Source organism: Haliotis asinina, chromosome 8 (assembly GCF_037392515.1).
Source record: "Haliotis asinina isolate JCU_RB_2024 chromosome 8, JCU_Hal_asi_v2, whole genome shotgun sequence".
Classification (NCBI taxonomy): Eukaryota; Metazoa; Mollusca; class Gastropoda; order Lepetellida; family Haliotidae; genus Haliotis; species Haliotis asinina.
In genome coordinates this window covers 51,175,384-51,319,562 of record NC_090287.1, presented here as the reverse complement: position 1 = coordinate 51,319,562, position 144,179 = coordinate 51,175,384, and the positions used below count along the sequence as shown (strand labels likewise).

At 39.9% G+C, this 144,179-nt stretch overlaps 3 protein-coding genes across 4 annotated transcripts; 1 reads left to right on the top strand and 2 right to left on the bottom strand.

The window, feature by feature from the left end:
- Positions 1–43,583: 43,583 nt before the first annotated feature.
- LOC137293821 (gephyrin-like) lies at positions 43,584–78,211 on the bottom strand. Of its 2 annotated transcripts, XM_067824578.1 has the most exons (18): positions 78,138–78,211; positions 70,009–70,087; positions 68,908–68,965; positions 68,183–68,275; positions 67,158–67,252; positions 66,730–66,796; positions 66,296–66,430; positions 53,996–54,227; positions 53,606–53,737; positions 52,926–53,018; positions 52,107–52,162; positions 51,488–51,666; positions 50,724–50,877; positions 48,915–49,036; positions 46,433–46,520; positions 46,050–46,123; positions 45,710–45,878; positions 43,584–44,531 (listed from the first exon to the last, which is right to left on the bottom strand). In XM_067824578.1, exons 1-18 carry the CDS (start codon positions 78,199–78,201, stop codon positions 44,301–44,303), a joined length of 2,121 nt encoding a protein of 706 aa, XP_067680679.1. In that variant the 5' UTR covers positions 78,202–78,211; the 3' UTR covers positions 43,584–44,300. The 2 variants fall into 2 exon arrangements, with proteins under 2 accessions (XP_067680679.1, XP_067680678.1); XM_067824577.1 differs by lacking the exons at positions 43,584–44,531; positions 45,710–45,878; positions 46,050–46,123; ... (6 more) ...; positions 53,606–53,737; positions 53,996–54,227 and adding exons at positions 61,177–62,149; positions 62,749–63,823.
- Positions 78,212–78,477: 266 nt separating this feature from the next.
- LOC137294978 (two pore calcium channel protein 1-like) lies at positions 78,478–113,941 on the top strand. The gene is made up of 19 exons (XM_067826214.1): positions 78,478–79,041; positions 97,232–97,314; positions 97,640–97,760; positions 98,422–98,544; positions 99,057–99,182; positions 100,862–100,980; positions 101,188–101,292; positions 101,648–101,774; positions 103,575–103,776; positions 104,167–104,311; positions 104,702–104,866; positions 105,102–105,166; positions 107,405–107,486; positions 108,245–108,314; positions 110,177–110,402; positions 110,876–110,966; positions 111,317–111,433; positions 111,683–111,849; positions 113,543–113,941. Exons 1-19 carry the CDS (start codon positions 78,820–78,822, stop codon positions 113,668–113,670), a joined length of 2,484 nt encoding a protein of 827 aa, XP_067682315.1. The 5' UTR covers positions 78,478–78,819; the 3' UTR covers positions 113,671–113,941.
- A 5,190-nt stretch (positions 113,942–119,131) lies between these two features.
- Positions 119,132–133,965, bottom strand: LOC137293865 (centrosomal protein kizuna-like). The gene is made up of 15 exons (XM_067824638.1): positions 133,872–133,965; positions 133,011–133,073; positions 132,607–132,769; positions 132,222–132,299; positions 131,063–131,708; positions 130,718–130,910; positions 130,377–130,526; positions 128,377–128,544; positions 127,413–127,563; positions 126,670–126,814; positions 125,435–125,536; positions 124,783–124,921; positions 123,233–123,364; positions 121,878–121,924; positions 119,132–120,675 (listed from the first exon to the last, which is right to left on the bottom strand). The coding sequence occupies exons 1-15, from the start codon at positions 133,931–133,933 to the stop codon at positions 120,560–120,562; spliced, it is 2,355 nt and encodes a 784-aa protein (XP_067680739.1). The 5' UTR covers positions 133,934–133,965; the 3' UTR covers positions 119,132–120,559.
- Between the last annotated feature and the right edge of the window lie 10,214 nt (positions 133,966–144,179).

Sequence of the window (144,179 nt, the reverse complement as noted above, 5' to 3'; positions counted from 1 at the left end):
AGACAATCCAGTGATTAACATCATGAGCATTGATCTTTGTAATTGGGATTGCTAATTTTTAAAGAGGTGGTTTGAGCCAAGCTGGCGAAATGTGTACTCACATTCTGCAATCTCAAATTCGATCACTTATGATGATTGAAAACAATTACTTATCTCACAAACAGACCGCACCCCAAACAATGAACACAAATTAACAAGTGATCTTCTAAATCGGCAACAGGCAGTTTTTGAAGAGGGAGCTAAACTTCGACGTAAGATAAACTGAACTGAAGATATTCCTTCGTTCGGAAGGATAGCACAATCAAATATCTTCCATAGATCTACCTTTTTGTGAAATTATAATTTACAGTCAAATCGTATAAGAAATAGGCCAATGGACGCTTTCAGGGAACGCTCTCTTTCGGTGCCATATTGACTTGTTCACAAGTCTACGTGATTGTTTGGCAATGAAAACGCCAGACGAGATTCGTATTCCTCCACGAACCAAACGAAGGCAATATGTAGCAATCAGTCGTAGTAGACTCCCGTTAGCTAAATATTTATTTCAATTTTCTGGCCAGATGATAGGTTTATAGCCCCCACATTGGGAGGAATCATGGTTCAACTGAGGACACCAGACAGAGGTGATGGTGGGATGTCTATTCAGATGAATGCCTGGCATCTGCGCTCGTTGACATTTTTGTACCAGCGTCTAGGAATTTTGTTCATTTGATAGAAAACTGTAATGGTCGAATTACTGTGCCTGTTACATCAACAAATTTAGTTGTATGATCTCCCCATTGACTCCCGGGTGTGTGAGGTCATATATAACCAAATTCATGTTAATCATCACATTCTGAAGAAACTGTGGTAAGAAAGGTCAATCTTCAAGTCTATTTCAAGAAACACCTAAACCTGGGGCGGATGCAGCTTTTTGAGATAGGGGAGTGCACACTCTTAAGAAAGGAGGGTGCTGGTCGGGGGGTGGGGAGATGCACACTTCATTTTCACCCCGTTTTCACGGGTCATATGATAAGCATTCAGGACAAAAAATGTGGGGTGCTTACCCATGCACCCTCCCTCTGGATCCGCCTATGCAAAACTCTTATCCATGGCTCCAGAACACCCGAGATCGTCAGGCACCACTCTGCACAAGGAAAGGTTGCATCAAAAAGAGCAATTTAATGACTGAAAAGTGTAATTATTCTCAAAGTGATCAAACGAAATCGATCAGAATTTAGTATTATTGTTTGTCAAACATTAAAGTTAAAAAGGTAGCTTATGCAATAAACTAAGTGATAAAGGGGAGTTAATGCCCAGGGCAGTCATTCGCTTCACGTCCTATAGCTGGACTATTGCTGAGCGCGGCGTAACAATAACGTCACACACTATTCAAGGTTTTGTAACGGACATTTGTGTAGTTGTGATTCACAGCTGCTAGTATGGATATCAGATTTCTTTTTCAACTTCTTTTTGATCAACATCCAAAAGCGATTTTCGGTCGAATGTCTTCAACAAACTACATAATCATTTCGCAGCTCGCGTCATCACTGATTGTCAGAGATTGTCTGATAATCTATTTCTGAAGATACTCTAAAGACTTTCACTTGGTCAGGCGGTACAAGCGTGGACGTGGAACAATGTTACACGGGATGTTTGATTCATGGTCATTTATACCTCATCTTAGTTTCCCTCGGCGACAAGAATGATGACAGAGAATGAGTAACAGAGTGTCACTTCATGCCGCATTCAGCAATATGACAGAGGAGTGCGTTTACTTGTATTCTTCTTTTTTCAATATGCCAGCAACATCGCGGCGGGGGACACAAAAAATAGGCCTCATACTTTGTGTCCATGTTGGGAATAGAACCCGGGTCTTCTGCGTGACGAGCAAACCGCAGCCTTGTATGTGGAATATTTCTTGAACCAACAATGATCTTCGGTTTGCTGCCTTGACTGCCAGTGCCGAAGTACCCATTACCAGGGGACCTTTGGATAATCTGGAGAGAAGGCCGCAGTCCTGTAGAGACTTCATATTCCCCGAAACGTCTCTGGTGGAGGGGTGACTATTCAGTATGCCCTGGAAGATTGTCAGGCCAAAAGAATTTCACTGCTGGGTGACCAAATTCATTTGCGACAAAAACATTTGCTCTTGAAAACAACATACGTTACTTTTGTTTCAGCGTGAACGGGGATGCAAAGTCTCCAGAGTTCAGCGGTTACACGTCCATTTGCCATTCTGCGACCAACATTGTCCACCTTGGTCCGATTATTGTCCTGGACTCAGGACCAAGTGTCATCGCCCTAGTTGTACAATCTTCCCAGCTGTCAATCACACCAGGCCCGAAACCATACTTCTACTAACTTATCTATCAAAGCATTTATGGGACTTCACAAGTCACATTATTTTGTCAGTGTACATTACGGCATATGGACGACACAGGGTCAGCACACAGTCATGTCATTACAGTCATATCTTGTAGGGATGCCATGTTATCCCAAATTACTCCCTGATGTCTCCAAGCCCACAAACGCGCTTTGTGGGGTTCATTGATTAATTATAAGGTGCGGTGGGGTAGCCTGGTGGTTGAAGCGTTCACACATCAGGACGAATTCGAAGGTCCGGGTTCGATTCTCAACATGGGTACAATATGTTAAGACCTTTTCCCCGACATGACATTGCTGGAATATTGCAAAAGGCGGAGTAAAACTAATCTCGCCCTCTCACTCATTGATTAATTATCAAATATTCCAATGAGTATATCGACATTAAACACCGAGACAGTGACGCTTTACCAGTCCTGTATGAAAACTGAAAATCACTACGACTGTTTAACGACGACCAATACACATACCTACCCGCCCATCCCTCCCCGTCATTAACAGACCAGCACCTGTTTGGGGTTGATTTTTTCTGTTTGTGTGGTTGTGGTTGGTAACATTTGATAAATTACCGTTATTGTGGAGTGGAATGCAGATAATGGAGATAACAGTTCTTCAAGGTCATTATTCTCTATTACGTAAAGTCTCCCTCGAACTATACCAGCAAAAAGAGGTAATTAACGTTACGAGAATGATGACTCGCCCCGAGAGATCTCCTAATATTTCAGCAAACAATTAGCTCAAATAAACAAACAACATTTCTAAACATTGCATCTAGCTTTTTTCACAACATGTGGAGTATTCAAATACGATATGAGTTGTTATCGTTGGCGAACAGATCACAAACACGGCAATTAAAGGTCAGTTTGATAAGAATATGAGTAACAAGCATTTAAATAAAATTTGGAATTATTTGACTTTGAAACACCAATTAAATCTTCAAAGATAAAGTGCCGACTGAAAATATTCTTGACATTTGGAGAATGTGAAAAAGGGTTTAATCAGCTGAAGGTTGAAAGCAATCAAATAATCTTTATATTGAATCCATTAGGAACGACAGACGACCTTGTTGGCAGTCTTATCTGAAAAGCGTTGTTTATCTGTTAAAACGTCACAACGAGACTTTAAATCCAAATTTCACCTCAAATAACCTTAAACGTCACATATACCATGAGAGCCGAAAATAGAGGCTATTTTCATCAATTCACTCTGTTGCCAATACGTTGCACACATGTATGTAAGTATACAGATTGGGGACATATATACATATTTCATTCTTCCTTCTCCCATCCTCTCTCTCTCCTCTCTCGCTCTCTCTCTCTCTTTGCATATATATATATATATATATATATATATATATATATATATATATATATATATATATATATATATGAGAGAGAGAGAGAGAGAGAAATATATATACAAACGCATTCTACATGATATCAATGGAAGCTCTGTAGCTCTGTTTTATTGATATTTGCTATTCCATTGTTGCAGTGTGGGCGTACAATACGCTGTGTGGGTGGCAGTGTATATTTAGAATACTAGTTCAGTCCCGTTCAAATACCCATCATCTTTTATCCCGATCTTTTTTTCCCCGAATGAATGCTGAAAACCATTCCTAATACTGTTACATAGCATAAAAAATGCCGGGAAATGACTTTTTGTGTGTCTCCAAAGTAAAGGTCAAGCCAAATTTCACTTTGTGGCATGCAAGGTTTTATGTGAGCGACACACGTTGATCATAGTTGTCTTTAAGAGGCTTCCGGATTGTTTAAATTTAAAAAAAGACTTTGTTGTGCTTATTTAAAGTGGTACAAAACGTTGCCATACATTAGGACGCCGTGGCTCACGATGCCTGAGTCGGGTTTTTAGACAGATACTTCGAAACTCCTATGTAGATATTTATGTAGGTTTCTAGAATCGTTTTTCAACGAATCAGATTTTAAAGTTAATTTATCTCAAAGCTCAAATTTAGAAATTAGCCTATATTAAAGTAATAAGTCTTCCCTGAGTATATAAAAGTGCTTTAAATAGTGTCTTACGGGTCAGTTTTAATATAATATCAACTAATATCAAAATGATAAGTCTATCCAGGAATTGAGTGATACGTTACTTGAAAGTGTCTTATGAGACTATAACTAATAAACTACTATCCTAGTGACAAATCTTTTCTGGAATTGAGTGTTAGGTGTCTTGAATGGTGTCTTTTGAGACAGTTATAATATCAACTAATATCAAAATGATAAGTCTATCCAGGAATTGAGTGATACGTTACTTGAAAGTGTCTTATGAGACTATAACTAATAAACTACTATCCTAGTGACAAATCTTTTCTGGAATTGAGTGTTAGGTGTCTTGAATGGTGTCTTTTGAGACAGTTATAATATCAACTAATATCAAAATGATAAGTCTATCCAGGAATTGAGTGATACGTTACTTGAAAGTGTCTTATGAGACTATAACTAATAAACTACTATCCTAGTGACAAATCTTTTCTGGAATTGAGTGTTAGGTGTCTTGAATGGTGTCTTTTGAGACAGTTATAATATCAACTAATATCAAAATGATAAGTCTATACAGGAATTGAGTGATACGTTACTTGAAAGTGTCTTATGAGACTATAACTAATAAACTACTATCCTAGTGACAAATCTTTTCTGGAATTGAGTGTTAGGTGTCTTGAATGGTGTCTTTTGAGACAGTTATAATATCAACTAATATCAAAATGATAAGTCTATCCAGGAATTGAGTGATACGTTACTTGAAAGTGTCTTATGAGACTATAACTAATAAACTACTATCCTAATGACAAATCTTTTCTGGAATTGAGTGTTAGGTGTCTTGAATGGTGTCTTTTGAGACAGTTATAATATCAACTAATATCAAAATGATAAGTCTATCCAGGAATTGAGTGATACGTTACTTGAAAGTGTCTTATGAGACTATAACTAATAAACTACTATCCTAGTGACAAATCTTTTCTGGAATTGAGTGTTAGGTGTCTTGAATGGTGTCTTTTGAGACAGTTATAATATCAACTAATGTCAAAATGATAAGTCTATCCAGGAATTGAGTGATACGTTACTTGAAAGTGTCTTATGAGACTATAACTAATAAACTACTATCCTAATGACAAATCTTTTCTGGAATTGAGTGTTAGGTGTCTTGAATGGTGTCTTTTGAGACAGTTATAATATCAACTAATGTCAAAATGATAAGTCTATCCAGGAATTGAGTGATACGTTACTTGAAAGTGTCTTATGAGACTATAACTAATAAACTACTATCCTAATGACAAATCTTTTCTGGAATTGAGTGTTAGGTGTCTTGAATGGTGTCTTTTGAGACAGTTATAATATCAACTAATGTCAAAATGATAAGTCTATCCAGGAATTGAGTGATACGTTACTTGAAAGTGTCTTATGAGACTATAACTAATAAACTACTATCCTAATGACAAATCTTTTCTGGAATTGAGTGTTAGGTGTCTTGAATGGTGTCTTTTGAGACAGTTATAATATCAACTAATATCAAAATGATAAGTCTATCCAGGAATTGAGTGATACGTTGCTTGAAAGTGTCTTATGAGACTATAACTAATAAACTACTATCCTAATGACAAATCTTTTCTGGAATTGAGTGTTAGGTGTCTTGAATGGTGTCTTTTGAGACAGTTATAATATCAACTAATATCAAAATGATAAGTCTATCCAGGAATTGAGTGATACGTTACATAAAAGTGTCTTATGAGACTATAACTAATAAACTACTATCCTAATGACAAATCTTTTCTGGAAGTGAGTGTTAGGTGTCTTGAATGGTGTCTTTTGAGACAGTTATAATATCAACTAATATCAAAATGATAAGTCTATCCAGGAATTGAGTGATACGTTACTTGAAAGTGTCTTATGAGACTATAACTAATAAACTACTATCCTAGTGACAAATCTTTTCTGGAATTGAGTGTTAGGTGTCTTGAATGGTGTCTTTTGAGACAGTTATAATATCAACTAATATCAAAATGATAAGTCTATCCAGGAATTGAGTGATACGTTACTTGAAAGTGTCTTATGAGACTATAACTAACAAACTACTATCCTAGTGACAAATCTTTTCTGGAATTGAGTGTTAGGTGTCTTGAATGGTGTCTTTTGAGACAGTTATAATATCAACTAATATCAAAATGATAAGTCTATCCAGGAATTGAGTGATACGTTACTTGAAAGTGTCTTATGAGACTATAACTAATAAACTACTATCCTAGTGACAAATCTTTTCTGGAATTGAGTGTTAGGTGTCTTGAATGGTGTCTTTTGAGACAGTTATAATATCAACTAATATCAAAATGATAAGTCTATACAGGAATTGAGTGATACGTTACTTGAAAGTGTCTTATGAGACTATAACTAATAAACTACTATCCTAGTGACAAATCTTTTCTGGAATTGAGTGTTAGGTGTCTTGAATGGTGTCTTTTGAGACAGTTATAATATCAACTAATATCAAAATGATAAGTCTATCCAGGAATTGAGTGATACGTTACTTGAAAGTGTCTTATGAGACTATAACTAATAAACTACTATCCTAATGACAAATCTTTTCTGGAATTGAGTGTTAGGTGTCTTGAATGGTGTCTTTTGAGACAGTTATAATATCAACTAATATCAAAATGATAAGTCTATCCAGGAATTGAGTGATACGTTACTTGAAAGTGTCTTATGAGACTATAACTAATAAACTACTATCCTAGTGACAAATCTTTTCTGGAATTGAGTGTTAGGTGTCTTGAATGGTGTCTTTTGAGACAGTTATAATATCAACTAATGTCAAAATGATAAGTCTATCCAGGAATTGAGTGATACGTTACTTGAAAGTGTCTTATGAGACTATAACTAATAAACTACTATCCTAATGACAAATCTTTTCTGGAATTGAGTGTTAGGTGTCTTGAATGGTGTCTTTTGAGACAGTTATAATATCAACTAATATCAAAATGATAAGTCTATCCAGGAATTGAGTGATACGTTACTTGAAAGTGTCTTATGAGACTATAACTAATAAACTACTATCCTAATGACAAATCTTTTCTGGAATTGAGTGTTAGGTGTCTTGAATGGTGTCTTTTGAGACAGTTATAATATCAACTAATATCAAAATGATAAGTCTATCCAGGAATTGAGTGATACGTTACTTGAAAGTGTCTTATGAGACTATAACTAATAAACTACTATCCTAATGACAAATCTTTTCTGGAATTGAGTGTTAGGTGTCTTGAATGGTGTCTTTTGAGACAGTTATAATATCAACTAATATCAAAATGATAAGTCTATCCAGGAATTGAGTGATACGTTACTTGAAAGTGTCTTATGAGACTATAACTAATAAACTACTATCCTAATGACAAATCTTTTCTGGAATTGAGTGTTAGGTGTCTTGAATGGTGTCTTTTGAGACAGTTATAATATCAACTAATATCAAAATGATAAGTCTATCCAGGAATTGAGTGATACGTTACTTGAAAGTGTCTTATGAGACTATAACTAATAAACTAATATCCTAATGACAAATCTTTTCTGGAATTGAGTGTTAGGTGTCTTGAATGGTGTCTTTTGAGACAGTTATAATATCAACTAATATCAAAATGATAAGTCTATCCAGGAATTGAGTGATACGTTACTTGAAAGTGTCTTATGAGACTATAACTAATAAACTACTATCCTAATGACAAATCTTTTCTGGAATTGAGTGTTAGGTGTCTTGAATGGTGTCTTTTGAGACAGTTATAATATCAACTAATATCAAAATGATAAGTCTATCCAGGAATTGAGTGATACGTTACTTGAAAGTGTCTTATGAGACTATAACTAATAAACTACTATCCTAATGACAAATCTTTTCTGGAATTGAGTGTTAGGTGTCTTGAATGGTGTCTTTTGAGACAGTTATAATATCAACTAATATCAAAATGATAAGTCTATCCAGGAATTGAGTGATACGTTACTTGAAAGTGTCTTATGAGACTATAACTAATAAACTACTATCCTAATGACAAATCTTTTCTGGAATTGAGTGTTAGGTGTCTTGAATGGTGTCTTTTGAGACAGTTATAATATCAACTAATATCAAAATGATAAGTCTATCCAGGAATTGAGTGATACGTTACTTGAAAGTGTCTTATGAGACTATAACTAATAAACTACTATCCTAATGACAAATCTTTTCTGGAATTGAGTGTTAGGTGTCTTGAATGGTGTCTTTTGAGACAGTTATAATATCAACTAATATCAAAATGATAAGTCTATCCAGGAATTGAGTGATACGTTACTTGAAAGTGTCTTATGAGACTATAACTAATAAACTACTATCCTAATGACAAATCTTTTCTGGAATTGAGTGTTAGGTGTCTTGAATGGTGTCTTTTGAGACAGTTATAATATCAACTAATATCAAAATGATAAGTCTATCCAGGAATTGAGTGATACGTTACTTGAAAGTGTCTTATGAGACTATAACTAATAAACTACTATCCTAGTGACAAATCTTTTCTGGAATTGAGTGTTAGGTGTCTTGAATGGTGTCTTTTGAGACAGTTATAATATCAACTAATATCAAAATGATAAGCCTATCCAGGAATTGAGTGATACGTTACTTGAAAGTGTCTTATGAGACTATAACTAATAAACTACTATCCTAATGACAAATCTTTTCTGGAATTGAGTGTTAGGTGTCTTGAATGGTGTCTTTTGAGACAGTTATAATATCAACTAATGTCAAAATGATAGGTCTTTACTGGTATTGAGTGTTAGGTGTCTTAACCAACAATTATCAAAAGTATTTCCTGAAGCTGAGAGTATTAAGTATTAAGTTACACGACCGGAGTAATTGGTGACATATATAATTTATTTCACCTTCGTCCGTTCCAGTAGTCCCTGCTGCCACCATTCATGCAGTAAATATTGATGTCGTAGTCGAAGATGTCGTAGGTATGACGTCATCTCATCAACATGTGCCCTGGATAAATGTCACCGAGTACATTAGACGCCGTAAATATATGGCATTTAGGAACACAAAACAGTACATTATGACGTAACGATAACGTGCTATTTCTGTTTGTCATAATTACTAAAGACTAATTTATCATAGCAAGATCACTCATGATTTTAATTAATCTAATGCAAAGCTACCTTCAAGATTCTCTTTTGTTCACCTTTATTTGCGTAAAAAATGTGGTTGGTTTTAATTTTATATTTTATCGTATTTTTTTTGTTACTTTTTTTAGTTATTATTTTTTATGGTATGGGGGTGTTGAGAATTCATTTTCTCAAAGTTATCTAAATATGTTTGGGTGGTCTTTCCATTTTTATTGATCCTGTTTATTGATCGATTCCTGCTCGAACACAAACTTCATACGTGAGGCCTATTGGAACACCGATACCTAATGACGAGGATGTACGATGTGCATTGTTAAACTTGAACACCTGGATTCATTCTCGCCCTATCTTCATCATTCTGAGAAACTATTTGTGTCGTTAATTTGGCCTTATCGTCTAATCTGACTTTCCTGAATGAAAATTTTATCCCTAACCCCTCTATGACGTTATTTCGGTTTTATAAAAGTGCAAGTGTTTAAATACTGTATGGTAAGTGTTTTGATAGTTTGGCGACTTAGAATAGAAATCAGTTTTAACAAGCTGATGTGTCGCATTTATGAGGAGATTCAGAAATAATATATAAATATATTATAACAATGAACATATTATGCACCTGTATCCATGCACATATGCGTGTTCATGGCGCTACAATAAAATCAGAGGATAATATACCCAAAAATAGATTCTGTGAAATTAGTAATAGGTGTTCTTGAAGAGATGGGTTTTCAAGCGAGATTTGAAACTTGTGAAGAATCAGAAAGGTTAATGTTGACAGATAGAGAGTTCCACAGACATTGTGCTGCATGTAGGAAAGGTCGGTTGCCCAATGAAGCCCAAAGGCAGATCTAGGGGGCCGTCAGTAGTATCTGCTTCTGGGAACGAAGAGTTCTGGTTGGAGTGTATGCCTTGGTGGAATCCTTGAGATAAACTTTACATGTTTAATTCATAATATTCGTGATGCAACATTTGCATAATTGCATATGAAGGATTTTGATAGTGACATAACGGGGTTGGAGATAGGGTGTTTGGTGAGTGCGGTGAACCATTATCTTAATGAAGCCAAGTACAATATAAATACAGTCAGTATATATTTTTTTTTAAAGCACATGCTACTATGCCAGTTCTATTGAGCTCAGGGGCGGTGAGATAGCCTAGTGCTTAATGCGTTCGCTCGTCTTTCCGAAAACCCAGCTGCAGGGTTGATTCCCCACATGGGTACAATGTTTGAAGTCCACGCATTCATGTTTGTGAGAACACATTAAGAGGTCACCACGCTCGTGTTTTGAAGATCCTATACTGTAATATATTGTAATGGACGCACACGCACACGCACACGCACACGCACACACCCACCTCCCGCTCTGTCCGACACGCGTGAACATCAAATGAACTGGGGATTATAATTACCTCTTTTTATAACTAATTGTCTTTTCTCAGATAATTCCTAACAGCAACAACAAGATATATTAGAAATTTTGTTACCAGAGATCGACGGTCTTCCGTTGGCATACCATGCACGTGTTTAAGTCAAGCCTTCAACACGACTACCTTAGTCCCTATCTATCATGCTTATATATTGTCAGGGGCAGCGGCTAGGGGCTGACCCATACCGGTACCTGGGAGGTCCAGAGTCATGGGCCAGGGAGACGGGCTCTGTCACTGTTGGGGACCCATGAAGAACACAATCTGACGGATCTGTATGTCTCACAGTCTTTCTGTCATTACTTCATCTTTCGGAAATCCCCATGAGGCTATTTCTGAAACGTGTTCAGTTATGCACAGATTCAACACTGCGAACACTAAGGCTCTGGGCTGGTCTCTGTATACTTTTAGGGACTGAACGTTTGTCTTGGATCCCTATGGACATGCAGGTATTGTAAGGCTGTAGCTGGGATAGATGAGGATGCTATTGCCAGTATCAACAGAACTTGATCAGGTGCGAGGTACTTGAGGCCATTGACCTGAGAAGAAAATATAACGAGTTGTTAAATAGTTGTTATAATAATGTCTCACGAAGGGTAACGTGGGAATAGAGAGAACTACATGACAGTGGTTTGACTGTGATATAAGAAAACATCTCAGTTATTTCTATTTCTTCAACGTCACACGCCACATCATCATAATCATCATCATTTTTATCACTGGTAAAAATGATTCTTTTTAAAACCAGTATTTTACCAAAGAAGCTGCTTAAAACTAGTACCTTTGATTGAACTTGCATTCCCCTGTTGGTGTGTGTTGCAGGTGGAATATTAAATGAGCTGGTATGAGAACCAGGATGATCCTGTATCATCCGAAACATTAAAGGACGCCATTGATCTATGTTCATGGGCAGCGTGACATAAGGTACCACGTGACATAAATACGCCATGATGGTTACCTTCTCCACAGGACACAGGTGGTAAACATTTTGACAAACATAATAGGGAAAAAGGAAATAGTCTAGTTAAGTCGATAATGGTTTAGAAAGATAACTGCAAATAAAGAACGAAAAAGACTGTTATTAATACATTTTTTGCCAAATGTGAGCTAAAATATTTAATTTGAGATAAAGGTGTGCATACTGTAACTGATCCTGAAAACAGGGGTGCTAAGCGGCACCCTTGCAAATTCCGAATACCCTATTCCCCAAGCACTGTCTCTTTTATCGTCCAAGCTTGAAAGTGAACTCCTGTTTTGCAGCCTCTGAGATCGTATGCCCGTGGGTGGCCGGCGCTGATCAGCCAGCTTCATTTCAACCGAGGTATAAATCCCGCCAGTGGACAGTGGGGTGCGTCGAATGCCAAGAGGCCATGGGGCTAGTGATATGTACCCCCAAGCCAGAATGATAATTGGATGGCAGTTCGACAGGAGGTCGAGTTAATAGGTCTTGTCGGTGTGCCCTGGCTTCCTATCAAAGAGATGCAGAACACTGCGATACACCTCCAAGGCTGCGAGAGTACGACCGGTCGTACTGATAAGTCTATGTTCAGAATCATTATCTACGAAAGAATGTTCCTTTTATTACCCCCAGAATGCAGCATACGCCGAATAAAGACAGGAGATTTACTGCGCCTCCTAATTACAATAAACACTTTTTTCCTACATGATAAATCAAGATGACTCCACAGTTTAATGCCCATATCGTCCTAACTCAATAAGTCCTACCGCGAAACACCATCAAAGACGTTGCTTGTTTTAAGTAAAAGAAATAGTTCGGTATCGGAACTCATTGCCGTGGTTTAACCTAATTGTATATATTCAGCCTGACATTTGACAAGCAAGAAACAAAGGTGTATTAATAAACAAGGTCTTCCCTTTCTCCTTCAGTTGTCGCCTATCCCGAGAAAATAAACCGCCTAGAGGGTGTATCCATCCGCGACAATTCGTTCACGTGCCACTCCCCTCGGTCCTGTGCGGCACGTGTTGGCGGTGAACCTCCCTTCCTTCCGATTGTTTTGGGTTATGCCCCTTCGGAACAAATGAACGTACACGTTTACTGCAGTGCATGATTTGTACTATAACCCAGTTTAGTTGGGCATTGGATATGTAGGGACTTTGCAGAAAGTTAATTTCTTTCGAAATTTAGTGAACTGAATTACCTTGTCTGGATGGTTTAATTTGGCATTCATGATTTTAAAGTGCTCGGTGGACGATTTGTTGTTTAACGCTGCACTGAGCAATATTCCATCTTTATGGCGGCGGTTTTAAATGTGCGTGATTATTTTAATGATGATGATGATGATGATGATGATGATGATGATGATGATTATGAACTACTTGTAACGGTGGTAATAATAACCAATCATCCTTTGGATCACCCACATTTAAATGCACACAAAGTGCATTGCAATATATATACTACAGCAATAAATATAAATTTACTTTCGATAGTTTTTTTTCGATAGTGTTTTTTGAACGACAAATTTCACATTAAAGATGAACTGAATTATGGTAAATATAGCATGCCATGCAGTCTCTCGATCTTGGATATCCAGGTAAAATAGTTTCATTTTATTCTGTATACACTTACTCATGGCTCATTTTAGCTTTGATTGAAAAAATTCTATTTAGCTTGTGTAAGCTGCAGAGGCAGTCGGGCCATACCATGGCCTCTTTGCATCGGGCTCTGTTACTTCAACGTGTCATGTTTTCAGCCTGTTCTTCATCCATGTTTATGATGTAGAAGATTTAGCAGCTGCCGTTACATTAATGCACAGCAACAACAAGGATTTATTTACATCAAATAAACACTTTGTACGTTACAAGGGGACCTCCCTTCTCGCCATACGGATCACAAATGGCGAAGCAGACGACACAGGCACACACGTGTCTGTCACGTGCTCTGCCTAGATGGCGCTGTTTGTGACGTCAGGTAAAGGTGAGGATATGTCAAAGATTACGTTAATGAAAAACAAAGCAGAAGGGCATGTGGTAAGCCTTTACAACACGTGGCTAGACACTCCTTTTCTGGAATAAATAAGATAAATATATGAGCGAAATCATAATATCAGCAATATGGCTTCATCGATTTTAATGGATATCAAATGAAAGAGAAACTTATCTAAAGTTTCTATGATACTATTGAATTACTTTGAATCACATAATGATTCATTGTATTGGGTGACATATCATATATTTTCATGCTGGTGGGAAATGAAATAAAACCACTGTTTTGGAGAGATGCTGGAAGCGTATCACCTCCATCCCATCACACCTCTTCTACCACACTCACGAGTTTTTCTGGTGTCCCCCGCCGTGATATTGCTGGAATATTGCTAAAATCGGCGTAAAACCAAACTCACTCACTCACTCACGCACGAGTTTTGGATCCTGGTATCGAAAAGGGGTGAAATCCATTCAACCACATGTAACACGAAAGAGATGAGTGAGTGAGTTTGGTTTTACGCCGCTTTTAGCAATATTCTGGCGACGTCACTGAGGAGGACACCAGAAAATGGGCCTCACTCATTGTACCCATGTGGGGAATCGAACCCGGGTCTTCGGTGTGACGAGCGAACGCTTTAACCACTAGGTTACCCCACCGCCCCCGAATGAGATGAAATATTTACATAAACAGAGATATTTAATGAAATTCAATACACCTCGGCATAATCCTATGTATGAACAGGTGCAAGTAGCTGAATCCAAACAAAATTAATAAAAATATCGTGTTTGGCCTTCAGCCTAACGAGCGGACTCTCTAACCATTAGACTACCGCCCCAGATGATTAAAACAGCTGACTGTGAGATAATAATGCTAAAACATATTACAGTTGTCTCTTGATTCAGGAAAATATGACCATGAACACACAGTTACCTAGATTGTTTAGGTAGCACAGTGGGTAACGTGCTTGTTTGTCCCGCATACCAGTTGAAGCCTGTTCTATATTTATCCCGTTTCTGAATACTGAGAGGTTCATCGTCACCATTACAAAGGGCCCACGCAATGAATAATCAATATTAATCAATTGTTAAATAATGTCATTATATTCCCTCACCCAGGATTATCCATGTGAGGCAGCCTTGACAGTTATATTTTCATATCTTCTATCGACCTTGTAACGCACATTACTGCAAATATATCAGATATTCTTCCGACCAGTATGTACTTTATGCAGAAGTCATAATTCATAACTAATAACTCTGTCAGTGTAAATTGTTCTCGCTATCGGTTTCACACAGTCACTGACCTTTACACAGAACACAGAATCCTACTGTTATATATTATGTGTTTTTTACACTTTATAACAGTGGTATAATATGTTGCCATGTTGTCTTCAGAGTAATGAGTAATTGGTGTAATGGTGATGATGATGATGATGATGATTTTGTCGTCATCATCATCATCGTCGTCGTCATCATCATCATCATCATCATCATCACCACCACCATCATCATCATCATCATCATCATCATCATCATCATCATTATAATCACTGTGGCAAGTAGGGAAAGTACCACCCTCCACACAGTGAAAGCGTTATGTGTTCACTAAACGAGTATGCTTCTAGTTGTTTGCTTGGTTGCTCTGGAAACGAGCATAGTGGTTACTATTAGTTTAGGATCTTATGGAAATAGACGCATGTTGTAGTTTAATTTGGTTACCATGGAAACTTGTATATATATTTGAAGCCATTTCCTTGGTAACGAGTGAAGTACAATAATTACGCATGCGATTTGAAAAGCGTGGGAAATAAATAAGGGAACAGGTGAAACTACCAGTATGGTGTGTCAGGTGTGTTTGCAAATTTGTATGGCATTTGGAGTGAAAATTTAAGTATCACTGCAACGAAGCGGTGTCTACTTATTTCCCTCAGTACATGTGCCATTGTTTTGGGGTTTGTTTGTTTTTGGTTTTTTGGGGGTTTTTTTTGGGTTTTTTCTGTCACGTGTCTTGTTTTCGTGTTTTGTTTATATGACTCACCTGAGACACTATGACATGCAACAACAACGTTGTCCATATTATTTTCCCTACAAGAAATATCCAGTATTCCTACTGGATACCTCCTGTATTTTACATTGGGATCCACATTCTGCCTAGGTTATTTAAGGTTTTACCCGTGAAGATCTGAGAACTGATCTTCAGTAACCCGTGCTTGTAGTAAGAGGCGACTAATAGGATTGGGTTGTCAGGCCCGCTGAATTGTTTGACACATGTCATCGTATCACAATTGTGAAGGTCGATACTCATGATGCTGATCACTGGATTGTGTGGTCCAGGGTCGATTATTTACAGACCGTCGCCTTGGAATGCTGCTGCGTGTGGCGTAAAAGTAAACTTACTCACTCACTATTTGAGGTTTTATAACGGATATTTATGTGGTCTTTATTACTAACTGTCTGTATGGGTGTTAGTATCAGATTTCTTTTTGACCTTCTATTTGAGCACTATCCAACAGTTATTTCGAACGTCTGCCACAAGCAGTTCTCACCTAGCGTCATCCCAGATTGTTAGATCCATTCATACGGTTTTCACAGCTAGTTTGAATTTTACACACAATTTAATCTATTTCTGAAACAGAAAGACTGGTTATTGAGTCGCACTTGATCAATCGCGTCGGTACTAGCGAGAACGGGAACATGGATAACCCGGATGTTTGATTCATGGTCATTTATACTTCATCTTAGTCTCCCTCGGCGACAAGAACGTTAACAGAAGATGAGTAATAGAGTGTCACCTTTTGTCGCATTCAGCGATATGAGAGTATGTGAGTATGGTTTTACGCCGCTTTTATTAATATTCCAGCAATGTCATGGCGGAGGATACCAGAAATGGGATTCAGACATTGTACCCATGTGGGTACTCGAACCCAGGTCTTCATCGCCCAGTCGCGTAGATCGGTGCTCATGCTGCTGATCACTGGATTGTCTAGTACAGGGACTTCAGATTAGTTACACACCGCTGCCATATAGCGGGAATATTGCTGAGTGCGGCATGACAGTAAATTCACTCACTCTCTCACTCACCAAACAAGAGAGCCGGCATCTAGATGTGACGACTGGATACCAATGTAAAATCATTCCAACTGTGAGCCGATCCATACGGATGCGGCCGGGGAAGATGGGCGGATGAGGCATGTTCCCCATTCTTACCCCTGACTTCACACGTGAGTGTGTTCCTGTTGTAGGGTACTGTCATGCATCTGCCTGTATTTACCCACTCCATGATAACATGTATTTGCTTGATGCATGACAGCATGTATTTATCAACTAATCGATGCCATAAGGCAATGGGCAAGAAACCTTCTGTTCAACACGTGTTTCCTCACTGCCTCTAATACCCGTTTACAGGTGCGCTGTGTAATCTTGACCGTGTTTTCTTTGTCTGTGTGTCAAACACCAGTTACATGTCAGTAATCGGGAAATATTCCAATCTGGACCAAACGATCCAGTGATTACCACCTTGACGATCCATCTACGTACTATTTGATTGACATTTAAGAATTTGTAACGTGAACAGAAGAATGGTGCATTTGTGGATGACAACTTCTTCATTCTGTTAAGAGGGAGCGACGGTGGTAGCCCAGTGGTTAAAGAGTCCGTTGTCACGCCGTACACCCGGTTTCGATTCCCAACAAAATGTGAAGCCGGAATATTATAAAACAAGAGGCGTAAAACCATACTAACTCACTCACTAAATCTGTAAGTCCTTATCCCACCACCATATTTCACAACGTTTATTACTGCACATGGGCCTATCAGGCCCAGTCTCCCTTGTATTTGGTTTTGGATATATTTAGACCCGCGTCAAGGACAATATTATGTATAATTACACAGACTGAGGAAACCATGCAGCTACTGCAAGATGGCATCGGAGTAGACGGGTAAGTCATTTCTAATAGCTTTTAGCAGATTAATTTGTCGTTGCTTGGATATAAACCAGTTGTATGTGAAATAATGACATTTTATTAAATTCCAAAATAATTAATATATTTGAAATTAGTAATAATTCTTATGAAGCTCTCAACCTTTTCTGAGATATTAGTAGATTTAGAATGCATATTACAGTGCTCGAGGAGGACTCCTGCATGTTCTTGGGCGTCACTGGAACTCTTGGAAAGGGGTCTACAGAGCATTATGTGGACAACTTGTGGTAAGTATCTTTCGGTTTGGGGAGCGATAGTGGAACTGTGAAGGTACAGGGCCACAAGGAACAAGATTCGAATCCTGGCAACATTTCTGCAGGGAAAATGCAAAATGCGTATATTACTCTGTACCAAAGAACCACTATGGGTTTGCCAGTATCAACACGTGTTTCCACGTTTGCTGCGATTTCCACCTTCAATAAACTCGTACTACCATAACAAAGCGAAATAGTCTTGAAAAAGACATAAAATACCAAACCTTTTCACCATTAATTCATTAAAAATGCAATGTCATAAAAGCACATAAAAAATGTAAAAAAGGACATTTTAATCCCAATCAACACGTTTTTCAGTGTTAGTTTGGGAAATACTTGCTGCTCCAGGAACAACACTTATTTATTCTTAAGTTGTCGGAAACTTTATCTACACATACTACTTACGTACTGGCATGGCACATTGGCAAACCCATCACGGTGCGAGAGCGATTCCCAGAAGAAGGAGCTAGAGCTTATCACTCCCAGTGTGAGGACCCGCATGTGCTAAGTAAATGGTGAATATCACCTTCATTGAAAATAACACGACGATGAAAGTAATTAGACATATTCTGAACAGCTAAAATTAGAATTAAATGTCCTTTTCAGTGAGTCGGGGGCTTCACCTTACTCTACACCGGATGCTGGACTAACAGCGGAGAGAACCACCAAACAAATGCCAGTACTGCAAGAACAGCAACCCTTACATACAATAAACATGTTTTAATAAACTTGAAACCAAAACTTCTTACTGTTTTTCATTGTTCCAAACCTTAACATAATGGTCAAACACCCAATAACTCATAACAACATGATTACATCTTGAGTTCCCTTCTTTGCCAAGATATAGAATGCATTTCAGTGGGTACAAAAAGTCCACCAGGGCAAACAATTTCAGTCCATATTTATCCGGTTTCATTGGCATGCACTGGATGAATCCACCAAACGGTACCAGCTGCTCACCAACGGTAAGATTTGATCCTGGACCCAGTTTCAGGAAGCTCTCGTAAGCCTAAGATCTCGTAGCTTTACTCGTAGAATCCGTAGCTCCTGTGTTACGGTATAGGAGGTGCAATGGCTACGAGAAAACTTACGAGATCTTAGGCTTACGAGAGCTTCCTGAAACGGGGCCCTGGTATGTAGTAGTGGCCTGGAGAAGACTGAAACATATCCCAAACTTCTGCTATTGCTGTATGTTTGGTCTGCACTTCACGAAGCCTCGGCCTTTTCTATTGTCAAGGCACAATGCCGACGTTGGGTTTTGACCTCTCGACGTTGACAATGTCGCTCTGCCACACGTCTAGTACCACAGAACATCCGTGTTTGTGTCCATTCTTCCAGCTTTCAGGTACTTTATTATTCTCCCCACTAACACCATCCATTACATCTGGTTTCGGATCTGGAACTCTCCACTGTCCGACCCGCTGTCAGAACTTTCTGACATGCTTTCACCATCATCTCCTATTTCCAGTTACAGTAACCTTTACCTGGAGGACACGTGGTTAATGTTCGATTTCTAAGCACTGGATGTTCAGTTCGATCAATTGTATGGCAAAACCTGGAATACGTGACTAGGCCTCTGAAGCGCATGTTCAGCAATACCAGAGAGATTTCAAACAATGTTTAGTAACGTTTTTGTACAGCTGTTACAATGAACAAAAATCGATGTTTTGCAGGTAGCGGAGACGTTGCCCAATGAATACTTAAAATATCCCACAAAAAACATATAAATAGGAAATTGCTGGATATTTTGAAAGCATCTCCCGGGCCTCTCAGACCCCACTTGGTAGGATGAGGTTTAAGAAGCCAGGTTTCGGTATAGGTCCTTATAGATTTATTAAACACTCTCCGTATAACAATGTGTGCCGAGACGTCGCTTCATAACGGCTGTCATTCATAGGAGCATTTCTGTTAACACGAATACGAAGGCATACATAATTCAAGAAAAGCTTGGCCGCTGTTTTGACTATCTGCGTCTGGTCTTGCCATAAACATTAGTTGTAAAGGTCAGTGCTTAGAGTGATTTTCACAGGACAATGCTGTAGGCGGGCAAAACTTAATGAGTAAGTAAATTAACGTCACATTCTATTATACCACAGCATGGCTCTGGAATTTAGATCGATACTTTGGAGAAAACTATGATCTGAGTTATGGTGATGACGGAACAATGATCACATATCCTTGAATTAGATTCGAGTGAGTGTGTGACTTTCGTTTTTTGCCGCTCTTAGCAATATCACTGCGGGGAACCCCAGAATTGGACTTCACACATTTTACCCGTGTGGGGAATCGAATCGGGTCCTCTCACGCGACGGGCGAGCGATTTAACCACTAGGCTACCCTACAGTTCGAATCAAATTAGAAACCAACGATCAATTGTTTAATATCAATGTCGAGTTCTTCTAAAATATTATACTGCAGCCGACTAATACGGGCTATATTCTTGTCTTGTATTATTGCCGCATAAACTAATGACACAGATACTATTTACGACGAGCCCGTGGGAGTTCAAGATAAACAAGTTCATTCGTAAAATATTAACACCAGTCATTCCGATCATATCGCTTTCAGACTGCCATGAAAGGCTGCTCTAACACGATCACAGTGAATTGACACAGATTAACTAAACGACCGTGAAACATGATAATTGACAGATTGAAAAGCAATCGAAACAACACAAGCATATCTTCGCATCGTTACTGAGAAATATCGACGATGCGAGGAGTTCAGACTGTCGTTAACATTCACACGACATATCAGATTAGCGTTACTATCAGTGCGGGGGAGTTTTCGTCAATGCTGAACTGTTTAACAACATTCCGGAAGATAGTGGGGTGAAAAGCAATGGGCTTATGGGTGATGTCACTCGCTGTGACCACAGACATGCTAAACACCAGTCCACTGACTATAAACAGATAAGGTTAAATCTTGAACACAGATTAGGAATTCAGTTATGATGTAGCTCTTTGTGACACTAGACTGAAAGATTTATGTTGAAATAATACATTGTATGGTAATGAGTTGACAACGGTCCACGATCAGTGAGCTCGCCTTAACTGCGGATCGCCAGATTTTTCGTATATCAGAAAATGAAGAAAGAGATACTTATTCTTAGGGGTAAAATATAGTATAAAGATAACAGTTAATACACTAATCGTTTTAGCCTGTCTCACTGTCTCCGCACCATATCAGTATTATAGGATATTAATATCGCGCACGTAGTGAGGCAAGTAGTGCATGCTCAAGGCGCTGGTATTTTCCCCTCGATCATTGGATGTTTGTCTAACAGCACATCATATTATCAATCTCAGCTCCCTGGGGATCATTATTTTCCTTCCTCCCTTGCAATGAAAAAGTTATTAATGAAAGAAGTCTGGATTTCCCCAGGTTCAGAATCTTCTATCTCACTGGTATACTTTTCAATTTAATTAAAATTTACTTTAATTTAAACTCATATATTCAGAATCTAGACCATAATCGTTATAATGATGTATTGATTTTCACTTAGTTTCAGCATGTCTACATCTGTAAATAGACATGATACTGGATTTTTTATACATTTCACTGTCACACATGCACCAAATGTTTAAGATAGGTTTAGAAACACAAGCATGTTGTATAGCAGGAAAGGACCCTGCTTTTGACAGAGACGCTACTACTCTTTTCTGTCAATTCTATTCTTCTGTATTGAAGGACGGTGGGGTAGCCAAGTGGCTAAAGCGTTTGCTCGCAAGCCGAAAATCTGCTTTCGATAACCCATATGGGTACAATGTCTGAACCCCATTACTGGTATCTTCCACCATGACATTGCTGGAATATTGATAAAAGTGGGGTAAAACCATACTCACCCACATACTCTTCTGTCATGTCGCTGAATGCAACAAAAGGTGACACTCTATTACTCATCTTCTGTTAACGTTCTTGTCGCCGAGGGAGACTAAGATGAAGTATAAATGACCATGAATCAAACATCCGGGTTATCCATGTTCCCGTTCTCGCTAGTACCGAGGCCTTTGATCAGGTGAAAATATTTCTATAACGTCAGTGCAATACAATAACCAGTCTTCAGATTATCTTCAAACTAGCTGTGAAAACCATTTGAATGGATATCTGACAATTAGTGATGACGCTAGGTGCGAAATGTTTGACGTGTACTTTGTGGAACACACCCGAAATAACTGTTGGATATTGCTCAAACAGAAGGTCATAAGAAATCTGATACCAGCACCCATACGGACATTTGTGAATCAAACCTTCACCAATATCCGTTACAATACCTTGAACAGTGAGTGCGTCAGTTTAGTTTTACGCCACACTCAGCAGTAGTCCAGCTATAAGGAGGCGGTCTGTAAATACTACAGTCTGGACCACACAATCCAGTGATCAGCATCATGAGCATCGACCTTCGCAATTGTGATACGATGGCATGTGTCATCCATGTCAGCGAGCCTGACCACCCGGTCCATTAAGTCGGCACTTAATACAAGCATGGGTTACTGAAGATCAGTTCTAACCCGGACCTTCAAGGGTAAAACCTTAGTAGGGTGGGCAGACTGTGGACTTAGTGCAGAATACAGGAGGCATCCAGTGGGAATATTGAATATATAACAGTAGAAATACTGGATACGACTAATTAGACAAAGTTCATCAAATTCCTCTAAACATTGTTATAAATTAATATACGGAAACACCTCCACTAAGCATCAAGTGATACTATACTGTACTACTGTATCTGTAGACGATGTTGTTTAAGCATGGTTTTCACCACGTCTAGTTTGCACAGGACGTTGATAACCGATATTGATTTTCAGATATTCATTTCAATCTTCCATGTAAAGATATAAGTAAGTTCTCACGAAGTACTGCTAAGTAAATCAACATAACTCTATACAATATTACTCATAATATAAACCTATCAGGAAACGCGTAGGCCCATATTTCCATGCATTTATAAAACTTGAAAACAAAACTTGCATTTTCAAAAGAGATGTTATGGTCTAAAAGAAGAATTGTATAGCTATCAGTCCCGCTAGTCAGAGCTAATTAGCGATGTTTTCATAGTAAATTACCTTGAAAGGCGGAGATTTCAGTCCGAAATCCGAGTTACATGAAGTCCGAATTAGTTAGCCTATATGTATTGATAACTTAGTTAACTTCTGCCGGGACCAACAATTCGGCCCGAATTATATAGAAAACCGAGTTGCTTAGGGTCCGAGTAAGACAGCTTCCACTGTATTGCTCATATGTCTACGACATAATTACAACATACTTATGTTAGTTTGTGTAACAATGGAGTCGTAATATTATTTTTAGTCTTCTGTCAGTTTATATATTGATAACTATGTTTAAGTATTGATAACTATGTTTGTGTATTGATAACTATGTTTGAGTATCGATAACTATGTTTAAGTATTGATAACTATGACTAAAAGAAATTTAAAGTAAGACTATTGATTCACATTCTCTTCCCACATAGGTTTTCTTGTCATATCTCTCTACGCTGATTCACTGTACAAGAGTCAATGTTCTTGTTTTACATGTGCATTGCGGGTTGAAGACCTTATGGTCTTGTACTCAAAATAAACACCATCAATGTTCTGCATGGAATTAATGACAAAGAAGAATGTTTGAAATGTTTCGTCAGTAAAGCGGCATGACTCCTTTATTCAACAACAATGAACTTTCAAAGAGAAATCCGTGATCTCTCTCTCTCTCTCTCTCTCTCTCTCTCTCTCTCTCTCTCTCTCTCTCTCTCTCTCTCTCTCTCTCTCTCTCTCTCTCTCTCTCTCTCTCTCTCTCTCTCTCTCTCTCTCTCTCTCTCTCTCTCTCTCTACTAAGGTGGTTAACTGTAGTAAAGGTTGCTTTGTGAAAGAAGCCCCTAGTCGTCAGCAACCCATGCTTGTCGCAAGAGGCGTCTACCCAGGGTAACGGGTTCAAGTGTATCATTGTATCTATGTGGCTCGTGCTGTTGATCACAGGGTTATAATTAGTCCAGAGTCGATTATATGCAGACCATCACCACAGAGCTGGAATATTGCTGATTGTGGCGGTAAACAGATACACAACCAACCAAAAAACATCTCTCTCAGTCTATCTCAATCTAGCTCCCCTCTCCCTCTCTGTCTCTCCCCCGAACTTTCTCACTCACTCGCTCACTCTCATTGTCTCTCCATGCCTCATAACTCCTTATGTGTAATAAAATCACACACATGTTTATAAAGTATAATATACTTGTGTCACACAAATCAACTGCACTCGGAACTGAATCAGCGCATTCCATAGAGACTCTGGAAGAAACAACCACAAGCATCTACAAAACGTCAACAGCTCAAAGCGAGCTTGCCGCGGAATCAAGACAAGCATTTGACACGGACGTTATCTCAGGTCACGAGGTTAGATTTTTCAAACTAATATGATGAAAAGTAACCACCATGATATTGCTCTCTTCTCCCGTCTTATCACAAGTGCACTCAGAGTGACTGCATCAGGCAGATCCCTGTACAAAAGGTTGCAGTAAAACACGACTCAGAGAAAACACTGCCTGAAAACAGACACGGAGTGTGGGGCAAGATAACACCGAAACAAGGGTTAATTTGTCCACGATTTGAAAAAGCGCGAAATAAGTGAAATTCTTTACAATGTTGCCGGTTACGTCACTACCACGTCTTCGACAAATTAAATACCAGCTTATCGACGACTTCAAGTCTTTGGGTGAAAAAAAAGCCATTTGGAAATGAGCTTGTGCGAGACACGACTACGCTCTGAGCGTCAAAATGTAAACGTAATTGTTCGTGGCATTTACCTGCAAGTCTTATAGTGAGATGCATATTTATTTTCTTGATGTTGTTATCTAAACAGCTCTGTCCAGCTTTTAGGTAAATTCGTTAATATAAGGGATAGAGGGTTTGGAAACTTAACATGCTCTTTGGTACACTGACGCTTATCAACGAGCTGGCCCGTTTGGGGATATAAAGGTCCTAAGAGGATTCGTTTTATGATTGGATTGATCTAGCTGATAAAGCTGCTATAGATGGTGGAAATAATCGAAAGAAAAGAATATAGTTGTCGGTAGAAAGTGTTTTCTTGAGTATTGTCGGCGAAAACAACATATCCGGTGCTGACACCTCCGATTTAATTCAATATCCATATTGTGTGGGCTGATACATTGTGAAACAGTAGTCATTTACAGATATTTGCAGCGTCTGCCTGAATTTACTGCATATAGTTATACCAATAGATTTTATAGATTTTACGTATACATGTACAGACATATCCCTAATGCATCTTTTTTTTGCAATATTGTGGATTTGTTGAAAATGTGTGACAAATGTGATTTAAATATGGATGTAATTGAATGACATTTGAATCTTAGAATGTTATTAATAAGCATGCATGCTTGTTTGGCGCTGCACAAAATTATTTACATGGTGATGCATTTGATACGGCTTGACCGTCATGTTTCAACGAAAACTATCAGTGAGTGAGTTTGGTTTTACGCCGCTTTTAGCAATATTCCACAATTATGACGACGGGGACATCACAAATAAGCTGTACGCGTTGTAACCATGTGGGGAGTTAAACCTGGGTCTTCGGCGTGACGAGCGAACGCTTTAACCCACCGCCCACACATCTGTCATGAATGAATACGCGTCTGGTTCTAACAGAGGTGTTAACATATTTGTTACTTTTAATGCATTTTTCATTGTCGAAAATTAAAGACAAGCAAGAAAAAATTGATTATATACTTTAAAAAATACATGTCACGTGGATTGAGCACTTCGCCTATATCAGGTGGGTGTTGGTTTAAACTGGCTACAAGTCAATCTGCGCATTTCGCTTTGCGCTTTTGCAAACACCGGAGGATAGTAGCCCCATCACGTGGTGTTATTACACTGGCTCTATAATCATGTCCAGAAGGGTACACCGTTTAACAAATATGATTAATTTCAAATTGTGCTCCGAAATGCATGTATTGACAGACGCGGTTTCAGCGTATTGCCACTCTTGCGTGAGTGAGGATAGACAGTTCATTGTTCACTCCCATGCTATTTTGGTTGAGGCAATCGTTGTGGAGAGTACCCCTTTAACGCATGTTCCCAAACAACAAGTGACATATTCTTAAATCGTTCAATCGGTGTACATTCTTCTGCGTGTTTTCGTATAGCCGAAAACATAACGTGAAATGCAAAATATCTAATGACTAGGGGTTTTTTTTCCAGTATCTGATTCCGATAGATAGCACAACCATATTTGCAACGGATTTATAATTTTTCATCTTGCTGTGCGCGCCACGGTGCTGGACCGGCAGTTACCTAATTAAACTGACTCCCTGCCTTAGAAGTACTTCACCGTGCCTGTACACGAACCCGGCAAATATCTGTATCATACAAATAATATGTGTAACATACAACGTATTGGTGATTCTTAACCCTGGTCAGGAAACTATGTTTATGCGATGGATGTAAGCACTGGGGTGGTGGTGAGGAAATATGTTCTCCCCAGAAGAAACCAGATGGCTTCCCAGCCACGACGTGTAGGGTGTGTTTAGCGTAAACAACAACGTGAATGAGTGAGTCCGTGAGTGAACGAGTGGGTTGTTGGATGAGCGAGTGGTGGATTCATATATCATCTAGCCGCTAGAGCGAGTGAGTGGGTGAATATATCATCTAGCCGCTAGAGCGAGTGAGTGGGTGAATATATCATCTAGCCGCTAGAGCGAGTGAGTGGGTGAATGTATATGTTGTTGATGTGGCGATCATCTAGGCGTTAGAGTGAGTGCATGTTGTTTTACAATTCAACTAGTACCACGGGTACACGACATCGCAATGGCCTTTTATAGTCAGTCATTCAAAGAAACCAACACGCAATTACCAAATGACTGCCACTATGTAAGGTATTATCTACAAATACCAGTGTCACAATCCAAAATATTCTGCGATAATGACGCACTCGATCTGCAGTACTAAACGCAGTTATTCGGAGCTCTTTATGTGGCATAATTACCTCATTTGTCCAACTGTACCGACCATTGGTTATCTGTTGTTATTACTGTTGTTTTGTTTTACGGAGAGTGTTCTGCGGTGCGACAACAACTGTAAATGTTTTGCAGGATTATGTCGCCTAACAATACAGTGTATATATGGCCATTCTCCGTCGACGAACGGCGACCAGTCACACGAAACGATGACATGACCAGAAGGTTGCCTATGTAACCACAATCTGGAACATTTATGACTAAACATTGACCAGAATGGCGGAAAACTGGTCAAGGCGACAAAATCACAGATCGATAAATCTTTTGGAACAAACCAAAGTCAAACACCAATCAATACAACAATAGTATTGACTTCAGAGCCGTTGGTTTTTCATTGATGTAGATTTTTGCGTCAATACCAATTAAACACTTACGCCAAAAATAGAATGTTTATGTATAGCCTTTGAGCCATAACATTATATATGACTGAAAACATTTCAGATTTCTGTAAAATAAAATGCCAATGAAAAGTTGTTCCCGAAAACAGTTCTAGGATGAACATGACATAAAGTCCTTTCACTGTACTAACTAGACTGAAGTACAAAAGAAAGTACTCACCTGCTGTTTTAGTATTACATATAATTTCAATAGAATCTCGTAAATGTGTTTGAAAGTGTTTTCATTGTGATTAACAAGTCACAAGTTCTGTGCAAATTAAAATCATGATTTTCCTACGTACAACACTGTTAAGGATATCTGGGGTGTTTTGGCAACAGGTATAAAAAAATTGTGACATGTACGTCATAGGCACTATGGGTATTAAATAATTAACATTGATTTTTTTCGAAAACAATCCCAAAGCACAAGATGTGTACATGTATTTCCTCGATCTTGTATGTCACAAAACACGAAGCTGAATTAGCTGAAAAATGTATGTACATTTTGCAGAGAAGGATAACACGTATGAAAGGATTATCCGACTGAAGTTGCGTTTGATTTAAATTATTGAAAAGATTGTGATACTTGTTGGTATCTATGCATGAATACTATTGGAAACATTTCAAAATGGTAAACAATAGACAAACTCTTTCTCACATCCACATGAAATCTCTACCAAGAGCAGGGGTGGAGGGGTAGCAAAGTGGTTAAAGCGGTCGCTCTTCGTGCCGAAGACTGGGGCTCGATTTCCACATGAGTACAAGGTGTGAAGCCCATCTGTTGTGTTCACCTCTAAAACAATACTTCTAAAATGGGCATAAAATCATCATCACTCATCAAGAGCAGAGTCGATTGTCCGATTTCGACTATATCATGAGAATGCTTTTTGTGCTCATCATAATCAAATGTTGATAACATCGAGTGTTTGTGGAAAATGCAAGTGTATCTGTGCCACCATTGGCGATACGAGCATGGGTCATTGTATTATTCCGACTATGTTGTAAGCATGTGTTCATAAGGTAGTATGAAACAGCCATTTCATCAGCTGTCCGCAAAAGGTCAATTCTTTAAAGGCGTAATATCAGAAAAAAGGTAATATCGCTTGGTTGTGTGTTGGTGTAAGCACGAACTGTATAGTGTAGTGCAGAGAACCGACTAGAGACGTCAGGCTGAAACTATTCAATACAACGACATGGATATCACTGTGATATTTTTTCATCGTGTGTAAACAACGAAGCTGCTTAACATAAGAAACACAACGAACGAAGGTCGAGACTTGTGATTTTCATTATCAAACATGGATGTAAAAGATTACCGCTGAGGCCGCCATGTTGTTTTGACGGCCACGTGTCTTGCGTTACACGTGACATATCACCTCATGGTCAACACTAACCACGAACCATCTGGTGTTGAACGATGTCATATTTTCTATATAGCTTATACATGGTCTCGTTTGTGGGTTAGTATGTCTTATAGGGAATATTTACGCCACTGACCTAGATTCTGTTGTTGTGGCGAATTATTTCGATTTTATAATTCTTACGCGGCTTTATTTCACTCATGAGTATTAATGTGCCAGATTGTACTTATCGGACAAGAATGTATTGCTCGAACAGACCACACACCCCTTGTTTATATTAAGGAATATAGCGAGTGAGTTTAGTTTTACGCAGCTTTTAGGAATATTCCAGCAATATCACGGCGAAAACACCAGAAATGGACTTCACGCATTGGATCCATGTAGGAATCGAACCGGGTCTTCGGCGTGAGAAGCGAACGCTTAGACCACTAGACTACGCCTCTACAGGATGGCACCATGGTTAAAGCATTCATTTATTTAGCAAACCGGGTTCGAAAACATCGGAGCTAGTTTTTGAGTTCCAGATTACCAGTGTCTTCTTTTCGTTATTCTTTTTTTTTTCTTTTCTTTTTTTTTTCTCTTTTTTTTACTTTCCATTCTGTTTAGACATGCAACGCCTTTAAGCAACATTGCTTCCTATATGGTACCGTTGTCGCTCAGACAGTACTGTGGATCATTGATTATTTCTTAAATATTAATAATAGTAAAACAATAAATTCAACGATAAAACGTTTTGTGGTTGACAGAATAGATTTGCACAGGCAAATACCCTCTTTAATGACATACGGTTTATGTTGCAAATGATGTGAAAAACTGGGTGTACCATCAGATGTACTTTAGATTTTTATCCCTACTAAATATTCACTACACCTACAAACCAGTCACCGTCTTGGTAACCATAACATTAAGGTTTCAGAACTACTACGTCCTTTCCACCCAGGAGGCCCTATGGTACCACGATCTATACATGGTGCCCAACTGATTACAAAGTCTCTCATCTGTTTTAGCCCCCTCTAGCATATGGTTTCTTGGTGTTGGTGTATTCTTAATGAATGCAGTAGGTGTGCATAAGGACCGGTGTATACGATGAATAATAATGGACTTTTGTGTTCGTAGAGACAAATTTCGAAATCAAATGAATCTAAAAATACTGTCTCACATTTCTACTACACATACAATTGTGCCTGTACCCATCCATCTCGAACTGTGTGTATTCTATGTCTATTCAGATCGGCCGTGATATTGGTGGAATATGGCCAAAAACGGAGTGAACTAAACTCTCTCATCTCAAACTGCTCATACACAATTACATATACTGTAAATGATTTACATCCATGTCCATTAGGATTACCATTCATCTCACCGCACATCCACCTCAACATGCATCCATCTGTCTCAGTTCACATCCATCCATCTCAAACCACAGTACAGTCTCACTTGACATCACTCCATCTCAACCTTTAGTACAATCTCAACATGCATCCATCTGTCTCAGTTCACATGCATCTATCTCAACATGCATCCGTCTATCTCAGTTCACATCTATACATCTACCTCAACATGCATCCGTTTATCTCAGTTCACATCTATACATCTACCTCAACATGCATCCATCTATCTCAGTTCACATCCATACATCCACCTCAACATGCATCCGTTTATCTCAGTTCACATCTATACATCCACCTCAACATGCATCCGTTTATCTCAGTTCACATCTATACATCTACCTCAACATGCATCCGTTTATCTCAGTTCACATCTATACATCTACCTCAACATGCATCCGTTTATCTCAGTTCACATCTATACATCTACCTCAACATGCATCCGTTTATCTCAGTTCACATCTATACATCTACCTCAACATGCATCCGTTTATCTCAGTTCACATCTATACATCCACCTCAACATGCATCCGTTTATCTCAGTTCACATCTATACATCCACCTCAACATGCATCCGTTTATCTCAGTTCACATCTATACATCCACCTCAACATGCATCCGTCTATCTCAGTTTACATCCATCCATGTCAACATGCATCCATCTATCTCAGTTCACATCTATACATCCACCTCAACATGCATCCATCTATCTCAGTTCGCACCCATGTATCTCAACATGCATCCATCTATCGGAATTCATATCTATCCACCTCAACATGCATCCACCTTTCAGTTCACATCCATCCACCTGAATATGCATCCATCTATCTCAATTCACTTCACTCAATATCACTCCACTGTTCATTCCATCCATCTCACCATACACCTTTCTATCTGAACCCGCAGTAAAATCTTAACATGCATCCTCCTGACCTCAATACGCATCACCCATCTGAACCCGCAGTAAAATCTTAACATGCATCCTCCTGACCTTAATACGCATCATCCATCTGAACCCGCAGTAAAATCTTAACATGCATCCTCCCGACCTCAATACGCATCATCCATCTGAACCCGCAGTAAAATCTTAACATGCATCCTCCTGACCTCAATACGCATCACCCATCTGAACCCGCATTAAAATCTTAACATGCATCCTCCTGACCTCAATACGCATCACCCATCTGAAGCCGCATTAAAATCTTAACATGCATCCTCCTGACCTCAATACGCATCACCCATCTGAACTCGTAGTAAAATCTTAACATGCATCCTCCTGACCTCAATACGCATCACCCATCTGAACCCGCAGTAAAATCTTAACATGCATCCTCCTGACCTCAATACGCATCACCCATCTGAACCCGCAGTAAAATCTGAACATGCATCCTCCTGACCTCAATACGCATCACCCATCTGAACTCGTAGTAAAATCTTAACATGCATCCTCCTGACCTCAATACGCATCACCCATCTGAACCCGCATTAAAATCTTAACATGCATACTCCTGACCTCAATACGCATCACCCATCTGAAGCCGCATTAAAATCTTAACATGCATCCTCCTGACCTCAATACGCATCACCCATCTGAACCCGCAGTAAAATCTTAACATGCATCCTCCTGACCTCAATACGCATCACCCATCTGAACCCGCAGTAAAATCTGAACATGCATCCTCCTGACCTCAATACGCATCACCCATCTGAAGCCGCAGTAAAATCTTAACATGCATCCTCCTGACCTCAATACGCATCACCCATCTGAAGCCGCATTAAAATCTTAACATGCATCCTCCTGACCTCAATACGCATCACCCATCTGAAGCCGCAGTAAAATCTGAACATGCATCCACCCGATCTCAATACGCATCATCAATCTCAACACGCAGAACAATCTCAACCTGTGTAAGTCAGTCTCAGCTCGCACTTCAGTCTCAAGACACAATCATCCATCACCCCACTGTACAATTTCAATGATCGACACCGGGCAATTATGCTAATAAATCTAGCATGCTAATCTCCAATGAATGGCCCAATCCGTTATAAAAAACAGTCTGCTGCGTTTTCAGGTATTGGTAGTGAATAATAACTTAAACTGTTGTAAATTAAAGACATTTAACTTCACCATTTCTCAATCAAATCAGCTTTGAATTGTCAACTTCCAAAGTTGTTAAACCATCTCTGCTGAAAAATTAATTAGACCGTGGGCGTTTTAAATGCTGAATGGTCGAATGTCAGAAGACCGACAACCTGACTTTTTTCGTAATAACTTTGTCACTGTTCTTATTCTTTCGCTTTAAACTTTGAAAGGTTAAGCCAGATAATTTTACTAAGCACTGAAAGCGGGATCCCCGTGGACCTTGCCGTAACATTCTAAATCCCATCCAAATATCAATATGTCATTGCACAGGTGCCTCCGAACTCCCAACGGCGTATGTAATTCTCCTGCCCTTCTCTGGGAGAAAGGTTTAGTTGGGGGAAGGTGTAAGGAGAATATGACTCATATAGCCGTATTGTCTTTACCGTTAAGGTTACAGTTGGTTTCAAGTCACTAACGCGAGATTTCCTTTAGTCTGAAAACATGGGTTTCATGGGGGCTGACACATTGGTTAACCTGTCACCAGTACATGGTGCCTGTGATGGTTCATGGTAATGGGGGTTCATATCAAGACATTTCCCAACATAAAAGACGGCTTTTTAGACAGATTCAAATGTCATTACATGGATATGTCACAATCAAAGAAGAGCTTTTTTTTTTTTTTGTGAGAAGTGAACCATTGGAGTCATGCCATATACACATTGTACGGGCTTGTTGTGGTACGGACTTGTTGTGGTACTGACTTGTTGTGGTACTGACTTGTTGTGGTACGGGCTTGTTGTGGTACGGATTCGTTGTGGTACGGGCTTGTTGTGGTACGGACTTGTTGTGGTACTGACTTGTTGTGGTACGGGCTTGTTGTGGTACGGACTTGTTGTGGTACGGGCTTGTTGTGGTACTGACTCGTTGTGGTACGGGCTTGTTGTGGTACTGACTTGTTGTGGTACTGACTTGTTGTGGTACTGACTTGTTGTGGTACTGACTTGTTCTGGAACGGACTTGTTGTGGTACTGACTTGTTGTGGTACGGGCTTGTTGTGGTACGGACTTGTTGTGGTACGGGCTTGTTGTGGTACTGACTTGTTGTGATACGGGCTTGTTGTGGTACGGACTTGTTGTGGTACGGACTTGTTGTGGTACTGACTTGTTGTGGTACGGGCTTGTTGTAGTTCGGAATTGTTGTGGTACGGGCTTGTTGTGGTACTGACTTGTTGTGGTACTGACATGTCGTGATACGGACTTGTTGTGGTACTGACTTGTTGTGGTACGGGCTTGTTGTGGTACTGACTTGTTGTGGTACTGACTTGTTGTGGTACTGACTTGTTGTGGTACGGGCTTGTTGTGGTACGGACTTGTTGTGGTATGGATATCTTACGAGTAAGGTAGCCTAGCAGTTAAAGCGATCGCTCTTCACTCCGAAGGCCCGGGTTCGATTCCCCATATGGGTACAATGTGTGAAGCCCATTACCGGTGTCCACAGAAGTGATATTGGTGGGACATCGCTTAGAGCGGCATAAAACCCAACTCACTCTCTCACTCACGATTATGGTAAAGCCACTGCAGCTTTTAAACTATGTTACAAGACTGAGATGGGGTTTGAGACGAATGCCCATCCACTCTGTATCCCATCAAGTCCATGGATGGGCGATCTGTGATTTCGATGTTACAAGCATCACTGATCAAATTCTGCAACTTCAAGATACTATAAAACACGTGACAACGTTGTTCGAGGAAACTCGTCACCCACAATGAAGGATAAAGGTGAGACGCCAGTTGTTTGAAAATTGAAAAACATACGCACAAAAATCATAGTTGACATAAGGCTTGTGTAAACTCTGTGAACCAGGTTAATCTTATATGATGGAACGTCACTTTATTTAGCGTTAATAGTCCTGGTAATTTCAGTAATTTTGTGTAGGAAAACCTAGGACACCATGGCGTCCATTCCGATTATTACTCCGTAATAACGCGGCCTGGTGACGTCAATCTCTTCATTAATACTGGTGTAGATAGATAGTGTTAACAATTCACAGTGTTTTGCAGGGATGTGTTGTTTGATGGGTGTGGTGTTTATTCATTTATAGAATACGTTTCAATGTCGGGTGACGTTGTATCAGCTGTATACAGTTAATTACAATGTCGTTATTGACAGAATGCGTGTTGTGTGAAGCCGGCGGAAATCTACTGGGCGGGTCGTGAACTATAGAGCGTCATATAATATAAAGTGTAGATATGGATGGATGGATGGACGGATGGAAGGATGGATGGAAGGATGGCTAGATGACATAAATAAGCCTTCGATGACCACCAGGATGCTGGCCTAGATTGAGTGGGAACTATTCTACACCTGGAAGGCCTCAAGGATGCTGGCCTAGATTGAGTGGGAACTATTCTACCACTGGATGGCCTCAAGGATGCTGACCTAGATTGAGTGGGAACTATTCTACCACTGGATGGCCTCAAGGATGCTGGCATAGATTGATGGGGACCCTTCTACCACTGGATGGCCTCAAGGATGCTGGCATAAATTCACGGGGAACTATTCTACACATGGATGGCCTCGAGGATGCTGGCATAGATTGATGGGGACCTGTTCTACCCCTGAACGGCCACGAGGATGCTGGCCAACTGTTGGATCTGTGGAATTTCAGTGTAACATAATGAATGCAAAAAAAAGTGTAACCCGATGCCTAATGATGTATTGTAAACATAATAACATAGCCACCTTACGCGAAACGCTGATTATCTATATCAATTTAGCACATGCATGTTGGCTTCTGACAAAAATATTACCCTCCCCTTGTAAATTTGTATCCGCACTTTATCAGCGGATGTAGACATACTGTACGTAAAATACTGTATAACGTGGCATTAGACAAGCTCACTCACCCGATGCCGTGAATAAGATCCACTTCTATAAACCTTCGTTCATCAGTACCTTCTACGAGTTTCAACATCGGTAAACACAAAGACCTACACCTCTTCTACATCAGACGCCATGATATCACTCAAACACTGTTTAAGTGGTGTCAAACCTCATTCACCACTCTGCTCAAACAGCGAATACTTATCGAACATATATCTAAGCCTACCCCCCTATATCGGACACAGTTCATTTTTTGTCAAAACAGACAGAACGATGGATAAACAATGTAAAGTTTCGGAAGTTCCTGTTCAACCAGCAAAGGTATTACTTGTCGCGGTAGTTGCACACTAAGACTGACTATCACAGACAGTTTTATGTTCTACTCGGGTTCCAATATGATGGCAGACAAATATATTCTCTGTGTCTGAAACAAGGAATAACGACACAGTATATGGATGGGTGGATGGAAGGTGTCGCACGTGTACCCCAGCCTACACCACCGCACCTTCACGCGCGTGTGCAGGCACCAGGCATATTTAACACGGCATATTCCTTGAACCAGTCATCGCATACACTAAGTATATTGGTCTCGCTTCACGAGTAATATACTGAAGCATGTATATGTTCGTTTCGCTTCAAGACAACGTGTATATGTTGGTTTCGCTTCAAGATGACTGTATTAAATGTACATGTACTTTTCTTGCTTGTATAACTGTTTACTGAAGTTTGTTCACTGATGGTATTACGTATCACTAAACTCTGGACAGACGATCAATGTACCATGGGTCGATAGCCTGAATATACTGACTTGCCTGACAATCAGTACAGTCCAGTATATTACATAAGAACAGCTCTCTCTCTCTCTCTCTCTCTCTCTCTCTCTCTCTCTCTCTCTCTCTCTCTCTCTCATACACACACACACTCACTCACTCACTCACACACACATCTCTTTTCATTATCAATATACAAATGTATATATGCTTATCTCACTTCATTATCAAAATACTAAAGTATGCATGTTTATCTGCCTCAGTTATCAATGTACTTATGTATATGTACTTAATTTAGGAGCTCCTTTCACGAAGCAAGCTTTCTTTAACGTTGCACTAGGTTTACCTCAGTGGTATACGATCACCTTAGTGCTTTGTGAAAGGACGCGCAGGTCATTATCAATAAACATAAGTAAAAATGCTCTTCGCGTTTCAAGACGAATACACGAAGTATATACATCCATCTTCCTTCGTCATCAATATACTCGAACATAGATACTTCACCTAAAGTATATGCAGTTGTATTATTTCAGCAAATGTATGTATACTTGCCCTGCTCCAAGACCAATATAAAATGAAACATATATATACTCCTGTATGTACTTCGCCTAAAGATGATCTACAGTATGCGTATGCCTACATGCTGGTCGTGCTTAAAGATCAACTGACATATGCCTAATATTATATTGCTTCAAGGTCGATATATTATTAAGATTAAATACTTCAAGATTAATGTATGAGACTTAGGACGTTTAATAACATATCCGTTTTGATATAGATCAATATGCAACGGTATAATATACCCTTGCTTCAAGATCAACGAAAGCGTATGTAGCTTAATATAAATACTTAATATACTGAAGTACAGATAGATGTCTTGCATCAGTGTACTGAGGTATAATCCCATGTCTTTAAGAGCATTGCATTGAATTTTTTATGTTCCTCATGATATAGCATAATTTCTAAGAATGCATCGTTTTACGGCATTGACAAAACATACCAAGTTGATTCTGTCAATATAATGCTTAGCACAAGGAATACTGTATTGTGGGTGGCAGGTTTATGCAAGAAACCACCAAGAGTTACCTCCCTCTTGCTGAAGGCCCGGTCTACCTTTAACGCTGACAAACACGTGAGTGATATAATGAGTGACTCATGTACAATGATGGGTTCGTCGAGTCACAGTCCACTAATTTACAAAGCCTTGTAGACTAGTGGATCCATGTTAGTTAATCTTTTTTCTTTGCAGTATGGTATCCAAGACCTTTCATTTCAGTCATATACGAATAAATACATGCTAGTGAATCCCAGTACAAGTGTTGGGTCAGATACAGCTTTTTGAGAAGGTGTGGCGTGTTTGCATACTATTGAGAAAGGAACGGGCGTGGGGGTGTGGGGTGTTTCTTTGGGGTGTTTCTCATTTTCACCTGAGTTTCTTTGGTAAGTTAAAAGAAATTCAGGACAAAATGGGGAAGGGAGGGAGCGCACCCCTGCCCCTCACCTCTGTATCCAGCTATGTTGTGATTCAGTGGCATATATTGTGTTCGGCTTGGTTAGAGTGTTAGTATACTGTGTCCGTCCTAGCTGGCTCAAATGTCTATTCCTAGTTAGAATTGGTCTCCATCAACCAATGTTTGTTCTAAGAAGGATCGTTTGTCAGACTCGCCGACTTGGTTGGGAAGTTATCGTCTCCAAATCGTGTAAATGCATGCCAACCAGGCCACACACAGCATACTGGGCCTCACAGCATACTGACTCCGAGCCAACCAGGCCACGCGCAGCATACTACGCCGGACAGTATACTGGCCCCAAGCCAGCCAGGTCACACACAGCATACTGGGTCAGAGAGCATACTGAGTCCGAGCCAACTAGGAGCATACTGGGCCGGACATCATAAGGACCGCGAGCCAACCAGACCATGTGCAGCATACTGGGCCAGACAGCATACTGACTCAGAACCAGCCAGGCCTTGCTGTCTTACTCTATACTGACTCTGTGCCAACCAGGCCAGCAGCATACTCAGTCCAAGTCAACCAGGCCACACACAGCATACTGTGCCGGACAGTATACTGACTCCGAGCCAGCCCATGCACAGCATACTGATTCTGAGCCAGCCAGGCCACGCAGAGCATTCTGGGTTGGACAGCATACTGACTCTGAGCCAACCAGGCCATGCACAGCATACTTTGCCGGACAGTATACTGACTCCAAGCCAACCAGGCCATGCGCAGCATACTGATTCTGAGCCAGCCAGGCCATGCAGAGCATTCTGGGTTGGACAGCATACTGACTCTGAGCCAACCAGGCCATGCACAGCATACTTTGCCGGACAGTATACTGACTCCGAGCCAACCAGGCCATGCACAGCATACTGATTCTGAGCCAACCAGGCCACACACAGCATACTGAGCCAACCAGGCCACGGGTATACTGGCCTCAAGCAAACCAGGCCACACACAGCATACTGGAACGGACAGCATACTGACTCTGAGCCGACCAGGCCGTGTGCACCATACTACGCCACAGAGCATACTTACTCCGAGCCAGCCAAGCCACACACAGTAAACTGGGCCGGACAGCATACAGACTCAAAGCCAACCAGGCCACACACAGCATTTTGGATTGGACAGCATACTGACCCCAAGCCAAACAGACCATGTGCAGCATACTGGGCCAGACAGCATACTGACTCAGAACCAGCCAGGCCACGCGTATCTTACCCTATACTGACTCTGTGCCAACCAGGCCACGCAGCATACTCAGTCCAAGCCAACCAGGCCACACACAGCATACTGTGCCGGACAGCATACTGACTCCGAGCCAACCAGCCCATGCGCAGCATACTGATTCTGAGCCAGCGAGGCCACGCAGAGCATTCTAGGTTGGACAGCATACTGACTCCGAGCCAACAAGGCCACGTGAAGCATACTGGGCTGGACAGCATACTGACTGACTAACCAGGCCATGTGTGTCTTACTGTGCCGGACAGCAAACTGACTCTGAACCGAACAGTCAACTTGTGACATTGACAAAATCACAAATAAATAAAACCATCAGGGACAACTTGTGCAGAAGTTTTATTCAATCTGTAAGTCAGCCAAAATACACAGCAAAAACAGCACTTTCACAATCCCCTGCCTTGGGGCAGATTACAATTATGTTTCTTCGTGAAAAATTTGATTTCACATAACGACTCACAAACTTCTTTCATTTCAGTAAAAAATAGTAAAAAGAATCTGGCATTTTTATACATGTTGTAGATGTATCCGATGCTCAGCTTCAACTCCATAGCTTTGCATTCACTATATTCTTCCACAAATTGTGAATAAATACAACTGATTTGCTGTATAGACACCATTTAAACCAGTCACACAAAATACAGCCTGGTTTCATCAAATACAATCAAGCCAGACCAGTAGTGCCCAGGTTGTACTGCAAAAGCTGCAGACAACATGTGAGTTCCGCAACATCGATATCAGCCAATGCTTGGGTTCACCCATCTTCATTCAAGGAATAGGTTCATTCGACATTGACAAGCTCATATGCATATTTTGATAGCTGACAATAAATTTACAAACCAGCATATACAGGAAACCAGTTATACATATTCACTACTGACCAGGAATGTTGAGTATACACTAGGGCTGCAACGAATCTACTATGACTCAAATATGACTTACATAATTAATATCAGGTAGCATATACATTAATAAGACAACAGTTGTTTGAGTGATAGAGTTTAGTGTACGCCACACTCAGCAATATTCCAGCCATATTTTGGCAGTCTGTAAATAATTAAATCTTTACCAAACATTACAGTGTTCAATATCATGAGCATTGATTTATACAAAAGGGATATGATGACGTGTCAACCAAGTCAGCAAGTCTGACCACCACATCCTGTTAGTTGCCTGCCTCTTATGGGTTACAGAAGACCAATTCTAACCTGGATCTTCACGGGTAGATCAGCAGCGGATATATTATTGATTATACAAATGAAACTATGACCAAATACATTCTTCAAAAAGTTCTGACCATGGAGACAGGGTTAATTTATTATAACATTTATTATAACAATTGCCAGTGACCAATTGCAGGCAAAATAAGGTATAGAAGTGGTGGCTTTTATCAAGCCTGGCTAAGATATTTTCCATTTTGGCATCTCTCAATTCAAGACAGTTTCTTAAAAATTCAAGTATTCCATTCCTTTAATATTGAATAATGAACAGAATTCATGATGGATATGGTTCAATTCAAATACACGAGTGAATCGTACCAGCCCTAGTATACACATCTTTGAGGTATAGAGTAGGCTTCATATACTGAAGTAATACTAACATAATACAAAACATCACACTACTGGGACTGGCTATTGATGTAGAACATACACAGCAACATCCTCAATTATCTCCAGGGTATAAATTACACTAAATCTCAACCACACTCTGAATGCATTTGCCGCTCAGACTGCTGATTTTATTACCTCCCTTGCCTGGTGACCAATCTTACAGTAGCCAATCAGCTAAGCTGCCATTACAACTGAACTTGCCAGAAGCCACGAAGGTGCAGTGCAATTTTTGGGAAATCGTACAGACAAATTGACAGGTGTGAAACTTTGAAACAATATATGCAAGAACTCCCTGTACCTCTTCCAGAGTTTTCCGTGGTCTGCATCAATTGTGTTGCCAAGTTTAATCAGTTACATAACATAAGAAGTGAAAGTGAGTTGTGATTACTATGCTCAACTTCCAAGTGTAGACAACTGATTGGACAAAAAAGCCAGCCAAGGGAGGTAATAAAATCAGCAGTCAGAGCCACAGATGCATCCTGGATATGGTGAGGATTTATCTGAACACATATCCTTGAGATTTCAAAGATGAGAGAGAAATAATAATTGAGGAAATATCGACTGAATGTTTATGAATATTCTGAAAGTAACTTTGAACAAGAAGAGTCAGAAAAGGTGAAAGAAATTAACATATTTCATCTCACTGGCAAGTGGGAACATTTTTATGCAGAGACCACAAACAAAGCAGCTTCCTGAACATAATTCAACACCAGCTCAGGAAAATAGAGCTAATCTGGTGTATTGTTTAACTAAATTAAGACTATATTTCATCACAAAGTTTATGTATTAACAATATTATAATATAATATAATAATATTAACAATGTCGCAATTGTCACATTGATAATGATCAATTTTTTGCATTGATGACATCTTTTAAGCCAGTCCTATCTACTACAACACCTCACTCCTTAAAACTGCACTAAATTATAGCAAAAACACACGCAGAGTTATTATAACACACTAAAAAATTCTGATTAATTCCAGTTTCCTTCACTTCTGTTTATCACGATATATATGTGTATAATACAAGTTTTCTGAGGGAAACTCCAGTAATTCACAAGAGAAAAATGCAAACAGAAAACACCAAAAAAAAAGGCTTAATAACAATGGTCAAAGAACCAAGTCTTATTCCACATTAACAAAACAAACAAAACAAAGCACTGAACTGAAATACATGCAACAATAGAGAAATGACAATAGTTATAAAGAATAGATCTAGCATCATATCTTCAATAATACCTTGTTTTGTTTCTTAACATGAGTCTGTAACCAATATATGCAAACAACTCTGACAATAGCTGCCAAAATGTTCATGAGTGCTAAAGATTAAAGAAACACACATCTAGCAATAATGACACAAATATCAACAGTCCGTGAATGAATCTGATAAAAAAAACCCTCATGAACTGACTAAAAGAAATGAAAATTCATTTAGACATACACACAAAACAGCGCCTCTGCTAAGCTCATGCTAAGCTAAACACACAACTAAGAACGGTCATTTATACCATTCTGAGCACCATTCCTAACACATCATAGCAGATTGCAAATACTCATGAACCTGAACAGAACCAGAAAGCATAAGCTCCAGACAACACTATCAGCATTACCTTGACAACCAAGGGCACTGAGAGAGGGTGTGATGATGATGTTGTTTTATGCCTCAGTGATATCCAGCAACTCCACAGTTCCCTGTGATTAAACCAATCAGACAAAACAGCCATGAAATGAACCTCAAACCCAAGATTTCACAGAGGGATGACTCACAGTAAGATACCACTTCAAGAAACTAGTAGCCATTTGCAGTGAGATTTGTTAGTAGCTGTACAGAGTGTGGATCAGATAAACCAGTGATTGACATTATGAACAACAACAAGCACTGTGAGGTTACAATGACTTTGTCACAACCTATCAATTAAAATGCCTCTTACAACCAGTGAACCTTGTCTTACCAAAATCCTCATGGAGGAAGGATGATGAGATTTATGTACAGGTATGTTCTGCCCTTATAGCTCTCTGGACTCTCAAGACCATCCAGAAAACTGACAATCGTTGGATTCTTTGCCTGAAGAGTTTTCATCCAGTTATAGGCCATGTGAGTGTGTGAGTTTACTTTTACGCCGCTGTTATAGGCTGGAAACAATATTACTTGAGCAACTGGACCTTGGCTGAGTTGAAAGGAAGTTAACCTCCCACCAAAATGATATACCTTTTAAACTCCCACCTAAAGCAACTAAACCGAGTTATACACACAAACATTCATCTGAACTGTCAGATCCAACCACCATAATAAAAACTTCACAAAAAAATGGAATCAGAATTCTATAATACTTGTCGCCAATCATAAAACTACACTCACTAACATGCTCAACACTAAAACTGGCAACACCCACACATTTCTAAATAAACTTTCCAATCTTTGGCCATATAAACCAATCAATAAAAAAAAAATAAACATATTGATGCAAAAAACTAGAATGCATTCGGGTATTTTGTTTAACATATTCTGCAATCTACTACATCATGAGAGAGAGGATGGGTTGCTTTTAAATATTTTAAGTATCTTGTTGATTGTACTCTTCAACTCAAAGAGTGACATTCTGAGCTGAGCTAGACCCAGTGTTTGAAATTACAGTGGGTCATGAGGTTTTGACACTTGCTGTGATATGAAACAAAAAAGGACCTTGAAAATATGCAACTTTATGATTAATGACACCATACATCACAGTTCCACCCACATCTACACTGGGAGGCAATGTGTACATGATATCAGTGCTGTACATGATTTGTACATGTACATAATTTCAGGATAAGAAGGAGCATATTTCCTATCTAAAGATAAATTGATATATTTTGAAGAATTTTTATATTAAAAATGGTTGTAATTGGTAGAAGCAGTGACACCCACATTGTTGAAGGCACAATGTCACACATTTACATTAATATTTTGGCCCATAGTTTATATATTGAGGGCATATGCATCTTCATGACTTGCCTTAAATCAATATCTGAAACTTTGAGGTGAACAGCTTCCAAACAGATAACACTTGCCATTTAGGGAAAGTAAATGATTGCTCAATGACAAGTTGTGCGCAAGATATCCATAAATTGCACTCTAAGGGACATAACTCTATGGAGTTTGCTTGAAATAATGTTCCCCTGGCAGAAGACGTGAGAGTCGATTTAATGCAACATTGCATCAATTCATTCAAACATTTTAATATGATATAGTTATCTAAATACGTAAAATTTGGGGTATGAATTATACGGCAGCTTTCCTGAGGGCTGATAGTTGGCATTATTGTGAGAAAGGCATTATGTGTTTTTAGAGAAATGTAGTTTGACATTGTGGCTTTAATGATTTTGTGTGTCATTTATCACAATCTGTTGCAATTATTGAGCTATATAACAATAGATTGGAAATAATCGTATCTGGACCAACAATCCTATCACTGACATCATGAGCATCAATCTAGGCGGTTGGGATACGATGAAATGCATTAACAAATGCACCCATTCAAGTTAGTTGCCTCTTACGACAAGCAAATGTTGCTGACGACCAATCTACCTTAATCTCCATGGGCTGTTTATGATTGGGATTAGCAGTTTCTTATATGAATATGTACTGAAGATGTTAAACAGAGAAAAAGGCAGCTCTTTTTTTAGCATCCACTATGTGTACTATGGATGAACCAGACCTGGACAAATTTGCAAGGAGTAATACATACTTGTAAAAGATTGATATTACAGTACTCATATAAACAAGGGCTATGGCAAACTGGAATGATAATGATACTAAAAACAAATAACTGTAAAACTCATTTTTTTTAACCACTTCAAGCGTGCTTAGTTCATTTCAACTTGGACACATATATATAGTAAATTGACTTGTTGTGGCCTGTTGGAAGGTTGCTATGGAAATATGTGTTGGAATTCTTGACTAGATTCTGCCAATCACCATGGCACTGACGATGTCTCCCGTTTTCAAGGCAGTCTGACTTTCAGACTTTGGAGGCAGCATCAGTAAGGCGTTGGCAGTGCTCATACTGAGCAGACGGCTACTGATCTGGTTTCCTGTACTGGTGGCTTCTGGGATAGCTTCTCCTGGAGTCCATGTTATGACTGCACGATGGAACTCAGGTCTTGGGTCCAGACGGAGATCTTGAGATATCTGTGATGAAGATAAGAAAGATGAAGTGAATGGCCGAAGTTATTTGACACCCTTTGATGTGGTGAACCCAAATCATGGTAGGTTGAGGACACTAAATCAAATATACAGTAACTTAGGAAATATTGTGTAGTTTTTCAAATAATCTGCTAGTTATGTATCTCAAACTGGTCAACAGAGCAACATATGTGATATTACTTATCATCAGTTTGTCATCAGTTGGAATAAAAAGTTATTATCAGTAATCATCAGTTGTTTCAGTGTGTCTGTGCAATATGGTTTCTTGCTCAGATGATCCAGGAATGTCGGGTATATAACTCAGTACAGCACAAGATCCAACACTGATGAAAACGCCACCCACTTAACAACCACAAGAACATTACAGTATTGACCCCAGTCACCCACCTTGTCGAACAAGGGTATACCACTACAACAAACAAAGACCTGTACCTCTCTTGGGTAATGTACTAAAAGTAACTCTCTGACAAACTCAGCCTCTGTTACTGACCATCATTGTAGTAAATACAGTAATAATACACCAACCTGGCTTACTCTTCTATTATTTTCAAGCCCCACTTACAAGAGAAGTACACTGTACTGTACCCTGCTGCCAATGGCAACTCATCCGGTACTTTGTGGTCGTACTTTTTTGTCTCGAATAACATTGAATCACGCAGGATACACAGAAATTACCAATGTCATGCAAATGCAAATTGATGAATGGGAGATAACTCTCAATTTGTTTTTCTTGTGTCGCCTGCAAAATCTAGCAATGGTTATGTAAGGATTTGCCTAGAATTCCAATAAATAAATTTTGACAAAACATTCAAATGTAGTCCCTGAAAATATTAAGAAGGGGACTTTTGGCGACTTCGGTAAGACAATATCAGCAGGAAAAACAGCAAGATGCAAGATTCCAATCGTTTGATTCACATATGTTGGCTGAAGTGTACAATCCGATACCCATGCTTCAAACAGTTCAAATTCCAAATCAAAATTAACATTGAGGTGCTCAGTAATATATATTAAATACGTTGTTCACTAGTCATGAAGGGGCCCTTTGGGCTCAGGAAACAAAAACAAACATTGAGGGTACATCAACCCATGCCCCCTTCATGACAAGTGAACAACTTATATTGTATCCCAGGGTACAATGACCAACAATGACCCCAAACACCCACCTTTGCCTGCAGCACAGTTCTCCTGGGTTGGGGGCTGCCCGACATCTTGGCCACAACAGGGATCACATACAGGTTACATGTAACTATAGCCGAAACAGGGTTGCCAGGCAGACCAAAAAACAGTTTCCTCTTTCCATTGTGCTCTAATGTTGCAAATGTCGTTGGCTTCCTAGAGACAACAATAGCACAGATTACATTTGTGATGAAATGAGGTTTAGAATTATAATAATAATTACTTCACTTATAGAGCACCAGGAAGATTAACAAGTACCATTTTTTAACATGTTTTTGTATGAAGCAAATAAGATCAGAACTGAGTAAGCATGTATAAAAGACCTACCCTGGCTTCATGAAGACTCTGGCAAAGTGAATGTCAGCACCATAGTCCTGTTTCAGAACCTGTTTCAGGTAGTCCTGCACACAAAACAGTAAAGAAGCCAATGAGTAGTTTCAATTTGAAACTTGTTGAGTCCAATGAGTATTGACTCCATCAGCATGAACCTCTGAATGCATTATAAACTGACCTTAAAGAAGGTTTATCAGTGAGGTTAGATATTCCCTGTCCAAAAAACAGACGCAGACCCATCCCAGTCCGTTCTGACTCCAACCCTAACCCCCTACCCCCAGACCCTAGCCATCAGCCCCAATTCCCAGTCCCCAGCCCCCATTCCCAACCCAAAACCCCCCAACCCCAACGCCCAGCCCGGCCCTACCTCTACTTACCCTCTCTCCCATGGACACACCCCCTGTTGTGACAATCACATCAGCACTGTCAATTGCCCTTCGCAATGCCTTCATCAGCTCATCTGGACTGCAGACAACAGAAACAAGAAAGGAATGGGCAAACGAAATTGTCAGCGATAATGTAACCTTATTTACATGTCAACCAAAACAGTTCAGTTCACAAAGAGATTAATAAGAAAATACCATCAATGATTCTAGAGTTTGTAGTGGGCCATTTGTCAAGCATTGGAGAGTAAAAGCTAGCTAAAATACTGTGGGTCACTGTCAGACCTGTTTTACAACAATACAGTCAACAATTATTCAAGCAAACCTCACAACCAGTGTGGTTGACATAATCAACATGCCATGCCATTGGGCTACATTAAACACAATACACCAAGCCTTATTCACCTCAAGCATGAAGTATGACTCACACTGGTCGGCACGTCATAACGACCTGCTGATTTCCATACATTCAATGTGTTCCATGGATATGTAACAAATATCGACTAGTCAGTTTGTTATCCCTCACATGATTAAATCCGCCGATATAATCTCTCACACTCATAATATTTTCTCAGAATTTTGTTTCCATGGTATCAAAATGTCAGACTTTGCAGCAGTTATCAACTAGGGGTGAAACAGTACACTCTCACAACAGTACGGTACATCTTTAGGTACAAGGCCTTCAGTTCGGTCCGTTTCGGTTCAGTATACGAGATAAGATCATAATGCAGAAAATTGACAAAAAGAGTTAAACTAAACCTTACATTGTTTAATTGCATGGGAAAACAATCTTTGTTATTTTGAATGAACAAAACTGTCATAAGATAAATTATATTAAATAATTTCAATAAGTTCACTCAACACATAAGAACTGGATGGCAAATGGCAAGTGATCCTTCACGCATTGTTCCTAATAGCAGGTATTCCAGATCTCACACGAGATCATTCAGGTTGATGACAGTTTGCTGAATGATCAAGTGTCTATGAATAACACCTCATTTCAGGTCAAGTTGTCACATTCATAGCTGACCAGTTGTTGAAACATATCGAGGTGTAATATGATGTGCATCCAGTAAATCATTTTGTTATTCCAGTACAAATGAATCTTTTGCTGCTGGTAATGTTTTTTCAGTTGATTAGATTAAAAAATGACACTGATATGAACTGCAAAATTAAACACAGAACATTCAGGATATCAAATTTTAATTATATCTGCATAAATCTTAGAACACATTCAATATTAATTTCAATGAGCTTATCTGTTTAATATTATTAGTTCAGTAAAAGGTATGAAATCTCAGACATGCATAAATTTGGAATAGCTGCAACCCATGAAGGTCCAAGGTAGAATAGGCCTTCATCCCATGATTGTCCTAAAAGGTGACTATACTTGTCATAAGAGGTGACTAACCGGATCAGATGGTAAGGCTCGCTGACACATGTCATCTGTTCCCAATTGCGCAGATCGATGCTCATCATGTTGATCATTTGACTGTCTGATACAGACTTGATTATTTATAGACCACCACCATATGGAATACTGCTGAGTGTGGCGTTACACTAACTCACTCAATCACTGGAGTAGTTGCAAGTGTAACATCTTCTACCAGTCGTATTTGGATAAATCCAGTGGGAATTTTATACTTACGATATGTAACAACTTATCTTTAATGCAAATGATATACTTACATGATGCATAGAGTTTTTGGAGGTATAACACAATTGGATAAATATTTCTATTTGAAATATCTGAAAAAGGAACACAGGTACTGATGCCTTGCTGACTTGTAGATCTAAGTAGACAACATTCAAGGCAATTCCAAACTTACTTTAGAGGAAAATGGCAGCCATCTACGAATGAATAGACTTGGACAACAAGATTCAATTTCTGGACATTTTGAAAGGTATAAAAAGGTTCTTAAAATGACGGTACGAAAACAGTGAATTTTTGGCTTCCATTACAGTATACTGAACTGAAGGCCAAATACTGTGGTTTTACTAATACTGCTGTATACGGTTTAACCCCTATTATTTGCTGCACAATACTATGACAGCAATGCCCAAGCGAAGGTTTGGATACCCACAATATTTCAGAGTGTATCATGACTCAGATAATGAGCCACAAAATGCTCTGTTTCCTCCTGTGAAAAATCCAGGCGTGTTTGTTTCAAGCAGACGAAGCCATGTTTTGTGTTTGCATAAAAACATTTACCACATGACACCAATTTGATTGGCCCTATCACATCCACCTTGCCACTAGAACAGACTCTACACACTGTAAACACAATTGATGCAGTTCAAGCAGTCTGATTTGTACTGTTTGTTGAAATTGATTTATCACTCAGACGATGATGTAGTGGAATTCGTTATAGCCATTCAACAGTCTGACCCATATAAGTCTGCCTTCAGTTACTGTAAAGCCAATCTAGTCCATGCCTATTCAGACAGCTCATCCACAACAGACACGTGAACCTACCTGTCCCTGGCTACTCCAAGATCCACTGTAGGAACCCCATAGTCCTTTAGCTGAGACAGCAGGGTGGTACGGTTGCAGTCACGGATCTTCCCCTCCGCCACAGGATCCTCCGGCTCCAGCAGCTGTGCATGGACAGACAAAAGACTTCTGTTAGAGAGTTTGTTTCATTTATGCAGCACTCCTCAATGTTCCAACAAATCAACACAACAGAAACCTTTAACAAAAAAAAGCTTTGCCCGACATTCTAGTGACTGCTATAGCAAGCAAAGGAACCATGCCAGTGTCTGGCAATGAATCACGTCACCAAGCTGGTTGGATTGTTGCTAAACACCGCACTCAGCAATATTCCATCTGTATCAAAACATTGACCAGACAATCCAGTGATCAACATCGATCTACACAACTGGGATACGTTGAAAGTCGTAGTCTGTAAAATTGGTTGATAGTGTCCCAGGGTATTATTGCATGCTGTGAACCTGGAACAGTTTCAGACATGTAATGTAACATCCTGTACCCTTGATCCTCTGTTCCTATACCCTCATGTGTTCGCGAGCTTGATATGGAGATTTATTCATGTCTCAGAATCAAATATCAAACAAGAATGACAGACTTTTGATACAGTTATATCGATCAGCATCCTCACTAAATGATTTAAATATGGAATGAAAGATAGAGACAATCAAAATGGCAGTCAATTGTGTTGGCATAACATTTTTATTTGTGAACTTATTTTGGTTCACATCATTGCAGTCAGCACAAAAACTCTGATCCAGTGCCATGCAACAATTCTAGACTGAAATAAAGGATTTGTACAGATTGAGCAAAGCAGTAGCTGAAACGGCAATTTCTTACATGAGTTTGAAAAATTATGTCACCTTGTGCTGACATTCCACCTTAGAAACTGTACAATCAAATTTTCAAAATCAATACAGCCATTCACTGTCAAACATTAACTCTTCAATAACACAGAATGATGCAAGCAACTGCAACTCTATCAACATGAAACTTTTATCAATTTGGGTATCAAGGTTAGGTCAATGTAACCTGTATAGATCTATTAGAATGCAGTAGTCTTGTAGACAACACTCACTTTAGACTCAGCAAGATATGCCAATGTTCTACATCAGGTCGACACATGGACAATATCAACTTGTCGTAGTGAATGTGGAGATTCTATGTAGTACATTAATACAGAAGTGGTGTGGCATTTGTGGCCTAGAAGTTACATGTACACCATTTGTGTCGCTGAATTCTCCTAAGAGATCTTTCATGCTGAGCCAGGTGGAAGTCAATGCAACGGTCACAATAGCAGCTCAGAAGTATCACAGCAGACAGCGGGACTGGGTGTGAGATGGTGAGAGATGTGTTAGGATGCTGGCAAAGGGCGAGTAGAATGTGGGGATAGATAAGGTGAAATTGCGCTAGTTTATTCTGGATGGCGCTTCTCGGAATTGCCAACTCGCTGATAAACTCGATGACATACTCTTGTGGTCAGTGATGGCCATAATTTGAGATGCACCATAGTGACACCTTGACAATAGTGTGGCCTTAGTTGCATGGATAGTGTGAATTTCGTACACTGTAGATAGATTGAAACTCTTGTTTAGTGATAGCATGAATGTTTGGAGAGTATTGACTCCAACAGGAATATTGCAATACAAAATCGCCTCTTCATCTAGTGTTTTGTTTACAAAATGCAAACAAGGGAGATAACTCTTGATGGAATGTTGTTACTAGGAGTGGGAATGTTCCACTTAAACCTGGAAAATTATACCTAAGGCACACGACTGAGTGTGAAAGAAAACTGACCTCATTTCCTGTGGACATGACCCCAACAACAGGCCTTCTGTAGCAGCTGACTGATGTCACCCCAACCGTTGCCAGTAGCCCCAACTCCGAGGGACCCAACTTATGGCCTTGACTTAGTACCTTTTGACCTTTCTCAATATCAGAACCAACTTGTCTGAAAACCGAACACACAATAGTCAGAAATAGGCCATAACTTAAGTACTATTCACACTTTGCTAAGGATCAAATCATGGATTCAGCAGAAAACTATGACCTCAGCTCAAATTTGGTTCATATATCTAAACTTGTTGTAAGCTTGGATCCTAGGTTTCATTATGTCACTGCATCTTGTGGATCTATACCTGCTACTGACAGGTATTGTGCACTTGCCAGTGACTCGTTCCATGATTTGCAAAATGGCTGACTGGTGCCATGAAAACCATTTCTATGGTTACTCTTGTGTCAGGTGCACGAGGTTAGTTTAAAGTGATTGCTTGCCTGCAGAGGTGTTACCACATTATGTATCCAGTTTTACATGGATACAAATTATGAATCCACGTTTAAGTAAAGTTGTGAAATTTTGTGATCCTTAGCTACGTGTGAGTAGTATATATTATTCATTTCTCATTCAGATTATAAAAGATTTATTTAAAGATGAAATGAGAACACCACAATAACATGCTTCCACATCTTCGAGGCCTGTTTTACTAATTTGTTCATGTCAATACCTGATATTCTGTATACTCCACATCACCGAGGTTTCTTTCACCAGTGTGTGATTGTACCTGATATCCTGGGCTTTCTTTGGAACCGTCATCAGTTTAATCTCCAGTTCTTCCTGTCCATCCTCTGAGTGTTTAGTAAGGATGGTGTCCTCCACCTGTATCACAGCATCAGCCCCTGGTGGCAGGGGAGCACCTGTGTTGATACGCATGCAGTAGCCCGGAGTTACCTCCCTTGTTGGCTGAAACATCACATTGTATCTTCACTGGATTGAGCCGTTTCCTGCCTTGACAGTACTGAATTGACTATTTTCAATTCTCATTTCAAAACATTGTATGGCATTGTTTTTCTATACCTATTCATACAAAACACCTATATTTACCAATGTGGGATCAATGCAAACATTATGAAAAGTCGTCAAGAACCAATTTTGGGTAGCACTGACAACTGGTTCCACTGTTTGGTCAACGGACCCGTCTCCAAGAAAATAATATTGCTTTCTGTCACTGCCATATAAATCATCTCTTTAATTACGTCACGGGTTTTACCCCCTGCATGCTATTTGGTGACCTCTGTATCAAAAGAAACTGAGCGTCAAACAAGTTTGTTATGTCAAAACTTTTTCGTGCATTGTATGTCAATTCTTTCAAGAGTAAGTGAGAAGCTAGAGTCAAAACTGACCACATCTCCTGCGGTGGAGTCACCTATGACCTGCCGAAGTCCATCCCCGTCTGACGCTAGAACATAGGAACTAACAATAAGAGACAGTTTCTCCTTTGAACTACAAACACAAAGCCATATATTTTCTAAACTGACACTACTAACTTATGTACGGAAAATCTCAGACTGAAACACAAACCATGTACATCAGTAAATTAAATATTATGTTAAATGCATTCATTATTATTCATATTTTCAGACATTATCAATATTATACAAAATTACTTTTACATATCATCTGTAATATCAAGCTATATATATTGTTTCTTGCCATTATGTAAAGCATGCACCAAGGTGCATGATAACAATTCTAAACATCTCTGATGAAGATCCACTCTGCAAGGATATGCAATGGGATTGTGTCCTAATCCTGTTTATTTCCATATTTATTTCAATTAGCATGTAAAAATATGAGTCTTGACCGGAAAAATCAGTGGCTGATATTATGAATAAAGTTTAAAATCATTGGGGCACAATGACATTGAACTAACTGCATCGACCTAAGCACCTAATCCATTTTGTCTCATTTTGCAATATTCCAGATACATGCCCATGGTCAGTAGATAATCAGTTCTGAACAAGACAATCCAATGATCAACAGCATGACCATCAATCTACAACATTAGGATACAATCACATGTGGCAACAAAGTCAATGAGTCTAGCCACCTGATCCCATTAATCGCCTCTTATAACAAGCATGAGTCATTGTAGACCAATTCCCACCCGTATCTTCACAGGTCCCCAGTATTGTACAGTGAACAGATGCAGAGTAGTGTACCTATGACTGCATAGCCATCTTTGATGGAGGCTGGAAATGGAGGAAGAGGATCTCTGGCAAAAACGTCCTCCGCTAGATGTCGCCCTATAGACTCTGAAATATGAATATGACCTTGGAATAAATCTGCTACATCTGACCAGGAAACAGACGACGAGCACAAGAAGGATTTGGTTTCCACATAGGTTGCAACTCGCATATTTTGGTTATTATTTCACAATGGACTATTCCAAGTGGACTACACGTTCCTGGATACTGCGTGCAGTGAGCCACATTGTCTGGGTACGATGATGTGCAAACAGTGGCTATTAAGTCACAGAGATGTGCCATCTAATATATCAAGTTACCGCTTGATGGCGAGGCAATGTTGTTGCAAAACAAATCTGACCAGGAATAACAGTGTTAAACGGCTTTACAGCTTACATTACTTGTACATAAGAATGGAAGAATGTTAAGAAGAAAATCAAAGGCAAAATTACATCTGACATACACCACTCAAACTTCCGTTGAGATATTTCCTCTTGTTACGAAACTCATCCTCGACATCTCCAGGTGATACGTTCCGATAAATCTCAACTAAACCCTGGATGCATCTGACGCGACCTCCTACTAGGGTTTGTTAGACTCAGTAGTGTAGTGCAACAAAAAGTACCGAGACTAAGTTTACTTAGACTGTGTCTTACCTCTGAAACTAACGGTCTCTGCTGCCAACACCAGGGCCTTGTCCAACACAGTGCTGACAGCTACATCCACCTCCACGATGGGATACGGGGACTCACGAGGGCGATATGCCACACGGTTAGCATCCACCTGGCCTAATTCAGACATACAGAACAACAAATTCAAAACTATTCAAAAGATGATACAATAAAACTGCTTCACCAAGATTGGAAACCACAACCATTCTGACAGATTGGGATTAGTCACCACAATCAGCAATATTCCAGCTATATTGCATAAGTTTCTAAAAAACTAAGTATACACAGCTGGGAGATGTAGGCCCAAATGTGCTTTTAAATTTAAAATTATTTTACAGCAGAATATGTAGTTTGTTGATATCAACTAGAACCTACTTTTGAGGTCGTGATGGTGTCCGTCTCCATGGCCACCATCCCTGTGCTGATGGTGATGACTATGTCCATGGTGGCCATGATGGTGATTGTGGCCATTGTTTCCATGGTGATGATCATGTCCATGTTTGCTATGGTGATCGTGCCCATGGTGATGGTGGTGATGTCCATGATGATGTTTCTCTTGATGATGATTACCATGGTGATGACGACTGGAATGCTCATTAGTCCCCATCTATTTGAAGAAATACATAGGGGTGGTCACTTCCTCAGTGTTACCGACTAACCACGTATGGAAGGTTTTCTCAGAGGGCAGACAATCAAGTGTAGAGACAAATATAAACAGTATGAACTCAACAGGCATCCTCCATATCGGTTCCTTGTTAAGAATACCCTTTACAAATGAAATGCTTCATGCACCTGACATCATGTCTTCACAGGACTGCAGAGTATTGCTGGTATATTGCAATATTACAGCATAATGGTTTTAAAAAGAATAAATGTGACAAATTCCATAATTATTTGTATTATTTCAACTAAAATCAACACATGAATTCTTTCACTAATCACATTTTCCCTCGAGATTCATTGCAATTTTTCTCTCGCATGATCTTCCCTTTATCCATGACAACAAAATGGTGGCAACAGAGCATAAGGGATATGCACTTAATTCATTCTTAATAGTTTTTGGGATCTTCATGTACTGTCAAACTTTCATCACACTGCAATATATATTGAAATACAAATTGTCACCTTTGTCACAATATACGGCTATACAGCACTTTTGATATGCAGTCCTGGCCATTCCTGTTCAACAGTTTTAAGTTTGTTAAGCAGTATGTCCTATCAAAGCCATTCTCTTCCCACAGAGGTTACTCCTGTCATATCTTTCAATGTAACCTCTGTTTCCCGTTTCTCATAAAATACCCTAGCGATCACAAATCGCAACATGAATTCTTTCTATCAAATCCAATCACGTTACATAGACTTTGATCCAATATGGCAGCCACCATGGAGTCCGTTAATTAACAAGCAAAGAATAGACTTGGTATTTCATGCTTATCTGAAACTAGCGCAACATAGAATGCAGGAATCAATCGACAAGGTGTTTTTGTTGATGTGACACTTATGGCAAGCTTGTCCATCGTCAACGAGGGGAGTGGAGATGCCATTGATCCACCCTAACATCTCTGTCTAGACGAATTGTTTGCGCATTGTGCTGGGGAAGAGGGTCTAGTTTCAGCATGTGGATTTTACCAAGGTTTTGCCAATGATCACTTTTGAAACAGCATTGCTGACTGCACAACTAAATCTGATTGCAACCAATCATGATTCCAGAACACTTGCACCAAGAAAGGGCCATATCAGGACAAAGGTTTGGAATTCTCTGCCTCATGCGTCTTAAGCACTTGCTTTGTGTGGTGAAGTCAGTGCCATACAAATACTCCTATTATTAGCAGTATTATTACTAATTTATTTGGGACTTGAGCCAAACACCAGATGGCCCTAGTGGCTAAGGGACATAACTCTGCACTGCCTGTCAAAACATCTGTGGATACTGGTTGCAATGTTTACCTCCAGAATCTGAAATTGTATGAGACCCCTTATTTTTCTCTCTCAGTACGTGTAGAATATGTCAAGGAAACCCACGACATAAACACACTTGCATAAGAAGAACTGAAGATGGCAGCAAGTGCTTGCTAATGTTCCTCATCGTAAAGAATGAAATATTTTAACATATTTACTAGTTCATATTTTTTGGTCACATGCAAGATGCCTGAAATGATTGCTCTCTGCATAATCACCCAGTGTGGGCGGTCGACAGAACTGAGGACGCTGTGTGCAATATTTTATGAGGTATCATGTTAACAAGAGTTTGAAGTGTTCAAAGTGTCATGGTGACTTTGAAGATAAGGTCAAGGTCACCCATATCAGGTCACCCATGTCTAAGAAATCTCCCAGTGTAGGCTGTCACAAAATTTCAAGACACTGAGTACAACAGCCCATGAGATATCGTGTTAAGAGTCTGTAAAAGTGGTCAATGTTTCGTGGTGGCCTTGACAATAAGGCTGAAGATATTGGGTATAAAAGTACATGAGATATGTTGACAAGCACTGGGACGTGTACTGTTGTACATAGTCTCCCACTGGACAGCAGCAGGGATCAGCAATTAATTTTGATGTATATATGAATGTATATATGAAAGTTAAGTCCTACATACACATTTATTTCATTCACATCTTCCATTGTGAACTGACCACAAAAAAAGTCAAACACAATAAAAACTGTAAAGACAATATTTAATGTCTGGTACATCAAGTGAAAACAGTGGCTTTACAGTGGAGCAGCCAATAAACTTTAACATACAGAGTTTAGGAACTCATTTGTAAAGTCAACAATTTACAATGTGGTTGAACTTTTGGAAGCATTTCAGGCTTATGAGACCGATGAGACAGAAACTGGTGGGGTACAAACTGCCCCTTGCTGAGGGCAACATGCAAAGTAACCAGTGTTTATATCACAAGGCAAACAACCATTGATCTACTGACTCTCCAGGTTGCTATATGATGACATGAAATACTGACATGTGGAGTAACAACTAGTGTCGCCTTTAATATACTTCAGTTACCTTATGATAATGAATAGTAGTACTGGGGCACTTGAGTGTGATGAGTGAGTGAGGTTAGATTTATGCCACATTTAGCAATGTTCGAGCAAAATTACCACTAGGAACACCAGAAATGGGCTTCATAAGTTGAACCCATGTGTGGAATTGAACATGGGTCTTTGTCATGTTGAGTGAAACCTTTAGCCACAGGGCTACTGACTGCCCGGGGTTACAGATATATGCAATCAAAAATATATTACTTTTCTTTTTTTTAGTTGAAACTGTTTTAAAGTAGTCTTGTTTCACTAGCCTTGTCAAGGCTTGACCTAACAAAGATAAATAAACCAATGAACAGAAACACCACAGACTAATTGATAGTATGAGTATAATTGGTTATTAGATACTGTAAGAACACAAGATCTGGTAAAACCAAACAAGTGGTTAATGGTATGAGTGACAGTAACATCAGAGGTGCTTGTATAGGCAAACCTGTGGTTAACAGCATGAGTGACAGTAACAACATATGAGATGGTACAAGCAAACCTGTGGTTAATGGTATGGGTGACAGTAACAACAACACAGGGACTGGTTCAGGCAAACCAGTGGTTAATGGTATGAATGACTGTAAGGACAACACAAGTGCCCGGACTGGCAAACAAGTGGTTAATGGTATGAATGAACATAACAATAACACAGATGCTGGAACAGGCAAACTAGTGATTATTGGTATGAGTGACTGTAACACCAACATAAAAGCTGACACAAGCAAACAAGTGGTTAATGGTATGAGCGACAGTAACATCAGAGGTGCGGGTATAGGCAAACCAGTGGTTCATGATATCAGTGACTGTAACAACACATGAGATAGTACAGGCAAACAAGTGGTTAATGGTATGGGTGACAGCAACAACAGAGGTGTGGGTATAGGCAAACCTGTGGTTCATGATATCAGTGACTGTAACAACATATGAGATGGTACAAGCAAACCAATGGTTAATGGTATGAGTGACAGCAACAACAGAGGTGTGGGTATAGGCAAACCTGTGGTTCATGATATCAGGGACTGTAACAATATATGAGATGGTACAAGCAAACCAATGGTTAATGGTATGAGTGACAGTAACAACAGCAAAGGGGCTGGTTCAGGCAAACCAGTGGTTACTGGTATGAATGAACGTAATGACAACACAGGGGCTGGTACAGGCAAACAAGCGGTTACTGGTATGAATGAACATAACAACACAGATGCTGATACAGGCAAACTAGTGATCAATGGTATGAATGACTGTAACGACAATATAGGAGCTGATACAGAAAAACCAGTGGTTAATGAACTGGTACTGGCAAATCATAGGTTAATGTTTTGAGTGACTGTCACAGATGGTACAGGAAAGCCAGTGGTTAATGGTGTGAGTGACTGTATTGACAACACAAGAGCTGGTTGAGGTAAACCAGTGGTTAGTGGTATGAATGACCCTAATGACAACACAGGAGCTGATACAGGCAAACCAGTGCTTAATTGTATGAATGACTGTAACAACATTACAGGGGTTGTTAGAGGTAAACCAGTGGTTAATGGTATGAATGACTGTAGCAACATTACAGGGGTTGTTAGAGGTAAACCAGTGGTTAATGGTATGAATGACTGTAACAACATTACAGGGGCTGTTAAAGGTAAACCAGTGGTTAATGGTATGAATGTAACAACAACACAGGAGCTGGTATAGGCAAACCAGTGCTTAATAAGGTGAGCAATAACTTTATCAGGGGTGATGACATCACAGAATCAGTTTTAATACACATTACAAATACTATCCTGTTTGTCTGTATTATAGAGTTAGAGATTCTCATCTTTCAACAACACGGATGTCTTGAGGGACCGAAAATTTCGTTTTAGGGTGGTAGGAGATAATTTGTTTGAAAATAGATATTACATAGAAACAATCCCCCAAATTTGTACTTTGGAAAACATTGAGTCAACACACATCAACTGTTTAATGTCTTTTGAGACACAATGGTAGTGAATTGGGAATTACTTCAAATATTTCCCACATGGATTTTCTTTTGTTACACAGAGCGACCAATTCATGATTGCTGACAAATCTTAAGGATGGAGGCCATAACTTCCCTTACATTGAGCATATTGCCTGCATGAATGTGAATGTATAGAGAGCTCCATCTACAGGCTATCACTGTGAGTAGCTTGGTGGGCTTACCATACACAGCTGACAAAGATATTAGGCAAGGCAAGTTGGACATATGCAAACATCCTTTCAGTTATTACTCGTGGATATTTGCTATCTGCATGATCTATAAGTCACTTAACGCAACTTTGGGCTCTTTAAGAGCCACATTATATAATATCATGGATGAGTTCAACAACCCCTTTTTTCAAAATGTGACTTTGAGTTTATAAAACAAAACAAAAAAATGTACACGTCCCTGAACAATGGGCCAAATGTAATCTGTACAAAAAGCCCCAGAAGGCATTCCTGCCCTTGATTACCTTTTATACTGTAACAGATGTACATATTGTCTGATTGCCAATGATGTACTAATAACATTTGATGTGGTGAAAGGGTTACTGGGCAATTCTGTAAACTGTGAGGAAACACATCAATGTTACATTAAGCTTAGCAATAAAAACAGTTAAGTAACAAATAACAGCACATCCTTAAACTCTTCACACTCATGCTATTGGAAGTACATGAGTCAGTGAGTTTAGTTTTATGAAACATTCAGCAATATTCCAGCTATAATGTCGCAGGTTTTAAATGATTAAAGCCTGGACATGACAATCAGGTGACAAGCATGGGTTGCTGATGATCATCCTAATGCGGATCTTCAGGGGATTTGAAAGTATGAAGGGTCTTGGGGTATTCCAGCACATAAACTGGAATACTGCTGAGAGTAGAATTATGTAATTTTCTGAATAAATTTATCTTTTATGCTTATTCTGACTCATGCTTAATTGCTTATCAGGTACCCCAGGTGCCTCCAGCCTGCCTCGTCGGGCGATGAGGAGAGAGTCATATGACCAATTTGGTGGAAATAGGGAGGCTACTGGTGGGTGAGTGTATTTCACGTCTGCTTCTTTTAGAAGGGAACTTCAGGGGATTTCAGGTATTCCATTACCTTCACCAGGGAGAAGGAGACAAGAAATTAAGAGTGAGTCAGGATGAGGAAAAGTAAATAACAACCAATCATAAACTAAAACAACAGAAAAACACATTGCAGCTTCCTTAAACATGTTAAAGAGAGCTTCCTGGACCTCAACATCATGGTCATACCCACACTGTTGGAATCTAGGAAGAGTCTCAGTTTCATTCTGATTTGATGCAACAGCATTTTGATCTCTCTTCCATGACCTCAACATCATGGTCATACCCACACTGTTGGAATCTAGGAAGAGTCTCAGTTTCATTCTGATTTGATGCAACAGCATTTTGATCTCTCTTCCATGACCTCAACATCATGGTCATACCCACACTGTTGGAATCTAGGAAGAGTCTCAGTTTCATTCTGATTTGATGCAACAGCATTTTGATCTCTCTTCCATGACCTCAACATCATGGTCATACCCACACTGTTGGAATCTAGGAAGAGTCTCGGTTTCATTCTGATTTGATGCAACAGCATTTTGATCTCTCTTCCATGACCTCAACATCATGGTCATACCCACACTGTTGGAATCTAGGAAGAGTCTCAGTTTCATTCTGATTTGATGCAACAGCATTTTGATCTCTCTTCCATGACCTCAACATCATGGTCATACCCACACTGTTGGAATCTAGGAAGAGTCTCGGTTTCATTCTGATTTGATGCAACAGCATTTTGATCTCTCTTCCATGACCTCAACATCATGGTCATACCCACACTGTTGGAATCTAGGAAGAGTCTCAGTTTCATTCTGATTTGATGCAACAGCATTTTGATCTCTCTTCCATGACCTCAACATCATGGTCATACCCACACTGTTGGAATCTAGGAAGAGTCTCAGTTTCATTCTGATTTGATGCAACAGCATTTTGATCTCTCTTCCATGACCTCAACATCATGGTCATACCCACACTGTTGGAATCTAGGAAGAGTCTCAGTTTCATTCTGATTTGATGCAACAGCATTTTGATCTCTCTTCCATGACCTCAACATCATGGTCATACCCACACTGTTGGAATCTAGGAAGAGTCTCGGTTTCATTCTGATTTGATGCAACAGCATTTTGATCTCTCTTCCATGACCTCAACATCATGGTCATACCCACACTGTTGGAATCTAGGAAGAGTCTCAGTTTCATTCTGATTTGATGCAACAGCATTTTGATCTCTCTTCCATGACCTCAACATCATGGTCATACCCACACTGTTGGAATCTAGGAAGAGTCTCGGTTTCATTCTGATTTGATGCAACAGCATTTTGATCTCTCTTCCATGACCTCAACATCATGGTCATACCCACACTGTTGGAATCTAGGAAGAGTCTCAGTTTCATTCTGATTTGATGCAACAGCATTTTGATCTCTGTTAAACTGTAATCCTTATCATGATATTATGAGGACTCCTCCGGATGAAAAATGGCTCCTCAACATTTTCAGACACTCCACCAAAATCTGCCTGTGCTTCCTACTCACTGAGGTTTAAATGTTGCCAGAAACAATGCTCCAAGATCACTACACCCCGCCACATCTTGGTCGGAGCTGCTCTGGTCTGGCCCGGCCATGTCCACCCCTTCTCCCGTGGGAGTGTATAAAAACCCAGTCTGTGCACTACCTGAGGATATCTGTAACACCATGTCATTGTGGGCTACAGATGGGTTACCTGAAACACTCTGATTGGTTAATATTGCAGACGATGCATTCTCATTAGATGGCACATTTCTGGTGTAGGATAAGTAAACATTGCCTGCTGGGTCCGTCATTTTGAAACATGTCACTGAGGGAACAATGTTGGACTCATCCAAGCCCACAGCATCTGACACTGCTTGGAACCCTTTGAATGCTGGGACACATGGCACAGAATTATTGGCTACGTTATCCTTTTCTTCATCATCTTCATCAACATTGATCACTTCCTCCGAATCCCGATCCCCTTCGATCTCTCCTCCCTCCGTGTCAACATCCTCAGCCCCTTCCCCATCAGATCCATCTTCACCACCATTTTTAACAGATTCAAAACCATCTAAACTGTTATCACGACAGTTGTAATTTCTCTGTTTCCGTCGCTTCTTCATACTAGACACAAAGCGGCAGATCTTTCTCTTTGACGGGACTGCAGGTAAGTCAACAGATGATGGTTTCTTAGAGAGCACTTCCTGTATTTGGGAGGAGCTTGTCTTCTTCGTGGCTACAGATGCCAGGATGACATCCCGCGTGTCTTCGTTGATTCGTTGTTGGTTCTGTTTAGGTGGTTCCCATAAGATGTTGTACTCAAGTGGGACATGACTGCCACTGATGTGAACACGCCATTTGGCTGTATCACTGAGAAACATCTTCAGGTTTACAAGCAGCTTGCAGTTGTGGCGGTCCTGCTTGTGAGTCTTTCCTTTACAGCCTGCAACAGAAGAAACCAAAACAATTCCTCAACAGACACAAACACAAAATGTAATGTAGCACGGAAAATTGCTGTAAAATTTTATAGCTTGAACCCTTCAATTTAAAAATGTGAGAAATAGTTTTCATTACACCTATAATTACTAACAACTAGGGAGGTCCTAATACAATATATAAATAGCACTGAACTCAGTTAAATTATCCATACAATCAAACAACAGATGAAGAAAAAGATCCCTGTACGCTGATACAAGCAAACAGTGTATTAACAACATAATGAAGGTAATGTGATAGTGGTAAAAGATTTTTGAGGTATACCCAAAATAATCACTTGACTTGAGAGTCAAAATGAAATCATCATTTCATTGAAAATCTTGCCACATTACACACATTTATGCTTTTTTGATGTCATAACACCACCTCTGAGCAATATTCCAGCTACAGGTTAATAATCAATCTATATTGTCCGGGACACACTATTGAAATCACAAAGCCTGACCACCCAATCAATTTAGTTGCCTCTTACAATCAGCACAGATTGCTTAAGACTCCCACTTGACACATCACACAGTAACTTCGATACTATAAGTTACAGCTTACCATTAACACACTTGCCATATCCACCACAGTTGCGGCGACAGTTGCCATGTCCAGGGCACCACATGTACCAGTTGACCACGTACTCATCCCGAGACAGACGTTTCTCCACTCTCCTCTTCTTCTCCAGCCCTGCCTCTGTTAGATCGAAGTGGTCATCAAGACGGTTTCTGTCATGTATGTGAGTTCCTCGCTGCCAGCTTCCCACATCCACAGCCAATGTCTCTCTCCTCATCCTTACCAGGTTGCGTTTCACATCACGCTTGCCTTTGTTCAGGTATATGCCCCGTATTGCTGGATGAGTTCGTAAAAAGGTCTTTACTGCAGACCCAACTTCTACATGAGTTACCTCCCCATCATCCGCACTCTTATGAAGCTTGGCGCGAAGAATCGGCTCCTCGGAATTAGACGTGTTTGACTGAGCACTACTTGCAGCTGGTCGAACACGATCAGCCTCTTCATTAAACTCATATACATCCCCATGTTTATCACTAACATCGACACCATGTCTGTCAAACCTGTTTTCAGGTTGAGTCCTCAACTCGGGTATTAAGATCTCGGGTACATCAGGACACTGGATCTCAGGTGCAGTCTCAGGCTGCAATTCTGGTGTCTTACAAGCAAGAACTGCTTCACTGGAATCCACAAAACTGCCTTGCAACTGAAACAGCTCGGTGATGTCTTTGGTCTGTTTGTCAAATGACTGCTGTGTTATGCGATTCTGATTGGGCACCATGGCAATGATTGTCAATGGTTCCTCAGTAAGGTTTGAGTTGGGCTGCTCTGTTTGGAAACAAAGCTGGGTGAACTCTTCTGGCTGGGAGTCATTTCCTTTACTTAGAGTCTCGGAATGATGGGGTACTTCAGTAATATTTTGTGTTTGACAGTTAGAACCAGGAGACAGGGGTGCTGCTACGTTGGAGTCCGTTATGATGGGAGTGGAGTTCGACAATGGATGGGTGTCGAGGGCATCAAATGAAACCGTTCCAGGAAATTCAGTGTCCATGACAGGATCGGAAATATCTGGCGTCTGGTTAAGACTCTCAACTGAATTGTCCATACTTTCATCCGAGGTGTGCTAAACACAGGAAATGGGTTTTATGTACAAACAGTTATACACTGGCACATGATGGGCATGGGGTTGTCAGAAAAACCTTTAAAGGGTACCATGCTTGCAAAATAAAAAACATCAAGGTTCCATCATCATGACATTACTATATTGGTTGACTTCCAACATTTTGTCACAATCTAAGCCATTTACCAGCCTCCCCTACATCAGTCTTTATCTCTCATGCAAAGTTTGGGATCAGTGAATATGACTGAAGTCACTGAAGAAGATATTCGTAAAGAACAACAAATGAATGCCATGCCGGGACACCGGGAAAGGATGCGTCAAAAACAAAGACAACAAAAACTGAATCATATAAGATATATTTATCATACAATGAAATACAGAGGTTGAAGCAGGTCTGGACTGTAGTCTCCTCCTGGATGTTAAAAGACAATTATACCCTAAGTGTAAAAATTGCAAGATTGGTAAAATGGCCACAAATGCATTTTCTGCCTTAACACAGGTTCTAACAAAAGAATTAGATAAACATTTTTTCCAAGATTTTGCAAGGAAGCAAGGCCTCCTAAACATATAAATTTGGTTTCCTCTTTCCTCTTATTTTGGCATCAGACTTTCAACACAAGGCAGACTGTTAATGTAAAAGGTAAAGAGGTTTTTAGTTTTGTTGTTCACACAACAAGGATCACAACTGACATACTTCCCTGTTTCAAATTTAATATATATCTAAACCTGCTTAGGGGACATCATCAGACCAAATGTCATTAAATGTTCTCCAGTCCTAAATATGATGTTCCTAATGTCGCGTCTATTGTGATGATTTCGTGGAGTAATGAAAGTCAGAACAAAACAAGAGTGAGAGCTACAATGCTTAGTGTTGCATTATCAAATGTACTGTCAATAGAGGTTCAAAACTGTTTTTAAAAGTAACTTGTCCTGACTAATTTTTCATTTGTCCTGATTCTCATGACATAATCATGATGATGCAAATATGAACAAATAAATCAACATGGTATCTAATGTTAATACACAGTGGACTATTTACTAGGAAGTAAATAGCAATGACTTTACTTTCTGTTAATATGAAATTTAATAGCTGCACTTTGATCAGATATCAAAGGAAATACAAGTTTACTTGCAGTTTGAAACTGAAAGCAATATTATCTAGTCGCCCACAGACTCATAAGTCACCAATATCTGATTGCCCGAAATAAAAACTGACTTGTCCTGTTCATCAGGAGATGGGATTTTTTAACCCCTGGTCATGTTATAAGGTTAAAAGATTTTGGAATGTAAGAAACAGGCACTTCAGACAAATCCAACTTTGAATATATTACAAGTTTGAATCAAAATTACTTGTCAAGGACTGTTAGTCTTGAATCCAAGGCAAATACAAGGAGACCATTATCTTGTAGGTCTGTCCTAACTTCAGACACCCAATCAGGTCAGCAGTAACAAAGTGCAGGCTTTTTGTGCCACAGTCAGCTTTTGGGAACTTTCAGTTCATGGGATAACGTCTCTCCAGTATATCAGAAGGCAACAGACAAAAGACCAACTTCTCCATATTTGACTATGTCCCATCTGATGGCATTCATGTCATACACAAAATATGTCCAACACTGATATTTTCAGAGTGCCAGCTATGCCATATAATCATACAGTATTTGGCAACATTGTTGCAGACAGTGAATGTTGTTTTATGTCACAGTGAGCAATATTAAAGCTACACCACTGAAGCAGAAACAATAGAACATGAATTGTAATTAGTATCTCCAGGAACAATGAGACACAACAGAAAACAATTAAACATCACATTGTCATTCTCAAAACACCCATGAGTTCAAAATACATCACCCCATACAGCGGTTATACAGAGAATCTTACTGCAATAATATCTCCTAGAAGATATCACTTAACCAAGTTATGTTTTTTTCTTTCATAAAGACAATGATATGAGATGGTCAAAAAAAACCTTTTCTGTGCTTCAGATAAAAGCAACATGTAGAAGAGAAATACACGGACGTAGCCCATGTCTAAAGAGACATGAACAATATGAACTGATCGGTCTTGTACTCGCTGACTTCCTAGTCCTCAAATTGATTCCTTGTTTCAAAACATTAACTACCTGACACAGAGGCCTTATGTATTCATGAGTAATGGAGGAAGGTAGAGTGTACAACTGTCTGAAGTTCTGACCAAACATTAAGGAGCCCAATAAGTAAGTGAACTTTCAAAAACATTGAGGTATTAGGACCGATTTCATGATTCAGTCATAAGAGCATGAACTCAGTGTTCAATTATAGAAGTGACCACAGTCAAAGCGTTATGATGGTAGAACTAAGAAGACTGTAACCCCCATACTTTAACTAAGACTTATGACAGCCATACTTTCAGAGCGCTACGATTGCATAGTGTAAAGGGGCAGTGGACCCTCCTGGATACACAGAGGTTGGCTAAGAGGTATGTAAATGTATAACATACCTGAATCTGCCCTGGTTCATTGGAGCGGATGCCCTCCTCCTGAAGGTCAGCATGTGTTGACCTCACAACCTCCCGCGATCCCTGCAGCTGGTCTACAGCATGGGATACACCCACTGCCGCAAACCGGAAACACTCCTGAGTGGAAAACAAATATTACAAGTAGAACTGCATGAAGTGGGACTTCTGAATGGTGAAAAATCCATTTGTGGAGGTATGTGTGTTTGCATTTGTTGTTCAGTGTCACAATCAGCAATATGTTGGCTACAATTGCATGGCAATGGCCTGTAAATAATCAAACCTATAGCAGACAATCAAGTTGACATCCCATCAACCATTAAGGTATTACTCCATTCAACATGAACAGGTTGATCACTTTGTGTTACATTTGTCACATGAATTTGAAAAGGACACATTGAGTTACAATATCTACTCACTTCGGACCCTTTGGTGCTGCCAGGCAGGTTGATGATCAGAGTACTCTTCCTGATGCCACACGTCAACCTGAAACATATCTCACTTCAGAGAAATCTAAAACATGTATAGGTTTAAGACCATTAATTTTCTAAAATATGTAGAAACTAGAGAAAGGATTCAGGAAAAATGTTGGTTAGCTGTTGCTTCATATCACACAGTATTCCACCTATATGACAGTGACCTGTAATTAATCCGTTTTCTGGAGCATACAACTTAGTGCACGACATAATAGCAACCATCCACACATACAAGGACATGTCAACAAAGTCACTGAAGCTCACCATCTGATGGACTGAGTCACCTCGAACGTCCAGCCAGAACATATTGCTGGGTACATATTGTTATGTGAAACACTAGGTATATGATATATGCTGATAGTGTCCCTCACCTGGACAGCATCGCCAACGGTGTGATGTTGAGAGAGCCAGTTAACATGGCCACAGTGATTCCCAGAGCATCCCTGTCCAACACAGCCTTAGTTGCCTGAAGAGGTACACATCTCAAGATATACAAAAGAGTATGCAACATCTACAGCTTCTTTTGAACAGTATTTCAGGGTGTGACAGCTGGATGTGTGAAAGGATGGAGACAGCACAGCACAGGTTAATGAATAAATAACTCTGTCCACACTTGTGCAGGTTGCTTCTCGAACACCTGGCTGTCCCTTTCAATGCACTCCTCCCTCGTAACAAACAGTGAACTGTGTCAATATTTTATCATGTTTATTGACACTTTGTTAAACAACCGTTTTATTTTCAGGACAAAATATCGGCATAAACCTCACACAAATGCATTGATTATGATCAGCTTTTCATTGAGAATTTTATACTGATTAGTTTTTGAGTTAGATCACAATTCATCAGTCGACTTTTTGAGCCAAACAAACTATAGCTATTCTCAAATTAGTCAAAACATTCATAGAATTACAAACTTGATAAGCCCATTTTTAACACATTGGTTAAGGTTAAAGTTATGAGTTCTTAGGGCTACAAACGTTTTGAGAATAAGGGCCCAGGTGAAGCTGGGTTCCCGAATGCCAAAGGGACATAACTCTGCACAGTGAAGTAGAGACCAGTTGTGCTAAGACCAGAAATTCAACTGAAGCATTGTAGTTGTTCAGAGCCCTTCTACTTAGTTGCAGCAGCAGGTACATTTGTCAGACAGACATTTGTAGTTGGAATCCATTCACAACATATTACCAGTGCCATGACTACATCGTTCCACTTGAATGCTGACACTGTATGCGTTCACACAGGGAGGAAAATATTGGGTTCTGAAAACCCTGTCCGCCCTAGAATTCTAAAGGGAAAATTCTAATGAGGTACTGGGAACCATTCTGTCAAAGTAATCCCTATAGGCTGATGCCCACAGAGTGGTAGCTTGTAAGTGTTTTTGACAAATGATGAATATTACCTCCGGCGTTACATCCCGAGCAGTAAAACCAGTTCCCCCTGTGGACAGGATGAGGTCTAGCTTGAGATTGTCTGTCCAGTCTATGAGCAGATCCTGATTCAAGGAGCAGATAGAAAGTTTTATTCATTGAAAAACTTGTTCAATCATTAATCACTGATCGATTAATCACAAGTTAAATCTATTATCTATCTGTTAACAGGCAGTTCCATAAAGAAAACTAGACATAAAGGAAACTAAACAACCTTCCGTGTAATACCATTTTTATTAAACGAGTGAATGATTTGGTATCAAACAAGCAAAAGCGAGTTTGATACTAAATCTTTCATGAGTTTAATGAAAATGGTATTTCATGGAAGCAAGTTTAGTTTTCTGTTTATTACTTCCAACACAAATTGATAGAAACTGCAGATACAGTGGGAAGACTCCCAGTTTTCCTCGAGTCAAATACATTACATATTATTATTGCATAATGCTGAACCCTTATGACGTCATACATCTAGCGGTATTACACTAGTGTAATACTGCTGTAAAAATATTACACTGCAGCATCTTCCATGGGCGAGTAATAAAATGCAGTTTCAACATGAGCATGATGAGCTGGATGACAGAGTGTACTTGGACATACAACAGACAAGAAATCGCATCATGATCAAAATCTGATCATTTCTCAGCAGGTTGGATATCAATATAACATCAGCAAGATAATGATGTAAAATAATCCCCACCTTTATCCTTTGAACTTCATCTGGTACAATTTCTTTCACACAAACTTCTCCATTAATTCTGAAACAAGACGGAGGAAAATGAAGAAGGAAACAAATCCATTCCACTCCAGGTCCCAAAACGCAACACTTCATGTAGAAATTAGTTTCGACTTAGACCGTGTCATTGAAAGAAACATATTTTACAGAAAGATAAAGGCTTCTTCAATCAAATTAACAAAATAAAACAAAATTGAGCCCTTTCTGTCTATGCTCAGATATTCTCTATTTTACAATAATTTTTACACTAGTCATAAACTAACGACTTATGCTAATTCTCTTTTGCTCAGTTTGTTGCAGAAGTCACAGAAATATTCCACCTTTACTACAGCAGATTGTAAATAGTGAAATCTGATGAGCATGGATTTATGTGAGGTATGTGCGTCATAGTTTGTGATTTGTGGATGTAAGGGAAGCACAGTGAAAATTATGTTTTAAATACACATCTTCTTCATGTATACTCACAAGTTTTATTATTCACTGATTCAGGAAAATGAATATGCCTAATACTCCACATATGAATGAAATGTTTGCCGAAGGCATTTGTGTGCCCACAAATGTGACGTTACCTTGTTTCATGGATTCAAATGGTTCACAATTTTCACAGGACATCTCTTTAGGTCACATGACTTATTGTTTATTGATTACTAGGAAAACAGATGAAGAGATGTGAGAGGGCTGGTGTTAACGGTATCTTTTTTTCTTTGACATTTTCAAAACATAAAATTTGGTATTAGTGATCTTTGGCTATTTATCTCAGTGTCAGACAGTATATTTACGTGTGATGCACTAATTCGGAATATATTTGTGGCGTGGCAATGGATGTATCAAAAGTACCTCTTCGTGATGTCATACATGACTTGAATTACGAGATAGCAAGATAATTACCACGATCCACTAATAGGCTACGGTTGTGTACAATGACATACAATCAGCAATATCAAGTATATGTGCCAGATCACCTGGTCCATTTAGTCGCCTATTTGGCTGAGTACAGGGTCATCTATTCCCCCAATCCAAGCTGGGGTAGGTGAACTTAAGCCCTGGTAATCCGTCTACACTTACAATTTCTTCTCTTCTACCAGGGATTTCAAGTTTTGTCCACTCTTATCCTCCACCTGGCCTGTGGAACAGCTGTCACTCACTGAAACCAACACAGCTCAATATACTACTGATAACTTTAGAAAAAGAAAAGATATGAATTTTCAAAATCCACAAAAGAAAGAAATGGCAATAACATACTATCTAGTGATCAATATAAGCACATTTAGAAACCTTCAAACCAAATCTATGATGTTGCCCAGACCATGCACACACATGTGAAGAAGTTTAAGCATGTTCTGATTAAACATGTTAAAAACAATGAAACTGTGCAACATATCTACAGTCAAACAAGATCTCCATATAGATATATATAAATCACAGCTATGAAATACCTCACAAAATGTTCCAGCCCACTCATATCTTCAGTGTCCCATATCCGAGATCATAATCAATGCAAGTGTTTACACTGCAATGGCTGTATTTGATTTGTCTACATTTCACAATGTTTTGCATGATCCTCATACTTACAACCTTTTCAAAAATCCCAGATCGCCAGGTAAGCTGTGTATTTGTGTCAAATATGCTATAGAAAAGTTGAAATAGGCAATAAAAATAAATGCCTGCACATGAAGAAACCACAAAATATTTACGTTTACGTTCTGTCAAAATAACAATGCATATTTACCCTATACATCAAAATCATGTTGCGTATGACATCAATTCAAGACAGTCAAACATAAATCTTTTCCATTTCTAAATAATCATTGTTAAAAAATTCTTGAATAATTCTAAAGGCAACTGAAACCATTTGTGTTTTGTTAATCCATCACCGATTGACCAATCTATAAATAACAACCAATCAAATAGCTACTTTCAGTAAACAAGTGTCATAAGCTTCCACTTGCTCCAAATAAAATATCTACTTTTTAACGCCTTAGAAACAGAAAAGAAAACCCAAATTTATTAGAGGACTGCTAGTTGAAGTAATATGCAAGTACTGTGTTTCACAATCAGAACTAACTGAGAAGGCTTGACCAATGTTGTATTGTGCTGATCACTGCTTTCTTCTCTAAAAGACTGATGTGTGGAGTTTGATCTCGTCTCGATCACTTCTCGTAAACGACTTCGTTGTCAAGGTGAGCACCCCATCCTTGGAGAGATGCATCTACATATAGATGAACGTTGCAGGTCGGCTCTATTAGGCAGGTTCACCCACAGACATTGTCTCTGTGAGTCCACCAAAGAAGATATGACTCGTGACAATCTGGTAGAACAAACAGGTCTGTATTGTTCAGGTGATCATTGACAAACCTCTGTAACAGGCGTAACTGTAACCTCCCCTGCAAGTCATGTCATGGGCTGATGTCAGTAGACCACGTAAACACTGCCAACTGAAGTGTCAACAGAGAGAGTATTGCTTGTGGTATCGTGGCTTGAATCGTATCTCATCAGTCTTACAGTAATAAGATCTCATTCTATTTGCAGAATACTCGTTGCTGATGAAGTATTCCAGAAAACTGATTACTTGAGTACACAGTCATATGGCTGAGGTAGAATCAGCTATGCTCAGGCTTCATCTGTAACTAAGATGTTACCAGAAACTCAGCAATATGCAGCGATGATGCATCAATCCTCGATTTTAAATTACCCACAATCTATGATACGATGTTGCCAATGGAAGTCTACTTATAGTATAGTGGAGTCTGGCAGACGCAAGCTGAAACCATGTGATGCTTGTCTCTTCACGTCGCACATAAATAACATTTAACCTGCTGACAGAACATATAATAATGCTGTACACTTCTACATGGACTGAAAATGAAGCTTTACCTATGTTGAAACTAATGAAAGGATGGTTTACATCTGTAGACGACTTCCTGATACATGAACTGTGACTGAATTCTGGCCTCGTCAACAATGGCCTCGTCAACAATGGACCAATCAGATTCCAATTGTTTTTTGCCAACACTCGACCTTGTCCATAAAGTCGCTTTAGGGCCTATCCCAGAGTTACATGAGTGAACAGGTGTATACGTGGCTGAATGGAAGTGTGCAAAAAAAATTCACCGCATGGTATTGATGTAATTAAGACAGTTGTGTTTATACATTTTTGAAAATAATGTGGTTGCCATCCTTCCTTAACGTTGTTACTGGGTGACTGTAGAAACCAGTCTCATTGAAGTGCTATAAAATCCTCTTGACGAATCAAATCATATTGAAATGCACAAAAAGGTGACTGTAGAGTTGGTATCTTCACCGCAACAACTATACATCAAAGACTGATAGTCCGATCTTTGGCTGGTGAGGATTGCCAAACCATCCTCTTGATCTCTGTACAGGAACAATGTACATGAAAATAATCTGTATCTAGCGGTAATCTTACAAAGTTGACACCATTTTCTCTAGAAGGGATAACTTGTGTAATCTGTCCGAAATGTACGAACATGGCATTTGTAACAACTTTGGTGCTTTCTCGGATGTTATGCAACATCGTTAGTTTCAGATGTGTGCCTCTTCTGTCATCCACACACTGATTCAACATGGGCAACATCTATGTTGTAGCATGCTTCTGGGATGAATTTCTATGATGTGGGTCGAAACTTGACATGATATAACTTCCTGAACTGAACTTCACTCAACTTCCTAGAGCTGTAATTTCATAGAACCTCTCTCGATGACTGCATTTGCTTTCATAGAATGTATATATACATGGAATGTGCCTTTGTGAAATTTCCATATGTCGAACTTGCTGCATTCTTGGAACCTACCTTCCTGGCATCTTCCAGACTTCTAATAGCTGAGACGACTAACGAACGTGAACGTTCAGTCTGGTCTTCCTTTCAGAGAGATTGTGCGTGCATGGGTGACAGTTGAATAAAGACTGACGACAGGATTCGTTTCACACAGGCCTGCGTGCAGGTGAACGATCTTGGTAAATTTCCCTTGAAAAGTCTGCATGCTGTAGGCTGATCTTATGATGAGTACTCTCGATGATAACCCTTGCGTACAGAGTTGTGACAATCCTCCAGGTCCGGTGGTGATGACTAATCATGTCAGAGGTGTCTGTATGGGCCTGGAGAGTGACCTGTTCCATGTTTGTATGGAGAAACCCTGCGGCGTTGACATCTGGTGACAGTCAACTCTTCCTGGATGAAAGTCAAGGCCGAGATTGTGTTTGTGGGAGACTGTAAACTTCTGCAGGCAAGCGGTGAAGCCTCAGACGGTGCACCTGCACTTAGATCTCTGCGCAGGTCTTTGTGCAGGTCTTCATCTTCAACTAGTCATCGTCAAGCTTCAGATCGCCCTTCACTCAAGTCTTTGTGCAAGTTATCATGAAGATCTTCCCGAAGACTGTAAATTTGGCTCATGTTTATCTAAGTAGCTGTAGCGCAGCTGCACAGGGTCAGTTACATCAAAGTTGAAGGCCTTAAGACAGTGGAAGCTTTCATCTTCTCAGAGAAGAGACGTTGCAGTGGCTGTAGGTCTTGAGCCAAGTTCTGCCGCTGTCGCACTTGTAGTTGTACCAGGCTGTGATGTGTAAGTGAAGTCTGTAACCTCCATCAGGAGGATCACGGGGTCATCAAAAGCATCTGCTTCGTCTGGACGGATGATCTCTGGAGGGATGATCTCTGGAGGGATGATTTCCGAAGAGAATGACTTCAACTTCTGTGATTAACCACAACTTCTGTGATGAACCATGATGGGAGCTTGATGAAGTCTTTCGGCTGCCGTCTTCCCCAAAGACAATGGGCCAGCAGTTAACACACAATTACTAGAGCTTTTATCAGTGTTTTTAGCTGACATTTTTCACATGACTTGGCTATGCCTTCTTATATGATCCTTTGCACGCCTTTGAACAGCAAAGACACAACTATTGAACCCTGTAATAGTTACGTTTTTTTATATATATTTTTTAAAAGGATACTGCATGAGCCGAAAGAACAAACCGTAGTGTCAGGACAATATACATGCACATCAACCGCAGACAACCAGTATTTACAACCCAAGCAAGTTTTCATCAAATGTCAGCAAACATACAATGATGAAATACAAGACAAAATACCTACAATTTGGTAATAATTGCTAGATAATGTAAATATACAGACCAAAAACCAGATACAGCTAAAATTTAGATAATATAAGGTCAAAACTAAAACGATATGGTGCCGTATCTGGACCCTGGTGTCCTCACATCCGTCATCCAGGGGAGAGTGACAAGCATTGCCTACCAATGCACAGGCTAATGGGATTTTTATGATTTTATGTCCTCTTGAATGTAGGGAACTTCAAGGGATTCAAGTGTTCCACTATGTTCGGATAGGAGGGGACAAGCATATTAAGCATGAGACAGGATAAGGACAAAATAAGAAGTTTCTGGTAAATCCTAATTTAGACTGGGTGCACTCTGTGGATATTCATGACCATCTTCCCCAAACAGAAATGAAATCTTTGAGCCAGAATGAACACAAGTAGACTATTAACTACAAGGGACATTTAAGGGTTTTTTTCACAAATAAAGCTTCATTTATCTTTAAACATGTTACAGTGAATTATTGTGTTTTTTTAACTAATATTGTCATTTCAGAATTAAAATGCATGTCCACAAACATGCCAACATCAGTGCTATCTCTGCCATGCATCCTTACCAATTTCCTAATTTTCCAACTTTACATATCAAAATATTAAAATTGAAACATGTTAAAGGTAGTTCATGCATATCTAATTATCATATGACTGCTGGATCATGTACATATTCCCTTGGATAGATACTGACAAACATGAAACTTCCTGAGATAGCTAGTGAGCTGATTTTTGACAACCGTCAGTAAATATTTTCCAGCAAAAACGTAAACATAAACATACAATAAAAATTGGAATATTATTATTATCCATTTTCATTTAGAAAACACTTGCACAATATGTCACAATGTGGTTCTATATGTATGATGTTTATGATTCATATTTAAACATCCATGCTTCAGATATGTACACTATGGCCCACTTGTACAAAGTGATATGAGCACTGCAATGATTCTCCAAAATAGGCTTAAGATAGTCGTAACACTAAGATTGCTTTGTGCAAGTGGGTCCAGGGCCCCGAGATACTTTTTCAGCAGCACGAGTATGTACACCTTATTTTTTCAATATAGGAGCAATGGAAATGCTTAAGAATACATATAGAGCACTGAATGGAATTTAATGGCGTACCAGTTATCCTGTGTTTCATTTCATAGATATACTACAGCAATGGTGTAGCCTTGGGGTCAACGCGTTTGCTCGTCAAGCCAATGACTAGGGTTCGATTCCCCACATATGTACCATGTGTGAAGCCCATTTCTGGTGCCCCTTGATGTGATATTGATAGTATATTGCTAAATGCGGCGAGCACCTAATCTCAGTTACTCTTAAACCACTGCCTCAAGGCATGAATCATTTTAATATTTCAAGGGAAAACAACATGTCCATGTCTAGATTAAACTAACTTATTTTAATACAAAAATTCTATCATCATCAGAATCAACTGGTAGACCCTTAAACATGCCGAAGTCCTTACAGAATAAAAGTCTTGTTCAGGAAAAGGAACTGCGTTTGTGAACATACAATATTCGCGTATGTTTTTGTTTCTGAAATACGAACTTTCGTGCAAACACTCTTCACTTCGCGAAATTTCACCTCGTGAAACATGTGGAGTTGAGCCTGCACGAGGTTTCCCCAACAGCAGTTTTGAACAGTATTGTTAGAACTTCGGACTTGAACGGTATTATGTTATACACTCAAGAGGCCTTGGCTACTCTGTCAGAATGTAACAGTCTTTCAACAGAACATAAAATGACTGATTTTACCATTTAAATAATGTCCAACACAGATAAACAATTAGATGGTTTGATTGTATACCTTAATATGAACATGTGCACATTTGACATCATTTTTACGCAAATGAAAACAGCACTTCACAACACACAGACATATTTTCGCCACATATATCCTTATATCCACATATGATCAGTCTGATGATAAGATATTTATCAAGGCTAAATGTAGACAATGAAATTAGCTTCAAGAAACAAATATCTGAATGATACATCAAATATACATAATACTGAAAATATATCAATGGGAAATTGTGATGGTATTTACTCTTATTCAACGGACCTCAACGGACCTTCCTTCACCTCAAAGAAACTGCCAAATATCAGGGATGGCAATTTTCCACAAATCCGCAGATTTAAATTAAAATCAATTGATCCTGGACAATAGGGGGGCCTGAAGCCCCCAGACCCCCAGCTGATTTTCAGCTGAAATCACTTTCACCTGTTGCCATCCCTCAAATATATACTATGGTGACACACTACTAAAGACTGATTTCTCAGAAAATGGTGGCTTCACTAAAATGGGTTGGCAGGATTTTGTGGGGACCCTTACCTTGTCTTTTTTACATATTTTTAATATGTTTTTAAGATCACAATTTTCCAATCAACCGGGGTCCAAATCACTGTTTGGACAACAATGCGAAAAAAAAGTACTACTAGACATTTGCAAGTGTACATTGTTGTTATATGTTTAGAATACATGTATTTTAAATTTGAATGAAACTGGTGATAACATAAACATGATAAAGATGTTACAAAATTCATTACATTGAAATAAATAGTCAAAGGGTGACACTCTCGATAATAAAAACCTGATTGAAAACCCCAAAACAAGACTATTTTAACATACAGTTCAAACCGTTCAAACAAACCACAAGTTTTTCACCCCCAAAAATTGTGTTAAATTCTTTTAAATCTTTGCTTATCATATTCAATTTGTCTGACTGCAAACTGCATTTCATATTTGATCACTGATCCTCACATTAGCCATATCCTCTGCTTTGAACAAATATTTGGCCTCTCTTGGCCTCGGTAAATCTCAATAACTTCCATAAATTACTGGCATACTGGTCTCACAAGTATTGCAAAGGAACTTCAAATTGTGCTTTGTTGTGTATATTTATCGTTTTCATTCAGCTAAGACTATGAGAAGAAGCTAGAAATGATGATTAACTTCATTCTGCATGATCTGGCAGCATTGTATTAATTTCTTACTATTATATTTGTGTCTAACATCCTACATCTTGATACGATACTCTTTCCATGCATATTCTAAATATTAAAGTTTGGAGCTTATACATGCTGCAAATAGACAAATGGGTGACTGAAAAACTGAGAAAATGATACACTTAACGTTTGAATTACTTTCTCTTTTTTATTCATTTTAAATAAGCACTGTCGTTTGGACAGTGACCATTTTCACACCCAATATCGGCTAGAATCAGTTTATCGGGTGCTGCACCAGCCAGTGCCATGGAGCAATTATCTCGTTACAGCGCCTCCATGTTTTATGATCCTTAGGTTTGGGGGGGGGGGGGGGGGGGGGTTTGACACCCTTTACAATCTTTAGGGTTTGGGGTTAGGGTTATGGTTTTAGGCACCCTTTCCAGTCTCTAAAGGGCACTAATTAATCTAGTAAAGAGCAGTACTCCCCAAAATCTTTTGGTCATTTAATCTACACACTTGGTGACAAAATTTTTATTCTAGAATGTTGGAAGAATTCAGTGATGCGTTTTTCACAGCTGGATATGAAACTCTGAAAAGAGGAGTTACATATTATTTCGATAACACAGCTGTAGGTAAGTACAGCTGTAGCATATATGCACAACGTATTTCAGTCACCCTATGCAATCGATAACATATGAGACTAAGCACTCGGCATCCATCAATGACACCTGGAACCCTAGGTATGTAAGACACGGAAAACAGTAAACACTGGATTACCATCGGTATTGGTCCATTAAGGATTCATATTGATCATTGCCAAGCGATTGTAACGTTTGCCATCAAACCACCACTTGCCACTTTCGCTGTGTGTTAACTGTTATTTTCTGGTCCAGATAATATTGGCACCGGCTCAAACATCTACTCTCGGTAGCCTACTGAGTAGACTCCAGGTAGGAGGTACCTGTTCCACTGACAAAAAACGACTAACATTTCATGTCACGCCTGGATCTACGTGAATGCGCTCGATCCTGATTCTGTCAATCACAAAAATAATATCAATATCAACGACATTTCTTTCTAAACCTATATCCAAATCAGCAGACGAAGACGTACCTGTTAAGATGCCAACTCGAATCGCCTTTCCTTCCCGCTCCGAATCTCCCGAACTCTCCGCCATCTTTCCGCCGAACTGTGTTCCTTTTATTCTGGATCCAGTGTGTAGTTGTAAATAGTGTAAGTAAATATTTAACTGTTGGATTTGTTTCTTTATTATGTTTGTTTATGTGACACATTTCTCTGTAAAAGATTAATGTAATACCACAACATTGTTTCCAATGGGAAACTAATGCATACACTGGTTCTACCGCTGAACGGTGTGCAAGTTTAGCGATCACACATTACCAGTTTAGATAGACATGAGCCCAGTCAAAACAATACATGCCGGTTTGAGAGTATAGCCTACTGACGTAACGACGCGGGAGTTGCGACATGCGCCACGCCCCCTTGGTGGCAGTGCAAAGTGTCAAATAACAGCTGATGGTTGTTCAGAGAGAACACAGTAAAGTCCAGATTTTTTCCGACGCGTGTAAGTAAACAATCTGCCTACAGCTGGTTTATCGGAGACTTTTATTTACTAAAGTGCCCTTTTCTTGCCAAGGCTATCTGAACTTTGGTTCAAGACCTCTCGTCGTCATGTTGATTGTTGTGCAAATGGACTGTAAATGACACCGGTCGATCGTCTTATCTAGATTAACTACAGGGAAACATACACCCATACACGTTCGGAGAGTACACAATGGCCAATCACGATGTGATGATAGACGTCAACATCGGCGAAAGTACAACAGAGGCCGATTCTGGTATAGAAAACGGAAAGAATGAAACCAGCAGCGAAGGAGACACTGTTGGCGACACTGTTGGCGACACTGTTGACAGTCCACCCAAGAAGGTTCACTTTGATGGTGATATATATGCACAGAAACCGACACAAGAATCCGATGCCAGTGTGAACGAGGAGGTAACTCTAAACAGTTTATCCATTTAATGTTTGTCCTTGTATGTTTATATATATAGCAATAATTATAACGGCCGTTCATGGAGTTGCATGTACATTGTGAATTTGTGAATGTCCCCTCCCCCACCCCCACCCCCAATAATTAATGTACAAAGTAAAAGTATACGTTATCAGCATATTATACATGACAGTAGGTCAGAGATAATCAGTTCCATATTTTGTGTTTGAATCAGATCTAACTTTAGCTTTACCTCACTGATTAAAGACACTTCAGTGATGAATGTGAAAATAATATGGCTTGATGAGACCGAAAATGTGTTTAGTTTCCTTTATGAAATAACTGTGGAACAACATCATGACGAAGACCCAGGTTCAAGTCCCTACATGAATACAATGTGTGTATCCCATTTCTGGTGTTCCCTGCCATGATATTGCTGGAATATTGCTGGAAGAGATATAAAACTAAGCTCACTCACTCTTTCTCCGTCCTGCTCAGCAGGGATTCTCAGTCAGAATTCATCCCAGCATTCCAGGCCCAAATGCTGTTTGCTCCAGCCCCCCATACAACTGCAGCAAATGTCTCGACTTGTCATGCCTTGTGCCCCAGACCCAAGCTTCCAGTGAACCCGCACCTTTACTAAGCTTCCCATGCTGCACCAACCTCTCAGACCCCGATGATCTAGCATTCTATACCTCAGCATCTCATGCCCCAGCAACCAGTGAACCAGCACCTTAGCATCCATGTTGTGACCACCCTGTCTTAGCATCCCATGATGTGACAACCCTCTGTCCTAGCATCCCATGCTCAGCATTCTATACCTCAGCATCCCATGCCCAATCAAACCAATCAAACAGCACTGTAGCATCCCATGTTACACCACCCTTTATCTTAGCATCCAATGCTGTGACCACCCACTGTCTTAGCATCCCATGCTACACCACCCTCTGTCTTAGCAGCCCATGCTACACCACCCCCTGTCTCAGCAGCCATGCTACACAACCTTCAAGTCTACCTCAGCATCCCATATTCCAATATTCTATACCTCACCATCCGCTGCTCCTGCACCCCAGCACCCTATGCCATGGCATTCTTACCCAGGTGACCCGGTGCCCAAGAATCTCATGCTCAAAGACCCCTTCCTCAGCACCTCATTCCTTGGCACCTCATAGCACAGCACAGCACCCATTACCTCAGGATCTCATGCCTTAGAGCCCATCACACAGCACTTCATACCTAAGCAACCCTTTCCCAGCATCTCAGGCTTGGAAGATGATGATGTTTCACAGTGTGTAAACTAGTTGTATCCTGATGACACAGATCATTGCTCATTATATCAACCACTGTTTTTTTTCTGTCCCAAACCAGATGATATATCTGAGGTGTTGCTGACTGCTGTTTTCACTCATTTCTGTTAATTATTAATCCTATGAATAAATAGTAGCATGATTTCTGAGGTGTCAGGACTTATACATATATAGGTGTATACCAATTTTGCATGTACAATGAATAATGTGGAATCATTCTTATGTGAAGATGCTGTCTATCTGATATAGTGGAATTGCTAAAATATCACCAGAAAGGTCAGTGGGTCAGTGAATGCTTTTAACAACTCTTAACATCAACAGGGAACAGGTGTCTCCCTTAAAACAAACCTAAAGTGTGCTTCTCACTGTATGTTAGGTCATCTCTTGTTTTCCCAGAAAAAATGCATCTGAGGTTTTTGTTTTGAATGGACAGGTTTTACTTATCGCTAAAAAGACCTCTTCTCAGGTTTTACTTTTCGTTAATAAGACTGCTTTCCAGGTTTTACATTTCCTAACTTTATATGAACATCGACATTCAAATGATATATGAGTGTTTGAAATCGCTTGAAAAATATTGTTCAAGATTTAACTCACAACAGATATGTTTTTCTAAGCAAGACTGGAGCCACATGTCTCAGATATGTAGGCAGACACTCTACCGCATGGCCACCAGGCCGACGAAGGTGATGCAGTTATATTATCTACTTATAGTTACTGTCATTAAATTGATTTTCCATGTGCGTCAGTTATTGTTACGTAGTTTCATTATAATGATCATCTACATCGTAATTACCCAGCATTGACAATATATATGTTAGAGAAATCACTTGGTAGACAATGTAAAACCATGGGGGTCAGGAAATCCGTGATTTCAGTCCCCTTCTGGTTTTACATTGTCTACCAAAACCTTGGAGGCGTGTTTTCTCCAATACTTCTACACCTGCTGAAATGATTTCACCATGGGTCGTTGGGGCAGTTATTATTGATTGTTGTTATAGGACACACAGATATAAAATTTCAAATGAGAAAAAAAAACAACACACACGCACACGCACACGCACACGCACACGCACACGCACACACACACACACACACACACACGCACACACACACATACATACATACATATAGTAGTATAGGGAATGACAGTCCGAAAACACTTTTCAAAAACCCCTTTAAAAAACCTCATTTACTAAATGAGGCTTTGGTGGGACCATTAGCTCTTGCTATTATTACCCCTACTACAAAGCCACGCCATCACGTTTACCGTGACTTGGCAGGCGGTAACACTGTGCCGTACGGTACGATCAATAATTCTTCTCTTACAAAACCCCTACCCGGCCCACCCCTCAAGTAGTACAGTTGTAAGTTTTGACCGACCATATAGGATCGGTGGCTCGCTTACGGCTATGTTATGTTTATATCGAGGAAACAGTTTAATGTGAACCGCCTACGATCTCTTTGGTGTTCATAATAAAGGCTTGCTGGGCTTTTTGTATTCCCTGTGCTATGTACTTTTTTTTCTCATCCTCGCTGATAGCAGACTTACGAGACTTGGATCGAATATCTTGTTTCATTCCATTATATTTTTTGAGTTCAGAGAGGATTGAACTAAACTCCTCTTCTGAGATCTTACTGTCAGATAGTGCCGTGGAAATTCGCTCACTCACTGTGTTCAGCTTTGCTTCGGCCAGAACCCTGATCTCGTCGTGTTTCAATGCCTTACGATTAAGTCTGCGTGATACTAACTTAAGCGCCAACCCTACCAACCCTGTCACCCCAGCCGTTATTTCAATACCTAGCACTATAGGTGCAGCCACGATGGTGGTTAACAACCCAACGCCTGCCGCCCCTAGTCCCATGCTGGTTGCCATAAGGGTAGTGTCAGCCCCGTCCACGATATTGAAAGCTCTATTATATTTTTTACATAGTGCTTTCCGCGTGTCACGGTCTTGTTCTAGTTGACGTTTCACATCACATAACTGCCTCAAGCGGAACCCATCTACGGTTTCCAACGTCTTCGCTACTTCCTCTACGACTGGGTACAGACCCATCCTATAATATATATTATGAAATATATTTTAATTGGGTTTCAGTTAACTTTCTCTTAATGTATTTAAGGCTTAGAAGGTTTATACCAATAGTCAGGGTAATAGGTGAGAGTTTAATAGTCTCTCCTATTATTTCAATAGAAACCCCACTGAGGCTTGTTAAGTGGTTTATAGGGTCCGGTTGGTATCCTCGTTGTATAATAATACGGCAATATTCACCTGCGTGTTTGTAATCCCATCTTATTATCAACCCGGGTAAAATTTGGGTTACTCTCATGGTGCCATCACTCGTAAAGAAGACTTCTATGATGATTGTTAAAGGGTAGTATGATAGCTCAATACTGCCCGGGAAAGGTATATTAGTGTTAAATGTTAATTTATTGATTGACCCAACAGACCTTAACCTAGTTTTTATATTACCAAACCCTACTATGACTGCTACACCACCATCCGGAATGAACTCCCCGATCCAGTCACCGTTGTTTCTAATCTTAGTGATAAGATCATCTTCTTTTAGTGTGATATAAGGTGAGGCTAATGTTAAGTTGATCAACCATCTAGGCTCTTTTAAGTTTGATAACGACACTCGTCTGTACACGTTGTCTTTGAAGTGTAGGATATAAAATTCATCTTCCTCACCAGGCTCATCGAATCCCTCCGTATCTCCCAGGTCGTTAAGTGTAGTGTTGGGATGATGACTGGTCATTATTATACTATTATGATATAATTTCCAACTGGTTTTCTGATAATAATTCAGGGGTTAACTTTATACCCATGAAGTGTATGTTGTCAGGCAGGAAGATATTGATTAGTGATATCTTGTTTTCTACGATCACGTTGACCCCCTGCAGACTGGTCTTGGAGTCGACACCCACCCGCACGTAAACGTTGCAAACTTGAAACTGGTGTCGTTTCACCCACCCGAGTTTGATCCCCTTCACGATCTCGACATCATTCCCCGATGGTTCCCCTAGGTAGACTTTGATGAACAGTGTTGAGTTTGCCGGTAGACTCTCTAGTATCTTAACCACGCCTTCGAATTCAGACACCAACTGCAATTTCACGTTTTGCATGGCCGGTTTACTCGATAGCATGTGGGCTGCTATAGTGTTGACTGGGCTGACGACTATGCTACGTCTCTGAGTTGGGACGTAAGCCACGAGCAGGGTTCCATTGTTCACGACTTTGTTTAGGTGGTTGTCTTTGTTATCCGTGAACACGTAAGGGGAGACGAGTCTAATATTGAGAAACCATTTGTTATCGGGTAACAACACCCACTTGTCATCTTCGGTGAAGACGAGCATATATGGTTTGTTTTTGACGACGGTAGTGCTCTCAACATCGTCTAAGTCGAACAGTTTACCTCCGAATGATGGGTATATTCTCCAGTTGTCATCACCGGTGTTGACGAGGGCGTACTTAGTGTTGGCTGTTGCTCCTGTGGTATCTATCATATCACTTAGGGCTCCACCGGAGGGGATTTCAACGCGTTTGTAAATGTTGTTTTTTAGTTGCAAGGCGTATGATTTACCATCTACTCCGGGAGCGTCGAAACCGCGTGTGTCTCCGAGGTCGGAGATCCCGATATTGACGCATTTTTTCACTCCGGGCCCTTGTGCGCTGGTCATGTTACGTGAAGCGTTAAGCTGAGGTATCCTATATTTACAGGATTATGATTTATATCTAACACCGATATTGTCAGCTCAGGTATGTTGCCCTGGGTTAATTTCTTATACTGCCGTGGTGAAAATGACTCGGTTCTACCGTCGTTGAATTTCTCAGTTTTAACCGGCACTGCTCTCAATATAGTGGAAGGGTGGCCTCCTTGAATGTTATACGTTGTGCTCACCTGACTGAGATGAATGTATAGCTCTCGGTACGGTACTAGTTCGGGTAACTTCGTGCCTGTGACGGTTGTTGTTGGTTTTATCTCGTCAGGAGACATACCGAGTATCCTCGCTAATGGTCGGCCGAGCCTCAAGGAGGTTCTTCCGTTGTTGATTAACACCACTGTGCCGTTTGAGTCGTTCATTTTGAGTTCGGCTCCCAGGGGTTTGAAGACCTCGTCGTTTAGAGAGCACACGCTGTAGTAGCCGTCAGTTATCTGACTGCGAGTTCCACTGACGAATAGCTTATTGTTGCTGATATTAATGTTAGTCCATTGCGGTAGGTAGGTGATATCACAGAGTGCGACTTCGAGTTGACCTGACGTGTTATCGATCGCGTGCGTCAGCTGAACGGCCTCACCGCTCGTTATTCCTGGAAGTGTTATGTACATATTATATTATATAAATTATATAATATAATATGGATTTAGCACACTTGAAAATCGTGGTGAATGCAGATGGTACGGGGTTTAAAACAACCTTTATTGATATCTTTGAAAAGTATGTCGTGTCCGTTAATAACGCGCAGGCGGTGGTAAACTGGAATCAAAACCCAATGCAGTTTTGGCAGAACCAACTCAACTTTGCTGTGTGGTGTGCGACGACAGGTTCGGGTGTGAAACCAGACTACGGTATAGACGAACTGAGTAAGGCGGTTATTTTGTTTCATATTTATTATCAAACGAGACGAATATTGAAGGAAATAAGTGCTCCTCTTCCCCAAGATAAAGCGTGGAGTATGACGAATAACCCCTATGATAGACGCGCTTATGAACGTATTTGTGGGGAGTTTGAGATTCCAACGAATAAAGACTTTCGCCTTCCTGGTGTGAACCATGGTCTCGGTATAGTTCTCGTGTACTTCTACAGGTCCGGAACATATTATGCCGGTTCTAAAGATGGTTCATATAACCCAAACCGGCATACATTTACAGGCCCCACAACGAATGAAAAGATCCATGTCAGCTGTATAAAGCAAACCAGTCCTGATGCAGCCACAGCCTGGACTAAAATGATCTCAAAAACATCGAAAGGATTCACTCGTGCTGGTACAATACGCTTGAACGACTCGATTCGAACGTACGTGTGGGCGCTGTTGGGTGCGCAGTCGATGACGCGTTCTAACATCCTCGGTAAGGGAACTGCTTACGACGCTCAGACACAATTCGTTTCCAACGTTGAGGATGCTATCAATTCTCCAGTTGATCTCCCGAGGGCCATCGACCGTTACCAAAACGTGTTAGAATACGCCAGATCGAAAGTCAATTACGTGTTCGGCGTGGGGTTATACATGGCTCCGAGTGATATGCAACTGAGAATAAAAAAAGTGGTGGGTTATAACAACAAAATAGTCATAGCCACGGCGGACCAAAAGTTGGGTATCAACCCCGATATTAACACCCCACATATCCCACACATCCAACCACGTGAAAAGGGTATAGTGGTGCCACCACCGGAGCCTAAAGTTCATGTGGAGGTACCCCCGGGGGTTTCCACCACCTATCAGCAGCATATTGATAATAAAACAGCCTTAGTGATTGGTGGGGTAACTTTGGGACTTATTTGGTTAAAGATTTCTTAGCCGCTACGTACACCAGACCCGCCACGGCGACGATGGCTGCCCACAGGTTTTGACTGAGCCACATGGCAGTTTTAGACAGAGCGCTCAACAACCACGAGACGATGCTACCCAGTATGCCGGGAAGGGCTTCGGCGGCTTTACCAGCCAGTTTAGCTAGGCCTTCCCCGAGTTTTTTGATCCAGTCTTTAACACCACCACCACCGCCTGGAGTTCCACCGCCGCCGGCAGGCCCCACAGGGGCACCCCCCACCAGTGACACCACCAAGGTTGATATGATGAAACCCAATGCAGTCAGAATGCTGGCGATGGTGATCCCTTGCTCCCGGAACAATATCCGAATCCTGTTGGCTAAAGTTGTATCTTCATTCAGTATTCTATCGATTGTTTCCCGAATGCGACTGATCTGGGATCGAAGATGTTCACGATTCGAGGAAGCGGCTTCCAATCGTGTACGTCTCTCGTCTTCTAAATCGCGTAGTCGTTCATTGATGCGACGCTTCATATCATCGTCGTCAGTTTCGGTGAGTTTGGTTTTTTCCCTAGCGATGTGCTCGTCGATTTCGTTCAGTTTCCCCATGTTGTTCACGAGTTCTCCACGCACGCGTTTCACGGCTTCGTCTAAGCCGTACAGTTCCCTTACCGGAAAGTCAAATCCCGGTAACGGTTTGTCCCAGTAGGTGCTCAACAGTTTTTCTATGCTGTCCGAGGCTTCTGTAGCACGCTCTGGCGTCATTTCATCTATAGTGGTGAGGTGGGATCTGGTAGCTTGCAGATCTTCTTTAACGGTCTTAGGTATTGCACCACCGTAATCACGCATGTTTAGATGTTCACGGATAAATTCAGCACCACCATTGCGGCTGGCTAGAGTTGACAAGGCCAGTGGTTTTTTAGTGATCTTGTTAAAGAGGTCAACCTTTGGGGCAGACTTAAGACGTAGAACACCCTTTGTATCAATAAAAAAATCCTTATGGTATCGACCCTGGGGTTCAACGTAGTTTTTATCACTTTTTAAACTTTCGTAATAATCATTTACCGTTGTTTCTAAAAGTTGTTGGCTCAATGGCAAACTAGTAAATGAGGTCTCCTGCTCATCATCGAATGCCTGGGCACTATCGTCCCACATATCATCCATAGGTATGTCTTCATCCATTAGTATTAAAAATATATTTCTTTTATATAACAATGTACGGTAGAAAATTAGATCCTTTCAGAAAATTGAGAGAGCCATTAGGTGCCAGAGCCGTGCGACAGTCGGTGACTATCACCAACAATCCCAGCAAGATAGACCAGAACCAAACTCTGCTGGTTAGATTTCCAAACCTTGGTGAGAATGACCTCATTGTACCAGGCACTGTTCGACTGGCGTTCAATATCACGTTGACCTCCGACAACGACAAACGCGAGCTAGTGCGGAACGTGGGTCGAGCTATCATCAAGAAAACGACCGTCAAGATCAGCGGTAACGAGGTGCTGAGCATCGACGACAGCGACGTGTTTCACTGCTACAAGGATCTCTGGAAAAGCGAGAGAGAACGAGTCAATGATGTGTACCAGGGTATCAGCAAATCAACCCGGGCGCGTATAGGATACGTCTTCACGCAAGACCAACAAGACAAGCTATCGGACGGTGAAAAGGCTATCGCTCTAGCATACGGGAATCGATTCTGCGTGCCGCTCGACTTCGAGTTGCTCACGGGACACGCGCCGTTTTACCAGGCCGCGCTGGGTGATAGGCTCGAATACGAGCTCACGTTTAACGACTATAGCAAAGTAGTGCGTACACCGAACGGTGATGAGGCCAGTTATGCCATAGACAACATCTCTCTGGAGTTCGACATGGTCACTAGCCCGGAGCTGGCCAGGCAGGTTCGAAGTCAGTACTCTGGGAAGATGGCTATACTGTACGATCGCGTACTGAGGCATAGATCAGTCATGCGAGATAAGAGCGACACGGTGTGGAATATCAACCTGAACGTGCCGGCGCGATCGATGAAAGGTATCCTGGTCGTACCCGTGGAGGATTACGATCCATTCCGGAGGGACAGCGAGAAGTTTTTCAACCCCGAGATTGAAAAGGTGGAAGTGACTATCGAGGGCGTGCCCAACCAGCTGTTCAGTCATGGTATGAGACCACACCAGCAGTGGGATGAGATAAAAAAGCTACCAGTGGGGGATTACATAACAAAGGACCTGGACCTCGGCTCCGTGCAGATCGGTGAATACCTGACCACCAAATACGCCCTATGGTTGGACATGCGATCCACGGATGATGATAAACTGCACGGTAGCGGGCGTCGTATAGATAACGGTAGCGAAGGGATAACCATCCAGATTAATAAGAAGGCCCAAACCGCTGGTAAGTTGAAATTATATCTGTACGTAATTATGGACGCGCAACTTAATATAGACAATGGGAGATTCGTGCAAGCCATCTACTAGTGGGGGTCTCCCCCACCTACCCACTGACCCACACTGCGCTATCATATGCGGGCAGACTGGATGTGGGAAGACCGTTTTCGTGTTGGATATGTTGGAGGGTTACTACAAGGATGTGTTCGATAACATCGTTATCATGTGCCCTACTCTGGGCATGAATAAAACGTACGCGCGACCTTGGGTGATGACTGACCCGGACGTACACAAAATCGACCCTGGAACACGCCTGCAGGACTGGTTGAAAGCTCTTCACGAGAAATTTAAAGGGGAACCGACGCTGTTTATACTGGACGACTGCAGCGCTAATCGCGAGATAACAAAAAAGAGAGACATGCTATCGTACCTGGCCTTCTCCGGCCGGCATGCAAATCACAGCGTCTGGGTGCTAACGCAGAAGTTCAACTCGGTGTTGAAAGACCTCAGGGAGCAGACGCGATGGGTGGCCTTATTTCACTGCAAGGACAGGGATTCGTTCGAGGAGTGTTTGAGAGAGAACGATGTGATGAGTAAATTAGAACGGGAACGGGTAAAGAAACAGCTCGCTGAAACTAAACACGCTAAGCTCGTATTAAAGACCGACCAACCAGTAGCATATATAGTTTGCTAAGCAAAGCTAAGTAAAAGCTAAGCAAAGCTAAGCAAAGCTAAGCAAAGCTAAGCATAGCTATGATATTTGAAGTATTTGTCGTGTGCAACTTAACTTTCATTTCTCTGTGTTTTGTTTGTATCGGGTATTATATAGTTAAAACTAAATCTTACTTGTTATATTATAAGATGGAGTGTGAGGAATTGCTCGAACAATTGTCTGTGGAGGGTTCCCCAACTGGGGATTCCCCCAAGCGAGAGAAACTGGTGGCGTTGGCTGTTGGCGGCAAAGCCAAACATTACTTTGGAGACTACACTCCAGATAAAATTAACAAAATGTCAGCCGAAGAAATCGATAAGCTGTACGCTAGATACGAGTCCCGGCTCGGAGCAGAAATGACAAAGACAATAGGATCGGCTATGACCCAGATATACACCGGTATTGTATCACACTTCCTTCCCATTCCACCAGAGCGCCGACTTTACCTGTGGGAGGACCTAGATAAAGACCCTTTTATCGAACACGCCGTGAGCTCTATCAGCTGCGGGCTGTACCACAAATATGGTATGTTGTTGGCCCCAGTGACGGCGGCGATTATCACGGCAAAACATTGCCAATTTGAGAGAAAGAATAATAATAATAGTATAGATGGATGCTGCACAGGAAACCCCAGTGGAGGTACCCCCAACAGTGATGGAGGAGACCCCACCCCCAACAGTGACCCCTTCAGTGGAGGTACCTCCAACAGTAACCAGACAGAAGAATCCTAAGAGAGTAGCTGCCGGTAAAAAACGGTGGTGTAACCAACATAAAGTGACCAATCCAACCCGACTGTTGTTGGCTGTAGGTGTAACTGCTGCCGTGGTTATAACATGGTTATACACCTCCCACAGTGAGCCACAACCCAACAGTGAGAACAGTGAGGGTATGGGGGTATCCCCCATGGTAGACCCGCATATCATGTTATAATTTAAAATATTTTATATCATATACATAATGTCTGAGGGGAAAACGTTCGTCAACGACGCATACCACGCCACAGTGGTAGCCAGTCTAGCCGTAGGGTACGCTCGGTTGACTAAAATGGTGCTTAAACAACCAACTATCAAGCTAGATTTCAACCTGCAGGATATGGGTATGCTCATAATGAACCTTGGTATGGCGATGGCCACAAAAGACATCCTAGTAAAACAAGGAATAATACCTGATAATATAATGAAATAAATATAGGGATGGCCACGATAGCTATGATGGTTGGTGGGGCGTTAGTGAATGCCCTGGCATTTTCCGGGAGTAATTTCCTCTTCTCGAAACTACGAGATGATCACGCGGCTGAAATACAGGAAGAAAGGAAGCGACACGATCTCGCTACTGAGAAATTACAAAGAGCACAGGCCGAGTACGCTAAAAAACGCCTCCAGAGGCTCGATTTCATTAACGAACAACTCCAGCGTGAAAACCATGCCGTTCAAACATTCAACGATGTCGATGAAGCAATGAAAGAATACTACCTACTAACTGGTAAACGATTGGAAGCGCTCAATGAACCCACACTCGCTCAGTACTACACACCATCCAAGGGACAAATGAATCGTGAACTGGGCTTCATAGTGTTGGGTATAGCAGCTACTGCGTTGGTTGCTAAGCAATTAAACTAAAATACCTATATAAGTAAACATGAGACCCGCTCCATACCGATGCGAATATATACTTATGGGGAAGACCGAGGCCTGTGGTAGGAAATGCAGGAATCAGGGGTTCTGTTGTTTCCATATGGGAAGTCCTAACTACACGTGTTCTGTGTGTGGTATCGGGGTTAAAGGGCACTACTGTTTATGTAAAGCTCACGGAGCGAACGTAGTCAGACATCAACTCATATACGAGAATAAAAAAGACTACATAAAAGAACGTAGGCGACTGCTCAAGATAAAATCCAATTAGAGATTGGTTCTCTTAGGTGTAAACATGTCTACTGTACATTCTTGAATATGGAAGCCTATCTTACGGTAAAACAATTAAAAGCTATAGCAAAACAGCTTGGATGCCGGCGTTATTCAAACCTGGGGAGAGCCGGGTTAATCGAATTGTTATCAAATAACCAAACACTGATCGATGCCTACATAGATTCACACAAGCTGTTGGAAGACTTACGAGAATTGTGGCCAACAAACCGAGTTTGGTTAATAAGTGATTACAAGAAATAAAATATTTTTTATCAAGAGTGGAGGAGTTACCTCCCCTTACTGTGAACCAATTAGACATTAGTTCTCTTAGGTGTAAACACAATGACTACTGTGCGCGAGCTCAAGAGGGTCGCAAAACAGAGAGGTGTTATCGGGTATTCTAGAATGCGGAAGCCAGCATTGTTGAGATTACTAGGTTTAGAAGTCCCTCCTACGGTAAAACAGTTAAAAGCTCAAGCGAAACAGCTTGGATACACGGGTTATTCAAAACTGGGGAAAGCCGGGTTAACCACATTGTTATCACATACCCCAGTAGCACGTCCAACTATAAAACAACTGAAAGCCGAGGCACACGATTTGGGTTTAGGTGGGTATTCTCGTATGAGAAAACCACAGCTTGTAGAATTATTACGACAGAATAGAGCTATTGACCTACAGTTTGTGCGCACTGAGCACGCCGTAGGCAATTATTTGAGAGGTTGGCGCATGCACATTGATAGAAACATAGATATTACAGATATTAAGCCTCTGATAGCTGATAAGGTCAACCAGGAACTAAATAATCTAGGAAGTATCAAGTTTCAGATCACAGTGAAAATGTCACTCGATAAACAGGTTGGGAGTACCACTGAGTATTTTCAACCTTACTTCCGAGGTAAACAAGAGGTCGTCACACATGCAGAGACCATTGACACATCAATCGATAATAGTTTTCAGCAGATACGAGAATACCTAGAACGCTACACACACTTAGGGTCCGGGTGGGCTGTAGATAAAATCGATAACGTCTATCTAGATATAGCTAAATACGTGCCGTTCAGAGGTGGGTCATACCTAGACTTGCCTCCCTACTATAAGAACAAACAAGCCATAGTAAACGTTAAGAATAGAGGAAACGATTGCTTGAGGTTATCTCTCAGGTCAGCCATATTTCCAGCTGCCACTAATCCGAACAGGCCTTCTAATTATCCACAGGACGATGGGCTCAACTGGGATGGTATAGATGAACCAACCCCAATAACCCAGATTACTAAAGTAGAAAAACAGAATAATCTGGCTATAAATGTTTTTGGTCACGAAGGTAATACAACAATAATACACAGGGTCAGCCCGGTGAAGGATTGTCAAGTTATTAATTTATTCATGATTCAAAAAGGTGAAAAGTATCACTACACGTGGATAAAACATCTCAGCCGGTTGTTACACGACCAGTCGAAACACGATGGGGAAAAACACTTTTGTGTACGATGCCTACACTGTTTCAGTCGGGCCGATTTATTAGAATCCCACCTGGAGGATTGCCAAGGTGTTGGGCAGACGGCCATACGAGTCGACATGCCTAAGGAAGGTGAAAATATCCTAAAATTCGACAATCACAAGAACCAAATGTCTGTGCCTTATATAATATACGCCGACTTCGAAGCCTTAGTGGCTGCCGCCGGCGAGGCTCCCAGTGGTGCCTTCACACACAAAACACAAGAGCATAAAGCCTGTTCGTTTGGATACATTGTCGCCCGTTGTGACGGGGAAACGAAAGCTCCGGTAGTGTATAGGGGTCCTGACGCGGCTGAAAGGTTTCTAAAGTGCTTACAGGAGGAAGAAAAAATTATTAGGAATGCATTGTATAGAATCGCTCCAATGCGTATGACCAGAGCCGACAAGCTAGCTCACGCCAGTAGCACTAACTGTCATGTGTGCGACTCGCCACTTAACGGTGATTCGGTGAGAGATCACTGCCACATAACTGGTAAGTATAGAGGCGCCGCTCACAACGCGTGCAACCTCAAGCTTAAAATCAATCCTAAGACAATAAACATTCCCGTTGTCTTTCACAACTTGAGAGGATACGACTCTCACTTGATCATGCAGGCCATCGCGAAAATCGATGGTAATATATCGTGCATCCCCAACAACATGGAGAGATACATCTCCTTCAGCTTAAACGGACTTAGGTTCATTGACTCGTTTCAATTCCTCCTGTCGTCACTCGACAGTCTGGTCAAGGCCAACAATACCTTCCCTATCACAGATCGATACACAGACGCCGAGACTAGACACCTGCTCATGAGGAAGGGCGTGTACCCATATGAGTACATGGATAGCTGGGCTAAGTTCACAGAGACCAGACTACCTCCTATCGACTGTTTTTATAGCAAGCTGAATGAGGCGTCCGTCTCACGAGACGATTACTCGCACGCGATTAACGTATGGAATAAACTTGGTTGTAAGAACCTTGGCGATTATCACGACCTGTACTTGAGGACAGATGTACTGCTGTTAGCCGACGTGTTCGAGACGTTTCGGCAAACATGTTTAAAGCAGTATAAACTCGACCCCGCATGGTATTACACCAGCCCAGGTCTGTCGTGGGACGCCTTGCTTAGAAAGACCGGAGTTAATTTAGAATTGCTCACAGATTACGATATGCACCTATTCATTGAGAAAGGCTTGCGAGGTGGGATTTCCATGGCATCCAAACGATACGCGAAAGCAAATAATCAATACGTGAAAGGTTACGATCCTAACAAACCAACCAATCACATTCTCTACCTCGACGCAAACAACCTGTACGGCTGGGCCATGAGCCAGTATCTACCTACAGGAGGATTCGAATGGGTACCAAACATTGATATTATGAGTATTGCACCAGATTCGAACAAAGGGTATATCCTCGAAGTTGACTTAGAGTATCCCAATGAATTACACACATCACACAACAGCTATCCCCTTGCACCCGAACGTATGAGGGTTAACCCAGACTGGATGTCTGAGTACCAACATAACTTGTCAGGTGGTCGTGTGGCGGACGTTGAGAAACTCGTGCCTAACTTAATGAATAAGACCAAGTACATAGTTCACTATCGCAACCTACAGCTGTACCTGTCATTGGGTATGAGGCTGACCAAAATACACAGGGTGCTCATGTTCGACCAGAGCCCATGGATGGAGCCCTACATCAGAATGAACACAGACCTACGAAAAAAAGCCACCAGTGATTTTGAGAAAAATCTCTACAAGCTCATGAACAACTCGGTGTTTGGTAAGACTATGGAAAACCTGAGGAAACGCGTAACCGTGAAACTGGTTAGATCTAGTGAGGAAGACAAGCTCAGGAAATTGATAGCCAGTCCGGCATTCAACCGTAATAAAATATTCACAGATGACCTAGTTGCCATACACATGAAGAAAAGTCACATAAAATTCAACCGACCTGTTTACGTTGGGATGAGTATCCTCGATTTATCCAAACACCTGATGTACGACTTTTACTACAACGAGCTCAAGAAACAGTACGGCGACAGGTGCGAAGTGCTGTACACTGACACGGATTCCCTGCTGATGGAGATTCGAACCGAGGACGTGTACGAGGATATGAAAAAACACATCGATTTATACGACACCAGCGACTATCCTAAGACCCATACCATGCACAGCACGGTAAATAAAAAGGTCCTAGGTAAGATGAAGGACGAGTGTGCTGGCACGCCAATAGCTGAGTACATAGGTTTAAGACCTAAGATGTATTCTATATTGAAAGCCGACAATAGTGAGATCCGAAAAGCTAAAGGGGTTAAGAAGTATGTGGTGAAACAACACATCAAACACGCCAGATTCAAGGAGGCCCTGTTCAAGACCCGTACCTTTAGGCATAAGATGAACACGCTTAGAAGTGATGGGCATAAGATATACGGACTGACTATAAACAAGACGTCCCTATCGCCTATGGACACGAAACGTTGGATAGCTATTGATGGTATAAACACATACGCGTATGGACATGAAAAAATTTGAGGCTATTTATTACAGCCCGCGTGGATATTGGAAAGGAGCTAGCGCAGTAGATAAGCTATCTAAAATGGCACGAGTATCACCAGAGAAAGCCAAAGCGTGGCTTGAAAAACAAGCCCTGTGGCAGATCTATTTGCCGGCGCCACGCTACGTACCTAGAAGGAGTTTCAGAATTAACATACCTAATAGCATTCACCAGGCAGACCTACTGTTCCTACCTCATGATAAGAGGTACAAGTATGCCTTAACCGTAGTGGACGTAGCCAGTCGTTACAAGGAAGCCGAACCCTTGACCACGAAAGATTCGGCCAAAGTAGCCAAAGGATTAGAACGCATATACAAACGCAGCCCGCTGACTTGGCCAACAGAGCTGCAAGTTGATCCAGGACGGGAGTTCATGGGTGCCGTTTCACAACTGCTAGCCAAACACGATACAAAGGTCAGACGTGGCACGGCCGGAGCCCATCGCAGCCAAGCTATAGTTGAGAGATTTAATAGGACTTTGGCTGAGCGCTTGTTCGGCCATCAATATGCTAGGGAAATGACAACCACTGGAAAACGATCGACCGAATGGGTAGCGAGGTTACCCGAGGTGGTGTCGGCAATCAACCATGAAGTCACCCGGCTCACTGGTAAGAAACCGGCAGACGCTATCAAACTAAAATCAGTGTTAGCAGAGTCGTCTGCTCCATTGCGTGGAAAGGAGAAACAGATACCGGATAGGGCCTTAGTTAGGTATTTATACCAGCCGGGGGAACACGAGGGCGATAGCCGTAAGCGAGCCACCGATCCTATATGGTCAGTCAAAACTTACAACATAGATAAAGTGGATATGAAAGCCGACGAACCTAACTTCTACTACTTGAGGGATGGGCCGGGTAGGGGATTTGTAAGAGAAGAATTATTGATCGTACCGTACGGCACAGTATTACCGCCTGCCAAGTCACGGTAAACGTGATGGCGTGGCTTTGTAGTAGGGGCAATAGTAGCAAGAGCTAATGGTCCCACCAAAGCCTCATTTAGTAAATGAGGCTTTTTAGAGGGGTTTTTGAAAAGTGTTTTCGGACTGTCATTCCCTATACTACTCATATACAGATATTTCCATTCATTTTGAAGAAGTTTCAAGGTCAAATCACTATGTCACATCTTGACACTGCAGTACAGAACGTCACCAGTGAAAGAATGCATTCTGGAGATTACCATTCTTCTGTTAACAGGCGTCTGTCGTCGTCACCATTACACTCAGTGCCTCCATTTTCTAAACGTATCAACTTGCTTGTATAACAATTACCTCCTTCTAAACTGATGTAAAATTTCATGTACTAAAGTCTATTTGTGGGCAAGTCATACATGTTTGAAAACACAACATTTTCATAACAGGTTTCTTGTCCATGCATTTCTTTTTTGGGACAGTACATTTCTAAAAGTCATAAAAAGAGATATTCACAACTCTGTTTAATGTGTGGGAGAGTCACAAGTACCTACAATACATGATCAAAATCAGCCTTGAATATCATCAAGTAATGAGATAGGACTCATCTCTGGTCATATGCCCCAGAGAGTTTCATAAAAGTGATTCAATACACATTTGCCTAATAGCTCATATATTATGATGTTATTCAATCTTGTAGCTGTTAGATATTAATGACATGTTCACACCGATCATAGATCATTGTGTGTCGACTTGAAATGGACACCAGATAGAGGATCAAAGTCTTCCTTTAAATATAGATTTTGTGTGGTTTTGAATGAGATAGTTGGTCTGTAGGATGTGGCCTTAATTCCACCTTGAAATAATTTTCTTATATATAACTAAGACATGAACAGTCTGAGATTGTGAAATGTCTAATGCTTTGCATGTTATTTTTTAGCAAAGGATAAAACATCTCATAGAGAAAATAGAGTGTATGCCTAATTTGTATTAACCATCCTTTTCCCTTCATATTTCATTGGTGGGCATGCTAACAGTCTAGTGATTAAAGCATCTGGCCATCATGCTGAAGACTCAGCTTCAATCACTGATATCCACATTTCTGGTGTCCAGTGCCATGATATTGATGGAATATTTGCTAAGAGCGTCATGAAACTAAATTTTAACTCACTCAGATTTCAGTGGGGCAGTGGGGTGGCCCAGGTTCAATTCCCTGTATGGGTACATTGTGTGAAGCCAGTTTGTGGTGTCCTCACCTCCATGGTATTGCTGGAATATTGCTGAAAGTGGTGTAAATCCCAGCTCGCTCGCTCGCTCACTCACTCACTCACTCACTCACTCACTCACTCACTCACTCACTCACTCACTCACTCACTCACTCACTCACTCTGAGGACACATTTTATGTGTATGCAACTGTGAACATTTTGTCATTCTGTTTTCAGAAATTGTTGCTTGCTGCAACTCTGGTGTTGGATGCAAAACGAGGTCGGAACATGGAATTCAAAACAGACCATGAACACGTGAAGTAAGCTATTTGTTACTGCTATCTAAAGAACTGGAGAACATTTCCTTGCAGGTCAATTCCAAAGGACATTTATTTGACCAATTAGAGCACCGCATCAACTCACTCATTTTAACACTAATACAGTTCTGGAATCAAGCACCTTGAAACCTGAAGTTCACGAATTACATAAACTTTAATTTTTCCTCATCCTAACTCATGCTTATTATGCTTCTCTAGTTACTTTATGCGAATGATAGTGGAACACTTGAAATCCCTTGAAGTTCCCTCTTTTGAAGAGGACATACAGTCACACTCACCCACAGGTAGCCTCCCTTTATGGTTTCAGAGCATATATATTATACCACAAGTTCTACTTGCGATGGCTGCTGTACTTCTTCATCATGATTGACCTTGCCCTTGCGCTGGTTGAGTACCCAGCTGTTCCTGGCTGGCTGGCACCATACTGGGTGAGACTTACATGACCTTACAAAGTCATCAACTGACCAATCGGTCTATCTCATGTTGAAACCTATAGGGTCACTGAAACATGTCAACAAGGTCATGTATCAGTGTGTTCACAATCCTACAAACAAGAATTTCTGCAAGTTCTGTTGATACTGTACAAAATTCAGCATTGAAAAATGGACTGACATGCTAAAGAAACCCCTTTAAAATCTTTTAGATGGAAACACTGTCCTTAAGTTCATTTAAACCTGCAATTTGCAGTTGGAGTTATTTTCCTTTCCCTAATAGTGACATTTGATTGGTCGGTAAAATATGAAATACCTTTGGAATGAATCCTGGCATAAATGCAAACCCCAGTCTAGTAGTAACCATCTATTATGTCTATGGTAGCAATGACAGGTCCTCAGAACCCATGCGTATTGAAAGAGCTGACAAGAATGAGCATTCTGTTTACTATTCCTGACAGGGTAGACTGTACCTCATCAAGATGTGATAGAACATGGCTGATGGTATTAAACAAGGCTTTGCATGGCCTACTTTCTAAGAATACTCTGCTGTAAAAGTGACAGTAAGGTGTTTTCAAATGCATACTTTATGTATTATGTAAATAACCACATCATAATAAATTTTCGAAATATGGCACTGACATGGTTGTTTTTGCAGGCTACGATGATTGTAGAGGGCATATGTATGGCGTACTTTACTTTCCGTATCTGCCATTGTGCCTATGTCACAACCAACTTCTGGAAGGACACCAAGAACATCATGGTCATTGCTTGTATTGTGGTGAGTTTTGCCTGTGTGTTGTTGGTTTCTCTGTTATTGTGATGAGTTGTACTTATGTATTGGTGAGTCTCTCCTGTATCATTTTAAACTAGTTGTACTTGTGTATTGGTGAGTTTACCCTGCATTGTAGTGAGTTGTACTTGTGTGTTGGTGAGTTTCTTCTGTATTGTGGTGAGCTATACTTGTGTATTGGTGAGTTTAACCTGTATTGTGGTAAGTTGTACTTGTGTGTTGGTGAGTTTCTTCTGTATTGTGGTGAGCTATACTTGTGCATTGGTGAGGTTATCCTGTATTGTGGTGAGTTGTACATGTGTACTAGGAGTTTCTCCTGTATTGTGCTCATGCACTTTACTCCTATACTCTGTTGAGTTTTACTCCTATAATGGTTGATTTCCTTTGTCAGGTGGTGGGTTTCCTTTGTATCATGAAGGGATTTTCTGTGTATCATGATGGGTTTTCTTGTAAAAGTTCTAAAATATCACTTTTTTTAACATATGTTTTATTTTTTTCAGCTGACAGTGCTCGATATCATCTGTTTTATTGTGTGGCAAAACCTGGTCACCCCACCAACCCGTGCCATTAGATGGTCAAGGTCACTTAGACCGTTCTTCATAGTGAACTTCTCTGATGGGAAGCAGGTAGAATGATCTCATTATCATATTCCAGGGCGTAAACAATGCTTTAAAGCATAATACAATAGAAGAAACACTAATTAAGTATTTCACAGAGTGTTTGATTCCTGGAATTCTAGCATCAAATACTTAATAACTAATATCTGAAGAGATATAATGAAAGACAGAAAGTATCTGTAATTGTCTCCTGTCTTAACCCTCACAGCAGCGAGACAGACATAAGAATACATTTGATGGAATACTATACTGAGAGGCAATAAAAATGCATATGAGGAATAAATGTCAGATATAATTCCCATTTATCTAAAATTACCATATGAATATACAGGCAATGTCATTATGATGACTTGTTAACAGTACTCAGTGTTTACAGATGATTACAGATGCAACAATGTCTTTGCAAGCATTTCCAAAACAAATGGTATGAGATCACACAACTGTCAGTGACACATCTCAGTACCGTGTGTCCTTCGAAAGGGTTGTCTGGTTGATGTGGAAGTGATTAGCAAGATCTCTCTGTGTTTGGCCAGAATGCAGCATTCGAGTCACTTGGATCCCTTGGACGTTGGTCAACCATGGCATCATGAATGTGAATGATATCCATTTCTCAACATGTACTTTTGGTGGAGCTGAGTGTGCACTTTGCACGTGCACCATGGTTTTCTGTTCATCCAACTGCATTGTCATCACAGATGCTCTTGGGTGCATTTGAAATGTCACATCCTTGTGATTTGAAAATGTGGGATTCGAACCTAAACATCAGAGTTGTGCATTTTTTAACCATATGATTTCACCATATTGTAGTTTTGGAAACAGCAACATTTCTAAAACAAACTTAGTATAGAAGGTCCAGTATGCGTCTTTAATGCCCCTCAGTATGTCATGTTGAAAAGGATGGCATCATGTGATTCTGTGACAACTGAATCTGCTTGCGAGCAGAATGCTAGAAAGAAAATGACCAAATGCATGTTCTGATAAATACTTATTCTGCTACAAATATTGCCATTCTGGCAAACTAATTGTCTTGTTGAGTGTTGAACTGAGACAAAAAGGCACTTCTCAGTAATGTTTAGTGAATGAGTATGGTTTTAGTGTCACTTTTAGGAATATTAGCAATATTACAGCATTAGCACGCCAGAGGGGCACCAGTAATTAGCTTCAGCCATTGTACCCATGTGTTGAAACAAACCCACACCTTCGATGTGATGAGCACACTTCAATCACAATGCCATGGTTAAGGAGATGATATAGAACAGACTGATCAATGCAAGGCATCTTTACATTTTCTACACATGTTCATCCCCCACAGGGAGACAACATAGTAAGAGCAGATTAAGGACAATGTGCAAAAAGATTTGTTGATCCATGTGTGGCCTTGTCCAATGAGTCTCCACAATTTGCTGTGGAACAAATTTTGCTGTGACTGCTGGTTTGTCCTGAATATATTTTGATTTCTGGTTTGTCAGGAACATACCTGTACTTGTGGACCTCACAAAAATGGTCAACAGCTAAGACCTGCATCACTTTGGACTTTCTTCCGACATCTTGGTATTCTGTGATGTAACTGGTGTAATGTACAAAGTGGCAGTAAACCAGAAATACTCATTTATGGGTGTATGTTACCCTCATGCATGCCTACAGACCTGTCCGCTTACTTACTCACTAACTCATCCTAATTTCAACAGATCCGTCGAGCTTTTCGCAACATACGCCGAACTGTGCCCGACATCCTCAACGTGCTCATCCTGTTCATCCTCAGCGTTTTCCTCTTTGCTCTGCTGGCTCTTAAGCTGTTCTACAAAAGGTGAGACCAGGACGCTTTCTGTAATGGAGATGTCATGAGAATCTCTTGACCCTGAATGTATGACATCTCCAGTTTAAATAATATTGAATGACATCTCTGACTTATGTTCATCATCATCGCCTGTGATCTTTAGGTATGAACTTATCAAGCTCTTCTCTAAGATGATATTGATATACTGTAAACATGACATTTTTGTAATACTTTCAGAAAGAACTTGGTTTATCCTAATGGTGACCCTTACTTCAAGAACTACCTTGACTGCGTGTGGGATCTGTATGTCCTTGTTACAACCGCCAACAACCCTGATGTCATGTGAGTACCTGTAGCCTTTGTTACCCTCACTCTCAAACACTCAGCCAGGGACCTGCACATAGAGTAGAAGCTCTGTGGTTCATACCATGTCATACAGTAATATGCCAAATAACTTTTGGAGGTTTCTTGTTCATATGATACCTTGTATGAGGAATTAAGAAGATGCCAGAAAAATTGGTCGGCTCACTCGGAATCGATTCCCACATATATACCATGTGTGAAGCCCATTTCTGGTGTGATATTACTGAATATGTTGTTAAAAACGGCATAAAACCAAACTCATTCACTCACTCTGGTTTAAGTGAAACTGTACCTGTAAGAACTCCACTGAATTTACCCCTCACATGTTCTGCAGGATGCCAGCGTACGACTACAACAACTTTTTTGCCGTCTTCTTCATCATCTACCTCATCATCTGCCTGTACATCTTCATGAGTATCGTCCTGGCTGCCATCTACAACAACTACAAGAAGAACCTCAAGGTTAGCATTCTTCAGTCACAAAGAAGTTGGCACTGCTCCATTTTACAAATATACTCTTAAAAAAAAAAGTAGGGGATCTTCATTTTTTTTATTCACGATTCAAAATATTTAGGAGATTTATCAGAGTCAATCAATGTTGATGTGATATTATTGAATGTTTTGAGAGTGCATCACCATTTGCACTTCCTTGCAACCATTACAGTTATTTGGAATTTAGTCGCTTTTGAAAGATGATTGGTGTACGGCATGTAATTTGCAAGTATATGATTTTCATTTTAAAACACACAAGAAACAAACACTAACAAATGTGTAATGCAAGATGAGTGTCAAAATTAATGTTCTAAGTGATTTCTTGACCTTGAAAAAACGTCAAAATCAGGAATGGGACCCCATGCACGTGTATGGGGCTACTGCAATGTGTACATGCATATCATGCGTTGTGTTTAGGGAAGGTAATAGAGGGCATTGGTGGTGTGTTCATAAGATGTCTTTCCTTGAAATGTTTGTTAATGTTTACACTTCCTGTCCAAATTGAAAGTTCATTATCCACTACTTTTTGTGAAGAGTATATAACAAATAAGCATATATATTCAATAAGCATATATATTCACGCCATTAACTAATTAAGTCATAACAATACTTGCCAGATGAGGATAGCGCGAGCAACACGATGGCCGAATATAAACCATCATGGTCTAATGTGAGCCACATTGGTTTATGTAAGCTTTTATCGTCTAATCTGAATATTCAAAGTCTAATATAAGTATCTGTGAGCTACTGTATGACATCATGGTTTAATGTATGACCATGTATCATGGTCTAATTTAGGCCCCAATGGTCTAATGTTGGCCATCATGGTTTGTTGCAAGCCTTCAAGATCTGATGTATGTCTGATGTATTGTGGTCTAATGTAAGCTTTCATGTTTTAATGTAAGCCATGTCTAATGTATGACATCATGGTCTAATTTAGGCCTTCATAGTCTAATGTTGGCCATCATTGTGTAATGTAAACATTCATGGTCTAATATATGACACCACGGTCTGTTGCATGCCTTCATGATCTGATCTCTGTATTCATGGTCTGATGCATAACATTATGGTCTAATATAAGCCATCATGGTTTAGTGCAAACCATAATGGTCTAATGTAAGCCATCATGGTCTAATGTAGGTCATCATGGTCTAATGCATGACATTACAGTCTAATTTAAGGCATCATGGTCTAATGTAAGCCTTCCTGGCCTATTATAAGCCATCATGGTCTAACATATGGCATCATGGTTCAGTGTAGGTCTTCATGGTCTAATGTAAGCCTTCATGGTCTAACATATGACATCAATCTATTGCATGCCTCCATGATCTGATTTATGTATCCAGTGTCTGATGTATGACATCGTAGGGTATTGTAGGCCTTCATAGTTTAATGTAATTACTCATCATTTAATGTATGACATCGTCATTCAATGTAGGTCATCATGATGTCATGACCTATTGTAGTCCTTCATGGTCTAATATTGGTCATGATGGTCTAATATAAACCTTCATGGCCTAATGTGTATCTTCATAGTCTATTGCAAGCTTTTTTGAAAGGTTTCCTTTACTAGTAAACTTTTAGGTGCCTTTAACAACAATCAAGCAAAAGCCAAGGGAGCTTTTCTTCCCCTCTGCCCTGAAGTACATTTTCATGCTAGTCTAAGGATTTCATATGACTAGGGGGTTTTACACAAAGGGATAGTAGCACTGCAACAGTCATAATTAACACAGTCATATGGTCATATGGTAATTGCAAGATGTATTTCAGAATGAGGTCCGCATGTCAGTGTATGGAAAACGACGTCGGTTAGCCAAAGCGTTTGAGCTTCTCAAGGTGCGTCGGAATGGAGAGTATGTAATTACCAAAGGATGCTGGATCCAACTGATGGGGATCGTACTTCCCACCAAGAGCATTATGCACCTCGAGGTCATGATGAAGGTGCTTGATATCGGGGGCAACGAATGTATACGTGAGTCATTCCTCATGGTTTCTAGATTCAGTAAAGCTATTTTTAAAATCTAATAGGAAATTCAAATGTATTAGTAAGGCCAAAATATACCATCACAATGACAATGTTTAGACACATAATTGTGATGCAAAGCAAACACAGCAAAAAACAGACTCAGAAAGGTGCCAATTTTTATATCTTAAAGAGTTCACAAATACATTTGTTGGTTGTTTTACAGCAAGAAAACATTTGTTTTAGAAAAGAAGTTCATTACTGCACCAAATATTTTTAATTAGAAGATGACAACACCAATTATGCAAAATTGATTGAATAAAGGTCCAAATTCTATCTGAAAAAAAAGAAATTCAGAATGTTTGAAAATTCAGTTCAGTTGCTACATCTTATTTTCAGGTAAGAAGCAATTCATGGGACTTGCCGATCTTCTTCAGGTGGAGCTCAGCGAGGTCAAGGATAGACAGACTTTGATAGAGAAATATTTCCCTAAAGTATATAACTCCTACGCCAGCATGTTGCTGAAGATCGTCGTCCGACACAAGTATAGTATATGACAGATTTGTCTAACAGCTTATCCCCAAACCTTCACAAGTGTTAAAGTTTTTTGTTTCAAATTGCTGAGCAGTACAGAGTATTTTTTCCTCTCACTGAAAACGCCTGACCTCTTAAAGCTGGTCATCATATAGTTTTTATATGGTTTTATGACCATGAGTCATGAATCAAAATTCAGATCCCATTAAAATGAAGTCTTATTTGTCCATGTCAGTAATGTTGATTAAATATTTATTTTCATAAGGTTTCAAAAACAATCTATGGTATTGTTCTTGGAGATATTAAGGTATGATTTTGTTAAGACAAATTGCTAACACCTGATATTCATTCAGACTGAGAAAGTCCTCAATCAGCGTTTGAATTCTAATTTTCTTTTCAGATTTTTCCGTTATTCCTTTGACTTCCTTATCTTCATCAATGCCTTCTTCATCGCCTTTGATATTGACGATGCAGACTGGTTCTTCCTCTCCATGTTTATGGTGGAAATATTTCTGAAACTCTATACATATGGTGCCAAAGAGTTTTTCATGCGCTTCTGGAATATGTAAGACAAGAATACAGTTCACAGTCCATTAACTGATTCAACAATTGTCATTTCTCAAAGAAATATCTTTGATGCCATTTTGTACTTATATAAGAACTGCATCTAATTGTCATGATTGCTAAATATAGGGTGTTTAGATGGTAACAAAAATGGTTTTTTTTAAAATTCAATATAGATAAAATGTTACATAATGATGATAGGAACACATACTTATTGACTTCAATTTGTTTTTCAGATTTGATTTTTTTGTGATAGCTGCATGTGTGATAGCATCTGCAGTGGAGGTTATTATTGGAGCATGTAAGTGTACTTTTAAATATATTTTTTGATAAAAAATGGATGATTTATGATTTGATAATGCATTAATCAGAACTGAAGCTTGTGTAGCCTGACACAATTGTTCTTATAGTGAGTAAGTAGAGCTTTTTGTTGTGAACATGTTTTGTGTTGTTTTGCTGATTTTAAACTTTTGATAAATAAAACATGGATTTTAAGTATGTTAGTCTTCTGTCTCCTCCTTATGAATCTCTGCAAATATGTTTGAGAACTCTTTTGAAAACATACATTCTTAAGAAACCATTTTTGAATAAAATTATATTTATGCTGTTATTTCTTGTTGTATTATTTCAGGTATATCCTGCTATTTCCTTCTCTTCAAATAAGACAGAGCCAAACCATGGCTCAGTCATGTTCATCAGTTCTCTGATCAAAGTTACCTCCCCTTAATATTTCTATTTTGTTTATTTTTGTCCTTCTCAACATGCTCCTAGCAAGTCATTGTGAACTAGTTTTGATATTCTGTAATTCTGAATTTAGAAATCTGCTGTTGATGTTGTTTAGTATTTTTGTCTGTCTTTTTTTTAGATATTTTTTATATTCATATAGAGAGGTGTTTTCCGTCATAAATCTTTGTGTATTTACTTTGTTTACTTTGTTTTGTATTTTGTTGGTCTTCTGGTTGTTGGAATATGTATTGTATGCATACAATAGCATATCAATTTTGGAGCTGGTCATTTCTTGGAGCACCTGGATTTGGATATTTAGGCCCTTCCCAAAATGTGTCCGCCATCTTGCATTAACTGCATTAACACCAAATGTGTACTGTCATATGTACATCAGTATATTGGGGTTGTTCCCGTCAAGACAAGCACCTTCAGTCAGACTCCCCAGAAGGAGTATAATCCACAGATACCAAATGTGTACTGTCATATGTACATCAGTATATTGGGGTTGTTCCCATCAAGACAAGCACCTTCAGTCAGACTCCCCAAAAGGAGTATAATTCACAGACACCAAATGTGTACTGTCATATGTACATCAGTGTATTTGGGTTGTACCCATCAAGACAAGCACCTTCAGTCAGACTCCCCAAAAGGAGTATAATCCACAGACACCAAATGTGTACTGTCATATGTACATCAGTATATTGGGGTTGTTCCCATCAAGACAAGCACCTTCAGTCAGACTCCCCAGAAGGAGTATAATCCACAGACACCAAATGTGTACTGTCATATGTACATCAGTGTATTTGGGTTGTACCCATCAAGACAAGCACCTTCAGTCAGACTCCCCAAAAGGAGTATAATCCACAGACACCAAATGTGAACTGTCATATGTACATCAGTGTATTTGGGTTGTTCCCATCAAGACAAGCACCTTCAGTCAGACTCCCCAAAAGGAGTATAATCCACAGACACCAAATGTGTACTGTCATATGTACATCTCCTGGTACGATGTGTGCCAGTATCATGTCACCTTATGGCTTGGGTGACTTTGATGTCATCACCTTCTTTGATACCTTTCGCGTCTTCTCAACTTCTAGAGGCATTCTCTATAGATGACAGTTATAAGAATACCCACAGAGACTAGTTTTGGTGCGATTAATTGAAATAATCGAAGTTGGTCACAGTGACTAATTGACCGAGCAATCAATCATGTTTCTACATAATCAAACACAAACAAACATCATGGAGCACTTGTTTACATTAATAAAATTTTTCACAATTTTGGTTTCGTCTGCTCAAAGTCATGATTGCATTAATCTTTAAGACTCCAAGAAATTTATATTCCTAACATACTAGTCATCTTTAAAGATGTGAAAATTGCAAATTTTGTGCAATTTGCAAAAACAAAACCCAAAGAACAACATGTTTTTCCTATATTTCTTTGTGCATTAACAAAAATAACCATGAAAATTTCATAAATAATGCAAACCAATTATTTTCAATGATTTATCAGTTGTAATGAACCAATCATCTATTATTAGATTTGAACCAATTCCCAACAGTAATAAAGAGTTGTTGATATGGAAAACTTGACTTTTATAATTAATGGTTGATGTTTCGGCTGGTGTTATCTCCATTATCAAAGGAAAAACCTTTTCTGTCTTTCTCTGCCTCCTTATTATTACAGTAACATGTGGTACCAGCCTCCAAAACCTTTCAAATTTTGTGCTGAGTTTTCAGGAATTTGTCGACCATGAGCTTGCTTCTCTATCCATCTTATCATAACACCATTATCACTTTGTTCGTGTTGCAGCATCCGACGAGTTCCGCACACTGGATGTGCTTCTTGTTCTCCGTGTGATGAGATTAATCAAACTGTTCGGCAGCATACAGAGGTAAGTGGTGCTTGTGCAGAAATCTTATCAAGCTAAGCCTCTTAACAACAAAGTTAGTAACCTCCATAGAGAAACTGTAAGCTTATCTACATAAACAATAGGAATCTTGAAGCAGACCCATCCTCGTTCTAGACCCCGAGCCTCAGGTGCCTCACTTGGGTGATTGCATTATGCAGAGAACTAATCCATAAATGATCTTTGTACAAAGATGATCTTGCTTGACATGGTCATTTGTCAATAGCATCAAGAGTGAGTGAATGAGTTTAGTTTTACACTGCACACAGCAATATTCCAGCTCTATGGTGGTGCTCTTTAAAGTCTCAAATCTGGATCAAACAAATTAGTGATCAATAGCATGAGCATGAATCTATGCAACTGGGATATGATGACATGCGTCAAACAAGTCAGCAAGCCTGACCACCCAATCCAATTAGTCACCTCTTACAACAAGCATGGGTTACTGAAGATCAATTCTAACTCTGATCTTCACGGGTCATGGCATTATTATCACTGTGTAGAGTGAAACTGTTGATGTTTCCCATTTGCTTGGATTCATGCTCGTGCAATCAACCAATGGTTTGCCAGACCAATATCTACAGACTGCTGTTATAGGTGGAGTTTTGTAGCTAATTCGGTGATAATATCCCTACCATGCTTTATTTAATCTGTTAAAATGTCCAGAGATCTGTCAAATAAATATTCTTGTGTGTATTTATCTTTCATCATATGGTACTGGTATTCTGATATCTCATTCACAGATTTAAAGTCATAATTATGACCATCGTCAATATTGGACCTTCCATCCTGACTTACGGTGGCGTCATAATGGTTAGTACTTGGAAAAGAAGAATAAGTTAAACTGCGAATTATTGGCATAGATGATAATGTTTAAATATATTGCAATATTTCTTGCCATCTTTTTAGTCATAATAATGGTGCATTGAAAAGTAAACGTAAAATTAGTCTGGTCTTTTTATTGTTTGACTATTTAATGTGCACCCAGCTGAACTTTGTCCCGTTCCTCAAAGCGATCATAGTGCTGTGACAGTCGTAAGTCAATGTTAGAGAATGAGACACTTTTAGCATGATAACGATGTAAAAATCTCAACATGTTGAAACTCAACCAGCCGAAACTCAAAATGTTGCTTAAAGGTCACATGCAACCAAAAAATCAAGCATAATGAAAACACATTTATCACTTATTCATGACATACAATATACATTGCTGCTTTTAAAAATACAAATAAACAAACTTATAAGCGTACAATCACGATTCAAAAGTGCATTATTTTGTACTTGGGCTTACTTCCCCCAAAACGAAGCCTTCGGGAGACCGAACCCTGTCGTAGCGGATGGATCTGCACTCAAGTGTAACGACGGCTTGCGATTGGCTGTTTCATTTGCTGATATGCTGAGGGTTCATTGTATGTACAGAAAGATGATCTGTTTGATGGGCATGTTAGAAGTATGGCGAGTCACAAGAAAGTAAGATTCTTTATGAATAACAACTTCTTTTTGTGTACTTGATGCGTCGTTTCAGCATGGATTCATAGTCCCACGGCCGAAAGCTATGATTACACGATGCCATTTAGAAAGTGGTCAAATGCAACATATGTCATATTTGGGATTTCACTTTCTTTCTTGGAAGTCGCGGTGGCTGAGCGGGCTAGGCGGCTGACTTTGTGTGCTGGCGATTAGGTGCCTGACTCTGTGGGTGCGGGTTCGAATCCCGCATGGGACTCAACCGAAAAAAGTACTAGAATTTGTACTTTACTAAGAAAGTGAAATCCCAAATATGACATATGTTGCATTTATGTCTTATAGTCGGATAGGTGTTAAGTTCAAATTGCACGTGGTCAATGATTGAAGCTGTGTAATGCATGTTGTCTTTAGCAGACAGGCAGGCAGACATATAGGTGTGAATAAACCAGACACTGAGCTTTCTCTGAGACAGAGACTGCTTACCACAATCAACAAGTTTTTTTACATAACGTGTAGATTATTTACTTGTTTGTGTACACAACAAGATTATACTACTGCTCACGACCTTAGACTCTGGGCATGCATAGTGTTTCAAGCTCCACGAACCTATTCAGAGCGCATGCGTCATGGACGCAGCGCAGCACAGATGTTGAAACCAGTTTTCCCCCCAGCGCTGGGGGAAATTTAGTGAAACGTTTGAACTATGATTTCACTGACTTTTCTTTCATTGCATTTTTTTTTCAACTTTATAGGTTGAATTGGCATTTTTTATGATTTGTTTCGGTAAGTGCATACCGAAAGGTACCAGAATCTGTAAAGTTGCGTTTTACATTGCATGTGACCTTTAATGCAATAAACAAAAATTGTCATGCATAAAGTTGTATGTTTCATTTTCAAAGTGTGGGAGTTATGATCACCTTAGTACTATGATCACATTGAGGAACACAGCCCTGGAGAATCTTATGCCATATTGTTTGCTCTGCCTGAGTGTGAATTCGGCTTTGGCTACAGGTGGAATTGACATAAACTCTAATACCAGTAATCCATAAATAAATGTTTTCCATGTCAATTTTATCCATACTAAAGTGAATTTACAATCAAGTGCACATTCTTTGAATGTTTATTTGAGTGCAGTTGAAATTTCTACTTCCAAAGTCATAATCAAATCTGTGAAGGAACTTCCTTACAAGAATGGTGACTGTTCACAGGTATTCTACTACTTCTATGCTATTATTGGGATGGAAATCTTCAACAATAAGATACAATATTTCGGCTACAACGAGTCAACAGTACTGGAAAGTCAGAGATATTGTGGCAACCCAGCTCTGAAGGATTCCACATTCTACAAGTCTCATTACTGTAGTAACAACTTCAACGATCTGCTCAAGTCAATTGTGTTGCTGTTTGAGTTGACTGTAGTCAATCAATGGCATGATATCCTTTTGGTCAATGAACTATAAACAGACACTATCTCAGTAATAATAGCGTATCATTTATGTAAGGTACTCTCTCTATTTCTCATTTGCTCACTAACTCACTCACTCACTCACTCATTCGCTCTTGACCCAACTCAGGAAGACCCGGGTTTGAATTGATCTTCAGTAACCCATCCTTGTCATCAAAAGTGGCAAACACATGTCATTATATCCCAGTTGTATAGATTGATGGTCGCTGCATTGTCTGGTCCAGACTCAATGATTTAAAGACTGGAATAGTTGGAATATTGCTGAATGTGGGAATTAAAGACCAACCAATCAAACCCAATCAATCAATCAATCAATCAATCAATCTGAAGAGTCCAAATCTGGTATTTTCACCCACCAGCCTAGGTTTCAACAAACATTACTGTAATGTGTATTGTAAAAGTTATGGATAAGTCCGCCATCTTTACCTTAACTCTATCTCACTGCTCACATCAGGGTTTGTGCTGGTAACCCACAAGGCCGCCAGGATATATTTCTTTCTCTTCCATCTCACATGTGTTGTGCTGGTCCTCAAGTAAGTCAACTTTATAAGTACAATCACCAAATTCAGATATTTCTTTTGTACACCATTTTCTTAAAATTAGAAAACATATCACAAATATGGGTACACCGGCATAATCTCAACAGGGTTGTTGGCAAAAAATAGATCAATTGTTGTTTGAAAATGCAATCTATCTTAACAGTATCCTGAAGTGTTTGCAGTGCAAGTACAACCATTAACCAGTCAGTATAGAAAATGCTTTATTGAAGTTTGTACTTTGCAGTTTTTTTCACCTTGCTCATTGTACAGTATTGGGACTTTGTGTTGTGGGTTGTCCTTGACAGTTATAACCTCAACTTCCATGTGACGTGTTCTCCTTGCAGTATTTTCACAGCATTCATCCTAGAAGCATTCATCCTGGAGTATTCTCTGCAGAAGGTTCCCAAACTAGAGTCGCAAGTTGAGGCCAAGATCAAGGAAATGGGCCTTGGCATTGGCAGGTGTGTGTATAGATTGATGCTCATGCTGTTTATCACTGGATTGTCCAGTCCAGACTTGAATATTTACAGACTGCCACCACATAAACGGAATATTGCTGAGTGCAGTGTAAAACTAAACTCACTCACTCACTCAGTCATGTACGGACGCATGCACACTCACTCACTCATTCATTCTCTCACTTTGATGCCAGATGAAAGCTGCTGTTTCTATTTATTCACAGTTAACATTTGTTCTAAATGCTTTTCTAGCAAGAAGCCAAACCCTGCAATTTCAACATCAACAGATTCCATAGAACTCATAGAAAATGAAGTACCCCCAGACAGAAGAGAGGATGACAAGGGAGATGACTCTGACAGTGAGAGCATCCCAGACCTTTCACAGGAAACAGGACTAAAGTTTCATCTCAAGAAGAAAAGTATGTACATTCTATTATCCTGCTGTTAACAGCTTCATGTTGCCATATTTTGTTTTACTTAGTTTGTTCTGTGATGTAAATTGTAATATGGAAGTGGAATATTATACCAAAGTGTTTTAGTTTTTTTATCATCTGAAAAGAGAAATGGGGAATAACACAAAACAAATCTGATATTGTCCATGTTTGTTCTTGTTAATAGATTTTGTTGAATCAGTATTGCAACCTTGGTCTCCTTGATAAACTACTGAGAGGCTCCAACCACTTCTTGGCCCAGAATGTAATCCATATTCCAATATCCATATTCATGAATGCCTGACACCCTGTTATCCTGTTACTTTTACCCCATACTATCCTGAGAACGAAATGTACAACTAGGAATCACTGCATCCTGAAAAACTATTTAGATGCAGTATGTAACAGCCGGATCTTGCATACAGAGAAAGATCATGCGTACAGAGAAGGATCATGCATACAGAGAAGTCGACTGAAGATTTGTCTTTCCAACAGAAAGTAATGATAATAATAATAGTAATGATATTAATAATGATCGGTCAAGTTACAATAAGGAGGAGTCATTTAGCAGCTTGTGGAAGATCAGCTGGAGACATGCTCCAGAGTACCCAGATTCAAGACAACTTTCGGTTCAAGTATAAATCTCGCTTAAAGAAAATCTGGGGCACAGAGCTAAATGCTCGTAAGGAGGTCAAAGCCACCATTACTTTTGCCATGCCAGTCCTCTCCTGTTAGAGACTGGACAAAACAGGTCATCCAGCGTCTTCACCGCCTGATCAGGATGATCATTTCTGATAACTAAGCTGAAATTTGAGGTTCAGTGTACTGCTGAATGGTACAGCAATGGGAGTAAACCAGGTGAAGTCATTCACCAAGTCTGCCCAGAGTCGATCATCTGTGGAGAAGCTTTCTGAGAAGCCATTGCATCATGTGTGCATGCAGAGTGTGGAACAGATTAGCAATCCTACTAACTCCTTCATGTGGATAAAGTCAGGTGGTCTAAAATGTGAAATGTAACACAGAAGGCTGCAGTGTTAAGGAGTCTACATATTCACCATAAATTTCGGGTTCAAGTGGGCAGTGTTTCCTGAGAGAAGTCCCATTTGCCACTTGTAGTGGGGACAGGGGCTCTGAGCTGATGATGAGCCCTACCAGGCTGGCTGTGCCAGGATCATCCAAACCCCTCTGATGATTACTACTTTTAGTCTGTGAAATATATTAACACTTATGGGCATTTATAAAGCACTTGGATCCTTGCTGTTGTGCATGCTCAGAGCACTGACATTTTTACCCAGTTATCCCAAGCTGCCTGTTAGGCGCTAGAAGGTTAAAAGTCGTATGACTTTTCCCACCGGGTACCCATTCACAGCTGGGCAAACAAACTTGCCTTGGGAGAGACCCCATGTATCATGTTTGCATTGTTGTTGAGTCAGACAGAATTCCTAGAAATTCTCAAAGTCAAGCTGTCAAACATGGTCACCAATCTGAGGACTCCCCTTGACCAACATTTCTTAATCCCAACTGATTTGTTGTCTTCTTTTCATTCCAGCAAGATGTCTTCAAATATAATCTTACAGTAAATTGTACACAGAATAGTTTTTTCTTCACTGAACATGCTGAAATAGTAATTAAGGAAGGGCAGTTTAAGGTATTCTTTGTTACCCAAATCTGTTATTTCCAGGTCGCAAGAAGGTGGAGGTGTTGTTGATGCAGATGTTCGAGGGAGAGATTGAAGATGATGACGAAGGTCTACAGCTCAATGAGGAGTACTTTGCAACACGCAGACCAACTCTAGAATCAATCACATGACAGGCAAAACATCATGCATTGACCCAGAAAACGGCTCACCTATCTTACACTCCAGCAATCCCAAGATGTGCTTGCAACTCTGATATGGTCACTTATGTCAGACATCTTGCATTTAGGGTTCCTTCAGCAACAGTGACATCAGATTCTCATCAACTATTATTCAAAGTAGCATTAAACTCTGTTCAACTTTAACCTTTGACCCCAGGCCATGATAATTAAACTATTAAAATGTATATAGCAATCTAACATTTTGATCATAAAGTTGATCATGTCAGACCCCATTGATCAAGTGAGTTAGTGAGCTGGGATTTACATCGCCTTAAGCAGTACTGGAGCAAATTTCACGGCAGGGGACAACAGAAATTGGCTTGTCACATTGTACCCATGTGGGAAATCAAACCCGAGCCTTCAGTATGAAAAGCTAATGCTTTAACCTCTGGGCTACACAACCCCTTCTTCCATCGTTCAGGAAACAACTTTTCAAAATATATGCATTCATAAGTTGTTAATTTTGGAAAAGTTCTAAGGATTTCAGCTGACACTTTACCATCTAGATAATGGGGCTCAAATGTATATAACACATTTATTTAAGAAATGGCATCAGTATGTATTTTGTTGTGATGTGAAAAAAAATCAGTGTGATGTATGATAAACAGTGAAATTTCTGTGGTGGCAGTAACAGCATACTACTTATCTAATTGTAAATGCTGAAAGTGTAGACACAAGATGAAATGAGTGACATTCAGTCATTGTCAGTATTGTTAGCCGATCATAGCCGATCATAGCTCCCATACGCTAACATATACCAAGAATAAACAGTTAAGCACCAGCCAAAATTAACATGTGATGATGTGGAAATGTTAGGCTAAAATAATTGGGAAGACCATTCCATATTTAGACGTTCATCTAGTAGCTCATTTAGCTCATTTTAATTCATAATCATTTGTATTTACAATTACAGGAAATATTGTTAAAGATATGATGGTACTCATTCTTAAAGCATAATAATTATTCCTATCCTGCTTATGCAACACTATTAAACTTTGGCTTCACTTGTCAAAGATGACAATCAAGTGGCCACATAACAGTCATTTCTGAGTTTCACATTTCAAAAGAAGGTAACTTGTTTGAGGAAAAGAAAATGCCTGTTTCCCAAAGCGCATACATTCTGCTTAAAGTAAAAGATAATTTCAAGAATGATTTTCTTGCAATGTACTTAACCAAATCATGATAGTTGTGTTGTTTTTTTCCTGAAAGATTTCCTATCAGACAACCTACACTGGCAAATATACTGGGTGGTGCTGAACTTTTCATTTTCAGTTTAGATCCTAGCAATAAGATGTCTGTGGTCCTCTCTTACAATCATCTGGATCTTCCTTATGTGTTTATGCTGTCAAATACAATAAATGTATGTCTTGAATTATTTGAAATTAACAACTTTGAATGATTTTTTTTTTTGCATTTAAATATGTTTAGTACACTAGGGTATTCATCAATTATTGTAAGTTCTGTGTTTGATTGGGACTGAGATGAATTTTTCTGAATAATCTGGCTGCATGTTCCTGTGAATTCTATGAGTTTCATATCAACATTATTGTGAGGATCGAATATGTAATACTGAGGCATGTTTTGAAAAGTGGAACAAATATGAAGTATATTTTTTGTCATTGGACTGACTGATTATTTTTCAAATATTTTGTTTACAGTATGTTCCAGTGCTAACCAAAATTACAGACATAGCAAATATTTTGTTATCATTTTGTTTTATAGAAATATATTGAGACAATCTTGGTAAGCCATGAATAATAAAATAAGTCAGGCAAAAATATCATGATCCCAGTTCTTCGAAAAGTGTGATGGATGTCTGAGCCTAGACTCAGTTGTCTTTATGTCCAGTGAAATTGCTATTTATTCAAGCCTTTCTTTTGCATGTGTATTTTGGACATCTTACTTTGATGTTTAAATGTGTGCTTTGATATGTTGCTTGTGTCATTTAGGCTGACAGGACCTAAACTTGTTTGTGTTGGTCAAAATTATTTCAAAGTACTATAATCTGATTGATTATTGATCTACATTGTTGAAAAGATAACCATGAGTTTGCAACACAAGTTAGTGTGCTGCTTCATTCTGGATAACCATGGACATTGTGTGTCCATTCTGCTGTGATAAATACCGTGGGCCTATTTGCCACTATAACTTCACTTATAGCCTGGTTGAAGTATGCAATGCTGCAAAGATTCTTCAAATCCAATCACTCAAATGAGCAGGTTGAATTCAGCCTAAAGCTGGAGGTATGGAAAAGTCAGTGCCACTTCTGATATAAAACTATGGTGGTGTGTAGGGTTTAAAGGTGAGTGAGTATGTTTTATGTCGCTTTTAGCAACATTCCAGCAATATCACCGTGGAGGAACCCCAGAAATTGGTTTCACACATTGTACGCATGTGGGGAATGAAACCTTGGTGCTGGGCATGATGAGAAAATGCTTTAAACACTAGGCGACCCCACTGTCCCATATCAACTATGATTAGCATTGGGATTGTGTAGCTGGATGTAATGGACCCATGTATACTTCAGGCTTCACTTTAGGAAGTGTGCAATGTGTTTTCATTATTCATTCAGTTATGCTTGAATCACATGCATTGTTATAGCATTATACATGGGATGCAAAAGGCCAGATCAGTGTAGGGAGTTTGTATGTGCTCATATGTGGGAGATTTTGCTGAGCTTTCAATGTTGATGATTTTTAATTATTGATTTATTCATTTTTGGATTAAGTGCAGTGATTTATGGTTCTGTTTTTATTTTTTTGAATGCATTGATTCAGTACCCATATTGTTATTTTGTGTGTTAGTGTTCGAAAATGGAATGTTTGGACAAATGGTGAAGATCTTTCTTGTGTGATGTGAAACTAGTGTCACCATTTTGGCTCTTAAAGTTGATTTCAAGAAATGAGCTAAGTAATTTGCTGGTAAATTTTTGCTTTAATTAAACTCATGCCTTGAATGTTACAATGGGAATGCTGCCAGCAGCTCACTGCACTGTGAGGTACTGGGTGGAGTTGCTTCCCTTGGTTCTAATCTATATTTCACTCCAGTATTACAATCCTTCCTTTGTCAGCATTGGTTGGCTTCCTTGGAGAACATCGTAAACCTGTGTCACATTCCTTATTCCCCTATTACCTGTTTTTTAGACTACTCAGAATGGTACTTAATTGCAACTAACTCATCCACCATATACAAACATCATTTAATATGTTACTTATAATATCTACAGGCAGTATTTATATCTTGTTTCTTTCTCAATTACTATGACTATCTAGCAGTGTTGTGAGAGAGATTGTGTGCAACCATATGCAGTGAGTTGTGTGCAATCATCCATCAGAGAGTTTGTGTGCACCCATCTGCCAGTGAGCTGTGTGCAAGGAACTATAGATAGCCAAAACATTTGATGTGAAACAAAAGTAGAGTTGTGCATGTTTTATAGACGCCATAACCAACTTCATTGTAAATTCACATCCACCATGTATTATTATAATAATGAAAATTGTATTCCTGTACTTAAGTTATTATAATATGTGAGTCCGTCAGGGATGAGGTTGTTTTTGTAATGTATACATTCAGCTGCAGTCTGTGGATAAATGAAGTTCCTCTGACCCCCATCCTCCAGTGAGGACTGTATTACCACTATCGTACCTATATGTATGCCTGCCTTGCATTATTCACTTTCAAAAGTGTCCAACTGAACAGCATCCTCGATATCTCCAGGATATATGTTCCAATATTTGTCCACTATATCCTGGATGCATCTACAGCTTGGCTCAGTAATTTTGTTACCTCCGTTAGCTGGCTCCACATTTTCACAATGGCCAATCAGCTTTGCTGCTGTTACAACTGAGATGGCCATTGACAACAAAGATAGTGGTTGCAGCTGTGAAGGTTTGTTTGCAGTGCGACTTAGACTTTGGGAAATCATGCAGGCAAAGTGACAGGTCATAAACTTAAAAAAAATGTATGCAAGAACTCGTCCAAGAGAACCACTGCGTGATTTGTGCTGAAAAGTTTAATCATTTAGATAAGTTAAGAAACTGAGTTGTGATTAGTACACTCAACTTCCCAGCATAGACACCTGACTAAGAAGCCAGCTAAGGGAGGTAATAAATTCAATGGACTGAGCTGTAGATAGTGGAGATTTATTGGAACATACATACCCAGGAGAAATCGAGGATGACTTAACACATACTTTTACATTATGTTGTTTATCTAAGGACACCATGGCTTCAAGCATCAGTCTCATACTGTCAACAACCTGGCCACCTCCAGATTGCAATGCAAAATGAGAACATTTGGGACTGTGCCTATCTTTCTTTTGGCAAACTTTCGAAGACACTACTTCGCCAAAAGACTGAAATGGCTGCTTAAGACCGCTGTAGTTGTTTGTCTACATTCTGTAATTGTTCTAACTTAAGTCCATCCTACAATTAAAATATAATCTCTATATATTTCCATTTACACCATACTAGTGACAATGCACTGTGTTGATGAAACAACAAACATCAAAAATGATTGAATCAAGAATGGACCTGCCTTTTTGTTTGTACAATGTAGTTGCAAGACAGATGTTAATGATCCATTGTCGGATAATCTGTTTCATCCCCAGTACTTTCATCAGCAAGGCCACATAAACTAAGTCTGCCATTTTGGAAACATTTTTGCAAGACTGTTGTTTGAGAGAACATGCTTTCAGTATTGCCATTACCCTCTGCACCTTTCAACAAAGGGAATAATACCAGGATCACTATATTGCTCAAATATTCCCAGAAGTGAAGACATTTATGCATGGTATATTAATGAAATACTCATTGTGAAGCATCGATATATATAGACCAGTGCTATTACTTGTTGACATCTCTTGTGAACAAAGGATATATATTTTCAGAGTATTTGTTCATCAGAGCATGCTTTATTGTTTCTGCTGATATATGAATAAACGCATTGTTACCTGCAAGACTTATCATTTCTTTCAGAGGCTCTGTGAATCTGGAAGAACATTAACAGTTGAACCGTTTGTATTGATGGCCAAATGACTGCCATTAGGGTTGTGTGACAAGGTATAGCGAAGTATATGTTACATGACAGGATGTCAGAACTGTTTGCGACAATTTATCAACTATACTGAACAGAAAAAGAAAAGCAATTTCTGAAAAAAATGAAATCTGATAAAAGTAAAGGATAATTTTAATGTCTTCTTTTTAAAAACTTGACAAAAAGACAGAGTTGCATTTCCTTGCTGTTCAGTACATATCTGACCTCTTCATCATGCTTCCAATTGTCCAAAATGTTTTCAGTCTTCCTGCTATTTTCTTCCACTAATTGTGATGTGCTTTGTGATCTCTCTTCTGAAGAAGGCAGCCCTTTGTAAACTTGGGCATTTAAAAGTGTACAGATTCAAAAACAAAAACCGTGCAATTTAAAGTTTTATTCAGCCACTTTAGTTTGTAGAATAACAGTCAGAGCATCAGATTGAATTGAATTGTGCCAGCATTTTGTTTGCTGGTGTGGACGGAAACTGATATAAATACATTCAAACAATTCTGCAATGTAAAACATGATTCTACTATAAAGGAGCCATTTTCAGCACCAATGGTGCCAAGAATATCACAGAAAAAGCTAGTAAACATTGGAATGTGAAGACAACTGACAGATTATGTTACAATTTCAGCACAGATATGCGCCATTTTGTTCCTTGTCCAATTTTACTCTCTGATACCATGGTAAATAATATCTCTGCATAATCCTTCAGTTCTCCTATCTCTTGAGTCTAGTCATATATTTTGATCTCATACAGTGTGGGAGACTCTGTCAGAGATTTTAATGGTCATCAAAATAGAAAACTCCCCGTGAAGAGGTTGGCTGGTTGTTAAAGCTGCCCTTGTAACAGGGATCACTTCTGGGATTTTTATTGTGTACATAAATGTATAACTAGTCATTTCATCCTTATTTCAGGTTTTAGTGATCCAGCAGATGATGTATATAAGTTGCAATAAGTTGTCAGTTCAGCTGCATCTTGTCTTTGCATTTACTGTACAAGTCTGATTCATTTTTTTTGAGGGAATGTAGGCTGGTAATTGTCTTTGGTATATTAACAATAGCCCAGTTTCTTACTTGATTGTTCTGATTTCAAATATGTCATCAGCCATGTTACTAACAAATTACACTACACTGTCACTAAATGAGGACTGTGTAGAAGATTGAGTTTGGTCAAAGGATTTGAACACACAATGGCTGTTTGGCTGTTGTGTGGACACACACCTGTGTCACCCACATGAGCATGTGGGCATGTTCTTTCAATACTATACGGAACACACAGGTATGACAATCAAAACCTGCAGTCTGTGGATAATGATTGACCACTAATATCTCATGGCTGTAACATACTTAGACATATAATAGCCTGTCAATAATCAAGACTGGAAAGAAACTCTATACTAAAACTGTGTACAACTATGGACACTGTTTGTATAACATGCTGCTCAGTCGCCTGAGTCACCAAGACAGCAACCAGAATGCTGGAGCCTATCCTAACCTAGGATCACAAATAGGGTTAAAAGCATTGATATATGGGAACATGTTTAAAAATCAGCACATATATAGTTGGACAGTTCAGATTTCAACTGTTTGTAATGTTGCCATAAATATGAAAATGTACGCATTGTTCAAGAACTACTTTTCCAAACATCCTGTGCTTACAGAATGTGGAGGTGCATATGGTCAATAAGTGTTGCTGAGAAATAAATGTTTATAAATGTATCGGATACATATGGACTTAAATGCACCAACTAATCAAGACTAGACCAGAGATATGTGGTGGTGATCTGGTGTTCTACAAGGATCAGCCATAGAAGTCAAAGTCATCCTCCAGTTCTGCTGAATCCTGGCGTCTCTTGCTGGCTGCAAGAACATCAAGCTCAGAATCTGTGTCAAGGTCCGAGCTGATCTTTATTCCCGCTGAAAGAAATTTGTATAGAATATTCATGCTTTTGTAATAAGAGTTTGAAATAGAATCATTATCTGATGGCTGGGAACAAATGCATGAAGAAATTGAAACATCCATTGGAGGCCCTAGTCTAAGCCAGCATCCTCTTGGGATCTACCCCCGACTCTCCATTCTTGTTACTGTGCCTATTCCTACCTAGGCTCCATTCAAATTCACCCCAGACTTGCCATCAACTGCCAGTGAGCTCAATCTTAAGATGAATCCCTTAGACATCTATTCAAGACTTGACATCTGTTGCTACCGTACCTACTAGTAACCCTGATTCCCATGGGATTCACCCCAGACTCTCCCTATATTGCCACTATTCCTGTTCTGACCCTGATTCCCTTGGGATTCACCCCAGTCTTTCCCTCCATTGCTACTATTCCTGTTCTGACCCTGATTCCCTTGGGATTCACCCCAGACTCTCCCTCCATTGCTACTATCCTGTTCTGACCCTGATTCCTTTGGGATTCACCCCAGACTCTCCCTCCATCGCCACCATTCCTGTTCTGACCCTGATTCCCTTGGGAATCACCCAAGACTCTCCCTCCATTGCTAATATTCCTGTTCTGACCCTGATTCCCTTGGGATTCACCCCAGACTCTCCCTCCATTGCTACTATTCCTGTTCTGACCCCGACTCCCTTGGGATTCACCCCAGACTCTCCCTCCATAGCTACTATTCCTGTTCTGACCCTGATTCCCTTGGGATTCACCCCAGACTCTCCCTCCATTGCTACTATTCCTGTTCTGACCCCGATTCCCTTGGGATTCACCCCAGACTCTCCCTCCATTGCTAATATTCCTGTTCTGACGCTGATTCCCTTGGGATTCACCCCAGACTCTCCCTCCATCGCCACTATTCCTGTTCTGACCATGATTCCCTTGGGATTCACCCCAGACTCTCCCTCCATTGCTACTATCCTGTTCTGACCCTGATTCGTTTGGGATTCACCCCAGACTCTCCCTCCATTGCCACCATTCCTGTTCTGACCTTGATTCCCTTGGGAATCACCCCAGACTCTCCCTCCATGACCACTATTCCTGTTCTGACCCTGATCCCTTGGGAATCACCCCAGACTCTCCCTCCATTGCTAATATTTCTGTTCTAACCATGAATTCCACCATTTGCTTGCAATCTGTCCCAGATCTCTTATCTATTACTACTGTACCTATTCTCTTGGCTGGCTGGCTTGAACCTGTTGAGTTCATTGTGGACCTGGAACAGATGGAACAATAATGACTTGACAAATATATATGATGCCTAAAAATGGAGGTACTGAACAATAAGACTACAAAAGCACTGATAGTGAGTGAGTTAGTTTTATGCTGCCCCCAGCAATATTCTAGCTATATATGGTGGCAGTCTGTAAATAATGGGGTCCTACCAGACAATGCAGTGATCAACACCATGAGCATCGATCTGCACAATTGGGAACCGATGACAAGTCAACCAAGTCAGCGGGCCTGATCACCCAGTCCAGTTAGTCGGCTTTTATGGCAAGCATGGCTTGCTGAAGGCCTGTTCTATCCTGGACCTTCACGGGTCAAAAGCACTGATAAACCAAAATACTTTTAAAAATCTCTTCTTCAAGTACATGTATGACAACAATAGCTTTTTACATCTTTCTGTTAAGGCCCATGGAGAGTATGTTTGAAAAATAAAATTATTTATAATTGTTTCCTTGAAATGTTTACTTTTGTTTGATAACTTTGAATGTTCTCAGTAAAGTTCTCCAAGATGCATTTATCTATTACTCTTCATACCATGGGATATGTACATAATTTAGTATGTTGACAAACTGAAGCAGCAAAATGTATGAAAGCTTTATGCTGAGCAATTACATTATGTATCATGCATTATAAATTAAAGAGATTATATGTATATATATTGTTTACCATTAATATATCAGCTTGCTAACACATATATTCAACATTATTTACATCACAAGACCCATTTATTTTTCCAATTACAATATTTAATGCTGTGTCTAAATGTTAAAGTATGGGAAATTTGTAGCAATTGCACCAAATTCTTCAAAGGAAATTAACCAAAAAACAATCCTGAAATCTAAACTTTCATCTTTAGTTCTTCCTACCTCAGTAGCATAATGACAACAGAAATTAAGTTAACAAAACAAAAAATTATTGGGTGATTATTTAATTGAAAAACAATATATAATAAAGGAAAATGTTAGGTCACATACAAACATGCAAGATTACCTTTGAACAGAGAAAATTCTGATCGATATTCAGAATACAAACAATAACAACAAAATGTTAGCAGTAAGCCAGCAAAAACCGTGCAGCCATGTTAAATCTGACATTCATGCATATAGTAAACAGCAACAGCAACTCTAGACCAGCACTGACGTCACTTGTCTCATCAGTACAGACAACGGCATCAGCAACAACAGCAGAGCTTTACTCTCAGCTATAACCAAAGCTGTATGTAGTGTTAGCTAAACCAGACAACAGCTCTGCGACACCGGTACAAACATGCAGTATGACAACAGCAGTTGGGTACCTCATCTGTATTGCTGTTGGGACATACACAGGACTATTTGCTGCTGTTGGGCTGCTCATCTCGGACACTTCATCGTCTTCGATCTGAGGTGGCTTACTTTGTGTGTCAAAGTTAGCCACTGCCTCTGGAATGCTGAAAGGTTGAGGATGTTTTGACACGATCTGACCGCTATCACATATCTTACCTGGTGTGAATGGTTTGCATGGAAAGATGGAGAATGCCTAGCTTCTCTACTCAGACAGTAGAAATAAGAAGAAAAAAGACTCATATTTACCTAACATCTGCCACGGAAAATAAACATAGCATATTCATAGACAGAAGAATCAGTGTATATATTTGTATAAGTAAGGAATTATGACTTTATAAAGCAGGTTTCAGTCATTCAGTCATATTTCTTCTAATGCATGCTCAAGTTGGCAATGTTTGCAAACCAGGGGACAAAACAATCTAAAAACACAGTGTATATTTGATTCTTTTCATATATGAGATAAGGTCTTAGGTTAACTCTCAACACAGAGTGTTTTCGCCCGACATTCATTTCGATATGTATATATTCACTCTCTATCCTGTATATTTTGACATAAATTCTGAGTCACAAACTTTTACATTCTACCTGTCAACAGATAAGTAACTGTAGCAACACCTTAGCTGAGATATTAGAGCCAAGTCTTTAATTACCACCAGGTGTAAACCACTTCCCATTTGGAAATTTGTTCCAAGAACACTCATTAGAAATACAGTATATTACAGCTTGTCAACTTATGTGGGTGGAACTGGAGGCCCATAGCAATACAGTGATGCAAATTGGCAAACACAGGTATTCCGCCACCAAAGAAAATATCAGCAGATCCTGGCATGGTTACAGGACATAACTCTGCACAGAAAGTTGCAGAATTCGCTCCCATTACAGTATTAATTCATGAAACAATTTTTGTTTTCCACAGAAGAAGTCTCGGACACGAGTGAAATACTCACTGTATAGCAACATTTATGGACACTGAGATATACCAAACTGTAAATGTTTCAGACAGTCCAAAAACACTGTAACATCTAACTCATCAATGTATTGGAAGTATTTTGATCTTCATCACAGATGAAATATTTGGAAACATCAAGTACCTAAAATGGTATCAAATTATGGCCGGTGTACCAAAGCAAAATTAATTCCTTCAAATTACTCTTGGTTTTCCCTTTACAGATGTAGCCAACTCCAGTCAAGCACAAGGAAACAGACAACTATTACACTGTTTGAAATGGTGAGCAAAATGCCATGGCTCACTGTTAGACATTATCACCAAAGCCCCCTCTGCCCCACCTTCTGCCATCTAAAGAGCAGGGGAGCAAACTCTTGGAAACAGAAGTAATGTGTTTATAAAAATCATCAATGTCAAACCATTTAGTACACTCTCACCTTAACCCTTCCCTCTGTGCTTCACTCCTAATCTCCCACCCCCTCCCCTTCCTAATCTCTTCATCTCATCGCTTGTCCTTCCTCCCCTCTTTCCTTCCCCTGCTATTCTGCCCCACTCTATCCCCCATGCTCCTCATACCTGTTGCTAGCTGGTGTGCGAGGTGACAACACAGAGGCAAACTGTTTCTCAACATCATCATCAGTATCCTCCTCCTCCATGTGTCTGCTGGGCTGGCTGTTCATTGTTCCACTCAGCATGTTCTTGTAGGCATCAGTTTCTGGGAAAGGAACATCAACAATCAGCAGCTCCAAGATGCATATATATTGAATAGGAGCTATGTTCATTTTGTTTGTTTGTTGTTCAATGTAAACCACATACAATACATTAAGCACTTATTCAAGTAAATGACTGCACACCGTAAAGAATTCAGCCTGGACCCAACAATCCAATCCATATAAAGGATAGCATCTAGAACTTAGCTGTCAGCATTATTTTAGTTGGAGTTGTAATGGCTAATATTTCTGCGCTTCCTAGACCAAACAGAATTGTACTAGCCTCAGGCTTCTGACAATCAGCAACGTCACATATCATCAGCTGCTATGACACACTATCAACCAAGTCACTGGGCCTTAATCCATTAAGACAAGTGGATCTCTTAAGACAAGCACAAGTTACTGGGGAACAATTCTAAAAAATAAATCGCACTGGGTTTTTCGAATTTGAAATTTTCTCCAACATGTCCCCGACCTTTCAGTGGTTAAGTGTCAAAGGAATCCCCTCCCATACGTACCATTTAGTGGCATTTTGTCTCGGGGAGCACTACTGAAGAAACTGGTTGACTCATCATCAGTGAGGGGTTTCTCTAGCAGGCTGCCAAACTTCAGTGGTGGGACTGTATGAAAGAAGATACCAATACACAAACATCTTCCCTAGTGTTTATGTCTACTCTGAGTTTCATGATGTCCAAATGTGCACAGACATCATATAATAACAAAGTATCATGTGACAATAAGTGGGTTAAACAACACATTAGGGCTGGAACGGGTCCTCCATTTCTACCCAGGTACCCCATCGCCATTACCCGATCCTACCCAGATACCCAATATGTTCTTGGCATCAAATATGCAACAAATGGCAATATATTCGTCAGCTCAGAGGCTAAAATTTCAAATATTTCAATAACTGAAGCAGGTATTATATCAAAAAGAAGAGGCTGTAAATTACAGTTCCGTCTCCTATTCTCGTGGGTCTCCTATTCTCATATTTTCTGCCAAGATCGCCGATGCATGATACTTAGTGGTTGTTTACATCATTGACCAGTAACTAGGAAGTGGCCTAAGTCTGTGAATTATCAAAATGTTGCAATGTAACGAATATTCGGGAGTTTTAACCAACTTGGAAAACTCATAACTTTTCCCCGCCCTATCCAACAAGATTCCCCTTCCTTACACCTAATAACATTACTTTCTCGCTATGCCATGAGAATTGAAGACGCCTCGAAAAGTCAGCAGCGGCCGACCATGTTTTTCATCGAGCTCAAGTGTGATAATACACCTGATGGATCAAGCAGTTGATAGATGCAGATGTTAGAGCGGGAATCTTTTCATTTAAAAACATCAAGCATACATATGAAAAGAACTGTTTGCATTATTTTTTCAGCCGATATCTGTAAGTACTCCGAGAATAGGAGACGCCAGTATGTCAAAATATTCCAAAACAACACAACCTTTCAATCAAGAAAGGGTAACATATTACATTGTTTAATCTATTAGTCACATGATCATAATGGGTCTGGGTACTGAGCTGGGTAACTCATTACCTACAACACATAACATGCCTGGGTTCATACAGGTTCTATCATGATGCAACAGATCCCCATGATTTCCCCACCAAATATAGAAACAATAATGAACAGACAGTCAAAACGTCACATAGCAATACATCTTCCAAAAGTATAAAGCCATCCCCCCTCCCCGTGACAAACTCAACAACCCAGAACCCTCATTAACTAAGTAAGTGACTCACCTTTTCCATCATAGGTGCCACTGTTGACTTCAGCCTTGGGTGTGTGAGGCGGAGGTGGTTGACGCACCGGGGAGGCAAGGGAAGAGGCATCGTCTGTCTCATCCCCACTCATTACTGTCAGCAGACGTGTAACCAACTGGTATGCCTGGAAAGACACACATTGTTCCATTACAATTCAGCTCTGCCAGCCAGCATTTGGTCATACTGATCTGATAACACTGTAATGACATCAGACTACCTGGAGAACCAGAACCTTGTTGCACAAATCAATCTTACCACTACCAGTATCGTTAGGATATGTTTAACTATGGGAGTTACAATCAATTTAGTGCTAAGATAGCATTGTAAAACAGATCCCAGGTGGCCCCACTTTTTACTTTTCACACATTCTGATACCTATACACTGTAATTCATTGTTGCAGATGAATCTTTAGATATTAATTTGCAAATAAGCCTGTGACCAGACAAGGACAGAAGACTGAAACAGTAGTTATGATGATGTTTCACATCTAATCTTTAGAATAGAATCCAAAATGCAATTTCAGCACAAACAATTTTGCACTTAATTTGTCACCAAAGGACAGCTGAGATTTGACCAAGTGACCAATAGCTTGTGAATACGACGGACAAGGTATCACAAATATAGGGCCATGGGGAGGCCATGAGTATATATTATAAGTGGAAACCTGAAACCTGAGTAGTTGGAATATATCAATGTAGATCTTGTACAACATGCCACTCACCTTTTTCTGTTTGAGTGACCCATCCTCTACTATGCAGGGTACAAAAATGGCTGCTATTTCCTTAGGCTCCATCACCTTGTACTGCAGCAGCAGGGAGAAATGGTTGAACAAGCCATTCCACAATGTCTGCCCATCGGGAGATAACTGCTGCCTATAATGGGTGCAGAGGCAACTTATTAACTAAACAGACTGACTAGACCTCTTGAGATAATTTGCCCACACATTAACAAGAGTCATCAAAAGATGACAAATACCCCCAAACCCCCAACATATTTGAAACTGAAAGAATACATCATGTGACAGTTACTTGATTCTTTTCAGACTATCAAAATTGTTTCCATGGAAATCATGAAAAAAAACTCTACAAACAGCAAGACACCAGTTCAAGATCTGTTTGATGTGCCTGCCAAGTCTTGCAGAAAGATACTGAAAGGTTTTCAGGTTGTGCTCCAGAAACCCACACTTCCCTTTATGTAACTAAGTGAATTGTTTCCATGGAAACCAGGAAAACTATAAATGACAAAAATCTGCAAGTAGCAAAAGGCATCGCAGATTTAGCAATATGCCAGCAATACCATGGCATGGCATGGCATGGCACAGCAGAAACGTGCCTCACACATTGTACCACTGCTAATTATTTTTCACATGATTGCTGAAACAGACAGGCATATCAACAATACACACACAGCAGTCAGGACTATGACAGGATCAGTAACAAGTTGTGTGTTTTAAATAGAACAATCGGTGAAGATCAGAGGTTGAATTTATCTTCAGTAACTCATGCTTGTCATAAGAGACAACGAACAGGATCGGGTGGTCTGACTTGCTTGACACATGTCATTGCATCCAAATTCCTGTATCTCACTCTGTAGATCACTGGATTGTCTAATCCAGACTAGATTACTTACAGGGTTTGGCATAAAACTAAACTCACTGAATTACTGTAAACAGAACTAGTACTGACTTGATGGCCTGCTGTGTGAGAGCAGTGTTCTCAGCCTGGTCCAGTAGACTGTCAGACAACAAATAACCATCCTTCAGACTCATCACTACCAGGATCATCTGCTCCAGCACCAACATGCTCACTTGGTTCAGGTCAAACGTTTCCATGTCACTCTTGCTGTTGGCTTTTCTGAATGATAAACACAGCATGGAGGAGGCTCCAGGATCTCTCATAAATATACTCTTCAAAAAAAGTTATGAAACCTGAATTTTCAATGTGGATAGGACTTATAAGTGTTTAACAAACTTTTCAAAGAGAGACATCTTATCAAAACATCATCATTTATCTTTCACAACACCCCAAAACACAACACATAGAATACATGTGCACAACGAAAAATGAAAATGAAAATCATACACATGCAAATTTCACATCAAACACCAATCACCTTTCACAAGCAATTACTGTACACACAACTATAGTCTTAAGGAAGTGCAAGTGGTGATGCACTCTCAAAACATTCATAATTATATATTAGTCAACATGGATTGATTCTGATGTATCTCCCAATTTTTTTCACCCGTACATTAAAATTGAAGTAGCCTTACTTTTTTAGAAGAGTATACAATACTTAAGAACAAAGATGACTGCATCATGTAGCCAGTGTCCACATTTAACAACCAACAGTTTGCCAGTATGATAACCATTGTGAAATACCACAGCAGCTTGACATCATTTCCATCATTTTCTAGTGTTATCATACGGAATGCTATTAGCTAGACTTCAGAGTAGGCAGAACAGAATTTGTCTAGAAGCAGGATTAAATCACAGACTGATATTGCAGTATCATTGTACTAGTATGACATACTGCCCAATTCAACAACTTGTTGACACTGGCATAAAATCTCAGTCCTGTCCATAGCTAGTACATTTATCATCATTTAAATACTGTAAATCACAAAATTTTTGCGACTTGCCTAATTCTCAAAACATAGTTTAGTTTGACAGTTTCAAAGCTTACATGCATCTGAAAGTTTTATCTGAAGTAAATCCAATCACATATTAACGTTTGCCGCTAATCTTGAACACCATTCACAGATTCAGTGGAGTACTTCCGCATGTATGCAATCAGTGATGTTTTCCTAAAAACAACACTTGCTGCATAGGTCAGATAAGCTTATAACAGTTCAAAGGGATTAAATTAAATGGAATGACTCTAATAAATTGGCACTGATGAAGAACCAGTTTAGTCAGTGTCGGCGAAGCTGTTGATCTCCAGATAAGTGCCATGAAACCTATCCACGCCCGCTGGTGGTCTCGACCTTTCAAAAAGTCTCTAAGAAATGTGTGTTGCATGGTTGGCGCCTGTCTGGACTATCGGACGTACTGACTGAGTAACTTTGTTCAGGTATCCATTGTTTGATATGTGACATGTGAGTACGAGTAATGCTAGTAATTAGTCATTCTTTGTGTTGTTGTCATTGCTTAATATATGTATTGTCTAGATCTATTGTTAATTATATGAACTGGTGAATAATAAAGCGAAGATAGGACAGGTTGTTTCCTGATTATTCATTGCAATCTACCAGCAAATTGCGTCATGATATTTTTGCGAGCTCAAGTCATTCGCGATTTTTGCAAAAATATCATGCTCGCAAAAATTTAATGATTTACAGTAACAAAACTAATTGACTGTAGTTCAGTATGGGTATACCTATACATGTACGTAGAGAGCTGACACATTTCATTGCCAATGTGAGTGGTAACTGAGACAACCACACATTACAGCAATGTAGATGAGAGACAAAACCTGTTCAGTTCTAATGGGAGGTAACCATGTCGGCTCTTTAATCCAGCATGCTGTCTAAACCAGATTATTTCTTCTGTCAGTTTAGACAGCTTAACCTGTATGCCCTTCGTCAATTTCACAGATGTAATTAAGCACACTTTGACATCAAGTGTAGGTGAGATTCCTGTTCCATGTGAAACAAAATGGGAGAGAGGAGATATGGTGTACTCACTGTATGATCTCCTGTCTGGCAGATGAGTCTGGTCTGTAGGATCTGTAGTAGCCATCTAAAGCTAAGACTTGGGGGAAATCCTCCTGCACTACTTTAAGAAGGAACAGCAAACCCTCCAGTGTCAGTTCCGGCTTCACACAGCCATACTCACTAAATAGATAGACATCAGTCATCAGACCAATTGATCAGTCATGAATACACACAAACAGCAGGTTGAGATCAATAATGAATACATACACACAGAGCCATCCATACTCACTACACAACAGTTGGAGACCAATCACGAACATACTACACACACCCAACTCATTCAAAAGACATAATCAAAAATACTTAAATACCTCCATCGCTTTGATGAGTGAAAACTGGATCCTCTAGCAAAAGGCTTTGATGTGGAGACTGAATCTTCTCCACCTGACACAGTTCTCTCCCTTTGATGTACAGGAGCCTGACCCTGTGCATCACTCAGTGGGAGGTCAACATCGCTGCCAAAGTCAACATCATCTTCATCAACTTCAGGCTGCATGGCTGAAACTGAAAAGGAATCAAATTTAATAATGACACTAACCATAAAATTCTAATAACATGAAGAGATCAATTACTTCAATGAACTTAGAAATATAAAGTCATGACCACGACATTCTTCCTCTTGACAAACATCCTCATCTCCTTATCACCTGTCTTACCTATTGCCTGAGCTGGGCTTGCCACCCTTTTCTGTATACTAATGTTTTGTACAGGCAATGGTCCACCATCTTCACTCTTGTCACGAGGTGTGTCTGAGAGAGTATTGGACACCCTGCTCACATCACGGGGAGTCTCCGACTGAAGCACTTTACCCACCAAGTTACTGTCCCGATCAACAGTGGTCTCAGCAACATGACCGGAATTAGCAAAAGCTTCTGGAGGTTGGATATACGTCTCCTGAGATGGCTGAGTGTTTATATATGTGTGATGAGAATCTGTGACTGATGGTACAGAGTGCTGGGGGATGGATGATGCAAGCTGTGATCCTATGTTGCTCTGCTGAGGGACTGATGATGCCACCTGTGACCCTGGATGTGTCTGCTGGGTGGCATAGGGAGGCGACCGAGAAGCCATGTAGGACTGCTGGGAAACTGTATAGGTCTGATGGGTTGTCACAGGAACAGCACTTGTAGAAATTGATTGGGGTGTTCCCACAGCTCGGATGTTCATGATATTGCTGGATGGCTTAGTTGTTGATTTATTGTTGATGATCTGCGACATCTGTAGCTTCACCTTCTCAGCTATTGGGTCTGTCTCCTCACGAGGACTGTCTGCCTGACCATTTGACACATCTGTGGTGGCAGGCTAGAACACAAAACAAAGACTGGAAATCATAAACTGAAAGACATGATACTGTTCACGTCCAATGTCCAAATAAGCTCAGGCAAGAGTTTGAAACTTTTGCTTATGTAAATTCTAAGTCTAAAATCAAGTTAATCAACTAACTGTAGTATCAATTATGTTCACCACACCCTTTTGAACACTCTGAGGAAGCTTCTTTCCACAGCAGCTGTAAATATTTTTCTGTAGCTGCTCCCACCTAGATGTCAGATGTTGAAATGATGTAACCAACAAAACTGTAGGTTTCCAGACATGCCAAATATGGTAATCAACATTCACCAAAATTTCAAGCTCCATACACAGGTTAAGTGGGTTACATTACCTACCCATCATGATAATGGCATTCATAATAGTATTTCTTCACTTCAGTTTGGAGTCCACAGTTAACATGGCTATGGAAATTTAAAACAATAGACCAGATGTAATATTTTCTTCTAAAACAAACAACCCTATAAAAGCTACTATCTGTCCTGGTACCTGAGAAACAGCCATCTTGGCCTGACATAGCTCCCTCCACTTGGGGTACGTCCTCTCTATGTATTCCTCATATTCTTTCTGTCAATGAAACACAGAATCTCACAATAATGATGTATAAACTATATTTCACCATGAAGTGGGGATTAATTTCATTTCATTCCCTTTCGATTTCTTAGTAATATTAAATAATCCCCATAGTAGACAATGGTAGAGAGACAAAATCTGGTAGAAGAAGAACAAGAAATCATAGAAATAGAAATATTGTAACGTTCAAAATGAAAATACTGTGGAATAATCGAAATTCATATCTACAGAAGTATGCATTATCACTATCAATTACTTATGAATTCACTATCATGACTACTTGACTTGACAAATAACAAACTTTTAATATTCTGAGTTTCTCTGTTCGGGAGCCAAGAGAGGCCATATGTGTATCAATCCTCTCAAACTCCCGGCGGATCTGTTCATTTCTCTGCTTGCTCCGACGTTCATCCTCACAGATCTTCTTCCAATAGTTATGTAGACGTACAGCCTTTAGCTTGCCCCTATCAAAACACAGTTATGACATGTGAAACACTAATTGCATAAGCTGATCTCATTTTCTTTGAGATATGTGTTTGATTGTCACTATGTGCAGAACCAAAAGATCCTAAAAACAATATGATTGTTGCTTTTTATACATTTAGTGCTGTATCGCTTATTAATATTCCAGTTATGTGATGATACCCTATAAATTCTCAAGTCATGATCCTCATGGAAAATATATTTATTCATGCCAGTACTCACAATCTCTGGTCTGACTGAAAATATGCTTTCAACTGTTGCTCCAATCTAAGCCTCTCTTGCTCACTGCAATAAGAAAAAAAAAGAATTTAAATCTTATTCAGAATGTTCTCTTAGGGAACCTGTCAACATAAAGTGGCCATGTACAACAGCAACTGTCGCAGATGAACCTTTTTGAACTTAAACCTTTTGTGTTGGCAATCATGTTTCTGTTATTACTAATATTTTTTAGACATGGTCGTTGTTGTTTACTCACGCCCCTGGCAAGGTGTAAAGTAACACCCATAAAATCAACCACTTACAGGAAAACAAAAACACAAACAAGGCACATCTACTAGTAAACCACATCATGTTAACTGAATACGTTGAGGCAAGTGTCGCATGGTACAGAGATGTGTACCAAATACTTTTGGGCAGGACCAATAAAATCAGGACACAAAATAATTTTGAACACAAAAAAATAAAACCGAAGCTCACGAACTGATTGACAAGATGTTGTATAGAACAAATTCCCCTTCACTGGGAGTTTGCTTATGACAAACGGGACGAGGGCAGAGAACATTTTCATTTGCGAATTTATTATTCTTCTATGTCAAAATTTGGGAATTTGTTTGGCGATATTTTGGATGACAATGATTCATTGGTCTTGAACATTAATCGATCTGAAATTGTCCTTCTATTTGTTGCCTACACATCGCTATTCGAGAGTCGGCAGTTCGGGAACTTGCAAGCACCTGCATGTCGTATGTCTTGACTCCCCACTCGATGCAATGCATTACAGAATGTCGACGCGATATTACGCTTGCATAACAATTAGAATATGGTTAAACTCCTTATCAGAAAAGTTCATAAAGAAATGTTTACCTCTTATTTATTTTATCTTGAAATTCTTTCTGTTTTTCGTAATATTCAACATTAGACGCCATTTTGAAACAAAAATGTTGCTACGGAGTTAAGTGCCCCTTGGTTAACATAAAAATTGGGACCTATTCCTTTACGGATTACAAACAAACAATAAAAGATTCAAGGTTTTACTGCTCAAATATCGATGAAATGCGCAAGATTGCACTAAGTAGTTATTTCAGTCGCTGATTTTATATACATACACACACACACACACACACACACACACACACACACACACACACACACACATACATACATACATACATACATACATACATACATGAGCAGTCATGATACAACGACCGTGCTTCAATTGAGGGAAAACAAAATGTACCACATATTTCTCAGGTTGCATGTATATTACATATACCTTCTTCATAGCAAATAAGGAAAAATACGTGTTACCCTCCTCTCTCGATTTAGTTTTATATGTTCAGATTTAAACGATTTTAGTGATTTTAAAGCAGATGCACGTATTATATAACTATCAGTCTTGGATTACATATTCATAAAATGTACATGTACTTTTGTTTACAAGTTTCTACGTGTTTCGTAGCTTGTTTTTGCTTATATATTTGTTTAATCCGTTTAATTTCCGTTGTTGTATGTTTGAATATGTTTTGTTTGTGTGTTTTGTTTTAACAGTGGTCTCAGCAATATCCCCGCAACATGACAGCGGTCCGTGAATAACTGATTCAGCAACTGACATACATGAACCAAGTCATTACACCCGACGTCAGCTTTACATACTCTAGATCTGTTTGAACTTAACTGCTGATGCTGACTCACTTTTCCTCATGTAAGTCTTCATATCAGTCAAGTGAAATCAACAGTCAACAAAATTAGTAGTCCTATGCGCTGAGAATGGAACGTATTTCTTCTTCTAGATTTCCGTCACTTTGAGTGAATCTGTGAGTTTTGTGCCGCATCCAGCAATAAACCACGTAAATAATTGAGGCTGCACAAGACAATCCAGTGATCAAGAACATGAACATCCAAGTCAGCAAGCCTGACCACGACAATCGCGTATAGGATACTGAAGGCCAATATTCTAATCCGGGACTTCACGGATATCCGTCACTCTGAGATGGTTATGGGAACTTAAACTGTATTAAAGTGTTTGTAAATCGGGTTGATTTCACCATCAAATAAGCGGTTCATTAGTTTGATAACTAAACTCGATTGAAAAGTTTTATGATCATATACCAAAGGAATTGATTTATTCTTACGAAAATAGTGAATGATACAGTAGAGAACAAAGGGAGACAACTCGTCCATGCATCTAGTCTCAACGTTTCAAGGTCCACGCAATGACACTATGTACGACATCGTGTATGTTGATACTGTTCTCAGCTCCATGCACATCAGCTGTGATATTCTTTGGATTCCTGTTGGTGTAGCTAGGAACGAAGTGGTTGACACACTTGCTAACATGGCTTGCAACAGACCGCAGCCAGATATTCACTCAATTAAGCCCATTCCAAGAGATTAATGGTTTGTCATTTTATCGTCAATAAATGCCTCTTGGCAAAATACATGGGACAATGAAAGTACAGGTAGACACATGTACTCTGTGTGTCCTGCAGTAAAAAAAATAAAATAAAAAAACATTTTAAAATTCGTCGGCGTTGTCGCAGAGATGAAGTTGTTTTAACTTGCCTCAGACTAGGACATAGTGGATTACAGGCATATAAAAGCATTTTAGATAAAGACACCTCTCCTCTGTGTGAAAGCTGTAACTTACAGTGCCCAGAAACAGTTCAACGCTACCTCATTGAATGTCCAGCTCATGAAAACCCACGTAAGACTCTTAGAGACATTGTGCTTAACAAAACCAAAACTAATTTTACACTGAACGCAATGCTTGGCGATAATTTAATGTATGGATGCATACAAAGAGCTGTATAAGACTTCCTCGTTAAAACGGATAAGTACGACGTAATTTAACTGGGCAATAATTTAACAGTTTAAGTGTTGGGAGCATATATGCCAAGGTTGCCCTAAAACCTTACCTACCTACATACCTACCTAGGCTCAACGTGGTTTTTAGGTCAGAACGAGAGAGGAAATATTGGAAATTGCAAATGTGTAGCACGTTGCACTTTGGTAATGTACAAGGAATCGCCATCCTTTACGTCAGGAGTCTTAGGATGGCATGAATTTGGTAATTCCATGTATACTGCGTACACAGTTCAAGAACTGTTTTGTAAAATGTTGCATTTGATTTCACTTTTTACATTATATGTAACGGAAATTTCATTTACGAAAATATTTTGAAAACACAAGCAATCATTGCTCACTTCGATCCTGAAATATCTCGCTCTGGCTTTCAAATATATTTGTAGCCAGTTTCAACAGTTACCCCCCTTTAGTTGAAAACTAGTTTTTCAACCTGGTTCACACAAACTGGTTCACCACACCTTGTTTGTAGTACAGTGATTCTTTTTGTCTTACCGCATGTATTACAGGAAAACTAAACATTGTCTGTTAAAACGTTATACTTTACACAGAAAATAAACATGGCGTGTGTTTGCTCTCTTCCATTACCTTGTCTACAGCTTGTAATCACACCGCGGATAGTTTGACGTTTGTGGCCAATGTAAATATTAAACATGTTAAAACAAACTTATACTATCTGCTCTTTGTCAGAAGGATTACTGTAACCAGTATGTCAGTGTCGTTTCTTTCGATGTTAAGCGAGGTGGAAGCATGCAGTGTGTTTAAAAAGTCAAGTGGAATGTATGCTCTCGTGCATCAATAATATTTCAAGTATCTGGAAATGTCATATTTGTTACTTAAATTAGTAAGTGTAGTCAATATAAGAGTGTTCTCTAAACATGATTCACCCTAAGCGATACTCCTTCTAGCTTCAAGGAGTAGGGTAGTGACAGGGTGGTCGTGGTTGTAGGTAGTGCTGGTCCTGGTGCTGTTGCTGGTGGCTGTGAAGCAGATACACGTGTGCGTGTGTGTGTGTGTGTGTGTGTGTGAGAGAGAGAGAGAGAGAGAGAGAGAGAGAGAGAGGAAATGTATGTACAAAATCGATTGTGCCATGTCCCTGTGTATTATTTCATGACTTTTACGTATATTGCGATACCATCAAAATACTCATAATTATAAATAATTTACAATTACTGCTAAGTTCTATTTAACTCGGTCCTCATAACACACCGACCTGCTTGAAGATACTCGTTAGAATTGTCTTTAATAAACCCACATTTGTCGTAACTAACGGAATCGGGTGGTCAGGCTTGCTGAGCTGGTTGACACATGTCATCGAATCCCAGTTATGTATATCGATGTTCATGCTATTGATCACTGGTTGTCTGGTCCAAACTCGATTACCTTCAGTCCGCCGCCATAGCTGGAATATTGCTGGGTGCGGTGTTAAACAACAACCCAATCGACCAACCAACCGACCAACCAACCAACCAACCAAATCATAAATTATACCCCATCCCACACCATACTACCCATAGAATACGAGTTTGTACGGACAGTTCAATATGTATGCTTACAAAGCTGCTGATAATTCTACCCTGGTAGAGGCATCCAAATTATCTACAGAATTCTCGTAAACCTTACGCAATGTCGTTGATTTGCTATAATGACAAATGCGTTGAATGTGAACTGCTTATAGTCTGAGAATATTTATATGTCGTTCTACAGCTAAGATACATTGTTTCGTCGTTAATCACTCAAGGAGCCTTATACATAACTACAAAGATAAATCTGCCTGCAAGCTCCGTTAGTTTCGTGGTGAGTTGGTTATCCGCCGAAGAGACAGACCCTCGCTCGCTTCACTCTCACGGCCTTCACTCGTGTTTTGCTACGTCAGCTCTCGTATACCTCACCTGAATGCTAAAGTACAAATTCTTGAGGCCAAGGGTTATCTGTAAGATGTATCTGACGCCTCAATCAACTAAAAAAATAAATCCCCACTTTGCCGGCTTTATGAGCTCTAAATTGTTAATAAAAAGGCAAAACACCATGCTTAGTTTGACAAATACTTACAATTATTAGCCTGCTGCGATTAACATTAATACAATTAAACTTGTTCTGGGCTTGTGAGATGAATGGCTTTGCCATGGTATGTGTATCATGGTGTACCAGGCGCTAGCTTGGAGCTGTTGGGAGGATTACAGGAATCAACGTCGAAACTATGTTTTTGTCATTTCGCGAGTTTGGCATCGATTGTCACTGTGTTATCTGTTTCTCCACACCCAGGCTTTGTTTGGAGAGTCCTTAGAACCAGCTGCGATCAATATCAGTTAATTTGGGTAATAATTGTCTGAAGTATTGCTTCATGGTTAGTGTGCCATCTTCTAGTGGGATAATGCTTGGACAAATACAGAGAGAGAGAGAGAGAGAGAGACAGCGAGGGAGAGATAGGGGCTGGAGGGGGACAGAGGCAGAGAGAGAGAGAGAGAGACAGCGAGGGAGAGATAGGGGCTGAAGGGAGACAGAGGCAGAGAGAGAGAAAAAAAGGGAGGGAGGGAGAGACACAGACACTCTACTTGGGTATATATGTTACAATCACATTGTGAAATCAATAAGTCATTTCGTAAAATGACTAAACATTTCGCGTCATTTTATGCAACAACTGTCAATATATTTCGGTCACTGAATGGACGTTCACTTAATAACTTAATCTACAAAAGTGAGCCACAATTTCAACATCACTTATTGTCACTAACAGTCAAAACTGTAGGCAGCGACTGTTGCGCTTCAGATTGGTTTTGAAGCATTTACACCGGTTTGTTTGACACTTGCTGTGTCCAGAGCAGCCACACCTCACCTCAAACCCCTGTCCACCACATACAGATGAAATGAAATTTCATGACATGACCAAAGTACATTGATTGTTCTTACACAAAATGACGCGAAAATGGCTTCACGAAATGACTGAAAGTTTTAATCATTTCACGAAATGACTCATTTCACAATCTGACTGTAGCATATACAGACACGTATTTAAAGCCAAAAGTTTAGAAAATTCTTCAAATGTTGCGCTAGCTCTTTGTCTTTGTGGCAAAAGGTTGAAGTAATCAGGCCGCTGATTCTGACCACTTCGCTATAAAAGTTATATTCATGGTTGAGAGTGACCACATGTATGTCACCACTCAGATGACTGTGCAGGGTACAGAGGCTGATCATTCTCAGAGATTTATCTGTAGAACTAATCTTTAAGCCACTAGTCTGCGCAGCTCTCACATGTTCCCGAGCTGATAACAACTGTATTCTGCAAATTCACGATCACATCATGGCGTCATCAACTCGTTATCACACACATGGCGATACTTACAAATGATAGGTAAAATTTTGCCAAGTCACAGTTATCATGAATACGCTGCTACGATTGTGACATCTACGAACTTTGACCACACTACCTTCCAATTATTTCCTCTTGCGTGCCCTTAATCTCAACCCATGACCTTACAGGAATAGATACAGTGATACCGAACATTGTTATGGGCAGGTGACACCTCAGACGTACTCCAAACGCTTCGTGATTATTGATTATGATCAATTATCAGTCTAGAGGGTTTGGGAACAGTGTCTGTCGAAAGTAGATAACATGTTTGCATTGTCTTGGCTGTGTAAGTAGGGCAGAAGTGATGCAATGTTTGCCGTTATGATGTTGTTTGTTATCGCTGACCATTTGTTCAGACGATGTGAACGCGGCATGACTGATCGTATTAATGAAGCATTCTCTTGATATCGTACAGTGTCTGACGTGTCCATTGACGTACTGTCTCGAGGCTGGTTGTTGTGACCATGGTCTCTATGTGCTATTGTTAATCTTACCAACAGTTTCATTAGTTGTTGTCTTTCTGCAGACTGGTGACTGTTTATCCACCTCTTTGTGGACTATTACTGACACCTTGCAAAGTCACGCGAGACGTTGAGAATAGGTGTTCAAAGATGCACAGGCAGCACAGAGTTGAGAAACCCCTAGCTGGGTATATCTATGTTTATACATATACTCACATCGCCAAACGCGGCTTTTCATGCAATGGATCATTGTTCAGTCGGTAGCGAAAATAGGATTGCACAACAGACAAATGACTAAGTTGTTTCAAAGGCATTTAGAAGTTGGAGGAATCAAACTAAAATCTTTATCTTTATCCAAACATCTGCAACACCATCTGCAACAAGCCTGCACACCAATCAGTTGAAGCCTGTACATAAGTTGAAGCCTGTACATCAATCAATTGAAGCCTGTACATCAATCCATACAAACCTGTATATCTTGTTACCCATTGTTATCGGTCTACTGTTATGTGTATATATACTACAACCCTTTAGTTTTATCCTCACCTCACCTGAAGAAGAGACTAGAATCTGTCTCGAAACGTTGTGACCTTGTATAATAAAGAAGTTGAACCATAAAGCACTTTTAGTTAGACAAATGACTAGTCCTCCTATATATGCGAGCTTTTCTAACCTTATATGTCATAATTACTCACTAAATATACATTTCATTCATCATTTCATGCGCCATTATTCGCCTCCTTTACCACTGCAAGCTTCCGGTTCAACGTTGGGTTCGATTCCCAACATGGGTACAACGTCTGAAGCATATATATATATATATATATATATATATATATATATATATATATATATATATATATATATATATATATATATATATATATATATATATGGTGTCCCCAGATTATCGTTGGATTATTGCAAAAAGCCGCGTGAAACTAATCTCATTCACTCACTCATAACAGATGACAGCTTTAACCCAAATCATATTATATCCGAAGGGCCATCATTTAGATTAAGACGTTACAAATGAATATGGGAATTGTTGCCTCTTCGGAGGTAAATTGTTTTCTAAACCCGATTTACCTTTTGCTACACAAGATTAATGATAAAGACCTTGTAAAATGAAGACCTGACTCGATGTACCGGTAGTAATGGCCGGTAGTTAGGGGAGCTGGAAGCCTCTGTGCGTTAGTATATCACGATACGTTGTTGTACATCCATTATTGGTGTTTCCCTGGAACTCAATGCCCACTAAGGACATCGTCAATAGCACCATAGAAAGAACTCATTAAACCTAACTCCACCAAATCTACGCTCGGTTATAGCAAATCGATACAAAGACAAATCACTGAATGGTTTTTAGTTTGATGGGGCAAATAACGAGGAGATCGATCACAGTTTCCTTCAGCTTAAAAAGTTGGGTGAGTACCGTCATTTCCGGAAACGGATTTTTAATACATGTATTCTTCTTGCACCCGAAAAATATTGTGTATATATATAGTCTTGGACACTTTTTAGCTTTTTACGGCCCACATTAGATCCATGTGTAGATGGCGTAGAGGACCTGCATCCTCGATGTTGTTTTGATATTGCCAAAAGCGGCACAAAATTGTATTCACCTACTTGTGCTCGACATTGAGTAGCAGCATGGTATTTGGGAATAATTATGTGTGTCCTCACAGTGAGGTGCCTCTCTACAACACGTACCCTCACACCTAAACGCAAGGCGGTGGGGCAGCCTAGTGGTTAACGCACTGGCAAGTCATGCCGAAGACCCGGGTTGGATTCCCCACATGGGTACAAATTGTGAAGCTCATTTGCGGTGTCACCCGCCGTGATATTCCTGGAACAGTGCTGGAAGCGTCTCTAAACCTTAGTTAGATACTCACTCACTCAAAGCAGTATAAAACATAAATCTTACCCTCATGTGTTACATGCTATATTTCACAATAATGTTGTTTACCAGGCTTCAAAATATCTATCCGGAGATAGATAAGCTGTCGTACAACACCAACAGCAAGACAGTACTGAGTCAATGGAACAAGCGTCTGATCACGCTATACAGTCTTTGTACAAACAATCGATGTCAGCTTAAAGTCCACGTTGATGCCTGGAGCACATAAATGCGTATCTGCCACTCGGGTTTGACAGAAACACATAAAACATGTCCATCTAGTCATAGTATTCTACTTCCGGGGAATTTACAATCTATCAGTAGGTCGGTAAAGTTGGGTTATGAGCTTGTAAACATATTTTTAAGGAAATCGACGTCAATGAGTTACTGCTTTGAGGGTCGCGGCCCTTTTACATAGTACTAATTATATCATAAGCACGTGTGTAAGAATCGTGATGATGATGATGATGATGATGATGATGATGATGATTAATGATCATTAATGATACCGACCCATGAAGGTCCCGGGGTAGAATAGGCCTTCAGCAACCCATGCTTGCCATACAAGGCGACTTTGTCGTAAGAGGTGACTAACGGGATCGGGTGGTCAGGCTCGCTGACTTGGTTGACACATGTCACAGGTTCCCATTGCGCTGATCGATGCTCATGTTGTTGATCACTGGATTGTCTGGTCCAGACTCGATTATTTACAAACCGCCGCCATATAGCTGGAATATTGCTGAGTGCGGTGTAAAACTAAACTCACTCACTCACTCAGTAAATATACCTGTCACAAGCACATGCCAAGGTACGTTCGTCAATACCTGGACACTAGGACGTAAGTCAATATAGACAGCTACATCCTAACGCCTGCCAACATTGCATCCATTCATTCTTAGTAATCGGGGCATCGTAAGTCATCCTTTCAAACTGAACCCTTATGATCAAAATAAACGTATGTGCAGGTGTCTAAACTGAACCAACGAGGAGTTGGCTTAAGGATGTGGCTAGCATAACATGGTCAGCATGTTATTTGTACGTGTCACTTGATTAGATTTTGTAACCCTGTTCTTAGGGCACACGATCCAAACCTAAAATAACACCACCAAGGGTGTAGGACTCGTCCGGTTCACTCGGGGAACACACACATAATGTACGCACCCCCGCACACATCTTATCGCTCCCCAATACTATCTTACATGGCGGCCACTCACAGAAATACATCCCTTAGTGACAGTAACACGGATTCGAATCTCAGAGCCCCAGCTGTGGTATTAAAATCGGTTTATCGTAAGTAAGGTCATTACATCCCCACATACATTTCTCGTTTAACATCGGTTTCTCTAGAAGTCACTAGGCATCGATCAGAGCCTATAACTCATATAATGTGAAGAAAATCTATACGGCAGTCTCATCTTTAACTCATTACCTTTAAATGCATACAGAGCATTTCATAGATATTGAAAAAAGCTTCCAAATGGTAAATGAACTTTAGTGACTTTGAGGGGGCGCCATGTCGATTATCAAAGCCTATAACAGCCTACGGAGTTGATTGGCCAGCACTACTCGGGTTCCTGGGTATCATCAAAGTTTCGATCTCCATCGGTTTGGTTTTTCTTTCAAGGCTGGGGCGGTAGGGTAGCCCAGTGGTTGAAGCCTACGCTCATCACGCTTAACACCGTTACCCACATCGGTACAATGTGTGAAACCCATTTCTGTTGTCTCCCGCGGTGATACTGCTGGAATATTGGTGTCTCCCGCCGTCATATTGCTGGAATACTGGTGTCTTCCGCCGTCATATTGCTGGAATACTGGTGTCTCCCGCCGTCATATTGCTGGAATACTGGTGTCTCCCACCGTCATATTGCTGCAATACTGGCGTCTCCCACCGTCATATTGCTGGAATACTGGCGTCTTCCGCCGTCATATTGCTGGAATACTGGCGTCTTCCGCCGTCATATTGCTGGAATACTGGCGTCTCCCACCGTCATATTGCTGGAATACTGGCGTCTTTCGCCGTCATATTGCTGGAATACTGGCGTCTTCCGCCGTCATATTGCTGGAATACTGGCGTCTCCCACCGTCATATTGCTGGAATACTGGCGTCTTCCGCCGTCATATTGCTGGAATACTGGCGTCTTCCGCCGTCATATTGCTGGAATACTGGCGTCTCCCACCGTCGTGATATTACTAGAATATTGGTACAAGAACCGTAAAACTAAACTTACTCACTCACTACTTACTTGTTGAAGACATCATTCCCTTCCTTTGCATGTGTTTGCAGCAAGAATGGGAATCAGGTGGTTTAAATGACTGCTACTTGTGGACATTTCAACTTCTGAAAAATACAGTTTAGATCTTACCTGACATCCTGCTCGCACTAACAGTCACATATAGGTATACATCTTCCATACAGATTTCTAACCCTGATAAAAACGTTGATCAGCAGACTCAATAATACACCTCACCATTCCCATACACCTACACTACCACTTACTGTCCTAAGATTCCCGTCACAGAGGCTTACGTCTCATTTCCCCTTTCTAAATATTGTTAAGCCTCATATTCATTAATCTTGTCTCTAGGATTACAGT

Coding starts and splice junctions, on each gene's coding strand:
- LOC137293821 (XM_067824577.1), bottom strand. CDS start 78,201: ATGGCGGAGAGTTCGGGAGATTCGGAGCGGGAAGGAAAGGCGATTCGA. Junction 68,276..68,907: donor ATGAAGTTCAAAGGATAAAG/GTGGGGATTATT, acceptor TCCTTGAATCAG/GATCTGCTCATAGACTGGAC. Junction 66,797..67,157: donor CCGTTGGCGATGCTGTCCAG/GTGAGGGACACT, acceptor GATATGTTTCAG/GTTGACGTGTGGCATCAGGA.
- LOC137293865 (XM_067824638.1), bottom strand. CDS start 133,933: ATGGCGTCTAATGTTGAATATTACGAAAAACAGAAAGAATTTCAAGAT. Junction 132,770..133,010: donor TTTCAGTCAGACCAGAGATT/GTGAGTACTGGC, acceptor GTGTTTTGATAG/GGGCAAGCTAAAGGCTGTAC. Junction 121,925..123,232: donor CCAACAGCAATACAGATGAG/GTACCCAACTGC, acceptor CATCTGTTCCAG/GTCCACAATGAACTCAACAG.
- LOC137294978 (XM_067826214.1), top strand. CDS start 78,820: ATGGCCAATCACGATGTGATGATAGACGTCAACATCGGCGAAAGTACA. Junction 97,761..98,421: donor GCTGGCTGGCACCATACTGG/GTGAGACTTACA, acceptor TTGTTTTTGCAG/GCTACGATGATTGTAGAGGG. Junction 108,315..110,176: donor CTTACGGTGGCGTCATAATG/GTTAGTACTTGG, acceptor GACTGTTCACAG/GTATTCTACTACTTCTATGC.